Source organism: Ptychodera flava, chromosome 12 (assembly GCF_041260155.1).
Source record: "Ptychodera flava strain L36383 chromosome 12, AS_Pfla_20210202, whole genome shotgun sequence".
Taxonomy (NCBI): domain Eukaryota; kingdom Metazoa; phylum Hemichordata; class Enteropneusta; family Ptychoderidae; genus Ptychodera; species Ptychodera flava.
Genome location: NC_091939.1, coordinates 3,015,513 through 3,159,691, shown reverse-complemented (window position 1 = coordinate 3,159,691; position 144,179 = coordinate 3,015,513). Strand labels below are relative to the sequence as shown.

At 37.1% G+C, this 144,179-nt stretch overlaps 2 protein-coding genes and 1 long non-coding RNA gene across 7 annotated transcripts; 2 read left to right on the top strand and 1 right to left on the bottom strand.

The window, feature by feature from the left end:
- Window positions 1–1,151: 1,151 nt before the first annotated feature.
- Window positions 1,152–7,339, bottom strand: LOC139144719 (uncharacterized). 2 transcript variants are annotated; one of them, XR_011554843.1, is made up of 3 exons: window positions 7,315–7,339; window positions 4,182–4,246; window positions 1,152–3,879 (listed from the first exon to the last, which is right to left on the bottom strand). It is a non-coding gene; the product is annotated as an uncharacterized lncRNA (long non-coding RNA). The 2 variants fall into 2 exon arrangements; XR_011554842.1 differs by lacking the exon at window positions 7,315–7,339 and having other exon boundaries at window positions 4,182–4,361.
- Window positions 7,340–34,957: 27,618 nt separating this feature from the next.
- LOC139144717 (VWFA and cache domain-containing protein 1-like) lies at window positions 34,958–86,662 on the top strand. 3 transcript variants are annotated; one of them, XM_070715442.1, is made up of 26 exons: window positions 34,958–35,169; window positions 56,333–56,528; window positions 57,029–57,091; window positions 59,585–59,746; window positions 60,591–60,802; window positions 61,553–61,711; window positions 65,473–65,632; window positions 65,902–65,985; window positions 66,231–66,359; window positions 66,875–66,969; window positions 71,273–71,411; window positions 71,924–72,085; window positions 73,612–73,738; window positions 74,430–74,541; window positions 78,979–79,060; window positions 79,448–79,528; window positions 79,939–80,081; window positions 81,635–81,816; window positions 82,107–82,214; window positions 82,788–82,946; window positions 83,223–83,418; window positions 83,784–83,951; window positions 84,382–84,476; window positions 84,706–84,828; window positions 85,036–85,112; window positions 85,451–86,662. In XM_070715442.1, the coding sequence occupies exons 6-26, from the start codon at window positions 61,556–61,558 to the stop codon at window positions 85,720–85,722; spliced, it is 2,850 nt and encodes a 949-aa protein (XP_070571543.1). In that variant the 5' UTR covers window positions 34,958–35,169; window positions 56,333–56,528; window positions 57,029–57,091; window positions 59,585–59,746; window positions 60,591–60,802; window positions 61,553–61,555; the 3' UTR covers window positions 85,723–86,662. The 3 variants fall into 3 exon arrangements, with proteins under 3 accessions (XP_070571543.1, XP_070571542.1, XP_070571545.1); XM_070715441.1 differs by lacking the exon at window positions 34,958–35,169 and adding an exon at window positions 45,868–46,293; XM_070715444.1 differs by lacking the exon at window positions 34,958–35,169 and adding an exon at window positions 46,004–46,115.
- A 4,152-nt stretch (window positions 86,663–90,814) lies between these two features.
- Window positions 90,815–140,681, top strand: LOC139144714 (VWFA and cache domain-containing protein 1-like). 2 transcript variants are annotated; one of them, XM_070715439.1, is made up of 26 exons: window positions 90,815–90,885; window positions 114,380–114,575; window positions 115,357–115,419; window positions 115,755–115,919; window positions 116,554–116,768; window positions 117,482–117,644; window positions 118,575–118,734; window positions 119,112–119,198; window positions 120,834–120,965; window positions 121,372–121,466; window positions 121,804–121,942; window positions 122,293–122,454; window positions 122,889–123,015; window positions 123,456–123,567; window positions 123,996–124,077; window positions 127,747–127,827; window positions 128,352–128,494; window positions 128,961–129,136; window positions 129,526–129,633; window positions 130,550–130,672; window positions 131,859–132,054; window positions 133,231–133,395; window positions 133,615–133,715; window positions 134,281–134,403; window positions 135,831–135,907; window positions 136,160–140,681. In XM_070715439.1, exons 2-26 carry the CDS (start codon window positions 114,414–114,416, stop codon window positions 136,534–136,536), a joined length of 3,534 nt encoding a protein of 1,177 aa, XP_070571540.1. In that variant the 5' UTR covers window positions 90,815–90,885; window positions 114,380–114,413; the 3' UTR covers window positions 136,537–140,681. The 2 variants fall into 2 exon arrangements, with proteins under 2 accessions (XP_070571540.1, XP_070571539.1); XM_070715438.1 differs by lacking the exon at window positions 90,815–90,885 and adding an exon at window positions 104,152–104,283.
- The last annotated feature ends 3,498 nt before the right edge of the window (window positions 140,682–144,179 follow it).

The window sequence follows — 144,179 nt, the reverse complement described above, 5'->3', positions numbered from 1 at the left end:
GCAGTGTAATTGGTTTGATTATTATGAAGGCCATCTTAGGTCAATTTTAACGATGGCTTCAAAACGAAATGTGGCGTCGGCCACTGGCACCTTGCCGATGGAATATTTTTTCCCGAAGAAAGCCCGTTCGAAAGGTATACTTGATTCCAAAAATATATTTAGTTTATATATGAAAAACTTCAATTTCGCAGAATTTGTGAGAAAAAAGGCGCCGAAAAGATGTGATTTTGATCGACGATTCGAAGTTCATGAGACTGCAGCTAGTTTTCCGCCGCCGCGCTGGCTGCCAACGTCACGGTCACTACGAGTATGATCTTCTCAACAAATCAAGTTATTCTCAGAGCAATACCGATGCATTTTCTAGATTTTAAAAATGATGAGCAAGAACTGATTTTTTTAGAAGCAACTGTTTATTTGAATGGGTACTTTTTTCCATTGATTTTTTTACGTACTAGAATCCACGGTCACGGCCATGTGTGTTGCCGACCGGCGCATCATCGTCATGCACGGCTCACGGCTTCACCGTGGCGCTGATCCCCTGTTGCTTAAGACAACAGGACAATACGTCGTGGATTCCGGCATGGGTTCAATTTCACTGCGCCTCTCCATGTTCTCCATGTTGGGTTGCCCGATAGCGTATTTCGATCGACCCTCTGAATCATTTTTTTTCACAGACTCGTGGAGCAAATTTGAAACGAACCTGGAGTTGTTTATTTCTGACACCATATATGCTTTGATCAAATTTGGGGACAGCGATGATCGTGCGCGGTTTGCATTTAATTTGTTGCAACATTTTTGTCAATCACTCACTTTGTGTCATAAGTGTCAGAACTATCGCTCGCCTGAAAATTAGCAACGTAGTACAAGTTCATACTGTAGACCAGTACGCGCGCACTCGGAGTATGTCATGTGGTTGCAAGCCTGTCACACAAGTACCAGTAGGACGTTCGCCCTCTATGGTCACCTCTCTCGTCCGAACATGTTATGCAGAGTTGCATTGAACTTACAAGTATTACTGGTGAGACGGCGTGTGTTTTGCCTGAAAATTTCAATAATTTTTCTGTTTTGGTAGAGCAATTGGGTGTGAATTTATTAGAATCTTTTTTTTTTCTCTGATGGTGAAACAAGACAGGAACAACAGTGACACAGGATCATGTTTTACTTTCCAAGATTTTATTCATTTCAACAATTCAAGATTACAACAAGTAACAACACAATTTTACATAATCAAACTTTCTAAGGTAACAAAGGATGAAGAGTGAATAAAATTAACGTTTTCCTGTGGTAAAAATCTTACTTAGGGAGTTGTAATTATTTACGACCTTGGGGGGGAGGAGTCTGGGGAATTTCATAGTATTCTGAAATTTCGAGTAACCCCATGCCAACCAAATGCATTTGAGTAACCCAGTCTCTAACACAGAAATTTTGACTGATCCCTCCCCCCCCCCCCACTTAGACCAGTTAAATACCAAGACATGTATTTGTAACATTTACAAAACTACAGCAATAGTACAGACCTTTCATATCCTGCTGGAATATCATCGGTTACCTCATGACAGTTGAAAAAGATGTGACCGGCAAAAGAAAATTCAAAGTCACAATAAAATGTAGATACAAAAGCTCATGCTGTAACCACTATCCAACCATATAGTATTGTTTACCATACAGTATTGTTTATTTTGGATGGGTATCATGACAAGGTTTCCACTAAGATATCTGACAGGGCAGAATTTGAAAGTACAGGAGAACAGTCAGGAGGCTGGGGGTGGGGCAGTGTCAGAGGAGTTGTACCCTCTCGTGTTGAAAATTTGAGAGATTGATGTGTGCAATAATGCAGTCTGGTGCAATATGAGAGATGTTATCAATTTGTGTAAAACTGTTAGAACACCCAACAGGGGAAAAGTGTGAGAGGCGTGTCCCCTCTGCCACGTCGGAAATTTTGAGAAATTAATGAGTTCAATGATGCAGTCTGGTGCAATATTAGGTGTTTTCTATTTGTTTTTACTAAGTAAAACTGTCAGAACACCCCAGGGGGAGAGGAAGTGACAGGGGGTCGCATTAAGAATTTTGAGAAATTGATGAAATGGTGCAATCTGAGAGGTATTTCAATTCATTTTGTACCAAAAATTGAGCAACCCCCTTCTTTCTTTCCAATTTTGAACAACCTCCTTGTAGCTTTCAATTTTTTGAGTGACTACCCTCACATTCCTCTGACCCCCCCCCAGGCCCTTATGTTAAATTACTCTAAAAGACCCATAAAAATATTCTTGATGGCCTTTAATTTGTGAACAACATGTACAGTAAAAGTGGTCAACTTGATGCAGTCTTGCTGATGCATTTTATGAGGCTTGAACTCACAATATCTACATTACTAATTCGTACTAGCTTAGCAGTCATTAAAACCCCTACAAATAGCGTTTCAACTAGCAGCGGCCTGGTATCTCATGTAGCTGTACTGTGATAATGTTCAAGAGAATCCATAGGATAGCTAGGTGTGTGCCTCAATCAGGCAAACAACAGTTAGCAATAATAACAACAGTAATAAATATCAATTTCTGCAAGTCATTTAAAAATATACCACCAAGGGCACAGTATTGCTCCTATCTGACAAACAAAAAGAGGTATTCCTATTTCCACTTATTCACTCAAAATACTATTGTGTTTGCAAAGAGTTTGAACTTTCATTTTCATGGGCAGAATTCCGTTTTAACAGCCACTTTTCAATTTTGTAGATCAACAATAAAAATTTGATGGTCCTTGCTTGAAATGTTAAGATTTACTCAGAGTTAAGTTATACACAAGTTTGTTTGTGTAAGTAAGTTTGTGTGGTGAAGTTACCTGATATTATCATTCATCACTCATCTTATTCAATCTACACATGATTTCACTCGGCTGCCTTCATCTTTGTGAAGATTTACTTAATTAAGTGATACCATGACAGGTTTTTTTGTTTATGTAACATAATGATTGGAACTGATACAAATAACTGGAGTCTGTTTTATTGGTATGGTGCATCTTGCCATATGCCTTCTTGTGGATTGAAATCCCTCATCAGTGTATGGGGTTTCCTCCATGAAATATTTGCTAAAGTTGATCCACTACATAAAACATAAGCTCACAACTTTTTTCTAGATCATATTTCACTACAAATTGGCATCAAATAAAACTACATTATTTTCAGTGTCTTCAAAATTGATTTACAAGGTATTCCGGGTTGGAATAGGTCATTCAAGCTTGCGGACTAATATATTGGCTCCAAAAACAAAAAATCATTGGTTCCCCCAGTTTGAAAAATGATTTGGCTTAGGTAGTCTCCAGGGATTTTTATAAGAAAATGCAAAGCTATCAGATAAACACCAATGAGACAAAAGCACTTTTTGACCGAAATTGACAAAATTGCTCCAAAAATACAAAATTTTGCATTTTCTCACTGTATAAAAATATCTGACTTAAGTCATCCTAAGGACCTGTATACTGAATATCAAAAAGTCTGACAAGGAGTTTTGAAGAAAAAATAGATCTACAATGACAAAAATAATCTCAAAAATACAAAGTTGCATATCTTGGCACGATTTTACAAAATCTTATTGCTGCCATCCTAAGGGACATGTATAATCAATATTAATGTGTCTGACCAGAACTTTTGAATGATATTTTTGGTTAAATATGACAATAATTGCCTTAAAATTTAAGTTTTAAAATATTTCATAACAATATGAACAAATGTCAATAAGGTTATCCCTGCAGAACAGTATCTTTAGATTTCTGTGGCAATACTAGAGTTTATTTGCTTCTTCAAGCATAACCATTCTTTTCCTTGACATAAGGTAAACTTCAGCCTCCTCCAACAACACAATTGTGATGTAGTCTACAACAAACCTGAGTGAGAAAAATATAGATATACTATTAATACATTTTTGTATATTTCAAATGCTATGCTGACAAGCTAAATATTGATTTTTTAGCAATCTTTTTGTAGTAAAATAACAACTTACAGTGGACAAATATAAATAATGAAAATAATATCAAAAGTAAGCATTACAGGCCCTCTAAATTTTTGAGAGTTGTAATATAATAACTTACACAATTATCCCAAAACCATTCACAGGATACAGCTCATTGTAACTACAAAATGGTACACCAATGTGAGTAGCAACATATGAACATAATACCCTACTTACATTGACGTTTCTTTCACATTCCTCTTCCATCTGTTGTTAAGGCAGTGTCATATCATTCAAAGATACTGTCAAAACAAACAGAAATCCATTATTACATCAGAATGAATAAACACTGTTAACAGACGTTTCATATTAAAAAGTATTCTTTTTTTAATACTCTCTGTTTTCAACAGACATGCCATAAACCTTCAAAGACACAGTTTATGTTTTACTTTGCATATAAAAATGATATTAGTCTTGCAATGGTTATGTATAAGTGGAGCTGACAACAGTTGCCCCAAATGGGCAGTGACACATATGATTTGAATAAAATATCACTTTAACATGGTCGTCATTTCCTTCTTTGGCAGGTTACATCTGAACATATTTTACAGTACATGATCCTCATACAAATTAAAATGCCTCTTATTCAAAATGTAAGAACTTTATTGCCAATCAAAAAAAGTTTTGTTTAACAACATTTAAAGAAAATAATGTGAAAATTTAAGAAAGTTTGACCAAGTCAGTATGGAGTTAAATTGTTTGGAAATCTTGAAATTGGAAGAATAGTGAAGCCAGGAAATTGGGTGATTTGCAAACATTTGCAAAAATTAACACTTCTTTATCAAGCAACCTACGACTGCTTGACAGCCTTGAAGATGAACCCAATAATAATATTTTAATCTTGGTTAACATTTCATTAAATTAAATGAATGTCTACAAAAAAGTGATTTTGGTGCAAAATACCCTGTGTTGGGTGCAGCGCCCCTTAATTAGCAGTTTTATACCACTGCAAAGTCTCTGTGCAACCAGGTGACACATTCTGACTCAGCATGATCTAACAGCAGATTCCTGCATAAAATTTTGATTTGAAAACTTGAATCACTTTTTAATAGCATGAAAAGAGCAAAACATAGGAGAAACTTAGATGACAAAGCCTTATAAGGGAAAGAGAGATGTACCACATGACTCCGTGCAACCAGGTGACACATTGTGACTCAGCATACTCCTAAAGCAGACGACTGCATAAAATTTTGATTTTGAATCACTTTGTAATAGTATAAAAAGAGCAAAACCAATGAGAAAAATTAGCATTCACAGCCTTAGCACAGTAAGAGAGATGCACCAGAGTGTCCGTGCAACCAGGTGACACATGGTGACTCAGCATACTAAAAATGCAGTTCCTGCAAAAAATTTAGATTAGACAACTTAAATCAATTAGTGATAGCATAGAAAGATGAAAACCAATGAGAAAACTTAGAAGTCACAGCCTTAGCACAGTAAGAGAGATGCACCAGAGTGTCCGTGCAACCAGGTGACACATGGTGACTCAGCATACTAAAAATGCAGTTCCTGCAAAATATTTAGATTAGACAACTTAAATCAGTTGGCGATAGCATAGAAAGATGAAAACAAATGAGTAAACTTAGAAGTCACAGCCTTAGCACAGTAAGAGAGATGCACCAGAGTGTCCGTGCACCAGGTGACACATGGTGACTAGCATACTCCAAATGCAGATTCTGCAAAATATTTGATTAGACAACTTAAATTCAGTTGGCGATAGCATAGAAAGATGAACCAATGAGAAAACTTAGAAGTCACAGCCTTAGCACAGTAACAGAGATGCACCAGAGTGTCCGTGCAACCAGGTGACACATGGTGACTCAGCATACTAAAAATGCAGTTCCTGCAAAAAATTTAGATTAGACAACTTAAATCAATTAGTGATAGCATAGAAAGATGAAAACCAATGAGAAAACTTAGAAGTCACAGCCTTAGCACAGTAAGAGAGATGCACCAGAGTGTCCGTGCAACCAGGTGACACATGGTGACTCAGCATACTAAAAATGCAGTTCCTGCAAAATATTTAGATTAGACAACTTAAATCAGTTGGCGATAGCATAGAAAGATGAAAACCAATGAGTAAACTTAGAAGTCACAGCCTTAGCACAGTAAGAGAGATGCACCAGAGTGTCCGTGCAACCAGGTGACACATGGTGACTCAGCATACTAAAATGCAGTTCCTGCAAAATATTTAGATTAGACAACTTAAATCAGTTGGCGATAGCATAGAAAGATGAAAACCAATGAGAAAACTTAGAAGTCACAGCCTTAGCACAGTAGAGAGATGCACCAGAGTGTCCGTGCAACCAGGTGACACATGGTGACTAGCATACTCAAAATGCAGTTCCTGCAAAATATTTAGATTAGACAACTTAAATCAGTTGGCGATAGCATAGAAAGATGAAAACCAATGAGAAAACTTAGAAGTCACAGCCTTAGCACACTAAGAGAGATGCACCAGAGTGTCCGTGCAACCAGGTGACACATGGTGACTAGCATACTCCAAATGCAGATTCTGCAAAAAAATTTGATTAGACAACTTAAATCAGTTGGCGATAGCATAGAAAGATGAAAACCAATGAGAAAACTTAGCATCCACAGCCTTAGCACACTAAGAGAGATGCGCCAGAGTGTCCATGCAACCAGGTTACACATTGTGACTCAGCATACTCAAAATTGCAGTTCCTGCAAATAATTTAATTAGACAATTTAAATCAATTAGTGATAGCATAGAAAGATGAAACCAATGAGAAAACTTAGAAGTCACAGCCTTAGCACAGTAAGAGAGATGCACCAGAGTGTCCGTGCAACCAGGTGACACATGGTGACTAGCATACTCCAAATGCAGATTCTGCAAAAATATTTGATTAGACAACTTAAATTAGTTGGCGATAGCATAGAAAGATGATAAACCACTGGGAAAACTTAGAAGTCACAGCCATAGCACACTAAGAGAGATGCGCCGGAGTGTCCATGCAACCAGGTTTATAATGCTTTGAGCATTTTCGACCGTTGTTACTGAAGCAGTGCCATGAATGCAAAAGCAAGCACAATAGCTTTGTACGGCTTTGGACCATAACGATCAAACACTAAAGTGCTGAATCTGTCGGGTCGATCATGATGACTGATGTATGTAGACACAGTCAGAGGCGAACTGTCATGTAGACCTGGTTTCGTCTGACCTCTGAATTTTAAAGACCCCTGAATTTAAAACCGCCTGCATGCTAACACCAGAGATATATGAGAAATCGTATCCTTGTGTTACAAGCCTACGATCAAGAATAGAACAGACTACTATACTTGTACTCACTTGCTTCGAAATGGCACAAATGAAACGTGCTTTGACAACCAGAGCTAGCACAAGGTATCTAGAATGCAAGGAATTACCCATGCTTGGACTTTCAACTCTGATCTTTGACATCGAAACATATCCAAATATGGGTGTGTCATAGCCAACAACCACATGACATATTTACAACCAGATGAAGGACTCCCAAACGCGCGTACCTCCCTCTATCATTCATAGGCACAGCTGACATGGTACGTGCCTCTGACTCGACGATGCCGATTTTTCAGACTACACACAGAGAATCCCAAACTTTCCACTCAAATGAGTGATTGACAGAAATGTTGCAACACATTTAATGTTAGCGGGCACTCATCTCGTCGGTTGTCGCCTAAGCTCAGTCACGGAGAGTGCTTTCGCAAACATTTTACTATTAGCCAAACAGCTTGAGCGGAGATACCCCTATTTGCATATTTTATATTAGAATTTCGTTCAAATGGAAGTGATGAGGGCGCTGTTCTACTTGACCGTTAGTGTGATTTTTCCTGTTTTTGGGGGGCAATTTCAGCCCATTTTTTCCCAACAACGATGTCAGAGACGTTTCTATGGTCATATAAAGCAGTTAAGTTTGTGCCTATGAATTTTTATCAACTTCTACGGCTTACTTTTGGTGCTATGTGTGTATTGTCGATCTATGGCTCGCTAAACATAGGCCTACTTTTGGGCTGCCGCAACTACATGCACAGCTGACTCTTGTGAATATTTTTACATAGTTAGACAGTCTAATCATTATTGAAGACCCCTAACTTAGTTTTATTCTTGTTCACGCCCTGCAAATCACTGCTTTGGCCTCGTAGGTCGTACACCGTCCCGCCATCAGAAGACAAGATGGCCGCTTAGAGTGAGGAACGTGTTGCACTCCGCTGACGCCTTGCTCACGTTTACAAATTGTTTAGGCCCAAAGATTGCACAATATCACATATTTTACTGTTGTCACTACTCCATGATCCAACTTATGTCATATTTATATTTGATGCTTGGGTTACAATTTCGCGGTAGTCCTCGTAGGCATGGCTACCAATATTCCATTGGGTAACCGGAGAAGTCGGGCAGTTGCGAACTCGGCCAGCGCCGATGGTGCCGACCAACTCGGCCAGTGCAGTGGGACTCGGCCAGGAGAAGTCTGCCACTCTCAACAAAGCAATATGATTGCATACGCATTCTCTTCACAGTTGAATATGCCAAACAATTTTAACTTTTTACTACCATAGTTTTTGTTATTTTGTCGGTTTAATACTACCGGGTACTACGAACATTCAGAAAACAACTCAAAGTCGAAGAGTTCCCACGTCCACCCTGCAAAACATGTACGGTCTGCCTCCGTGTTTCTGCAGATCGCGCGCGTACCGTATTAAAGTTCAGGCAAACATTATGCCATTTCTTCAATAAAATTCATGGCTTGATGACTGTTAACTAAGTTGCTTCGCCATCTCCTATGACTTTTTAACGAACTTCAAGTGTAACTATGACGAAGACTGCAAAACTCGCTACCACGATCGCGATACACCGCCATCTTTAATTTTACCCAATGTGTGTATATCATACGTGCGTTGAACTGTGATCTGTGAAGTTTGCAAACATTACGCTCATCTTATGAATGACATTTAGATCGCTTTCGTATATAACTTAAGTGAGACTTCAGAAAAAGAAACACTAATATGGAGCATATATTGTAATAGGGTGCATACTGTACTGGCCGACTTCTCTTGTATTCGGTCATTGTCAACTGTCAGTGTCTGTCTGTTTGGAGTCGATGCAGGATGTGGTGGTCGGACATTCCCACGCCTGATTTTACTGACCCCTCAGCCTTTCAAGATAATAATATCTTGTAAGAGTGGATTTGAGTGACCGTGATTTGTCACAGTTTTCCTTTTCACTGGTAACGGGTAGTATATCACTGTTCAGTTACCATGTTTCAACTCGTCAATGTTGACTGAAGTCCGATAGCATAAAGGCGAGTTTCAGTGCCATAGCGTTGTACGCTGTGCACGCGTACACTGGGCTGTACGATCGGCCTTGTACGGTAACACTAACAGCGCATACATGGCATCATGAAATCATGCCGCAAATATAGGCGCACTGTCAGAAATTCACGAAACTTGTCACAAGCGTTGTTCAATAGCAAGTGGTTTGACACAACAAGTATTATTTTTGTTCAAGACCTGTATCAGTGTGTTTCGGGTCACAGTCTAAAAATAGCACACAGCTGAGAGGTATAAACCATCATTGCAACGTACGAATTCAGTTGTCAATTATCATTAGTATTTATTTCTATCATGCATAGATACGATGAAATACTCTCAAAAGTGTACATTACCTCATAGCATGTTCAATTTCGCATTAAATAATCATATTTGTGAGCTTTCGAGCCCATTTTCACGACCAAGTCGCTCGAACGACGTGTATTCCAACATATTGCTTGTTTACATTCAGAACGAGGCTCTGCAGCCTATTGAATTATGCAAATTTCTATACGTCCGCTCAAGCTGAAAGTAACTAAATTCTTTGTTTTGCGTCCCCACCCGCTTAGGTTTTTAAGGTTTTCATGAAAAACACACACTGTGGATTTGAATAGGAAATTTTAGGACATACCCGCTTAGCTTTTCTGAACTAAATTTTTTATACATTTTTTATTTGCTGCAATCAAATTACATTGTGTTAATTTTCTTGTGTGTGTTTTTCAGCCACTTAGATGCCTACCTTTTCCCATTTAGAGTGGACGCAAAACAAAGAATTTAATTACTTTGGTCTTATCGCTTGCGTATAGAGAATCGTTGAATCATATTATATCTACAGTTCCCTAACAATCAAAATTTCATTAGTGAAGTCCTTTGCTCTTCAATAGGCGGTGGGTTAAAAGCGAACTAGACTACGAAATGACCTGTGTCAAAAACGATGGTTGCCCCTTACGTCGCGCAAACGCTGTGCATTTACTCCGGGCGAAAATTTGAAGTTTTCATTGAAATAAATAGTATGGAATCCAGCCATGTGTGTCAATTTGCAGAACGTTTTTTATTTATTATTGACTGATCACGCAGTAGTACTAGCTAGTGGAGCGGGGGTGTGCCAAGTTGACGTATCCAGCATGACTTAAATTCAACCAGGAGAGGTTAGCCGTTCCAGTTGGGATAGAGAAAAAACACAAGATGGCGTCAGACACAGGAGAAGGTAAGGCACATTACCGGGCAACAGAACTGGTGTGCAACATAATGTTAATGATAATTTCCCTTAAATCACGTATCCTCGAAGAATAGCGGAGCAACTAACTTCTTCGCAATTATGAGATAGCAACACCGACGTTACGTTGGGCTTATAACGGTCGACAGCCGAATGTCAATAGCAGTTCAAGTCGAAACGCAAGATCAGTGCATGCAAGGGCTGTATCGATATAGCCTAATGAAGCATTGGCAGAATAAGAAATATGTTCTAGATGTTAATAAATGCGTTTATGCTAAAATTGTCTCTCTTGATTTATGCTTTATTGTCATTTTTCAATGTAAGGAAAATACGTTTGGACTAGTTTAGGAAAGTGGAGTGTGTATCATTCTATCTATCTATCTATCTATCTATCTTTACGCGTTGTCCTTATAGTTAAAGTAGTCGGGTAATTTAAGAAAGTAGACGGTTGGAGATTCTATCAATCTATTATATATATATATATATATATATATATATATATATATATATATATATAATATATATATATATATATATATAACGCAATAATACACATAAATTCACACTGATGAGTTGCCTGTAATCTATAATATAATACAACATCACTGCGGGGCCAATTAGTCCGTGGGCTGGAGGGTCCCACCGTGCACCCCCCATAACCTACTACATGGGTATTTTTTTGTTCTTTGGGATCTGCTGAACTAGAAAAAAGATGTTAACATTGGATATTTTGGGATGCACTACCTGTCTGCACTGGTTTTTGATTCGTATGTACCACAAAAATGGCGAAAAATGGGTAGGGGTAGGGGGTACTATATCCTCCCCTAAATTGAGTAAACTAGCATGAAATAGCACAAACCTTACATTTTTGGAAAGCTCAGATACTGCTCTTTCTGAGGAATACCAACTTTAGCAAAATTAATTTGTGTACATAGAATAGGACGACTTTAAATTGAATTTTTTTGACAATTTTGAATTTTTTACCCAAAATACTATGTAACAATTGTGATTTACTTTTTATTAAGCAAAATTTTCACAACTTTTTGTGTTTAAATTATTTATTCCGACATATTAAACAAGAAAAAAAGTGTTAACATCAGATATTTAACTATACACTACTTCTCTGGCGTCAATTTTGAATTGCGTGTATCTGTATGGGGTGTGCAAAAGCTAGGGGTAGGGGTACAACATTCTTTCCTTGATGAAGTAAACTGGCTTGAAATGCCATATACCTTATAGTTTTAGAAAGCTTAGATACTGGTCTTTCTAAAATGCATAAAGTTTTAGTAAAAAATATGACGTCATAGAATTGGATAACTTTAAATCGATTTTTTCTGGTAATTCAGCAATTTTAACCGGAAGAAAATACGATAACTATTGTTTCCTCCCAATGAAGCAATCAAACAGATTTATGGATGTTATTTACTAATTGCAATGTGCTGAAGAAGAAAATAAATGTCAAAATTGGGTATTTACAATGAATTATTGTCTCTACTCACTAAAATTGCAAGTTTTGCTACATTGGTATATCGTGAATGGGCATTTTATTGTTATGCAATGAACTAATGCACAGGCTTAAAAAGAAGACTTTAAAACGCACACACATAGTCATATTGCCATTTTCTCCTAAAGTAAATAGATTGTTGATGACTGTCTATTTTTATAATTTACTTTTTAAATATTTTTTTATAAAATAATTTTGATAAGACGTATTTGGAAAATTGTCTATGCCTCCTTGTCTTACTTATACAGCAAGCATTACTAACAATCTATTAGGCCGTGGGCTAAAGGGGGCGTCTACGTGCACCTCCCCCCCCCCCCAACCGCACAGGATAACAAACCTGTATTTTTTAGAAGCCTTGGGATCCCTAGAATAAGAAATAGGATTTTAACAGACAAAATATAGGGACTCAATAGCTGTTACGGTCATGTTTTGAAGGGTACCGCAAAATCACGATTTTGTGACCCACATGGATTTTTGTCAAACCTGTCTTCATGTACGTCATCTGCTGAGCTTACTGTTTAACATGACCTGGCTTAAGGGGTATCATTAGAAAGGTGATTTATTCTTCTTGAAAATGGTATATAGCAATATGCAATATCTTCTATAGTTTTCATGAAATAGGGCCATAATTTACCCCATACCCCAAAGTTTATGTCGCAAATTACTGTCAAAACTAATCTAAATTCCACCAATTATTTACCTAACATAATACAAAAGGCAATCTGTGTATTAACTTTGTGTTATTTGCTACAGGTACATGTTAGAAACTTGAAATAAACTTTTGACAGAAAAAATATTGGGATCCTGTAGCTGTAATAGTCATATTTTGAAGGGTTCCGCAAAATCACAGTATTACTGAATCACATTCGTTTTTGTTAAACCTGTCTTCTTGTAAGTCTTCTGCTGAGCTTATTGTGAACATAAAGAGGCATATGCAGTATCATTTAAAAGTTAATTTACTTTTCTTTAAAATGATATATTGCAATATGCAATATCTTCTACAGTTTTCATGAAATGAGACCAAAACTTACCCCATACCCAAAGTTTCATGTCGCAAGTTACAGTAAAAAAAATGTCAAATTCTACCAATTATTTTCCTAGACTTTTGTTAGACTTTTAACAGACAAAATATTGGGATTGAATGACTGTTACTTGCATGTTTTGAAGGGTACCGTGAAGTCAGAGTATTACTGACTCGCATATGTCTTTGTTAAATTTGTCGTCTTGTAAGTAAGACAAGGAGGCATAGACAATTTTCCAAATACGTCTTATCAAAATTATTTTATAAAAATATATTTAAAAAGTAAATTATAAAAATAGACAGTCATCAACAATCTATTTACTTTAGGAGAAAATGGCAATATGACTATGTGTGTGCGTTTTAAAGTCTTCTTTTTAAGGTTGTGCATTAGTTCATTGCATAACAATAAAATGCCCATTCACGATATACCATTGTAGCAAAACTTGCAATTTTAGTGAGTAGAGACAATAATGCATTGTAAATACCAAATTTTGACATTTATTTTCTTCTTCAGCACATTGCAATTAGTAAATAACATCCATAAATCTGTTTGATTGCTTCATTGGGAGGAAACAATAGTTATCGTATTTTCTTCCGGTTAAAATTGCTGAATTACCAGAAAAAATCGATTTAAAGTTATCCAATTTTATGACGTCATATTTTTTACTAAAACCTTATGCATTTTAGAAAGACCAGTATCTAAGCTTTCTAAAACTATAAGGTATATGGCATTTCAAGCCAGTTTACTTCATCAAGGAAAGAATGTTGTACCCCTACCCCTAGCTTTTGTACACCCCATACAGATACACGCAATTCAAAATTGACGCCAGAGAAGTAGTGTATAGTTAAATATCTGATGTTAACACTTTTTTTCTTGTTTAATATGTCGGAATAAATAATTTAAACACAAAAAGTTGTGAAAATTTTGCTTAATAAAAAGTAAATCACAATTGTTACATGGTATTTTGGGTAAAAATTTTCAAAATTGTCAAAAAAATTCAATTTAAAGTCGTCCTATTCTATGTACACAAATTAATTTTGCTAAAGTTGGTATTCCTCAGAAAGAGCAGTATCTGAGCTTTCCAAAAATGTAAGGTTTGTGCTATTTCATGCTAGTTTACTCAATTTAGGGGAGGATATAGTACCCCCTACCCCTACCCATTTTTCGCCATTTTTTGCGGTACATACAAATCAAAAACCAGTGCAGACAGGTAGTGCATCCCAAAATATCCAATGTTAACATCTTTTTTCTAGTTCAGCAGATCCCAAAGAACAAAAAAATACCTATGTAGTAGGTTTATGGGGGGGGGGGGGGTGCACGGTGGGCCCCTCCAGCCCACGGACTACAAAGGCCCCCCATTTTGTTTCATATTAGCGTGTCACTTTTTCGCCGCACATACGTCGTGTACGCGTACAGTGAGTCAAATCCGCCTTTGACGCTATGTATTAAATTTCGCCAAATTTCCACGCTGCACAGCTTAATATTGATGGAAGAGTTGCAGATTCAATTTCCTCATATGTTGACCTTTCCATTATGATATTTTGGCAATAATTTCATGAAGGAATTATGAAAATACATATGCGATAATTATTCATATGCAAAAATAGGTGAAAACACAGTCAACAGCCAAACGATCGTTAACTCGTCATTTCATAAAAATAAGAGGGAAACTCAAAAAAGTAAAACGATAGAGTTTAATTAACCTTCATGAGATGTGCTATTTCAAATATCGTAAGAAATTACAGCGAAATGAAAAAGTTAAACCAATGGTTTTTTCAGATGTATTTTTCATTTTACGACGCGGCGAATAAGCTTGATTTCCGTAGAAAACAATGGCGTGTAATACACCGAACAGATTGCACACTTCTCGTCGGTTCAAATTCCTCAATTTTGCACGAATAATGATGAAAATTGACAAGGTGATCCTTTGATTAATATACAAAATTCCTATCGTTTTAGATTTTTGAATTTCTTCACGAAAATTGTTTTTATTTAAATTTTATTTATTCCGATCACTGAAATATACTGTTGCCGTCATAATTTGGCGAGCTGACGGCGTACGCGTGTACATATGCAGAACACGGGCCTTAAATTGACGCATTTTAATCAGTATGCGTCTCGTAAGATGTACAGACCAAATGCATGTCATGTTGTTGTAATTTATACCAAATTTTGGCGAAAATCAACGATGAAAATTCCAGTAAATTTGAAAAATAACACAGAAGAACGGAGGCGAACGGAAGCAGACTCTCCACTGTAATCGTGCAGTGAACGTTATCGATCGATATCCTTTTATCGGAAATTGATACATTGTTGTCGTGCTCACTCGCAGGTCATATTCAGCTCACAATGGCGCCAAACTTGCAAAGAGCGCCAAAATGTGAACGCATCGCCAAAACTGTAAAAAAGTGTCGACGATTCAATCTAAGTACAAGAAACTAACGGATACGTTGATTTTATGTTATCTAAGTCAATATATACGGGTTATGTGGACATATTAATGATTTGACCTCGACACATGAGCCCGTACGCCACCAGATTTCGATCGATATTCTATTGAAAATAAATTGATACAATGTTCGCTGTCGTCACTAGCAACCGGCCGAAAGCGCTCTCAGGTAGAATATATGCTTCGCGGAATACGAAACAATCAGGCATACATTTGCCCGCAGTGAAAATCTGTAGCGCTCGAACACATGTTCTGTTTGTGTGTCAGTTCAGTTCGCGTTTCGCTTCCGCAGTCCAATGTTTATCCTGGCGATAAGGATTAACGATATTCGTCCTATAAAGGAAGTTGTACACTCACTTCTACAAAGAGTAAAATGAAGTCGGTGTGCTCTGGAAAACAAGGCTGCTTATGTGCCCCAAAAGGTCTAAGCCCCGTCTAAGCATGTTGACGTCATCTTAGATGACATCGGGTAGGCTAGATGACATCAACGCGATGTAACCAGTGCGATCAGTGGTTTCCGCCCAGCAATGCTGAAATAAACTAACCTGCTTGGCTAAGGTAACTTCGTCCTCTGTTAATATTATAGACATAGCCTCCGTCACGTAGCTTTACGATATTCATACATAACGAACAAGACACGTGATTGAGCGGTCAAGTCTGATCGGCTATTTTTTTAGAATCTAAGTTACTGTAGTTATGTGTTACTTGTGCAGTAATCTGAATCTGAATAGTTGTACTGGAACAGCAAGCGCTACAACAGAATACATTTTCTTAAATGTTCGGAGACTCGGTATATGAAGGCATTATTTTGAATTTCGTTCATCGAAGTGAGAGTACAAGGCTACAAATCGGATGTCTTGTTTTAGACTTTTTACTCACTCCAATTTTACCATTTAATTTATTTTATCATCCAAGGGGGTGGGGATAGCCAATTTAAAGGAAAAGACACCAATCACAACGCCCTAGAACCCTATCCTGATCCTTTGAGAGGCAGTCCGCTAATCTGGTGGCACCTGTGTTTTGAGACGTAACATTAAAGAATACTGTACTTTTTGACTTAAGCAGTTCAAACTACGATAATTCGACAAATGCTATTCCTCAAACAGTTAGGGAGCTTATTAAAACGGATGTACATGTATAACTATTTTCTGTATTGTATCAGGTACGTGATGATATATTTATCAAGAGAGCAAGGAACTTCGTAGTAAACAATTTTGCCGGTTTTGATACAGACATTGAAACATAGTAAAATTCACTCAGTATCCTCAAGCAGTGAGATGCAACAAAGCAAAACATATCACTGCCAAACAAAATAGGGACAGTGTGAAGCCAGATGTGGTGTGTAGTCATCGCGTCATTATATATTGATATGTGTGTTTGATAGCCAGGCAGATGTTGAACAGTTAGTGCATGGGGGGGTCTCTCTCTTTAAACAGAAATGTTTGAAAATTAGATTATGAAATAGTGCGATTTGGTCAAACTGAGAACAACTTTACACTTCCTTACATGTAGTTTTTAATAACCAATTTCATTTATAATTGTTTGCATGATCCACCTTCACGTTCATCATTTTTGACCGACCAACCTCCCATTCTCCTGATCAGGCAGTTAATAATGATTAGTCCCCAGACTCCCTTACCGGAGCTGCTCCATTGGCCAAGCAGAGGACGCAATACACCAACTGGGAATTTATTGCAACCAACCATTAGGGAAGCTATCGTCGACGTCAGTCATCTGACCTGTCTCCTGCGTTAGCCTGATTGAATATTCATGAATTCGGAAAGGGGTTTTTCAGGAACACAGTCGTGGGCTAAGCAGTTGCACTATAGGTAAATATTCATGTAGGTTTACACGGCAAATCAAAGATCTAGGGCGAGGTCATAAGGTTATCTTACGAGGCGTGTTAACTTTGAATGCATGTGTTGCCGGACTGTTGTCTGAGATTAATCATGCCGCGGCACGCCCATCACTGTAACGATGCAAAACAACACAATACTATTACATCGATCTGTATCGCTGATTCATAAACAATCACCAAAGAAGATTAAGTGATTGAAATATTTCTATCAGACCTTCACTATATATCTAGGTTTCATCAGTTGATATTTTTTATAACTTGAAAGTTGCATAATTCGAATAAATAGACACACTGAACTCTAAAGAGAAGCGTATGTGAAAAAAAAGAGATTGAAAGTACAAGCAATAGATGAACCTTCCACCACGTGAACGCCTTGCCCTCACATCAGTTGCGAAATCGAAGTTCTCTTCTCATGTAATAACATCAAATAGTGAATAGTGCAGGATCAAGCTTCTTCGAATCAATTTACAGAATCTTCTTATTAAAGGAAAAACAAGAGCAACTTATATTCAAGGAACGGTCAAAACATGTCGCGAAATGTCGGCACGAAGTTTACTTCATGAACTACAGCGGCGACCCCTGAGACAATGGAACCGACTGCCACATACGAACACCTTTCCTACCAAGGTGCCACCGAATACAGTGTGCCAGTAGCAAGGATTCCTCTGTTGTCTGATGATAGCACAGAGCATGCAACTCAGAGACACAATTCAGTTACTTTATCACTCCAGTCAATTACCAGTTGCAGGGGCTCTTCCATTTTAAATACCTTTCCTATAATCAGCCTTTTGTGAGAACAACCCTTATCTTATAGAGTCATCTGCAACAAGCTGCGCTTGATCACTCGACCTTTGACACCTAGAGAGCGCCCTCAACTGATTACGCTGATGGCAGTGATACTTGCTGGTCTAATCACAGGGGGCAGATGAAAGTTCTCTGGGTGGGGAGGAGGTTTTCTTTGTGCAACGGTTTACCTTTAATATTTGATTTTATTAATTTCGACTGTGATATTTCAAATAAAGCTTTCGACTCCAAACTGTCTGACTGTGTTTCCAATTCCTTATCTCCTCTTCAACCAGTACACATACCACTCTAATTGCTGCACAAACATTGCCAACTTGTTAATGACTGAGCGTATCAGCGGATTAGCTTATTAAGTCAACACCACAGCCGTCCCACACATATTTTAATGCGTGTGGGACGGCTGTGGTGTTGACTCAATCACTTAATCCGCTGATACCGACAGCGGATTAGCAAGTTAGCAATGTTTTCGGAGCAATTACAGTGGCGTATACACAAGTTGGAGAGGAGATAAGGACTTGTCGGTAATATAGGCTAAAGCAGTCAGACGGTGTGGAGTCGAAATCTGTATTTGAAATACCACAGTCAAAATTAATAAAATTACTTGTGGTAATAAGAAAGCAGTCAGACGGTTTGGACTTGAACTTTATTTGAAATATCACAGTCAAAATTAATAAAATAAAATAAGGTAAACCGTTGCACAAAAAACCTCCCTTCCACCCCAGGGGACTGATTTCTTTCCCCTATGGTCTAATATGATGACAGCCCAAATCTGTTTTGTTAGCCGTAACAAGCATATTGTCCTGAACTCACTGGCAAACCCTAGATGACACTTGACCACGGCCACCTGTGGGACTACGTGTAGAATAACTCTGTCTCTCTCTGTCTCTCTCTCTGTCTCTCTCTCTGTCTCTGTCTCTGTCTCTGTCTCTCTCTGATATGAAAGGCAACTGCAGAATCTCTTCTGTTTTCATAAATGGTGGGAAAAATCATCACCATTCAGCCGGCAGACAAGTATATATTATATGTAGTCTTGACATATGTGTGTAAACACCTGGAGATTTTCATAAAAACAAAACATGAAAGACGAAGAAGATTTGCTCATTGTGTGTCACTCTCAATTGAATGTAAACATGTTACATTGATAATAGGCAAATAAAAGCCCGACCTTTCATGAGGAATTCTAATTGGACAAAACTCTTACGTATAAATTCTTTCGTGTCTATAACTCAAAATTCGAGACAAATTTGTAAGGATGTTTACCTTTGTCCAATACAGTTAGGTATTTCAAAAACAGTTAAGGTAGTATGCATTTCGAAAGTGAAAGACAAACTTTTGCTTAAACTCTCATAAAAATCTTTCAGCCATTCTCTTATAAAGTCAAGAATAAAAATTCGGGGTCACGTTACCGGAGAAACAAATTACCCAAGATTTACCGATATTTGAAATTCAAGAAAACTATATACGAATATAGAATGTTCGATTTCAGAAAAACTAAGTGGAACCACTTTCATTGAAAATAAAGAATAAAAGTCAGGATCCCTCGTGCAAATTTTGGTACAAGAGAAACAAATTTAGAGGTTATAAACGGCAAAGCGAGGGTATTTGGTTGCGGATATAAGACCTCTGGGGTGAAAATTAGCATATTTGGCGGGAAATAATCACCGAGCGAAGCGTGACCGAGCAATGACCCCTGTCAGAACTAGGTCTTATATCCGCAACCAAATACCCTCGCTTGCCGTTTATAACCTCATTATAATATGCTAAAGTTAAAAACAAGTGGGCAGTTTCGTTATTTAGGGTCGAAGTTGGAACGAGAGTTCAGGAGCGCTCAGCCTCATACAAACTCTAAAAAAGAACGTTTCAGAACGCGCGCGCGTGCACAGTTGAATTCATAAAATACGGTTACGCAACGCATCGATATCGCGATCAGACATCGAACTTGAAGAATTTTACTGATAAAAAAAACGCTCAAAAAACTTTAAAAACTCATGTTGTTGTTACATAGCCTCCGCTCCTTACAGAAACTCTTCATTTGTTGGTTCGTCAAGCTGCACTAGACTAAAATTTAACAATCAAAATCAATCTGAAGCTATAGACTTGTTCAACATTATGGCGCGTTGAGCTCTCAAGTTGGCGTTCGAAATTTGCGCGAGCTCAAAAATGTTACGCGGCGCGCAGGTCTTCTTGTGGAGAATATAAACCCCGGCTCCAGCCAATCAGATTGCCGGATTCCAGCTAAGCATATTATAATTCCGAAGATTTACCGATACTTTAAATTACGAACGGCCACCATCCCCTGTTAACTCTACGGAGAAAGATAAAATTTTCAGTTTTTCGAAAAAATAGGACGGTGAAAAGTCGTCTTACACCAAGAACTTTAGAGTGAACCCCCACAAGTGATATATCAGAAAAGAGAGTAAAAGTTATACAGTCCTGATATCTGTCCCCAAGGCGTATTAGACTTTCAATAAATGTTGACTGGGGTGGAAAGCTAACGTGACCGAGCAATGACCCCTGTCAAAACGATGGTTGGCCGTATATCGTCGTGCAAACGCTGCGCATTCAAATCTGGTAAAAACTCGACGCTTTCCTTGAAAAAGTATAATACCAAACCATGTGTCAAGTTACAGAATGCTCCAAAAATTGATCTTTTTGATTTATGATTTTTTTCGACTGATCACGCAATACTAGTGGACCAGCAGGGGTGAGCCACGTGAAGACTTCGAGACCGAGATAATCGTGACGTAAGACCATACACGACGTGATTTCCACCAGGCGACAAAGGTTAACAGTTCCTGTCAGGATACAAAACAAAAACTCACCATGGCTTCAGGTCCAGGAGAAGTTAAGGTATTTTAACGGTCAGCAGAAATGGTGTGATACTCAATGTAACTAATCATTTTACCTGAAAATCACATATTTTCGCAATTATTAGATTACAATGTTTGGTTTATAATCGCAGGGAGCTGAATGCCAAAGGCATTCTGAAACACACGACCGCTGCGAGAGTCAGTTACAGGGTCTGTATCGATACGGCTAAGTGAAGCATTCACGCTACAATTTGTGTATTAGGTGTTGACTAGCTAGATGTTGACACGTGAGTTTATGCTCAAGATGTTGCTCTTAATTTATTATATTTTTAATGGACATTTAAGTACGTCTACGTTAGTCGATGATTGACATTGATTGATAGGAGTTCTCTCCTCCTTGCATTGTAATAGAAGAGAGATGAGTACCCTATATAGCTATCTACAGGATCTTTTACTATCAACAATCTTACATGGTAATTCCCATTCTAAATCTTTGATATTTGGACCTCTCTTAAAAAACCGTTGGCTCATATCGTCTGCAGAAGTGATAATGGGTGAATAAAGCTTTCGAGAGTTTAGACACTCTCGGTTTTGATCAGAAAGAAATTTCTAACATTGAGACTCGACTTACAGCCACAAAGAAATTCCAACACTGTAGCGCAGACACACATGTTCTTTTGAAAGTTCAGTTCGCGTTTCGCTTCCGCAGTTCTTTGTTTATCTTTCCGATAGGGATTACCGATATTCATCATATATAGGAAGCTGTACGTCCTTCTACTACATTGAATTCAATTATCGCACATAATGGGGTCAGAGTGCTCTGTAAAACTATCTGTTGATTCAGCCCGAAAGGTCTAACTCTTTTAACGTCGTATACGCAAAGCCGCATGTACTGTCAGCAATATTCCCCAACTATGCCGAAATGAACTGAACTGAGTAGAACGATCAGTAAAGACGTTCGTTCAGAGACGATTCAAAGAGTGTTCATCTGGCAGGGACTTCGGCTTTAAGGAATGTGTTGGAATATTAGCCGACGACGACCCTATAAAATGTGGCGCACTGTCGAATGATTTCAGATTTGTGAATTCCTTATGCTTTCAAAATCTACAAAAAATAAAACATACACATACACAAACACACACACACATACATCCACCCATCAGTTACAACTGTGCACAAAAGAACCGATGTCAACCCCATCTGGTCCTTCCTGCGTGATAAACTTTCAATTGCCGCGATTCGATCACTTTATGTACTCGTCGATCTCTGAACGGCCTTGCCCGCCCGATAAACTTGAATATGAGACGAGCCTCTCGTGCTTATATTTACTGTGGAAATGGCGTGTTTCAACATAAGCAATTTTATGGTTCCCGTTTTACGTGCAAATAGCTGTCAAGGCCAGGAAATTAATAACTAATCTTTAGCGAGAAAAATAATCGACAGGTTTAGTTTCACCCCTAAAAATCGTGTTATCTGTGCACGGTAACGAATATTTGAAGCGAAATGTCAAACTATACCTGAAACATTAGTCCTGTATAATTTTAGGAGGAAAACATCGCGGTCAACTTTCAAAAAGAATCGAGCTTTCCAGATATTTCTTCGAGCTTTTCATATAAGGCGCGAGACCCGCGATTCGCTGGTCAACTCTGATTGGTTATTTTTGAGAATGAAAGTAATAATATGTTAGTTGTTCAGTAAGCCGAATAGAAGGGTTATACTTGAAGAGCAAGTGCTGCAATAGCATCACAAGCGGATGGTTCCTTTTTCAAAATGTGCTTGTGAAAATGAATTCTTAAATTTTCGGAAACTATGTATGAAGGCATGATTTGAACTTGAATCTCGTTCATTAGTCTAAGAGTGGTAGAAGAAGGCAAAAAACGGTCCTTTTGTTCGGTAAGTACAATTTTTGACGGGTTTTTTACTTACTATATTTTTACCTTTTTGTTTACTCCATCATTCAAGAAGAAATGACAATTTTTAAAAAGAAATACCAATTATCATCAACTAGTATCTCCATCCTTTTGAAAGTTCGTCCGCTAATCTGGTTGCACCCTGGTTTTGAGCTCAAATCTTTTGATTGTGAGTCCGGTACTCTAAAGACTGGGCCTAACACTTCATATTAATTCCATTTTTGTATTAATATGCCTTTGTAAGCCTTTAGACTGATCTGATGCCTTTAATTTTTAGTTTTTTTCTATCTAATGGAAAATATTCATTTAGAGTGTGGGAAACCATGAACGTACTGTTGAGACTGACTTGCAGCTTAATTTACAAAGGAGCGCACGAAACTTAAACATTGTTCGTACTTTACGAAGCTCCCCTTTTTATCGCGCAGTACACAGCAAGAAAACTTCAGGCAGATTTTAGTACATGCTTGTAACAGGGTTGATCAGTACCTGTAACAGTCCCTGAGAAATAACACCTGTTACAGGACCTAAAAAATTGGTCAGATATGAGGGGTGTATGAACAGTTCTGTATCAGAGCTGGTATACAGGAATGTATACGGTGATGTAATTTCTGAGTGTATCCAATGCTGTGACCGCATGACTGAAATACTGGTGTACAAACAGTGGTGTGTCAGTGTTGAATTTACAGGGCCTGTTACAGGGTCTGAAATTTTTCAGGGGTGTATATTTCAGAAAATAGGCCGATTTTGACAGAAATGAACACAGGCATAATAATGTGCACATTGAAAAATAATTGACCCTGTTACAGGTCAGCATGCACATTGCTGTGTACAATCCTGTAAATACAGTGATGGGACAAACAGAAAATGTTAGGCCCTGTCACACCATAATTGTGTCTACAGCACTGTATTACTGGCCATGTCATCACAGCAATGCCCACAGACCTGAACTTCAGCCCTCGTCACAGCAAAGGGACGTCATTGCCGACACAGACCTGTATACCACATGGTTGTGTCAGGGGCCGAACAGGGTCTGTCACGGCGCGGCAAATGTGTTTTAACTGTGTATTAAAACAAGCATCAGAGAAAAACAAAAAAGTGTCAACATCTTTTTCCTCCAGATGTAGGACGACCACAATGATAGTCTGTAAGAGGTAGTCTACATCCAGCAGGCCAAAGCTGTATAGATCTTTGGAGTTGTATTGTACCCCTGGGATTGTACCGTTTACGATCGAACATGATGGGGCAGATTTTCAGTTTTTCAAAATGACCTTTTCGTTTAATATCGCAGACCTAAGATTTCGAAAACTGATATTTCTCTATTATCTTTTCCTCTGATCATAGTGCAAACATATCATGGAGCTAGTAATCACAAGTCGTTGAAATGAAAATGTATTCCGAATGAAATGCTGTTGATGAAAATGTAGGCCCTTGATGTCACACGTGTAGTTATTTAGCAAGCTAGACCGAATATAGGCATATTTGCTTTTCTTGCCGCGAGTCTACCCGTTAACATTTGGGTGATGGACTAGCCAAAGCTCTCGTTGACTAACTACTTATAACTACTTATAAATCTCAGGCTTTACACTGACAGGCATATTTGTAACGTTGGTTATTATATCAGTTATGCCAAGGGTTGGCCAGAGGAAAAATCAGAGGCATAATAGTCGCGCCAGCGGCTTACTGACTACGCATGCGCATATTCATAATATACTATGCGAGTAACCGGAAGTACCCTACTCTCATGGGCTCCGCCATGTTTGTTTGTTTTGAGTACTCGTAAATAAACAAATACGAAACAAATTACTATCATATAACATGCCATTTATAAAATATACCTCTTTTACTAGCCAGTAAATGTTATTATGCACCTTGTCGCTGATACAAAATAACGTTAATATAGATAAAAGGAGAAAACTGTCGTGCATATGAACTGGGGCATGCGCAAAGAATGCTGGGATTGGAATTTAGAAAAGCGCCCCCTGTGTCAATAATTCAAAAATTCATATTGCCAGTTTTTAGACGGAACGCTATAGTTTTCAGCTTGCAAGTGGAAGGTGGGCAGTGCGGTTACCATTGCAATGATAATGATTGCATAATACGTCCCTTGTTTAACGCAATAGGCTGTTATCATTGTAAAAATTGCATATTTTTGTCCAAAATTTTTACACGTTACAGAAAATCTATACCTGCACTGCTGCAGGGTTTGACGTCGTGTACGTACGTGAACTGCTTTCATCAGAGGGAAACTTGGCATAGTTGTCATATAAACGTTTATGAAGTAACAATTAATTACATTTTATCATGAATCAATATAAATAACATTGCCAATCTTAGCTCCTGGCGCGACACAAGGGCTGAGCCCTATATTATTAATTACAATAATGGGGTCTTATATAGCCCACATATCCACAAGTACATGTGCTCAAGGCTCTCAAGGCGCTTTATAATTTGTTTTACCCCTGGTCACTGGACCTAATATGATACCACTAAACTCCCTGGGGAGCAAACAACAGCTCACACGTGCAGCCAATAGGCGCAGCAGAGCTAAACGCAAACATTACAAACCACTGTCCTACCAGGTACCCATCATTTCTGGGTGGGAGAAGCAATGAGGAACAAAGTGCCTTGCTCAAGGACACAACACCATGGCTATGCCGGGGCTCGAACCCACACATCCTGTGATAATGCTCTAGCCAGTGGCCTAAGATGCCTCCTCCGTATGTCAACCATGTCACATGTGTGTAAGAAACAGTTAGTAGACATGAAATGTTATAAGAAATGTACTGTTCCTATCTCAATTTTTTCGGGAGTAAAACCATTTCAAGAGTAAATCGACAATTTCTGCACTAAGCAGTAAAGTGAAGTGGATTTGAGAACAAGAGCTGTTCAAACAATACATTATCCGACAGTCTCGCAACGCTTTGCTCTCACGTCAGGAGAAAAGTTGAAGTTCTCCTTTCGTATTAATCACATCAAACAAACGGTTAATAGTGTAGGATCAAACTAATGCAGGTCAGTTTACATAATTTCTAATTCAATGCAAACAAGAACTAATTTATTAAAGTTTAGAACTTGTCCCGAAATGTCGTAACGAAAATAATCACACGCGATCCCACCTACAAAATTGAATCGACTACAACATACCAACACCTCTAGCCACCGAGGTACCATCGAATATTTCATGTATGCGTGGAGCATGGGGTTCCTCAGTTGTCCGTATTCGCATACAGCGCGAACTCAGAGTCATAACTTGGTTACTTTGTCATTCCAGTTAATTGCCTATTGTGGAGGCTCTTCCATTTTTCTTAAAACACGCCTTTACTAATCTGTCTTCAGTGCCGATATTTACAAAAAAAATCACGTTTCTTTGATTTCGTTGAGTACAGAGTAGGGTACTTCATCGTCTATTGTAGTGGACATTTTGTATAAAATATGGGTAGGAGTCTTTTGAGTAGCAAAGTGTTAGACACATCCTGTGCGATAGTGTTGTTGGTTTGCTCTTTTGTGGTTCATGGATGTAAAGTAACCGTTTCACTGGCTACTGACCAACATTTTAACGTTATAGTAAAGCTTTGTAATGATTTAATACAAGCCCTTTCCGTCGTCTATCATGAAGGGTAAAGTTTGTATTTTAAGCTTAAGTGATTAATTGGTTTAATGAGCCAAGGAACAACCATCTCCCTACGATACCAGCAGCAAATGTTGATCGATGATTTTCTGACCTCTGACAGTAATATAATTTTTAGCGCTGGGCTAGGTAAATATAGGTTATACTTTTACTCAACTGAAAGAACAATCATATTGAATAGATTTACTCTATTTGAATATCATATAATACCAAATTCCAAAATCGTTTGTTAAGTTAACGTAATGATATTGTTTCAGTTATCATTCCACAGACATGTCTCAAAGATGCAGAAGCTATAAAACACATGTTCGATGTAATTTCTGATATTTGATTTATAATTTCACTAGTGGTACCTCCTCTTGGATTATACGAATAACTCAATATTATTGCCCTCATCAGACCTTTCTCTCTTCATTTACAGATAGAGCATGTGACAGGTATACAGTGAACTAACATGCACTGATATGGCGGAAGAAAGCAAGTTTACGTGGATTATCATATCCCCTTATGCCCGAATAACTTGTACAGGGGGGGAGAGAGAGAGAGAGAGAGAGAGAGAGAGAGAGAGAGAGAGAGAGAGAGAGAGAGAGAGAGAGAGAGAGAGAGAGAGAGAGAGAGAAGAGAGAGAGAGAGAGAGAGAGAAGACAGACAGAGAGACAGAGAGACAGAGACAGAGAGAGAGAGAGAGAGAGAGAGAGAGAGAGAGAGAGAGAGAGAGAGAGAGAGAGAGCTTAAAGAGCGATGAAAGAGGATTATCTTACAATTTTGGATATTTCAAATATGGCTTCAAATACAATGAGATCTTTGATTCTGAAATAGTCTTTTATTAGAAGGGGGCATTTGCAATAGCGGAACATCCGTCAGATTCAGATAGTTGACTTGTTTCGTCCAGTTCCACGACGGCCTTTAATTATAAGATTATTACACCTGCCATAGACCAAAGGAACTTAAAACAAAAACAGCTGAACACGACAACTACGTAAATTGCTTGAGAAAGGAAATTGAAAACAAGATAGTCAGAAAATATCGTTTAAGAGTGTATTATATAGACATACATCCTTTCAAATACATTCTTGGAGTAAGGACAACTTACTTGCGTAGTTAAAAAAAACCTTCGAAAATGAGGACAGCCGCAAGAAATCGTGAATTTGTATACTTTGTTTTTACCATTTTATAGCACATTGAGAAAGACAAGAGTGGAAAATGTGTTCTGTAATCGGAGGTAAAAAGATAATAAAAAAATGCTACTGCGATGAGTATGAAAGAGAAATAGCCGTCCACAGGCCTCTAGGAATTTTGAAAACGTTGACAAATTAGATGACTTTTCTGCAATCTGACACAGACAAGTACCAACAGATATTAAAGTGTAACTCCTTTTCCTGTCTGGTGACCATTTAGCCAAGTCGAATTCGAAATTTAACTTGAACATGTTGCTTATAAATTCCGCAATATTTGTTTACAATCAAGTACATTAATTTGTAAATTACAATGGGATAAATGACTACGAAGTATTTTAATAATGCATAGCGATCCTTTTAAATCTTCATGAAAGGATTTAATAAAACGTATATATCAAATGTTACTTCATCAAACCTTTTTGATGACAAAAGACTGTTTGGCGTTATATTTTCGTTTTATTACAACAAGGCCGATTTATCATGGCATACAAATACACGAGCAATCCTTTCATGTAGTCCACAGGAAGCCAATTTATTCTTTGACGTTGATTTCCCTGTCCATTAACCCTTTGAGCGCTGTGGTTTTTTCACGCAAAAGTTTTTTATTTCAACATTTTTACCAACGTTTATGAATTTTTCTGTAATTTTTGATAATTTTGGACCAAATGCACATCCAATTTCATTGGCTACAGTTTTGTTTAACAAAATTTTGACAAAAATCTGGAAAATAAAATTAACTTGAATATATTTTTAAAGAAAAGAAAAAATGACTTTCGCGCTCAAAGGGTTAGATATACTCCTGTCTTGTGGTCAAATGTGGCCCAATGTGTCACACATAACCCCCCCCCCCACACACACACACACACAATGTTCTTCCCTGCGTGGAACCTAACATGGGCAAGGTGTCACACATTCGGTTTGAATTTGCAAATATATGAAAAGATAATATGTCGCAGAGACACACGTCAATTCGTTCTGATATACCATCAGAAAGATTCTTTATTTGTAAAAGCCAACTCTCAGATACAGTCGAACTCATTTTCTATGAAAAGTAGTACAGGTACACCAATTTTGTCAAATTATCCCCTGATTTTAATTTTATACCAATAAGGAAAATTTGGACAATCCACAATTCACCAGAAAGTATTACATGTTCCTGTTTCTACATTTATCAGTTTCTTGACACAAATCCATGTGATCACAAGCTAGGGGCGCTTAGCTCTAAGATAAAATTATTTTTCTTTGCTTGCTGGAGGATTTATCGTAGCCTTTATAAATACTTAAATTATCGATGCGTCATCTTAAAAAATATCATCGATTGTTATAACTCTAGGCTGTGTCATCGACGTTATATTTGCTTAATTATATTTCACATACGATACCATTAATTTACGCCCCTTTAACATTCAGGACCTTTATTCCACTCATTTATTTAGGAACTCCCCTTCTTCAAGTTGTAACGGTCGAACCAAGTCTAGGTGGCCAAGGTGAAGCATCTGACATCCAGGAATCGGACAGAGCAAATACCACGATGGCGACTGGTCTGGTTTACAGATTCTGGTTAATCGTTTTGAGTTTTCTTGCCATCATCGGCACACTGCTAATGATTATTGATGTCATCATTGTATTCGGACATATTATCGGTCAGAGCATTGTTGATGTCGGTGACAACGTTCATAGAAATACTTCCAACACTTTGGACCACATGCGAAACACTGCTCTAACTGTTCAACCAGTTGTTTGCATCCTGATGGTTATCTGCCTAATGTTCCTGAATTATGTTCCATTACTGCACTACAACTGTTCGCCTCCAAGCCTGGAATGTTTGAAAGATTTGCGGCAAGCAGCGTTTAGGAATCTTAAAGAATATTGGTTTTGCTATTACGCTTGCATGTTACTACTTTGTTGTGTCTACCACATCGCCAGGTTTATTGTTGAAATACAGTCACGAGCCAAGTTAGCTTTCAGATTCTTTACCCTACCACTTGGGATGACGTCATGGTTCATATGGATTGTGACACTCAACACACATTATGAAAACAATGGGATGACAAAGACATTGACCAAATCCTTTGACAACAACCAGCTGAGCAAATTGAACAAATTATTTACTTTCTTTTTCGTCTTTGGTGCAATGACTAATTTCGTCGAATTCCTGAACTTAACAGTACAAATATCGGTAAACTTGACAACTTTGCCCGAGTCATTAGGCCGCAAGACTTACTTCGAGTTCATTGGCATATCATTGACCATTGCTTTCAGGTAAGGAATATTTGGAAAATATTATTTCCTCAATTAGTATCTACGCTTGGCAGAGGTTGGTTTGAAAGATTTCCTTCAGCCATGACCTTAAAGGGACAAAGTCACTATCTTTTGACTTTTTAAACTAGTAGTTTTGCAAATGACAAGCTACTGATGTTGTTAGACTTATTGAAATATGTTTTTAAACGGTCAACCGTGGAACCGTTTATGCACACAGTATAGAAAAACCTCTGGTCAGAGGTTACCGCAGGGCTGGTATTACAGGTATCAAGTCACTTGTAATCTAAATATGCCCATGTATGGTCAAAGGGGCGTTCCTTGTGTTCAAAATGCCCATCTGAGGGCGCTGTTTTTAAAAAGCGGCCACCCGCTTAAAATCTGTGATCGGTTAGATTTTCCCTTTCCATGATAACTGTGGCAAAATTTGAACAGGTGACAGTATACCTTTAACGCCCGCCTGATATAAAGGTTAAATCATGACACACCAGAATATGAACTGCTACAAAAAATCAGACGTCGTGCTGGCATTTGTAACAAAATTTGTATTGTGTGGCGCCTTTCACATAAACAATGACAGCAGCTTTCATACAATGTGGCCATATCTCAGTAAACCCACTGGAATGGAACTTAGTTCATGTCGTCTAGTGGTCAAAAACAACACGCACTGCCTGCGTAAAGCAGATGGAGGTATTTTTAATATTTTTCAAAAAAATCATCAACAGTATTTGGCAAACGGATGGCTTATAGCGACGTATTTAATGTATTCTAAAAATTACAAAAAAGTTCAAAAGAGAGCGACTTTGTCCCTTTAAGAATGTCAAAGAGAAAAGAAGGCATAAGGCTACTATCCATAGCAACCAGACGGTGTCTCCGTTCAGGGATGTGGTTACTTGTATAGTTGCTATGATGTCCATTTAAGGTGAGTTATGATGATTTAAGCGACTCCTTTCACTTTTTACTGTTCTGCTTGTTTTTGGAAGAAATAAAAGTTTTGCATTGTAAAGAGTACTTATGCTAGAGTATCAAAATTACTATCCTTTCAAAAGAAGAGTCAGAATTACAATACTGCAAACATTAAACACCGAAATGAAACTTACTTATGAAATCAAAATATCGCATTAGAATAAGATACAATATTATTTTATGTCATTCCTCTTCTTATCTTGTTCAATGCAGGTATACCGTCACAACTACCTTCATCAAAATGCTGTTTAAGAGAAATAAGAAGTGCAAGCTTCTGCGAGATGATTGGGCCAATGAAGAAGACATACTTCGATGTCCGACCTAAAGTCAATGGTTTATAGTCCACCGCCTTTCATAAATTATATCCACTACCTCTGTGTGAAAGACCGTTTAATGGCAGTTTCTGGACTTTTTTGATTTTTTTTGCATCAAACAATAATTATCAAGGCCCGATTACAATCGATAAAAGAGTTAAATTTCGCATTATCTGAGTACCGCACAGTAGGTTTACAGTTACTGTAGTTCGTGCTAGTAAGTTCAGTTTTGGCGCACTGTAATCCAGTTTGCGTCAAAGTTAGTTTGAGCCTGCAAAATGAGAGACTTGCATTTTCGCTCAACGTTTCTCCAAGCACACCTTCAATATGAGAACACATCACGTATGTTTGGTACCTATTACTCGAGTTTCACGCATACACGCGTACATTCAAGGGAGCTTGCCAGTCTAAATCTATATCAATAAAGCTACTGTTACAAGCGATGCCAATGAGGCGAAACATTACATAGGTCTAACTGACAACAAATCTAAAATACTATGCAAATCATGTTCAATCTTTCCGAAGTAAGGCATACGCCAACAGAACAGAATTATCAAAATATGTCTGTCCCTTGAAATCTCAGGACAAACCATTAAATATATAATGGTCAATCCTATAGAAAGCAAGTAGTTACTCAAATGTGTCAAAGAAATGCAACCTTTGTCTTACAGAGAAGCTATTCATAATCAATGCAGATAAGTCCAGCCTTTTAAACAAGCGTTCCGAATTGGTCTCCAAGTGCCGACACGAAAACAAAGTTTAATTGTCAAATTGCAACCCAACCAACCACACCAAGTGGTTTGACCCAACCTGATACTTATATGTAAGCACCTGAAGCAAATTTCATACAATAAAATCTACCTATCTGACGATCGCGTGTATGCATGAAACTCGAGTAATAGGTACCAAACATACTTGATGTGTTCTCATATTTATTGTATGAATGTATGTGTATGTATATATTATATATATATATATATATATATATATATATATATATATATATATATATATATATATATATATATATATATAGTGTGTGTGTGTGTGTGTGTGTGTGTGTGTGTGTATCGATATTTAATATACAAAATGGCTGCCATCCCTGTGTTATCTCAGGGCCGGGGTGGAATAATATCCCGATTTCCCTAAAGCCAAGCCGTTTAAAACTTTTCTTAATCCATAAGCTTCAAAATGAACTCCCAGTCGTGGTAAGCCTCAAGAATATCGTAAAAGTTTGAGAGTCCAAATATCTGTCCCGAGGTTCGTTCTACCTTAAGGTAGTAGAACGCAATGACCTCAGAAGATGATGGTACGCCAAACAAAATATTACCCTCACTTCTAATTTATTTATGTGAAAACAATCCGGATTTCTCTCTTTAGATGACGTTACGTTACGTTACCTTTTGAGCATTTTGTGGAGTTTGATTGTGCTTGTAAACACCTTTTATGACATTAAGTATAGTTCTCGCTTGTTTGTGTCAGCATAGAGATATCGAAATTTTAGGGAAATAGGACAAAGAGGAGTTGAGAAGTATCACTGTTGAAACTTTTGCGAGACACAATGAATGACTGATGGCGATCAAACATTTTAGGTCACGACATTAGGATGAAATTCCTTGAAAGAGACATCCAGTGGTTAAGCGGGTCACGTAGACAAGTACTATAGTTTCTACATTCTCGAATACCGTCGAGTTGATGACTCGTCGTTTATAAATCCAAAGGCATTCTCTCAATGTTGGCGTTGAGGTTGATCCGATGTATGCCAATCCATTTGAAATCACGTTACAATGGTGTCATGAAGATCTACGGAAGATCACGCTGTTCTACGTTTGACATCCCTCAGTATACATGAATTGCTCTAATATTTATACATAAGTTGTGTGGTCAATGATTTACATGTAAGTACTCTTAGATCTTCTTACAGCACATGTACATTTCAAACAAAGAATTATCACGCATACCATGCAGAACGGTAGTTTTTGTTACCCAGAATGCAATGGGGGCTCTCATCTGTCTAACCCAAACAACCTTTGAATGCGAGCAAAATGCGCCAATGCTGCCAAGAGGTGAAATGTATGCCTGGCTGAAAAGCTACACATCATCAAGGGTGATTAGTCAAGCATTTTCCATAACCTTCGGGGTAATCGCAAATGCAGACAGACTGATAATCATTGCCTGTCGAATTCGCGCACCGCCCACTTAAACTCGATCCACCAACCAAAATAAAGTACTGGAAGATCGAACACAAAGAACAGTCAGAAAGTCGTTATTTAAAGATCGGTGAAATCCGTGAAACTTTGAGTTATGACTACGTTTTGATTTATACACGATCTAAATATATCTATCTATCTATCAATAAATAAATAAATAAATAAATAAATAAATAAATAAATATATATGTGTATATATATATATATATATATATATATATATATATATATATATATATATATATATATATATATATATATATATATATATATATATACACACACTTATACTTGAGATGTACAGATAGCTCCCGGTGTTGTTCGTAGCGCGGTTTGGTAATAGCGGATGAATAAAATTGCACACGTCTAATGATCTGCTTGTATATTTTCTGTTTATTCTGTTGGTAATTTTGATACAACGTTTCGTCCTAAAAGTAGGACTTCATCAGGTTGAAGATGTCGTTGTATCAAAATTACCAACAGAATAAACAGAAATATAGAAGCAGATCATATATAGAAGCATATAGCATATATATATATATATATATTATATATATATATATATATATATATATATATATATATATATATATATATATATATATATATATATATATATATAAAGTAAGTAATTTAAACTGACTGCGACGTTCATACAGCGCCATGTATGGTTGAGGTCAAGAGGTCATTCGTGAGGTTGATCTTTTACCCCGAACAGTCCTCCAAGCAAGGTTGCAATTTTTACCGCTCTACATTATGAGCCTTGGCCAGGGCATGGCGATTGCAGATTATATATATACATCCCTTCGCACAGAAGAAACAATGTTCAGTGCAGAACCATCTCTCTCTCTCTCTCCTCTCTCTCTCTCTCTCTCTCTCTCTCTCTCTCTCTCTCTCTCTCTCTCTCCTCTCTCTCTCTCTCTCTCTCTCTCTCATGCGTTAACACAAAATTCCTCTTTCAAAATTTTCCAAAATATAGAAAGTCATTAATTACAAGTTAAATATAAATAAGCGTTCAGGGATTCCGAATGCAGAACAGCACCACGCCGTATCACAATGACGAACAACAATAAGTAATTAAAGTATACACGTAATTGCAAAGTAAATAACTCGGGAAAGCTGTTAACGTGGGCCATGCGTCATGGACAATAAGAATTGTGGATCGAAGACATTCGATTCTGATTTGTCTTAATTGAATCATGGTCTAGTGGCAAAACTCGTGTCATACTTCCCTTACATAACTACGATACCATATACACATCTTTGTAACCGTCTGTAAACAACTGACTCAGAGCTGTGTCCAAGACATCAGTATATCCGTGTTTTCTATTATAATGCCGCTTACAACTCATCTCAAAGGTTTTATTGTTATACTGTTGTCCCCATTGTGTCCCACTGGCATTTCCCCTGCTTTGTTTGTAAACTGCACTATTCGAATGCACGATCGGCATCCGGTAGTGTCACGTGATTGGTATATTACCAAGGACTTACTTCCACATACGATGACACATACGCTCGTGTCAACCAGCTTTTACTAATCGTGTCTGTCAGCTGGATTTCTACATTCCAATTGCAGTTTCTACGAATACGCTGATGTATTTTTTTATCAATCGATTCGGTGTATATGTATAAAGAACCTGAAATCTGAATCGAAGTCTACATGTTGGCCAATACAAATGCCATGATTTTGATCTGACAAAGAAGAGCGCATACTGTAGGAGTTTATTCAGGTGACGTTGTACAAAATACTGTTTGGTCGATCGAAGTGGATTTTCTGACTGCTGTTAGTCTTGAGGCTCATATATGCGATAAGACTATGGCCAAGTAATGTGGTAATGGTGCTAATTTCGGCCCCAGACCCTACACGAGTTTCTTTTTTAAAGAAAGATGTTTATCATCTCTTTTCTAACACAGTGTTTGCCTAATGATGGCTGTTACGCTGGGAATATTTAATAAAATAGCCCTTTGAGGAACATTTTACTGAAGTCAAGTAGTTCCGCTTGCAGCCATTATCAGGTGAGAGTGACGAATAGTCTCGCTTACCTAGACTGCTTTTGGGGGTTTTCGACCCCCACATAGCGCATGAAATTCCATTGAAAATCTCCGATCAAAGATGGGACGATATGTACAAGAGAGATGCATCTTTCTGAGCTAGCGGTTAGTAATGTAGTTATTATGGTTCGAGACAAAGTCAAGAAAAATATAGCTTCACCTTATGTAGAAGTGGACTTTTCGAAGTCATTCCTCACTTACATAGCGAAGTACAATGTGACTGACACATATGTCGTGTGTGCCAATATTTTAAACACTTCAGGCCGAAGGGACAAAATTCGACAATATTACAAGATGACATCTGGCTTCGATGCACGAATGTTTTCGATTGCAAGTTCTATACACGGGATGCCGTTCCTTGGTGCGAGCTTGTGTGAGCTTGTGTGTACCTAATATGACACGTCACCGTTCATGCACATGAAAATTAAACCTCACGTTCCAACTTTATGTCCGTCTGTCTGTTTGTCTGTCTGTCTGTCTGTCTGTCTGTCTGTCTGTCTGTGTGTTTCTCTCTCACAGTTATTAAACAAAGCTTACGTTTGCTGTCTACGCGACTGCTTAAAGGATGTAGAATGGCTGAATAGGCAGTCACGTAAAATGCTGTAAGGGACGATAACCTGTATAACAGTGCATTGTAATAACTGTTTTAGTTTTTTTAGGTTGGAAACTGGTTCAAGTAGACTATAATTATGTCCTTTTGTGTCTCTGTATTTCTTAGTGAACGCGGATGATCACTCTATTTTACTGGTTTCGTTCCGCTTGACATATGTCGATGATTCGGCTGGTTCTGCCTTTAGGCCAACTTGTGAGAATTTTATTGGTCAACTTTGGCCTCTCCGTGTATTTAATGGGGTTTTTCTTTTATGTATTCACACAAGCTTTTAGTAGAAAGTAAACCTTATACTTCCAAACGCCTACGATCGAATTAGACTGGCAAATTGACAACATTTTAAATAAAACTACGGCTCCTTTTCAACATTTGATCAACTGTTTGGAGAAGTTTCAAATTACCTACTTTCGTCCGAGTTCTGTAAAAGATCGTAATTCATGAGGTCTAAGCGAACTGAATTTCAATTTTTTTTTTAGTCGGTGGTTGAATAATGATTTAGCTAATTAAAAAATACATTGCACTGGGAGTAAAGTTACATACACAACTAAAGTTCACCAGGTCTGCACCAGACCTGGTGCATGGCCGGTGCATGTCTGGCCAACAGGGCATGTGCACCGATATGGACAGAGAACTGCAGCAGTCTGCTGGATCAGACCTGCTACAGGTCTGATCCAGCAGACTGCTGCAGGTCTGACCTGTCAGACCTGCACCAGACCTGACCTGTCAGACCTGCTACAGGTCTGACCTGTCAGACCTGTAGCAGGTCAGACCTGCTACAGGTCTGACCTGTCAGACTTGTTGCAGGTCTGACAGGTCAGACCTGACCTGTCAGACTAGACTCTCCACAGTCGCTGTGCCTTGTTTTGTGCGCGCCCACGATGGGCCTGCATTCGAAGGCTACGCTGTGCAGCTGTGAGCACGCGCTGCCAGACACAGCGACTGTCGGTTTTTGCAAGTATATGAATATTCATAAGGGTAGTGACGTCTAAAGAAACACTTATCTAACGGGGTGGAGAGATTATATTCTAGGAACTGTTAGACCTATATACGCAGTATGTTTTTATTTTTCATTTTTCATTTTATTTGGCTATGGTACTTGTCATTTTTTTTTATTAACGGATGTGTGGAGTTCTATAAAGTACCCGGATCAGGCAGAAATCCGACCGGTCGCTTGCAAGAACGTCCAGACCCTGGGATTCGCGTCGCGTCTCTGAAGGGCGCGCGCGTGTTCCAACAGGGAAGAACGCGAATCGCAGGGTCTCTGCCAGACTACTGTCAGACCTGCAACAGGAATGACCCGTCAGACCTGCAACAGGACTGATCTGTCGTACCTGTGGCATGCCTGCTGTGTCAGACCTGTAACAAAACTGACCTCTTAGACCTACTGCATTTCTGATCTGTCAAACTGGGAACAGGTTTGATGTTAAGCAGTGCACAAAGTCTAACAGATCAGATTTGATATTTTTCTTGCATTTCTACTTGCATTTTTTTTCATTAGATACTATTATCATGGATATAATTGCGTGGGTTTCGATTTCTGTGCAGACAGTATGCAATAGGGGACTGATTTCATCATATTTTTAATAAACTTAAATCCATGTGTTGCATAATCTGCGAGTGAATTAGTGACGTTGGATCTGTGTATGTTTGTTGTGTACATGTACATATTGTGTATACATCATTACTTATCAACAGCATTTCATATTTACCTACAAAATTTTATTGTGTAGCACAGCACAAAACATCTATCATTAATGAATGGACTATTTTCAGTGGAATTATATCCCTCTGTAGAATGTCATTTGGCCGGTTCCAGTCATAACTATTGGAAATGACTGTCTATGAAATAACTCATTTGGCTTTGGCTGTGAATGCAAATAACAATGTTAGTTCTGCTCCTTAAAAAATATATGTAAACAACATATCAACAAATAAAAAGTCACACAAACTGCAGACATTGTGCAAATAGCTTCTTTTTTCTGAGGAGTCATAAATTCTATAGATTATACCCATGGTCAGTATAAGATGTAGTGATTTACATAAAATAGAAAACTTTCGTACAAATCATCTTTATAAATAGTGGCATCTTACATTTACAAATCTTCTGAAAGGAAAAATCTGTTTACTCGATAGTATCTATACAAAGGCTTATGCTGGTATTTTCCTCTCAGCATTCTGCAAGTTGTGTATTCACAACAATGTTGGATACACACTTTTCTCAATTGGTATAAATATAATATTGTCTGTCATTTTTATGGCGCTGCAGTTAAAATGGTCATATCTCATTGGTGTGCACAGAAGCATCTGAAAAACTTGACAGACATCCTCGTGACCAGCTGCACCTTTTAGTCCACACCTTGAATCATTTTTCAATAGGAGGTCTGAAAAGACAAAAAAAAAACTTTGTTGGCACATATTCAGTATTATTGGTTACATAATGAAAACGAGAGATAGGTATTCAAATTATTATACATCTACCATCGAGAACAATAGAATTTTGTGTGTTAAAAGGCTGTACGCAACACCTGTTCAATATGACTTTTACCATTTCAAGGCGCGCCCGCACCCTGGAGCTGTATCTGTGCATTCACTACTGCCGGTTTCAGGGAAACCATGGAAGATGTCTCACACTCTGTTGTACACAGGCTATCGAAGCGCATCAAATATAGCATGCCACACTTGTGCTATAAATCAGAAAAAATATTGATGACACTGCAGGAAAAGGTTCAATACTCGGACAAGTTGATGTGCCAGTTACAAATGAAAGATGTATAATAATAAGGTTGTCTCGAAAATACAGCAAGGAATTCACATGCAGATTTGCGCTGTGTATCGCATTCTGCTTTGCGTCAGGCGATACGCTGCGCCAATGTCCTCATGCATCCTTTGCGGAATTTCCATGACAACCTTATTGAGTAAAGAGATCATTAGTCATTTGGAAAATAATGGAATCCACAAGTTTACAGAGATACAATTAACACATCACATTTCAGGGTATTTGGATATGCCGTTTCCGTGGAAAAAGAAGTTTTCTTGATCTAAAAGGTGCCAAAAGACTAGATGGGTTGTTCTAATATTGTTGTTATTTAATCAAAGCTCTAGTAGGTACCTGAAAAACCTAATCTGAAGCAAACAGGGACAGCTTTTTCTGATAAGATCTTTATTAAAGACACAAATTTGCTTAATGTAATATATTGAAATGTTGTATTTGGGGTATCTAGGTGTCCCAATTTGCCACGAAACGTTACATCATTAATGTTTGCAGGATGTCAACTAATTTGTCGCAATATTGTAATAGTAAATCAAGAGTATTTATCAGATAATGTGATTAAATAATGTATTCAAGTCTTTCCTGAGGGCGCTATTTCATCGCTTCATACAAAAAATTCCGTGAACTTGCCCACAAGAAAACGTAATCAGTAGTCAAGCTGACATTGACCTAACACCTGTTAAGAGGATTCGTGACGCTGAATGTTTTAAAATGGAAAAATATGAGCTCAATGCTACTGTGGTGGCCTATGGGAAATTAATTAGCGGTATTGTGCCATATGATCGATGAATGAAATCATAGAACTCGGTCTAGCAAAGGCAATCTATCAACATTTTCTACGGCTGATCACGATGCATTTTATAAAATTGTAGCAGTGTCTGTACATAACTATTCTGAATTTGGTAGAGTGTCACTTCATTCAAATCATTGACAAGTGAGCACAGCTTTTGTGTCTGTCGAATATTATATTCTGAATATAACTTACAGCTCAATTTAGATAAAGCCTGTGTCAGGGTTGGAAAGTATGCTGACAACACATATAGACATCTGTCGCAGTCAGTCGTTGATGTCATGAAATCCTGGCCATTGTAAAGGTTCCTGCTACTCCAGAACCCAAGAGTTTAGTGATTGTAATTGATAAAAGTGGATCAATGAATGCACGTTATGGAAGCCAGACGTTAATGCAGGTTGCAATTGATGCAGCGATAACTGTCTTGGATACGACGAACCCAAGTGACAAGGTAACAAACGCGAATCCCAAAATGACGACACAAACCAATGGTACTTCACTTATTTCATCAACAATTCTACAAAAAAAATTACGGCATTTTTTTGTCTATTGATGCATTGCGTCCGATGTGACCAATTTCTTGCCGGCTAAACAAGCATAAAATTACATAAGGATTTGTTCACTCTTTGGGAAATCTAGTCTGTTATTAAATTGTTGATATTTCCTGGCCATAAGCTTATGAAACTTCCAGGTGTCTGAGATCAAATAGGGATAAACAGAAGACAAGCTGTAAGTCGATTTGTCTGTACTTTGACGAGTTGCGTAGCACCGAATCCAAATGCGGAACATCGCGTAAATACGACGCGATATCGACCAAACTGCTCATCTGTAATGACCCCTTTATCGTACATGCATACTTTGGTAATGACCCTTTTCCTAAAGCCGTTCCAAATTTGCAATGCAATCGACAGAAACCGACTTTACTTGCTTCTTGCTGTACTCATATAGAAGTTGCGTAGCTAAGGAGTTATGGCAACCTCATCAAATGTTGAGATTAGTCCGCTGTTAGGCCAATCCACTTCATCATACTATCAGAGCGAAGAATTTAAATATTAAGATTTCGACACAGGTTTCACAATTTGAGGGACGCTGATGTTTAAATTTAATACGACGTTAGATGTATTTGGGGTAAAAATCTTCAATTTTGGTATTAATGATAACAATTAATTTAAGTCTAAAACTTTACATTACTTTACGAAGAACTTCAATCGAGACCGTTTAAGCTAGACTTTTAGTCCATGACTAAAATAATGACATATTAACTGGAAAAAAGCCTTACAGTTCCACTGTTACATTTTTGGATTAATACAAGTCAATGGTTTCGGCTTCAGAATTGTGTAGAAGCTTTTCTCTGCTGTGCTGGAGAGTAATTCCTTTGCAACTCTTTAGAACATTTGGTCTGCATTTTTAAGCGCAGAGTGCGAGAAGGCACATGCAGACAGATACGCTCTAGAATTTCGGAGCTGCTATAAAAAGCGAACATACATTTGTAAAAGAAGGTGGCATCCAGAAAACTCCTACGCTCTTGTAGAGATGGGATTTTGAAAAAGGTACAGAGTTGGTTGTAGTAACCAGATGAGTAGGTTATGCCAGTTTTACCGCACAAGTATTTGAGAAATTTACACTGAACTCTTTCAATGCGGTGAATGAGATACAGCTAGTGAGGAGACCATATTTGACTGGCATACTCAAGCTGGCTCCGGACAAGAGTTATATACAGGGTTTTGAGAGTGTTGACATTGCTAAAATTACGTGAGTTACGTTTTATAAAACCTAGCAGCTTGAAAGCTTTAACAGTAATTGCATTAATGTGCGCAGAGTAGTTTAGATTTTGGATGAGAAGAACACCCAGGTCTTTAACTGATGTTACTCTGCATAAATTGTCACCATTAATACTATAATCATACAGAATGTGAGTTTTCTTGTTCGTAAAGGAAATAACCATACATTTTTTAAAATTCAGTTTTAGTTTCCATGTCGTGCACCATCTCTCAATGTGGTTACGGTCTTGTTGAAGAGAACTGCAATCCGAGATGTTAGAAATTTGCCTATACAGTTTTGAGTCATCTGCATACAATGACATGAAACTTGAAACTGAAGAACTAATATCATTAACATAGAGAACAAATAAAAGCGGGCCTAACTGAGACCCTTGAGATATACCAGAAGTAGCGTTACCCCATGAAGAGAAGTGCCCATCAAGGACCACACGCTGCACTCTATTACTAAGATATAAGTAGAACCAATTCAAAATGTTACTATGAAAGCCAAAGTGAGAGAGTTATGCAGTAGAAGTCTATTTTGAATGAGTCAAAGGCTTTACTGAAATCGAGGTACATAGAATCAACTTGGCCATGATTATTGATAACTCTGGATAAATGGTCCGTGTAAGAAACAAGGTTGGTGACAGTGGAGCGCCCCCTTACAAATCCATGCTGATTGTCGGCCAGTGCATTCTGCACGTGATTATAAACGTTTTTTCAAAAACTTTACTAAAAATAGGGAGGAGTGAGATTGGCCGGTAATTACAGGCCTCATTACGAAGGCCACATTTATAAACCGGAACAATATTACCTCTTTTGAACAGACACGGAAAGAACACCAGTCTGAAGTGACTTGTTAAAAATCAACGTTAGCGGTAGAGCAAGCGGTTGTGAACAAGTACGAATGACTCTGGCGGGTATCCCATCAGGACCTAGAGCCTTATCATTAATTAGGGTTTAGGGTTTAAGTTGTTCAAAATGTTAGTCACTTCATCAACAGTAATAATGACATTGTTTAAACAATCGTTAACAAAAGGTTCGCATTCAGGGACAACATCAAAATTATCAGTACTAAACACAGACTTGAAATACCTGTTAAAAAGTTCAGCCATATCGCGTGGTGTAACAGCGCTGATCTCGTCATGTGTAAGAGACGTTGGGAAAGAACGAGAATTGCGTCTATTATTTATGAAAGACCAAAAGCGTTTACTATTTGTTACTTTTGATCTTGTACGTCATCGAGGTAATCATGTATGCGAGCTTTTGGCTTGTTTAAATTCCTTTCGTAGTTCTTTGAATGCTGTGTACGCTTCTTCTGTTTTTGATGCTTTGTATCGTTTGTGTGCTGCATTTTTTTTCTCTTAACAGACATATAATATCAGATGTAAACCAGGGCGGATATTTTCTTGGGCGGATTGGGATTTTCGGAACACATTCTTCGATGCACGCAGTCAGCATGTCGTAGAATAATTCTGTTGTTTCGTCGATGTTGTTTGTTCCTTTGAGTAATGTCCATGGACATATGCTGATGTGATCCCGAAGATGGTCAAAATTGGCTTTACGATAATTATGTATCGATCTCACCAAACATTTAACACCTTTTGCAGTGTCAGGTATGTTGATGGAGCATGATAATGCAAGATGGTCTGATGAAACAGCTGGATCAGCTGTAGAGACTGAACACAATCAGAGTCGTTACACAATACCAAATCAGTTGATGGTTATTGCAAGTGTTAAATGTACCGACTTGGAATAAATTATATTCATTGAGCATTTCAATGAAAAGGTTGGAGTTCCGACTGCTCCAAGAATAAGGTTGAATATTATGGCCGCCATAAGTCTTGTCCCAAGTAATGTCGTATAAATTAAAACCACTGCAAATAAGGACTAGGTCATCGGGTTTGCAAAGTGAAAGTACATTTTCAAGTGATTTCTCTAGCTCTTCCTGCACTGCTTAGGTGTATTTGGTGGAATGTACACAGCTGCAATATAGATGTTTATCTTACGTAGATCGACTTGCACCCAGGCAATCTTCATATTAGTTTTGATATCCGTTTGACGGATCAAAATGATATCATGTCGGATGGCTAAGAGTACACCACCACCCAATGTCTTGTTGCTGTTATATGCTGATCTATTCTTCTCTGGATCAGGTAAAATTGGTCCATTATTTCTGAGTCAAAGATATCATTCCTTAGCCACGTCTCCGTCAGTACAACTATATCGAAGTTGTGTTCACTGAAATGGACATTCACATCGTCAAGTTTTTGCACAATGCTACGACAGTTCTGGTCGTAGAGCTGCAATTTTAGGCGATTACTGTAACTTACTGAACCAGGGTTTTGTTGAATATCACCACTAAGTAGGAGACGGAAACTTCCACAGTGATATGCATAGTATGGCAGTGGCCCATCATACTTACGTGTACTTCGATAGCGCTGTTCGATTCCCGTACTAAAGCAGAATCAATGATCAACAGAAATTGTGCTCATAAAATCGAAGCCTTAAAAGTTGTTTCTTTGATATTAATCATATCATTTACAAACACATGAACAGTGTTTGAATTCATAACTACATTTGACACGTCATATATAGATAATATATGTAAACTTCACAGGTAAGATAACCCTCATACACTGAGCATTATTGCTGTTCTTTCTTTTGAATAATATTACCACAGTCTTTCTATCCACGTGATATTACCAACGATAGATACCTAGGATAATGACTTTGAATGCACAATCCCAGTTTTCGGCGATCTAATTATTTGCCAATACTTCAGGCCGCGATGTATCGATCCAAACATTTGTTGCCTACGGTATATAGCTTATGTGGATCTAACTACAACTTAAACCTCGGGGAGTCGCTTTGTATTGCGATGCATGATGAAAGCCGATATGCGTACTTTATAGCGGCCATCTCCATGTAAACCTCAAACGACTGTACCTCGGGGCCTTTGCGCAAAGCTAATGTTGAAACAATAATACATTGTTAAGAATAGAACCTTTGTTAACTATCATTTGGTTTGAAATATGATGAAAACACAGGCCTGTTCAATTTAAAGTCTATAGAGTTAGTACAGTTTTGTCACATGCAGGCATATACCGAAATACCCTAAGAGAACTACGTTAAATTCTGACTTAAAACTTTCGCCTTAAATTTTAGTCTTCATAGTTGTTCGTTGATAGCAGTTTTGTAAACAAAAAGCGTTTCTTACGTGGTAAAATAGCGTAAAATGGCTTACCTTCGTTGGCGACGGAAGTGGATGAAGAGCGCCACAAGCGGTCAATGAAGGCAAATGAACGTCACACTTGCAAGTTTCGGAGACTACACTAGAGATTTTTGCTTCACTTTGAGTTCTCGGGGGCTACACTTTATAGATGGGATGTCATATTTGCAAGTTTTGCTACCTTTACTGTATATTTCTAAGGCTTTACACATAATTTCTATGGTAGACCTGTTTCTTTGACACAGCTGTTTCATATATATTATGAACACAGCCCCTCCACCACGAGGCTTTTGGAGAAAAAAAACAAACTGCTGCTTCCCAAAATCTAAATGGCTTGATAGTGAAAAGTTCTAACTACTGCTACAATCATAAGTTTACCGATTGACATGTGGCAATATCATCAACCTAATTCAGTCACAGCAAAAGTAATCCCCGGTAAGCTAACCCAATCACATTGTTTTTAATTTCTGCAGTAAGAAGGTCACTTGCTAAAAGAATGTGAAGGCCATTCTAAAGCGATTGAAAGAGATTTTGCCCCCCATACATGATTATTATTATTATTATTATTCGACTTCATTTAAAGAGGGTAATCTGAGTTACAAAACAAATTGTAATTTACATCAGAGCCCTCTGTGAGCTCGAAAAAAAAGTACATGCGTATAAATAGCAAATACAATGTACATGTAAATACAGCAAGTGTTCAAAAAGGATGAGTAACATCTTCATTGCAACAAAAAGAAATACATGAGTGATACTTAATCCCATGCAACAGGTGTAATCGAAGGTACTCGATCCTACTGATTTTATTGTTTTGAATCGTGTTCCAATGGGCAAAACTCGTGTCATACTTTCCTTCCATATACACTCACAACGTTGTAAGCGTCTGTGAAGAACTGACTCACAGCTCTGTCCACTGTGAAACATCAGTCCAGTGAGGTTGTCTATTATGATACCGCCTCCAACTATTCTCAAAGGTTTCAACATGTATTTGTGCTGTGCTGACTGAACCGTAAAACTTGTGACCCCTTCACAAACAGTCTTTCTATTGTGTTGCTAAACGCAGTGCGTGAAAAGTTACACATATTGTGCCTGAGTTATGATGCCTGAATGTTAAAACTTTGCTTCAAAAGCAGCCGCCAACGAGAATTAGTTTACAATACGGTTTTTAATCCCGTCTGCCAACCAGCAACAGCGTATTTTTACTGATCATTGGCAAACCATTCATTGACTGTGAGAACAGTTGAAGAACGCGTAGATTCAAGGGATTTCCACCTTGTCCATTTTTAGATTGTTTTTTCCCCATTGTTTCCCATTTCGCCTGCATTGTTTGTAAACTGCACCATTAGAAAGCACGATGGGAATCTGGTAGTGTCACGTGATTGGTATATTACCAAGTACTTACTTCCACATACGAGGACACATACGCTCATGTCAACCAGCTTTTACTTGTCGTGTCAGTCAGGTGGATTTTTACATTCCAATTGCAGTTTCTACGAACACTCTGATGCTTTTTTTTTCAATCGATTCGGTGTATATGTATAAAGCACCTGAAATCTGAATCGAAGTCTACATGTTGTCTAATACAAATGCCAAGATTTTGATCTGACAAAGAAGAGCGTATACTGTAGAAGTTTATTCAGGTGAGTTTGTACAACATATTGTTTGGTCGATCGAAGTGGACTTTCTGGCAGCTGTTGGTCTTGAGGCTCATATGATCGATTAGACTATGGCCAAAAAATGTGGTTCCGGTCACCCGACCACGGCTAATTTCGGCCACAGACCCTAACGAATTTCTTTTCATACACGGGTGTTTGCCATCTCGTTTCCCACACAGTTTTGCCTAATGACGGCTGTTACACTCGCAACAATTGATAAAATAACCATTTGAGGAACATTGTACTGGCGTCAAGTAGTTCCGCTTGCACCGATTATCAGGGGAGAGTGACGAATAGTCTCAGTTACCCAGACTGCAATTGGAGGCTTTCGGCCTCACACAGTCCGTGATCTGCCATTGAAAATCTCCGAACAAAGATGGAACGATACGGACAAGTGCGATGCATCTTCCTGCACTGAGCTGGTGGCTAACAGTGTAATTATCATTGTTTGAGTCAAATTACGGAAAATATAGCTTCACCTTTATGTGGAAGTGGCTTTTTTCGAAGTCATTCTTTTGTAATGAGTGTGAATTTGACTTCTATGACGTGGACCAGTGACAAAGCCAAGTACATGTAACTGACCCAAGACATGTGCCGTGTGTGACAACATTTGAACAGCTTAGCCAGAATGAACAAATTCCAGCGATATTACAAAAGGAATTCTGACTTCCATGCAAGAATATGTTATTTTTTTTTCGATCACAAGTCCTGTATACGGGACGCCGTCCCTGTAACCTCCACAAATGTAATAATCTCCACAAATGTAATATCAACCACAATTGTAATAAAATCAACCACAAATGTAATAAAATAGTCAACCATTAATGTAACAACCCGCAACCACAAATGTAATAAACAAATTAACCATAAATGTAATAAAACTCAACCATAAATGTAATAAACTTGAACTTGCATATGTGATCATTTGTTTATCAATAAACTGAGTAAATAATAACTTTAATAAGACTAGTGTAATGTTATTGCATACTTTCCTGAAACTAGATTTCCTTTCCGAAACACAGAATAGAATACTTTGAGAACACTATCAGAAAACGGCGAGGTACTGATCAAACCGTTAGATAATGGAAGTGGAATAGCAGTTCTAGACACCGATAATTACATAATAAGGAAGCGTCAAAATAACTCGTCAACCAGTGATACCACACAAAGTTTATGACAGATGACTCAGAACAATAACAGAGGAATATAAAACCTTATAACAGAAACTTACGACACAAAACATGTTGACGAGAACATATATTTCAATCTAGTAAAAAACAATACGAACACTACCTTGAACACAGTAGAACAAAATTAGACATCCTGGCATCCCTAGTGAAGGAACAAACTTCAAGTGGGACAACATAGGAATACAGACAATCTATGATTATTCCACACAATTTATCCACTGAAGACGAATTTGAGGCGATTGATTAAGAAAGTATGGCAATTTTCGAAAAAAACGGCGTTAAAGGATCGTAGTGTTATACAGTCTTCCCCACTCTGGAGTAGAGACTGCACTGACGTTCAGATTACAGCTGTGTCTAGCCATGGCCAATCAGTTCTGTACACAAAACAGGGAAACGTAAAATACACTTTCAAATATGCAAAACACACTAAACGCAAACAATTAAGAAATGAATAATGTGTGGAGTTGCTTTCCTTATTACATAGATCAATATTAAAGGGCTAATTCCTAAATTGCAACGACAAAATAGATTTATTACATTTATGGTTGATAAGTATTACATTTAGGGCCTATGGGTGTTTTTTATTACATTTATGGTTACCATTTATTACATTAATGGTTGGTGTTTTTGTTATATTTATGGTTGATTTTTGTTACATTTATGGCGATATTACATTTATGGGTGCACTTTATTACAATTGTGGTTGATATTACATTTGTGGAGATTATTACATTTGTAGAGGTTACAGTCCCTGTGGTGCGAGCTTGTTTGAGCTTGTGTGTACCTAGTATGACACGTCACCGTTCATACACATAAAAATTAAACCTCATCGTCCCCATTTTCTGTCTGTCTGTCTGTCTGTCTGTCTGTCTGTCTGTCTCTCTCTCTCTCTCTCTCTCTCTCTCTCTCTCTCTCTCTCTCTCTCTCTCTCTCTCTCTGTCTGTCTCTCTCTCTCTCTCTCTCTCTCTCTCTCTCTCTCTCTCTCTCCCCTCCAATTACTAACCAAAGCTTACATCTGCATTTTACGCGATTGGTGAAAGACCAGGGGTTGTAGAATGCCTGTACAGACAGTCACGTAAAATTATGTAATCGGACGATGACCTGTATAATAGTGAATTATAATAACTGTCTTGGGCATTTTAGGTCGCAAACTGGTAAGGCATTTTAGGTCGCAAACTGGTAAGGCATTTTAGGTCGCAAACTGGTAAGGCATTTTAGGTCGCAAACTGGTAAAGCATTTTAGGTCGCAAACTGGTAAGGCATGTTAGGTCGCAAACTGGTAAGGCATTTTAGGTCGCAAACTGGAAAGGCATTTTAGGTCGCAAACTGGTAAGGCATTTTAGGTCGTCGCAAACTGTAAGGCATTTTAGGTCTCAAACTGGTAAGGCATTTTAGGTCTCAAACTGGTAAGGCATTTTACGTCGCAAACTGGTAAGGCGTTTTAGGTCGCAAACTGGTAAAAATAGATTATTGTGTGTGTTGTGTCTCTGTACTTCTTAATTAATCTGGATGCTGGCTCTATTTTACATGTTTCGTTCCGCTTGACAATATGTCGATGATTGGGCTAGTTTTGCCTTTAGGCCAACTTGGGAGAATTGTATAGGTCAACTTTGGCCTCTCAGTGTATTCAACGGGATGTTTCTTTATGTATATACAAAGCTTTTAGTAGAAAATAAACCTTATACTTCCAAAACGCCTACTATCGAATTAGACTGACGAAGTGAGAAAATAAAACTACGTCTCCATTTCAACATTTGATCAACTGTTTGGAGAAGTTTCAAATTGCCTACTTTCGCCTGAGCTCTGTAAAAGATCGTAATTTATAAGGTCTAAGCGAACTGATTTCCAAATTTTCATTAGTGTTGGTTGTTGAATGATCATTAAGCTAATGAAGACATACATTACACCGTGAGTAAAATTACATGTTGTATGCCATTGGCCGTCCTAGGAAGAGGACAGAGGTTTGCATATTGTTTCCATATCTAACCAGCATTGCTTGAAAAATATGCTATTAAAGACACAAGGACGTGAAGGTTGCACGGCAACTTCCTTCAGTCGCATCTACCAGGGTTAGACATTCGTCTTGCTGTTACCATGACTACGCTAACCCATTTTAGCAATAGGCTCGGCATAAGAAGAAGCTGGAGTCTAACAGGTGATTCATAAGCCGGCGCATACGAACGCTGGACTTTTGATCTCTGACGAGGGAGAGCGTATTTTGAGGAAGTTTGTTCCGTTGATTCTTTATCACAGTTCATAGCCTTGAGGCTTGAATACCTGACTAGACTATGGCCAAGTAATAATTTGGTGATGGTCACTTAATCATATCTAATTTTGGCAACAGGACCCTGCACGGTTTTCCTTTAATACACGGTTTAGTACATATCCTACGATATTAACCTGCTAAAGTTTGTTACACTCGCAAATTATGATAAAACAGACATACTAAAAGAAGTTTCTGAAGGGCACGTCACTCTAGCGAACTCATACAAATGAAGCTTGCCAAGTGAGAGTGATAGATTTATTGCTTGAAAACGTGTGCTTTAATTGACTTTTAATCAATTACCATCATAACATTCAAGTAATTGAAAAGTAACGGAAAAGACGTCCCTTTAAACAGTCGCTATATCTTTTATTGCGTTGACCTTTAGCCGAGTCCTGTGCACGTGTTAAACAAACTGTGTTCAATTTGCAATAATGGATTACCCGCATATTACTACTTGGTTGTAATCTGAAAACCTTGTTTTCAACGTCTGCTGTAAAACATACAAGGAGGGGGAGATTAAAATATACCTTTCTGAATGTTATACCTGGTCCATCTCATTTAACAGTGTATTTCCACCATATACGAACATATTGCTAAGAGAACCTGTAGCAAGGCAACTACAGTACACACAAAAAACATATAAAGTAGTCGCACATGTCGAACCACACACTTAATTGTCTATTTTGTAGTCTAAAAGTAAAACTGCCGATAACATAACGTCACACCTACATAAGTGTGTACTTAATTTTGACCCAAGTGGAGATAGTATTGTCAATAAGATGAAATGGTTTTCTCATTCATGTAAAATTGTGCCGTTTGGACAAGCTGAAATTTTCTTTATATATCAGATCAGATTGATGAAACAATATTAGGAGAAACCGGTTTGAGTTGAGATTGGTAATTCGAAAATACTGCTGTAATGGCACACGAATAAAAATGTTGTGATATTGCATAATTACGATATTATAGTATCCGTTCAACTAGTTTCGATAGGTTGGAACACAAACATCGATTTATCAAAATTTAGAGCAAATAGATTGACCATCATAGAATCATTATTATTCTGTACACGTTTGCACAAGTTACTTAATATCTGGTTTCACGAAGAATATGTGACTTCGTTTTACCACATTTCCATGCACAAATGTTGTCACGTCCACAACACTCAGAGAATGACCGAACACACCCTTAAACACTTATATAATTCAGACGTACATGTATACCTAATGTTACGATGCTACAAAATGCTCACCTTAAATTTCTAGTCAAATATTGTTTTACGTGTGTGGCTGATAACCTTTGACCCTACGTAAAACATTTCAAATGAATTACTTGCACCGGAGACAAGGTATTGGGAAATCTGTGAGCATGAACGCTTGCTTTGACTGATAAGTGATTGAATATCCACTGAAGCGGGTTTTGATTGGGTGTAGTTGTGAGCACGGTACGGCGTATTGGATGCAAAACACATAATCAAACAAAGTGTAAACTCAGTGTGTATCGATGATAGGGCAATTGCCATCTGTTTCCAGGCCGTGTGGATAGGAGAATGTCAAAATAAGGAAATTGAAATCAAGTTAAAAAACAGTAATACATTACGCATCTATAGTATAGTATGTGTCTATTCTATTTTACTTGGACAAAGCATAGTTGAGAAAATAAAACCTTGAATGATTTAAAGTCTATGCTTACCTGCCTTCCCCAGTTTTAGTTTGATTTTAACTTGAACCACACTATGTTTATTTATTGAGTATGTTTTCAGTGCATGAGCCTATCGGAATAAAAGCATATACATTAGAATTGTAGAACAGAAAAAGCCAAAGAATGCAGGACAAATGAGCAGTCTGGGGCTTTTAACTTTAATTTTGCCGAGCCACATTTCGATTTGACATTTATAAACAGATTTCAATCAAAACCTATTGAGCACACAGGCAAAACACAAAACTAGTTTCTTGCCTTGTCGTAGGGTACCTTACTGAACTAAAAAATAGTCTCTTTAACGAGTTGCTATATTTTGCTGCACCTCTATATTTCACTTTATGTATGTCTTCCTTTGTCGAGTAAGAATGTTAGGTGACTATTGCCGGATCTTTAGATCTTTTAATGTAATCCACTGCATATGTTCACCAGAAATGTGCCCCAAGAGGTGAAGGAATGTGGGATGACTTTGGCTGTGTCTCTGTTTATCTCTTGTCAGTAATGACTAATCAACTGTGCGGAGACAAAATGGGTCACTTTCTAATATTTTAACCAGCTTGATTTCATCTTTGAACCACTGGAGGACTGATCGCGTCATTTTCCGGAAGTGGTGACTGCCAGAGCCAGCACCTTTGTATCTATTGTTTGTCACTAGTAGTGTGGTAGCTGTAAGTAATTTACAGATACATCCTATTTCATGCAGTAAAATACGGAAGTGACAACTTAATTAACGATTTCAACGACGAGTCATAAACATTGGTTGTGACTTCCGTACAATATTCTATACATCATTATATTACATGTAAACAGGCTTACTTCACAGTACCTGTTGCGCCATGCTTTAGAAACGCAAAACATTTCTTTAAATCGACGCAAATCAAGATCTGAAATGAGATACGTGATATTCTAATCATGGTTCTACAAAACAATTTGACTAAAGCCAAACTCCGATTTCTCTGTAACTGTTTTATAATTTATTCATTTTCGAATGTCGACTCTATGAATTCACTGATGACGTTCTGTAACTCCTAATGGGAGTGTATCCTAATATGATATTCCACAAAATTAAATATAGTCTCACTAATAACCATAGGAAGAAGATGGTTCAAGTAAAAATAAAGGATTTACAAAGATAAAGACAACTATTGAAAGCGGAATCTTGACAGAGCTTGCCCTAAACTTTACTATACATTTTGTTTTACCTCTAGTAGGGGCTCATATTTTAGCTTATAGAGTTAATGTGGGGTCTTGTAACCTCAATAATGTAATAATCTCAATGATTGTATCATAGCCCATAATTTAATAAAATTTATACATAAATGTAATATCGCCTGTAAATAATGAATTCAATGTAAATTCATCCATAATTGCAATAAATGGTATCAACAAATATTGTAACAAACAATAAATGTAATACTTAACAATCGTAACATCTATATTGTCGTCGTAATTGCAGAATTAGCCCTTTAATACTCATCTATGTAATAAAGGGAAGGTATTGTATAAAACCTTATAGAGAACAGAAACAGTAGTACGAAACAAAGCATGTTGACGAAAACATATATCTACATTGTACCTCGAACACAGTTGAGCAAAATTAGACATTCTAGCTTCCAAATGAAAAAACGAGTGGGATAATATACTATTACATTTGATCTTTCAATTATTCAACAAAACTGAAGATGAATTTGTGGCGACCGATGAAAAAGTATGGTGAACTCTCGAAAGAGAGCGTTATAGAGTCGTAATGTTCCTTCGGAGAAGAGACTGCACTGACACGCTGATTACGGCAGTGTCGGGGCCGCGACTAATCAGTTCTCTATATAAAACTGCGACACGAAAAACACACTTACAAAATACACAAAATACACTAAACGTAAATTAATGTTTTGTTGCCGAGGAGAAGTTTGAAGTATTTTCTAGCAGCAATTACTTGATGTTGAAATTAAGGTTAGCAGAGCGACTGCCATATAAAGGTGAACTTCCTCAATCAGATTTTTAGATGTTAAAATTATATCAATGCGACTGGTTAGCATAATATGTATGTAACACTATATCTTGATCATCTTCAACTAGGAAAACGTTGACGATTTTTATGCCGAGTTGAATCGTTTATTGTTTGTACAAGCATGACAAGGACGTTAAAGTTTCGGATATAGTACAGATTTTGAGTTTCTGCAAAATAATGACAAATGTATAAAAAATTACATTCAAGGTCATGGACCTCCTATATATGTAAAGAACGTAGATATTACACTTGTTATATCACTGACCACTCTGACTATTGAGTTGTAACGTGGGCGTTTTCTACCAAATCAAATCAACTCAAATCCAGAAACCTTAAGGGTGAAGCCCACCCGTAAACACTGATACATGCGCGCTTGTACAAGATTTGGTATTATGTGACGTCATGACAGCTAGGGAAACGCTTCCCCTCAGAATGTTAAAGGCTTGCAAAAAGAATAAAAATGCGTTGTGGTCGGTTTACCAAATTGGGAAGTGAAACCCCGGGGATGCTAAAGTGGCCGATAAAGTTACAGAGCGAATTTTTCTTTGTACTATCGTTCATTTTTATTTCCTTGAGATCAAAGTTCAATCTTTCTTTATTGAGAGCTACTGTTATTCCTGAAGATTTCAAGGTGTTTACTTGAATTCAATACTCAATAGGAAAATGAAGGGCCTTCCGATTTGTCCACCATGAAATGAAACATCTATATTGCAAAATAGGGAAGAGAACACATCTTCTCTATTTTTAAAGGGTTGGTCTAGGCAAAGCAGTGATCAGTAAACGCTATTACGGGACACCATTCATGAATTATATTCATAGGGCATTAACGTAATTGACGACAATTTTTGTACCGTAGAGCACCAAACCTGATAGCCTTTCCATGTGAGGCCATGACAACGACAATATAAATTATTTCCTATGGGAGTAAAGAATGTGGGACACTATTGGATTGAAAAAATGTATTCGGTTCAAAACCGTGATTGCTTCAAAAACCGGTACATGTAATGACACTTTTTCACGAAAAATGGTGTAAAGGTCAAACCAGTACACAAACTTTTAATCAATATGCGTTACTTGAAAATGTGGTATGAACTTGTCAAAAGGTACACGTTCATGCATGGATGCGAAAACGTTTTTCGTTTCATGAAATGTTGGTCAGCTTCATCCCAATCACAGTTATTTGCATATAAGGAATCTTCCAGTGTGATAAAAACTCTGTGACCGCAATCATATGTAAATGTGTACTGAACCATTCTTTCACATTTATTTTTCAAATTAAGTACGCATTTTTCTCTAGGGAAATATTTTCAGTATCACCAACCGTCAAATCGTATCAGAATGGAAAAATATTACCTGGGAGTAATTTGGTCTATTTCTGTCGTATTGTATGTTATTAAATTGTCAGAACATGTTCACGTCACAATGGTGAGGTTTAAAACCGTAAAACCTTTGGCATTAACTAATTATACACTATTTTTAATCAATAGCAAATGAGACGGCAAAATTCTTACATCTAGTTATCAGTTCAGCTATATAAAAACTTGACAGAGTTGTTATCTAGATCAATCCCTGATTTATCCATGTTCACATTACTTGTGAACATGCAGCAGAGATACAACATAAGAATGATACGAATGATACCCCTTATGGTATCTTGACAGGTATCACAGGGGATGTGGTCATAAGCGTTCGCGAGAAAACAAGGGACCCTAACAATGATTTCTCACTTGACCTTTAAACTTTCAGAGAATACTATTTAACCTTTACAAATAATTACTTATATGCAAGATTTCAAATAACTGGAGTAAGAAGAGATCACATTTAACAATAAATAATTCGATCAACTCCTCAAAGTACGATAAGCTATTCAAAATTAAATTGAAATTATCGAAAACCTATAATGCCAATCGATTTGTTACAGTGCCAAATAAAACGATTTAGGACGCAATAGATATCAAATCAGGTCCAATAATCGTTATCATTCAAGGTAAACTATGAAATTTACCAGTTCCAAGGAACATATAGATGATGACAAAGGCAATGGGGCCTTCTTGAACCACGAAATAGTGGTGGTACCAGGTGTCCGCAATGGGTAAGCGTACCCTGCCAGCTACCCGCACCCGTCAAGTTTGACCCAAAGCGACAAATTAATCGTTATTTGGTGAATTCACCAAATTACTTTTGTGAGTCAAAATTTGGTATGCTGTCACTCATCATTTGAGAAACAGACAGGTCATATTTTGATACAACATTTCCGTATCTACCGTAGAACTTCTTAAATTATTTCACTTATCTACTTTCTGAGAATCCTTGCCTCACTAACTTTGAGCTAATAGGCTGTGTCTAACTCGAAAGTCTTCATATGAATGGCATGCTCTACTGTATCTGAGGAGTTGTGAAATATACACACCATAGGCTGGAGATGATGGTATATTGCTCGACAAAAGGGAAAGTTTATGATTTCAAATTGAAATCGTCTCTTTTGTCATAAAGCTTAGTGTATAGTGTATTATGTCTAATTTCAAACAATACATCTAGGTATGATGCCGAGTCCACACTTTCAGTTGTTTCTTTTATTTCTAAATCATCTGGGTAGATGTGGTGCAGATAATTGCATACCAGGATTGTTTAGGACGCAAATTGACCCCTTTGAGTGACAGTGCACTTTAACGTAGAATTACGAAGTCTCTTTTTCTATTTTCGATAGATTATTTAAAATCTACAGTCAATCGACTGACACTATACATCTGAATAAATACTTGCATGATGTTTGTCTTCAGCTTTTCCCTAAATCTATAACATATTATGGTTTAGTTTCGACATATCTTCATGAACCAATTAGGTGCAATTTTCTATCTTTAGATACTGTGGACGTCTTCAATTAAAATTGTTCACAACTGAAGGAAATGCCACTATGAGAAGTATTAAGTCATTCGTGAAATTATGCCTTTTGGTAACCATGGTGACATGTGGAACTTCCATAACTCTCGATACAAATATGCTTTTTGAAGAATTGTCAAACTTGGCCAATAGAGGGCTCGGTGTACAAGCAATGCAGGTAAGAAAAATAATACCAGCTCTTCAGATTGATCCGTAATGAATATGAACTGGTTTGAGACAGTCTACACTGACCAGATGGCTGTTATGTTGTTTGCCATAGAATACACATTTCGGAATTATTTGGGACTTTGTGCAATATCTCGCCGGAGATTGCCTCTATAATGGACGAAATATCACGATGAAAATATCATGCAAAACACACATTTGATGACGAACAATATTAAAGATAGGAGCACTTTTAGAACGCTTACTTCAAGTGAAAGTCCATTCAGCAACACATTGAAATCTTACCTTGACATCTTGGCTGGAGGAATTGCAGAAATTACGTCTACAGTGGAGAACAGGTCTAGATTATTGATGAAAGTACATTTATTCCAACATACCTATATTGAAGAAATATTAAATATAATCTTGATTTAGTCCTGAATCAGATTAGCTAGATTAGTATTTACTAAAAATGTTTGTTCTGTTTCAATATTATGTTACCAACTGTTGCAGGAATATTTTGAAACCTTGGTGTTTGAGAAGACCCGTATAGACGGTAGGGAAGTCGTAAACACGGTAAGGGAGCGTTCAGTTTTTACGGCCGGGGATGGACCGGCAAAATCCAGGGGGTCACCTTAAATTTGAAAACTGCAAAGGGGGTCATGCATTTTTCAAACAGCTCAGAGGGGGGGGGGTCATTTAATTTTCATAAGTATCCGTCCAGTCAAAAAAGCAGTTTCAGTGTTCAGAAATATCTGCATGATTTCATTCTCCGAAGTCAGTTAACTAAATCTGAACTTAGTATAATTATCTGTCACATGAACATCTTGACTTGGCAATTCTGAGGCTTGTCTGGTTGTAAATCAAGCTCACTGTGGGCAATGAACAATTCCTATTACTTACGTATTAGAGATATAGCAAGTTTTGTCAGGAAAAATATTAAACAGTTACCTGTAGACTAATAGCACCATGAAAAGTGAAATAATACTTGTAGGTGAAATTCCAATATCATACTTGTTGTCAACATCAATATCTGAACTTTCAAATACCCTATTTGAATCAAGAACATTTGTATCAATTATCAAACACCTGTAAAAGCACAAATTAATTGAGTTTAGCATAGTAAAAAATTATTCATAGTTTTTCTCATAGACTCCGATGAATAGTGAATCAACATTTCGGTGAAAAATTCAAAAAATCCTATTTCTTGCACACATATCAACCTTTAACCATCCTAGTCTAATTAAGTACTTTAAAATGAATTATCAAACGTCTATAAATACACAGATTTAGATAGTTTTATATTGGAAAACAGTTATTCATAGTCTCCTCATAGACTACCATGTATAGTGAATCAACATTTCGGTGAAATTCTAAAATCCAATTTCTTGCACACATATCCATTTGTAACCACTATAGTCTAATCAAGTACATTAATATTAATAATCAAGAGTACATAAATACACAGATTTACCTATTTTTGTTTTTGGAAAAAATTATTTATAGTTTCCTGATAGACTTCCATGTACAGTGAATCTATATTTCGGTGAAATTCCAAATCCAATTTCTGGTGAATAAATCCATTTGTTACCACCTTAGTCTAATCAAGTACATAAATATTAATAATCAAGAGCACATAAATACACAGGTTTACCTATTTTTGTATTGGAAAAAAATTGCTCATAGTTTCCTCATAGACTCCTTTATATCGTGGATGAAAATTTTCAGTGAAATTCCAAAATCAGATTTCTTCTACATATAGTATGCACCAACATATTGTAATCAAGTAAAATTATGCCAATTATTGAACATCTGTATATGCACAAGTATAGCAAGCTTTTCATCATGGAAAAAAAGTATTCACGATTTTATCATAGACTCCCATGTATAGAGGTTGAACATTGTTGGTGAAATTCTAAAGTAAAATTGTTGTCCACATACCGTTTGTAACAACCTTATTTCAATTAAGTACAATTAGGTCAATTATCAAATATTTATAAATGGTGGATAGATACAGTTTTTTATTACATTTAGTTTGTATGACATAGTTTTCTCATAGACTACCATGTAGTGAATCAACATTGTCAACACGTGATTATCAATTAAATCCAAATATCAAAATTTGTACACATATGCTTGCACAAAAATATAATGCGGGCCAGCTTTAATTTCTGTCCAATCCCTTTGAGGGGTGATTTCAAAATTATTGCAAGTCAGAAGGGGAAATTTGAACATTAACAACTTGTGAGCTTGTAAGGACGGTCAAAATCTGAGAATCTTCTTTTTTGATTTTATCATCGCCCCGAGTTGTTTGTGTCTGCAGCTTTACTGAAGCAATGGGGAGGGGGGGCGTGACATTTTTGTCATCTTAAAAGGGGTGGTCATCAATTTTTTGTTGCAATGGGTAGGGGGTTCACTTATTTTGACCGATTTGCAGCAAGAATTTGCCGGCCCACCACCGGCCATAATAACTGAATGCTCCCTAAGGTTTATCTTCTCGGGTAGGCAATGACCAATTACAAGTATTTCTACAGGTTACATGAAATTAAAACTTACCCGATAACTTCTTCAAATTAAAATTTATCAAATAATTTCCATTATTTAATGTGACAAAATAAATAGGAAGATGAAACAAGAAATATGAAATACGTATCATTAGACCACGATGGTCCAGGTGATCAGAAACTATACCCTGTTGGCATGTTGCATATACTATAATTACCCAGGACTCATCAATTTGATAAAATTCAGCAACTCCTTGAAATCATTGCCACAATTACAAGCCAGGAATGCAGCCTCTCATCATTCTAATGATGGCCTTGTCATGCCTCAAGATCAAATAAAATCATTGATCGAATCTGAGAGAGCCCCTTAATACGATAAGTCCAGAGCCATCATTACCCACTTTACCTTGTTTTATATCTATGCTAATTATTTACATTCAGTTAGCAAACACGTTTCTTCATCATAGTGGAGTGAACATTTACGGATATATCCTGGTCTGCTGACAGACCATAACTGTATTTCGATGGACGATGATTTCCGGTTATATTTTATCATTATTTGCAGCTGCAAACTGCGTTGGATTACAAGTTCAAATCACTTGAGGATGCTTTGAAGGAGCTAAAAGAAGCCGTTGAAAGTTCCCAAGATCAAACGGAAGCGACGTTTGACCCCTGCTGTGATTTTTCCGATGACGATGTCGAGTATAACAGCAGATTTAGAACAGAGGTGAGCGAATACGCCGCTCCGATCTCTATCGAAAACAATGATGGATATGATCGATGGATGGAATCATAGAATCGGTCTGGCAAAGTCAATTTATCAACATTTCTACGACACATTTTATAAAAAAGTAGCAGTGTCTGTACATAACTATTCTGAATTTGTTAGAGTGTCATTTCATTCAAATCATTGCCAATTCTGCACAGTCTTTGTGTCTGTCGAATATATTTCGAATATTCCAAATATATTCGAATATATTTCGAATATTCCAAATATAACCAGTTTAGTGATAATGAAGACATTGGGCGTCAAAAGAGAGCATATATGTATCTGCAAATATGCTCTTGAGAAATTTTCATTATGTTCTTTGAATGTAAAGTGTAATCTTTTCAAAGCATATTGCTACCAATTATATGGTGGAAATCTGTGGGTTAATTATACTGCTGGTGTCTTGAAAAAAGTGAAAGTTGGTTACAATAATGCAGCTCGCATTTTTTCTTGGCTATGAGAGACGCAGTAGTGCAAGCTCTATGTTTGTTTCTAATAGGATTGATAGTTTTGATGTCTTTACGAAAGCAAATGTATAGTCTGATGAAAAGAATATCTTACAGTGAAAATACAATTGTAAGAATGGTTAATGATGTACTGTTTTACAGTTCTGAGTTGCGTAACCTGTGGAGAAAGTCGATCTTTCATGGTTAGTGAACGAATTTATATATGAATAGTATATCCAACACCATTTTTTTGTATCATAGTATCTGTATTTCCTTTTTGTAATTTATATGGACGAATGTTGTCCGAAATAAATAATAATAATCCAAATATAACTTACACTTTTCATACTGTGCAGCTCAATTTAGATAAAGCCTGTGTCAGGGTTGGAAAGTATGCCAACAGCACACATACTAGACATCTGTCGCAGTCAGTCGTTGATGTCATGAAACGGATTTACAAAACTTCACCAGCCTTTAAATGGCAATACTTTGGCAACGAGCAAGGAATCTTCACATTGTATCCATCGACGTCAGTGTCAACGTGTACGGATTATGATCACAGATACAGGTGCGTTATCATGTATATTACACCACGCATATCATTTCAATGTCGTTGAATTGTTTCCGCCTCTTTGAAACAGTGTAAATCGTTTGCAATGCGAATATGATGGCTAGCTGACTATGCAACATAATCTTCAATAACTGAGGAAACGTTATGTAATTGCAACTGGCGTAGAAGAGCGAACACGCAACCTTTTGTAACACCATCGACGTCAGACGCTGAAAGAAATTTAGCTTAATGAAATTATCTTTCTGTTTACGTACATCTCAAAGAATATCGTCACATTTTCAGTTAAATGAAGTTATCCTTCCGTCCGAGTAAAATCAAATATATATAATATGCCGGAGACTGCATATCAAGTTAATAAAGCGTTTCAGTATTCAGTACGTTTTCTAGGTGATTGGTAACCATGGCATCGATGTTCTTTTTTCTAATATGTCGAGAGTATATCTTTTCCAAAATACTTTAACAAAGTCAGATATTGTTAATGTCTTTGACCTTGCAATCCAGGTCATTGTAAACACACGGAGCGTTCTGTATTTTGCTTGGTATTTAAGGTATACAGTCACCTGTAATCTAAATATGCCATTATATGGTCAAAGGGGCGTACTTTGATAGAAAATGCCCTGTGGGGCGTTGTATTTAAAAAGCGGCCACCCGGTTAAAATCTGTGATTGGTTAGATTTTCTCTTTCCATGATAACTGTGGCAAAATTGGAACAGGTGTATACCTTAATCTTCCACTTGCTTTTAATAGGCCATGGTATGTGGAGGCTGCTACCCCAGAACCAAAGGTTTAGTGATTGTAATTGATAAAAGTGGATCAATGAATGAACGTTATGGGGGCAAGACGTTAATGCAGGTTGCAATTGATGCAGCGATAACTGTCCTGGATACGACGAACCCTGTTGACAAGGTAACAAACACGAACCCCAAAAATGACGACATAAAGCAATGATACTTCACGTACTTCATAAACAATTACACAGCAGTTTTACGGCATAAATTTGTCAGTTGATGCCATTGCGATATATCTATCCTTTTTCTTCCAATGTAATCAATTTCTTGCCTGACTAAAAAGCATTACAGGAATTACATAATTTTTCCCCCTTTTTGAGAAATCTTGTCTTGAATTCAATTGTTGATATTTACTAGCCATATGAAATTTCAAGGTGTTTGAGATCTGACAGAAGTTTGATGAGTAGACGAATCAAAATGAGGTAACACCACGAGAATACGACGTGATATCGACCAAACTGCTTGTAACAATTTCTTTATCATACATTCATACTTTGGTTATGACTTTTCTGAAGTCGTTCAAAACCGACCTTGCTTGTTCCTCGCTGAACACATAGAAAGTTGGGTAGCTAAGGAGTGATGGCAACCGCATCACTTGTTGAGATTATTCTGCTGTTAGGCCATTACACTTCATCAGACTTTCAGAGGGAAGAATTTGAATATTAAGATGTCGACACAGGTTTCACGATTTGAAGGACGCTATTGTTTAAGTTTCATACGACGTTAGATTTAAAAAATAGGCTGGAGTGTGTGGGTAATATTTCTTTTTGTGAAAATTTCCTCAACCCTTCACGAAAATTACGAGGCCTAACAGAAACCAACTCGTCATCATTTGTTAAGTACGTGTGCAGTAACAGAATTCTTAATAATTATATAAATGCATGATATATATGTACACGAGTTGGCCCTTCAGCCTCAACAGATGTTAATGTAATGTGATAAGAATCACACCAAGTTTCTCATTAATGCAATTAACTATTCTATCTCTATAAAATGATCATCTCTTTATTATAGATATAATTGTAAGACAGTGTCACGAGTTAAAAGGTTACACGTATGCGATGATATCTATCTGTATATCTGTATATGGACTCTATAATCTCACACTCATACCTTTGGATGAGACAAATTTCTACTCGTACCCAAACACGCTTTCGTGGTCAGCACATTCACGGTGAAAAGTCTGGCTTCAGTCCACAAAGTCACTAATTCTGATATTTCATTCTAAAACTGAGCAAAAAGTCTTCTCTGCCTCAGGATGGCAAAGATATCTCAACCCTATTCGCTGTTCAGTTCCAAAATTCAACTCAATTGTGCAAAAATCAGCAGCGACAGAATCCTGGTGTTCACTGTATGCCGTCTACAGTGTGACTCCCTGAGAAATGCGTAGGGCTACTGCCTACAAAGTAAGTGAAGCGATGAATTTCCGACCAATAAGAATTATGGTGCATCTTACCTCGTACAGTAATGTGAAGTACTTTGAGAGTAGTGATACATATGATAAAAGATAACAATAGCAAAACTAATAGTAAATATTGATATAGTATCTCGAAACTATTTTCTTGCCCAAAGCCATTAGCGTAAAAAGTGAATATTTCTTATTTCACAGAGTATCTAGCGCCATCTGTGGCCACGACACAAATTTCTGATATTAAGCCCCACCTATGACCACAATAAAAGTTTCTGCAAATATATGCAGTGTATGGTTACACTAACAAATCTAGAATTCTCATTAAATTAACATTTTACGATGGAGTTATCATCCTATCCAAGTCTTAAACTGGAGAAGAAATTGTTCCTTAGTCATTATAATTTAACAGGAAGTTGTTGAAACTGCACAAAAAAATAAATGCTCTATCACCCTACGCATTAAAGTGTATGTGGCAATCTTTGCCATGTTATAATCGAACGAAAGAAGGAATGAATTCGATCAACTTTCCTTATTTTAGTCAATGGTAGGGGGCGTATGCTATCAAGGCGTCAATCGAGCCAAGAGATCGCGTGTGAGAAAAAGGCAGCCCATTGAGGATACCTTAACGTGCCCCTCCCAAAAGATTTCAATTTCTTAGTCGATATAGACGAAAAAGCTGATATACCCTAAGGCTTAGGTAAAAAAGTAAATTGCGCTGTTCGGATAACATAGTTTTCAAAAATAGGGTAAGTAGGTCGGCAGGTATTTTTTCCCCAAATATTGCACTTTTCAGGGTTCAGAGCCATCAAACACTGGCCACAACATTTCCAGAAAAACCTATTATACATATACAAGGAATAAAAACATAGAAGACGTCCTCATTTAAACAAAAAAATGCCAGGTAACGAACACGTGATTTTACGGTTTTTTCTTTTTTTATAATACTTCCGTGTTTACGTAGCTCGTTTAGGGTCGGTAGGCAGGCAAAATATAAGGTCGGGTTATCGGAATAGCACAGTCGTTTTCTTTTGCCTTAGATTAGTTCACCGGTCGCTTTTGGCAATAATTTAAAACTTGCCTAAGTATGCCCCATTTATCTTCTTCGTTTTGTGCACGTGTAAGGAACTGCTTGCCTAGCGGTTGGTTTCCCTAGCTAGCAAAAAAAGCCCTCTATTGTTGAATTCAGTCTAGTATACGCAGCGCGGAATGACCTTAATCTAGACGACGTCCCTGGCCCATCTTCATGTGAATATTATGACCTGTGCTGATAAGAAGACCCCGAACTATCCACAATACAATTACTTAGTTCATGTACACATCGCAGCAAAATGTGATCGCGGCCTATCCACAAATACATATACACACTATGAAAGATGACCTAGTCCTATTCTCATCTTCATAGTTTGTACGTGTATTTGTAATGAGAATGCGTCTGGTCATCTCCATAGCGCCTGTTGCTATAATGAAATACATTTAGCAATTCAACAAACTTTGGGCAAGTGTACATGTAACCTATGGTTGGACTTGGTAGAGTATCAACGCAGGGCCGAATCTTTCAGTTTTGTAGCATTTCAATTTAGCCTGAGTGGCACAGACAACAAAAAGATTATTCCAAATCAAAAAGATGCGTTGAAATTATTTTTCAAAGAAGGTTAAAAAAATACTGAAATGTCAGCATATATTCATCGCGGCGATTTTGGTAATGTCTGCACCTTGTTTTGCATAATGCAAATGCATTTCCTATTTCGTTCAAAGGTATGATGAAAAACCAAGGATAAGCCTACGTCAAGTACACACAATCTGATTAAAATCCAATGTAGTGATGGGTTATGCTAGCGTATTACAGTCTTTTTTCTGCCGTTCTCTCCTCACGGTTCAAGTCAGGGGAGGACCTAACCTCAAAAAAGCCGCATTTGGAAAATCTAAAAAGTCCAATCACTACATTGGATCTTAATCAGAGTGACGTAAATATTGCAATGTGAACTCTAGGCAATGCTATTGCTTTAGTGAATGAATTGATAGCTTGACTCACATACTCGGATGGATATTAGGCCACAAAAAAATTAATTTGTTTCTGGTCATCGCGCACATCATTTCAAAAGTGTGCGCGTCAACTCTTTTTTCCTGTTTTTCATTTGCCCCTATGGAAAAAAGGGGAAAATCTGTTTTGGCCTATACATATGCATACTCTATGTCGACATGTTGAAGATTGTACATTTCGAAGTGATTTTATTGTGCACAAGGGTAAGTTTTAAGCAAGTGCATTAAACGGAACAAAAACATATAATTAGGCTTATAGAACTGTCGTCTCTGAAAAGGAATACTATGAACAAGTACCGCCAAATTATAATTTAAAATGTTCTACAAAATAAAGTTATATAGTAGGAACAGAAGATTTGTTTATGACACATGTTTATGTATCCCCTTGCACACGAATTCGGTACGATTGACATTAATATTTCCTCCAGATTGGCGTTGTGGCATTCTCTGACGAAGCTCAGACGCTCAGTGGCAGTCCAAGGGACGATGAAGATGATTACCTAAATTGCTTTAGCGATCAGCTGGCACAAGCCACGCCAATAAATATCGACCATCTTAGAGATTTCATAAGCTCATTGCAGTATGGGGGTAAGTCAACTATTTGTCATCTCAAGGTTGTCATAAAGGAGAGGTACATGTAGTTTCCCTTTTTTGCGTTGTGAAGCCCTGAAAACCAATCCTACTCCGTCTTATAGTAGCGGATACGGTTTTACTGTTATTGTTATCTATAGATATTAAATTCACAGCATCGATATCCCTTTCTATATTCAGCAAGAGTATTTCACGAAAAGAAAATTTTTACTTCATTACATGTTCAAATGATTATAACATTTCTAACATACTGATTTGTCTTCTAGGCGGTACGGAGTACATACAAGCTTTAGAAGCGGCTTTTGATTTGCTTCTTGCTTCTGTGGACAACGAGGATGGCATAGAGAGAGGTAACATCATTTTACGTTGATTCAACTCTGAGTAATTGTAAGTAGACCCACACTTGACTTGCTTCAAAGTTATTCTATTTTCATAAAACATTAATGTCGATACCGTAAACAATACCATGAAATATACAATTATGTTTACTGACGTCTAAATAGACACAAGTACAAAAGAGTTAAAATTCAAAAAAATACTCTGGTAAACCCATTTATCGAAAGATATTTTTGTTTGTTGGTTTCTGTTATTTTAGACCAAGTGATTTTATTTCTCACTGATGGCGAACCAGAAGAAGATTTAAAGACAATCATGGAATTTGTGAAAACGAGGAACGAAGAAATGCAAAACAGAGTTGTTATTCTTACAATTGGTTTAGGAAACGGTGAGCGTTCTTTGTAACGTTAAAACACGATCGATGTAACTAGTAATGGTGTTTGATAAATCTGGCGAAGCAGTCACTAATGTAAAGGCATTGCGTTCCTTTTATTGATGCATTCTCAGCGCATAATCACGCTGACGACTGTGGAAGTTTTCATTGAAACCGAAAACGAAACTCAAATTTGTACATGTGGGTCGTCATAAATGCTTTTACCGAAATGAGTGTTTGACAACAGTTCGGTCCATTGCAACCCCTAGCGAAATCAGTAACACTGCAGACGACAACTGTGAACATTTACTAGGTATATGTGACTATATTCACATTTTATGTCCCACAGTATCACTGACCCAATAATAACTCGACCTGTTCATTACTAATTCGATAATAACTCGACCTGTTCATTACTAATTCGATAATTACTCGACGTGTTCATACTCGTGCACATGGCCGTTCTAGCCGCTAATCGTTATCCTGGAGCGTGCGAACCTTTGTCGTCACTCTCTTGCTTTTCATTTCAGCTGATGGACTAGACTTCCTAGATGATTTAGCGAAGCAGAACTTCGCAAAGTATGGTCTTGAAGATGCCAATTCCACGATTGGAGAAAACATAGAAGTATGTTCAATTATAATTAAATAACTAACATATACCTCATTCTAGTAATGTGTCAATATTATTATTATTATTATTATTATTATTATTATTATTATTATTATTATTATTAAATTAAACTCGTTAACTACATAGGTGAAACACCTCTTTCCATGGAGGTCGAATAAATAAAGAAAACTATTCTACGGCAAAAATATGAAAACACAAAAAAACACAGAAGTACAAATAGCAGAAAAAACTACCGAAGAAGCATTAGACAAGTAAATAGAATTCAGAAAGTTATTACAAGTTTTCTTAAAACTGTTCAGTGACTCCGAGTCCCTGATGGCTTTTGCGAAATTGTTATATTCATCCACACCCGCAACAGACAAGGTGTTTTGATAAAGAATTGTACGAGCTTTGGGAACTTTAAGAAGGTTCTGATTGGAAGAACGCAGTGATCTGAAAGGTATATAATTATTGAACATACTAGTTATACAGTCAGGGGTTAGATTGTGAGTTGCTCTGTAAATTTGGGCCCTACGGTTAAACGGAGTTTCAAGTTATTCGGCAGCTAAAGAAGCTGAGTCTACATAAGATAAGTGGAAAGAGGCCTCGTCATAAAAACATCATTAATAGTGCTAGTATGTGTAATAGTGCTAAAATGTTAAAGAAGGTTATGGTGCTGATTATGGTGATAGCTACAATATTTGTGGATGGCGGCATCGAAAGTAAGGACAAAACAACATGCACGACAAGATCAACATAAAGAACAGAAGGAACAAAAACGTCAACGTCGACACCGACGCCGAAAACAACAGCAACAATAGCAGCAACAACATTAATACTTCTTAATATTGATAGAATATAATAATAATTAATATAAGTATTATATAGAAATAATAACGCGAATAATAATAGGTTCAATTTCCGTGAAAATTTCACAAGTAGGGTATTTTGGGTCGAAAAGACCAAATATGATATCGATATCACTGCCCCATGTTTCCATGGTAACCATTTAGGGGTTGAAAATATCATTTTTTCTAATATCCCATGAAAAGTTACTTTGATTGATATGAAAATTATCTAGTGAGGGAGTTCGGGTCAGAGAACACAAAAACCAGACTTATTTTAATGTTTCAAGTTGCCATGGTAACTATTTTGGCATTGAAATGTTCCTTTTTCCCTTATTTCTATTAAAAATGTACTCGGACATAAATCCCGGTATTTGGGAATAACCTCATTTTTATACACCTTTTTAAATCCAATTTTACCTCAAAAAATCAAAATTAAAGCTTTTTGGGGGATGACCGTCCGGCACTGCACTGAGCGATCGCGAGCAAACTGAGAACGCGTTAAGCGCGTCCGCTAAGCGCACAGAACGAAATTTCAAACCCGCGCAGTGCAGTGTACGTGTGAGAAATTGTAGGCCGGCAGCATAATTTCACCCGAATTCACAGGCTTTTGATTCACCACTACTAACGTTGTGAAGTACCCAATGTTTAGAAGTATTTCCACGCATTGACGTAATGGTGTTTTGAGGTCAAAGGTCAAATAGCGTCCAATAACACCAAAAGTTATTGTACTCCGCGGCAAAGTTATACCGAAATTTACTGTACGAAGAAAACTCCAAAGATTGCAGACGCAGGTGTATAATAATAAAGATAATGTATATTGGGGCCATTCTGGTCAAAATTATGCTTTCCGTTAATTTTAGTGTGTAGAGTTAATTTATATAGACCAGAAATAATTTTTCAAGCATTTTTAATTTTGTTTCATGCAGTCATCTCAAATAAGTGTTATGTAGTATAATACTAATTTCGCATTCATCAAATTAAGTTTATGCCTCCAGGCTTCAAATTAATTTATGTGATAAAATTAATTCTACTAGTATCTCAAATTAATTTTGTGAACCCAATTCCCCTTAGCACCCAAGATTCACTGGTACTTATTTATTTTATGGATTGACAATTAATGATTTGTTTGTCTCATTCCAGGAAGAATAATGAAGACAAATTATGACCATGTAGTGGTGCATTATTTTAGTGTGACCTGGCGTGACCCCATAAACTCTATGACTAGCTAGATCCCTTTCCATGGTAGCAACGGCTTAATTTGAACATGGTGCCTGTATACCTTTAAACACTTTTTAAAAACCCAGCAGGCCAAGACAAGGGGGAAATATTACAAGATATCACGTTTAATACTGCCCTACTTGACATAGTATAGGGCTCTCACTTGTGCGAACGTCGTAGGAAACACTTATTGCAACGATTTACCCTAAATATAAAGAATCGGCTGTCAATTAAACTGCGGTTGCTAACCAACCGGAGGTAAACAGTGAGACTAAACGTGCCCAGAAATACGAGCGCAAGAATCGTTTTGGCGCGTGCCAACTCAAAATTATAGAAAACCGCAAAGACTAGTCGTTTTGGCGTGTGCCGGCTAATCGGCTAACAAAAAACAGGAAACCGCAAAACCGCAAAAAGTGATAAAGAAATGTAAATAGCTATGGAATAGTTTCTATAAAAATCTCTACATATGTATATCAACCTGAGGAATAATATTTTGACCTGTGTGTAGTACGATGCTTAATGGAATAGCCAGTATTATTGTGAAGGGCGTTAGTCATATCAAACTACTGACGTGCTACAAAACAAATTAATCTTTCCACCTTTCAGCTTGGTGAAAAACGCATTTATTGATTCGCCAAAGGCCTGTGGATTCGCTTATTTTTGCACAAGTTCTACATGGACATAGGAAAAAGTTCGACTCACCCTCTGGATTGTTGAGCATACAACTGACTGTTTCAGTGAGTCCGACATGATGAGAGTTCTCGAATCAAAAACTGTACTGTAGCCGTGCTCGAATACAAATATCGTCCCATTAAATTACGTCGTTGTTATACAAGAGTTAGCATTCCAAAGTCTGTCACCCTGTTTTTTTCAAAGTTTGGAGTAGAGGGCGGCATTTCCATCTGAATAATTGAACGACGTGAAACGCAAACATTTCCATCACATATGTTCCGGCAATATGTACAGCAGAAATACTGTTTACGCTGCAGTTACGTAAGCTTATAAGCTTATACTCCACAAAATGGCCACAGTCGGCATGAAGTTTCTGAAAGGATTTCCTAAACGTCCTACTTGGTACCTTAGACACTCACATGTGATATCCTGAAAAGTATTCTCTGCAGTAATTCCAGTTTCTGTTGACATTCCATCATTTTTAAAGCTAACGACACGATAGCACGATAGCACGAGACGTTCTACTGTCACGCCACGCACTCTCAATTGCGCATGCTCTGGAATCGCGTCGCGCCTCTGAAGGGCGCGCGCGTGTTCCAACAGAGAAGAACGCGAATCGCAGGGTCTCTGCCAGACTACACTGGTTAGATTTATATAATGAACTTTTAATATTACCCCTAATGTATGGAAAATATTCGTTCGATGGTCGCAGCATAGCAATTTCACTGCAGAGAGAGAGAGAGAGAGAGAGAGAGAGAGAGAGAGAGAGAGAGAGAGAGAGAGAGAGAGAGAGGAGAGAGAGAGAGAGAGAGAGAGAGAGAGACAGACAGACAGACAGACAGACAGACAGACAGACAGACAGACAGACAGACAGTTAATTTATATTGGAAATCTGTTTCATAGGAGAGAGAGAGTTAACTTATATTGGAAATCTTTTTCATAGTCGTGACTTTTGATGGAAGAAAATTGCGCTGCACGTGCATCAATGGGAAGTCACCCCATTGACAAAATTAAAATATACAACATCTCTTTATCAGAATTCCCACACAGCCTCAATGAACTATTATTAGATTTCTATATAATACTTATAGCCCCTAAACTTGTAATAATAATAATAATAATAATAATAATAATAATATAATAATAATAAAGCAATGATATAATTGCTATATTAAACATAATAAATAAACAGTGTTATATCTTTTGCTCGGTTTTTGACTTATGTCAATGTATTTCTCACAGTCCGGTGATCACTTTTATTCTATTGCAGCACACGAGTTTCTTCAAAATTTGTCAGACGTTCTTCTTCTTGACCTCTCTAATTCAAATAAAATACTTCTGTAACTAAGACTACGCTCTTGAAATCGAGTATAAATACTACTACTATTACCACTGCTACAACCACTAATAATCACTGTGAAATTATTATTAGTATCATTTTTATTGTTGTTGTTGTCGTTGTCATACAGAAATGCTGTACTAAAATGTTTTCAATGACTATTGTTGCAAAAATGAGCGTTTTTTCAGGTGCGTTTCCGTCTAGGTCACCGTGTACTTCTCCATTTATTTATCGTTGACAGAAAGGACACTACACCCAGGTCACAGATTATGGGTTTTTACGTAACATAATGGCGAGGTACTATAATTTCTTCTCCCGTACAACAGCAGCCAGTGATGAACCAATCTTCTCAGTACCGTACATTGATGGTTTGGGTTTGGGTATGTTGATAAACTATACACCATCGATGCATCCTGCAGGCGCCACTAAAAGTGTATGAAATAATACGAAGAAAATGTATTACGTATTTCTAAATATCTTTTGAACCACTCTTTCTGTATGAAATTCAGAGAATTCAATTTATAATTTTCGATGTCACTTAAAGCGAGGCGAAAGAATTATTGTCTACCACTCCAAATACGCCGGTCGGAATTGAGTTGCCAATATTTCACTTTGTTAGAACCGTCTGGTCGTCAATGCCAGTATTTGTGACCTAATTACTTATACGAAGAAAATCAGTTTATTTTTCTATGTTAAAATGAATTACTATGATCACTTGAAGAACTTTGCCCTGCACCCTTCAGCACGTGCATAGTATTAACTTAAACATATGTACACACATATATGAGGACTTTGAAAAAACTTTGAAAAATCGATTGGAAACATTTTAAATCTCTTTCATGTCAGCAAGGAGAAAGATAGAGTTCATCATGTTATTTTCTACTTTACGCAGGTTTAATGACAACGGCTATGTTGCCGATAAAACAAGGTGGGGAGTTAAAAGGTGTCGTCAGCATTGATATAACTTTGGACGATCTCCTGGGCGATATATCTTATTTCAAAGAAGGCGAACGGACATACTCATTTCTTTATGAAGTCGACAGCAAAGCTGCAGGTATTAGTCATGTGATGTGGTGTGCTAATGTTTATTTCAAATGATAAACGTAAAACCGGATAACGACATACATCAAGACTGTTTGGTAACTTACTTTTATGCCACTGAAATTCTTTTTTTCAGAAGTATAGGTAGGGAAATGCTAACTCCTTGAGTCGATTTTCATAGGTTTTTATAAGGAAAGAGCAAAGATAAAATCTCTGATGAGATATATATTTTTATATTGATTTAAGTATGATAAGGCTGAAATGTGTTTTAAGTAAAACCACTCTATACAAATACAAAGCTGCTAAATCCACAGTTTGCTTTATTAAAAAAAAAAAAAAATCAAGTCACGGACTCTATCTCAGTACCTTAGTGCAATAAAACGGTTTCTCCTAATACTTTTAATATCAAACACGATTGCTCTTCTTACTGAGTGTCAGAGCTCTTTGAAACTTCTTGATAAAAATACTTGCCTCGAGAGGACAATAAATTGTGTTGTCAACAATGGCAGTGCTTAATTTCATCTCAGTTTCTTTAACGTCTCGAAAGTTAAAGACTTATTATAACTTTTGCTCAAACTTTCCTAGAGGAACATGTTAGCCATTCTCTTTCAAACTCACGAATGAAATTCTCGGGTTACCATGTAAAAATTAATTTACCCAAGATATACCGATATTTTGAATTCAAAATGGCCGCTACCCCTGCATTAACTCTATGGGGAAAAAGTAAACCTTTCGTTTTTTTAAAATTTAATACGTTGAAAAGTTTTTTTATGCCCAGAGCTTTAAAATGAACCCTACAAGTGGTAGATCACAAAAGAATTGAAAAAGTTTCAGAGTCTGAATACCAGCGCCCGAGGCGCTTGCACATTAAACAAATTATTAACTGTTCGCGGATATTTTAATAAAATGAATGTTAACTGACCATGACCTGGGTTGTTTGGCCACGGTATATGTTCATAAAGGTGCATACCGAAAAACCACTAATGAAAAGCAAAACGATTTTTTGTTCAAAGTTTTATTTCGTAATTTCGTAAATGCACCAAGGTATATTTGCACATACTAACATTTACCTGCTTTCCAACCCTACTTCTGAAAGTGATCTCCTGGCAGATAGTTATTTTTACCCTATGAATTATAACTTGACACTACAGTTTAAGCTTTGACCCGAACCATGCCCATCACACAATCAAGATCCCCCCATGTAGTTTAATGCAACTAACGGGATTATGATATCATAATTTAGCAGAATATTAAATTATCAGACAGGCATTACTCCAGAAATCTTTCGATTTCCCGTGCATTGTGTGAATTATTGGTTGACATAGTCAAGTTTGCATTGCTTTGTATGGCTTGTTCACATGTCTAGACATAGATTACAAAGTAGCATTGTGTAATTTGTTGTCAGTCCAGTGTCGTACTTAATTAGAGAGAGAACTAAAGTTTAAGAGTACAGTTGCTAGAGACGTGTTTCTATTCCATTTTTTGGTCACAATACAATTGATAAATGATTGTGAATATTTGAACTCTGTGTATTTCAAGGTCGGACGTTATTACATCCATTGTTGCCAGCGCCAGTGAACATTGAAGATGATCCAGTGTATGTCCATGTGACAACATTAGAACGCGATGATGATTTTGTTAACCTCGTATTGCATAATTCATCAAGGTCAGTTATTCGACAGCTTGTAAAATTATTACGATTTGACTGTGTTATGTTAACCAGATTGCGTATGCAGTTTCCTTGGACATTTTCTTATCGTACCAGCTGGCAGACATGTTAGCAAATGCGGACAGGAGATATTTACTGTCAGTTGCTCCACGAAACCATACTTACATTACGAACGCTCGTAAGACAAGCAACGTGTAAGAGTTCGGGATTATTGGCCAGGAGATTTCATGTTGAGAGAGAAGGCCAATAGAAGGCGTTTGAAGGTTTTGAAATCAGAACGTTAGTGCTATAACGAAATTATATACTTCTTCTGCAAATTGACAAAACGAAGTGTAGCCGTGTTGACAAGATACAATATAGCCAATTCAACGGTTTGGGAGCATGCTACGATCAACTAAATGGTACCGGAGCATATACTTTCAAAGACGTGTAGTCTCCTTCATCAGATGTAGGAGACTATACGTCTTTGAAAGCTTATGCCCCGGTAACATTTAGTTGATCATAGCGTGCTACAAAACCTAGGGGCGTTTTGCAAATTGTAACTATCTTCAAAATGTAAGGGTATCATACATGATAAGACTGTACAATTTACCTCAGGATTCCTGGAACCACTTTATTGTTTATAGCTGACACACTGCGGTGGTGGAGGTTTCAAAACTTCATCGTTTCGTATGCCATTTTCTTGTAGACAAGATTCGGGAGAAGCAACGTTCATGTCGAAACGAACACTACCACGTGGAAATTCGATCACAGAAGGTGTCCTAACCAGATCGGTTAATTCTACTTATCATTGGCGAAAAGTAAGTTTTTAGTACGTTAATCCGTAGATTTAACTGATTGTGAAGCTAGGAGTTTAAAGCAAATGTTATAATCTCCACAAATGTAATCTCACCCAAAATTGTAATAAAATCAACCACAAATGCAATAAAACAGTCAGCAATTAATATAATAACCCGCAACCACAAGTTTAATAAACAAATTAACCATATATGTAATAAAACTCAACTATAGATGTATATCTATTATTTTGATTGAGTAACGTCTAGTGTCTTTTTGTCTGTGCTCGATTACGTTTTCTTACTACAGTCATGATCGGAGGCCTTAACATTGCAAGTTTTAATTGTAAAAATGTGAAAACGTCTGTTAACGAAATCAAATTATTCATGTAATTCTAATGATATTGTTTTACTTCAAGAGACTTGGTTAGCTGCCGATGAACTCATTTTCTTAGGAATATTAATGACGTTTTTATGCTGATGGTATTTCAGCCATGCCTGTTGATAAATAAATTCTTATTGGACGCCCCCATGGCGGCCTTGGTATCTTGTGGAGAAAGGATTTTGGAAATGCTATTAAAATTTTGAAATTTGATAATGAAACTGATAGGATTATGGGTGTGCTGTTTGAATGCAATGATCAAAAATTAATTATTCTTAATGTATACATGCCATGTGATGATAGAAGTAATAATGAAAACTATGAATGCTTTTTAAGTCATCTTGGACTTGTGCATTCTATAGTTACTGAATGTAATACCCCATGTGCATATATTGTGGGAGACTGGAATGCTTGTGTTAACAAAAACAGCTCTTTTGGTAATGAACTCAAGTCTTTTTGTACTGATCATAATTATGTACTTTCAGATGTTAAGCTTTTAGATGTTGGAGACCATTTCACTTATTTCAGTGATTCGCATGCCACCACATCCTGGCTTGATCACTGTTTATCAACTTTTCAGGGTCACAATGCCATTTCTAATATTTCCATTCTTCATGATTTTCATACTTCGGACCATTTTCCTCTGTGTATTTCTATCAATACTGGTAGCCTCCCGCATTTTGATCTTGATTCTGACAATCATGTAAGTTGCTGTAAATGGCATCTTGCCAAGGAACACCATATTGAAGCATATCGCTTAAATTGTGATGATTTGCTTAACGAACTTGTCATACCTTCCCATCTTTTACATTGTACTGATGTTAATTGTAACAATACCAACCATCATAATGATATTGATTTGCTGTATAGCAATGTTGTACAGAGTCTCTCTCAGGCAGCTGAGATGAATATTCCTCATTCGAAAACAAAGATAAATTTTAATATTCCTGGATGGAATGAATTTGTTAAGACTGCCCATGATGAAGCTAGATTTGCTTTTAAACTCTGGATGAGCTTTTCAAAGCCTAAGCAAGGTCATATATTTCGCAGGATGCAGACTACCAGAGCCCATTTTAAATATGCTCTGCGTTGGTGTAAAAACAATGAGCGTACAACTAGAGCAGATGCTCTTGCTTCAGATTTAATCAATAAGAACGACATTCAATTCTGGAAACATGTAGAACAACAAGCGTCTAGTCGGGTGCCTCTTGCCAATACAGTCGGGGGAGCTACGGGACATAAAGACATAGCTAACATGTGGTATAGCCATTTTAAAGATTTGTACTCTTCTGTTAAGACAGAGAGAAATAAGTCATTTGTTGAAGAACAATTGTCGAATATTCAGCTCAATGACTCCCATAAAATGTTTTCTGTTAATTATATTAGGAATGCTGTCAGTAAGTTGGAAAAGAGTAAAGCTTGCGGTCCTGATGGTATTTCATCTGAACATATACTGTATTCTAGTCATAGACTTGCTGTACTTCTGACTATTATTTTCAATGCTTGTCTGTTACATGGTTATTTACCTTCTATTATGATTCTACTGTTTTGGTGCCTATTATCAAAGATAAGGCCGGTGATATAGCTGACAAGGGCAATTATCGACCCATTGCGTTGTCATCTGTATTTTCTAAGATTTTTGAAAATGTCTTGTTAACTTATATCGAGTCATATTTATATACATCAGATAACCAGTTTGGTTTTAAGGCTAAACACTCTACAGATCAATGTATTTATCTCTTAAAGGAAGTTATTCAGTTTTATAAGACACATAAAACTCCCATGTTTTTATGTTTTATGGATGCCTCTAAGGCGTTCGACCGTGTCAATCATTGGACACTTTTTCAGAAGCTTTTATCGAGAGGAGTTCCTGAAATATTCGTACGACTGATTGTTTTTTGGTATAGATTTCAACAAGTGTGCGTTAGGTGGGGATCTACATTATCTACTGCATTTAATGTTTTAAACGGTGTTCGTCAAGGGGGCATTCTCTCGCCACTTTTCTTCAATGTTTACATTGATGAACTTAGCTATAGTTTATCCAGTTGTAATGCTGGCTGTCTTTTTGTGGTAGAAGACTTAATCATATTTGTTACGCTGATGATTTAGTTATCTTTTGCCCGACAAGCAAGGGCCTGCAAAAACTTATTCGTATTTGTGAGGTTTACGGTGCTGAACATGATATCATTTATAATCAAAAGAAAACTGTATGTATGATTGTAATGCCCAATAGTTTTAAACTTATCAATATGCCTGAAATCTGTCTTAGTGGTATGAAGCTTTCTTTTGTCCACTCGTACAAGTATTTGGGTGTTTTTATAATTAGCTCTTTCAACGATGACGATGACATTAAAAGACAAATGCGGCTATTGTATATTCGTGGTAACTTTCTTTTCAGGAAGTTTGCTTACTGTTCTATACAGGTGAAAACCAGATTATTTAAATCATTTTGCTCAAATTTATACTGCTGCCAGCTTTGTCCACCTTTACAAAGCGCTCTCTGACGAAAATTCGAGTGGCGTATAATGATTGTTTCAGACGACTTTTTAATCTGTCAAGACGTTGTAGTATTAGTACCATGTTTGTTGTCTATGATGTTTTGTCTTTTGGCGAGTTACTGCGTAAAAACATTTTTAACTTTATGAACAGAATTAAGAGATCTCAGAATTCTTATATTAAGACTATTTATGCTTGTACATATATTGACTCACTACAGTGCAGGCACTGGAGAACTATTTTATACTGAAGTTGTTTTTTCTTCTGTATAGATGATTGTTTGTGTGTATCTGTTATTTTTCTTTATTTTATGGTATTTTTCTATGGGCCTAGAGCCTGATTCAAATAAATAAATAAATAAATAAATAAATAAATAAATAATAAATAAATAAATAAATAAATAAATAAATATATGTGATCATTTGTTTATCAACGCCCTGAGTAAATAATAACTTTAATAAGCTTTAATTACTTTAATAAGCTTTCCTGAAGCTAGGTTTCCTTTCCGAAACACAGAATAGAAAACTTTGAGAACACTCTCAGAGAACGGCAAGGTACCGATCAAACCGTTAGATAATGGAAGTGAAACAGTAGTTTTAGAAACTGATAATTACACAATAAGGAAGCGTAAAAATAACCGTCAACCAGACTGAGTGTTACTACGCAAAGTTTATGACAGATGACTTAGAACAAATAACAGAGACATATACAACCTTATAATAGAAACTTACGACACAAAACATGTTGACGAGAACATATATCCATATTTAAATCTAGTAAAAACAATACGAACACTACCTTGAACGCAGTCTAACAAAATAAGACATCCTAACATCCCCGGTGAAGGAACAAACATCAAGTTGAACAACATAGGAATACAGAAAATCTATCGGTTATTTCATACAATTTATCCACTGAAGATGAATTCGAGGTGACTGATTAGGAAAGTACGGCAAATTTCGGGAAAAAACGGCGTTAAAGGATCGTAGTGTTATACAGTCTCCTCCACTCTAGAGTATAGACTGCACTGACACTCAGATTACAGCTATGTCTCGCCATGGCCAATCAGTTTTGTGCACAAAATAGGGAAACGTAAAATACACTTTCAAATATACAAACGCACTAATCACAAACAATTAAGATATGAATAATGTGTAGAGTTGCTTATTACAAAGATAAATATTTAAGGGCTAATTCCTCAATTGCGTTGACAAAATAGATGTATTACATTTATGGTTGACAAGTATTACCTTTATGGGTGATTTTTTATTACATTTATGGTTACCATTTATGACAATTGTGGTCGTTGTTTTTATTACACTTATTGTTAATTTTTGTTACAATTATGGGTAGTATTACATTTATGAGTGCCCTCTATGGTTGATGTTACATTTGTGGAGATTATTACATTTATGAATGTTATATTTTCAAACAATCTTCCTGAGAGCAAATTTGTTTGTTGATGAATCATATATCGGCGTGTCTCAGCACTGTCACCTATTTCGGTGGTTGTGTATGATGCATCTGTGCATTAGAACGACGGTATGACGAAAACTTTACTTCCCCGTTCCCCTTTATTTAAGGTCAGTGGATCTCCATACGTTGTATGCTTCGTCATTGCTGTAGATGACTACCAGCTTTCTCTTGAACGACTGCCAACATCAGGTAAAGAAAAGCAATTTATTATCATGGCTCTTTCGGAATCGTGTCAATTATGACATCTTGTAGTTATGCACATCATCATGATAGGACCATGTGATCTCTTATAAAAATGGGTTTCCTCAACCTTATAGGAATGAATTTGAATTCTTAGAGGGTTACAAGAAAGCATCGTAAGAAAGACTGAGAAGGGGAAGCGAGGGTATTAAATGTGTTGTCAAATATGAGACATAAATAGTATTATTACATTTAAATTTGTCCATATCATGAAGTTTATGAAGATATAAATTAATAGATAAGGGAGAAATATTTAATTTCCCAAATTTGATCTGCAAATGAATGCAACAATCCCGGTTTCAAGTATTTACTGGATAATTCTCTGTGAAATTTCAGGCGAAGACTTCTTATACCACAGGATTGACCTCGTACAACCTTCATCTTCGTGTAGGCACTTCAACAGACATGCAACAACAGGTATGTTACATTATTTTACATTATAGAGAATGCAGCAGTGTACGCGGTAGAAAACGTGCTTTATTAATTAACGGCGGTTACAATGTTACCATGGAGACATAATCTTAGTTATAATATCAGAGCATTCGATACAGTATTTTTACACTCGTCGCGGCCTTTTTCAATTACTGTAACATCTCCTGGTTGCTGTAAAGGTATAAATTAAATTAAATATAACTTTCATTATTAACTTAGGAAGTGTATATGTAATTCATAGATAACAGAGGTAACGCAAAACTGTATATATCATTCGCTGTGATGTAACTACGATGTAGAAAACGTATATTGATTAGAATTTTTAGCTGTCACTGGGTTTTTTAGTTCCTTGATAGCAGATGTTATCAAGGCTTACTCTAATATTTCTCTTAAAGCCAAGTCTGTCGTAAAATTTGCTCCAAATGTGTTTTCGGATCCGTTGAACTACCTTGAATCCGAAGAAGACGCCGACACAGTTCAATCATATGCGGACTTCATCAATGATGCAAGTGGCAATGTTCCGAACCAACATTTTAAGGTCAGATACGATTTGTTTAGATGGAGATTTTGATCATTTTAAAAACTCGATTGTGTGCAGTATTTACTTATATACTAACGAATTTTAACGGAAAAAACATAATTACATATTAAATAAATGACATGATAGGTTTTACTCAATAATTTTTCATGTGTCAAAAGGCTTTAATCAATGATTTATGAATTGAATTCTTTGCTACTCGAGTATGTTAAGGCACGGCTCCCGCAAGGGCGCCCTCTATCGACGAGTGCGTTTCGGTTTTACTGGCTAAATCGGCACATCCTTCCGTATTAGTCAAACTTTGTATATGTATTTTATAAAAAAACGACTCCGCAAAATAGTATTATGTTGATAAAATCCCGGAAATAATAATTTATTTCACTAAATAACGGTATTTTTGGTTCGAAAATGGTATGGTCTGTTCGAGCACAGAATCCAGCCGGTAGACTCCCCCATATCCTGTAAATAACCACACTGTCCGCGTTGACCTCACTTTCCATCACTAGTGCGACCTATACTGTAAGAAATTTCGCCCCCGTATTAATGACTCGCCACAAAATATCAGCTGACCCTTGACGGACGACCTCCAGTACGAGCGTAATTGGGGTCAAACTGTGCCTGCACTTGCTTTCTGGGATAAAGAATTGCCAGCATGATAATGACAAACATGTCAATATATATTCAAATCAGCGATGTAAAAAAATAACAAGTTTAGCAGCTGGATTTTGGCAATTTTCTTGTCGTAATTTTGGACTCTAGCCGGCCCGGGGAATCCCTATGCAGGCCCCTGGGGAAGCCCATCCAGGGACCACATACAATGCTTTATGGGTAGAGACAGCTGACTGTATCCTAGTAACGAGGCGGTCGCGTCCATTTCAGCACCGTACGCATTCAGCGATCGCGACGCGTCGGTGCGAGAGCAGTTCTGGAGATCGATAAAATACTCAACCTCGCTTTTGTTTCTGACATTTTTTTGGTACATATCGTGAGTAGTGACAACCAGTAGTTGCAAAACACTCCTGTCTGTCCTTGATGAATGATGGCGAAAACAAGTGGTGGGCCACATCAGGGATCAACATGTGCTGATGGCGGCAACCCCGGGCGGCAACCATGATGGCGTAGCCACAATATCCTTCGTCAAACTGCGTTCATTTCGATATGCTCTTGATATGCCAAAGACCGAAACGGTGAAGTTGGCTGACATAAATAGCCGTTCCAAATCTCCCGTTTGGGTCTTTTGCCCACATGAGCTGAAGCCTCGAAGGCTACACTCGCGAGTACTCGCACACCATACACGTCCGCGACCCGGTTGAATCAAGCTGAGCGCGCGCGCTCAGGGAAACATGAATATTTATTAGTGCAAATTTGCATATTCATAAGAAATTTCTCGAGCCTCGCCTTAACGTACTCGAGTATACGAAAATTTGACACCATATAAACTGTGCTACCTTTAAGTAACTCTTATAGCGATTAAATGTTTTGACGTAATGAATGCAATTAGTTGTTTGCCTAAGGGCACGGTGACGTAAACAGTAAAATGACTTGTTCAACAGGATCCATATGACATCAAAGCAATGGTGAGAGCAACTGCAAAGGTCGACGAACTCTGGCAAAAGGATGACACTGGGTACGAAGACTACACAGTGTTCCGTTATATTGGCACGGAAAACGGCGTGTTCCGTGAATTTCCTGGCGTTCGTTTGAATAACTTGTACGATCCCACCGTGCGACCTTGGTGAGCAGATAAATTATTCAGTTTATATTGATACTTTTAACATGCTAGATAAAGAATTATGCTTACTTTAAAACAAATTTATTCGGATTATGCACGCTCTTATTTATTTACAGGCTTATCAGTGGCGAGCCTTCAAACTTTGAGTGTCGGACGTTCAATTCTTGAAAATATACATTTTGCAGATGGTGATTAATAAAACTGGTGGCATGATATATTTGATGGAAAACATGTACACAGAATCTTTCTGATACCTTTATGTATGTCACTGAGACTTTCAATTGTCATTGCAGGTACGCCAGATCAAAAGTCAACCCGGGTATGTTGACCCTTTCGGCGCCCTACGCAGCTGCAAGTGGAGTCGGCTACGTCATTACTCTCAGCAAGGCACTAGTTCATAGGTTAGTATATCTATGATACTCTTGCATTACCAAACGAACGAAAGACAGAATTTTTCGTAAATACTTGCGAACAATAAGCAAATATTTGCATCAGAGAAGATAATTCAATGAAACTAACTTTGAATTCAAGCTTACTGTAAATACCTGTGTTTCAAATCTTTTAAGGAAACATCAGGTTCCTTTTTATTGAGAAAAATCAATGAGCATCCCATATTTGGTTTTCTAAAACGTAAGCTTTCATATACATTATTCAGACAGAAACATTTTATATTCTTTGAGTTCGTTCTGCCAATGGTAGGGCTTACTACGGAATAGCTGTGGAGACCGTCTTTGACCTTTATGTTTGTACAGTGTTTTTGATCTAACATTCGGAAAGTCATTTAAATTAAATATATTCCATTGCTCTGTAGTTCGTTCAAAATCTTGAACTTTTATTGGGATCGAAGTATACGGAAATTACAGTGCTCGATGTTACAAGCAGAGCGTTATGAATAATGGCACAAATTACTACAAAAGACAGTCACTTTTGAAATGGCATTCACCTCTCATCATGCTGTTTTTCAACACCTGAAGGACCACCAACACAGAAGAATCTACCACATCTGATGACGTCACACAAGTTTCTTCCACAGTCGATGACGTCATAGCTGTCATGGGTATGGATTTCACACTGGCATATTTTTACAATTTGCTCGGACGGAAATATCAGGCGTGCAATGAAGCTAGATACACGTAAGTTTGTCAATATTTCATTAACTTTTTCCTGCGTTCTAAGTAGTAAGCAAACTAGGTCCCGATCTTTTATCAGTCAGGTAGGCCATTGCAAAGTGTCAAAAGTTCCTCGTGCCCGAGTAGTCTTGACATGTTTGATAGACTGCGGGAATCCATGTTCGTTATCTGTGGATGTGGTCTTATTATCTCATGACTTATTTTCACAGACGCATAAGTGCGTAAACTTTACGCCCAAGCTATAAACATTTTTATAGCTACGATCGTTTGTCATATCAGGTGCTTCGTAATGGACATTAGTGGTTATCTTGTGGTCCACAAAGACTTCTTGAATTCTGATGGGGATTTTGATATTGAAGCACTCCACATCACCAAGAAAGAACCAAGTGTCGCTAAAGATCTCATGATGGAAGGATTGTTGACAAAAGAAATGTGTGTCAACTTTCAGAAAATGAAAGATCAAAAGTATTACACGGTATGTTATAGTTAGGCACTTAACAGGATTTTCTCATTTTAATCGGACTTGAGTGAACATTTAACAATTAACAAGTGCAGCTGTTGATCCGTTGATCGATGGCGCAATCTTGTGTTTGTCGATCATTTTGTTACAGTTCGAATCGTTTGATGTTTGTCACTGTCTCTTTTGTCGACATGGTTATCATTTTTAAGCTTTTAAGCAATTGATATGTTGTTATACCACTTAAAAATCATCAATGCAACTTTATTGAAAACAATGTTGACTTACCTATATCATCAGTGCAACTTTTGTTAAAAAATGCTGACTTACCTACGATAGGTACTCGCGTTCATTATAAATATGTTTGTTTCCTTTGTTTCCAGGCACAGTCGTCTGCATGGTCAAATAGCGTGAACAAAATGACCAATGAAGATGTGTGTAAACGTTATCAGCTGACGCATATCCCAGAAACCAATGCGTTCCTCGGAATTATTGATATCTCTGGTAGCTCGTCACGTTGCCGAGACGATGTGATATGCCCATGTTACTATGTATGTCTGTAATCACGAAGTGCACGAGTAACATTAATTGTTCTCTTGTACGCCTAAAGCATTAAAACATGGCTGGCGCGAGACCAGCTGAACACTGATAAAATACTCTTCGACATAAACAAAAATTACTTATGAATTATTTGTCTGATGGTATAGCAATCAATCTTATATATTGACGATCGAGATTGTAGTCTCATAATATTTTATCATTAGATTATAAAGCTTTGCCGAAGAGAACAATTCTTAATCAGAAGCCTGCATTTAGCCTGTCAGTTTGTTTGTCGAAGCAAAACATACCCGACAACTTGTTCTTACCAAATATCCAAGCGTCGAAAACTGCATGAGATTTAAATAAGATTTGAAGAGTAACCAAGGACATGCAGGTGTACAACTGACGGTCAATAATACTTTTGTTATCCTGTCTCCACAGAGAAACTGTCACACCACTGACATCGATGCCTGTGAGTGTCCCTGTCTATCACAAGCTGACTACCATTACTGTAACGATAAGTTTACTTTTACAAGGTTGGCATTTCTTTATACTTATTACTGCACACATAAGTAAAACTTGATAATACCGCTGAGGTATTCATTCACTTTCAATTAACTGAACAGTTGTAGCATGTGTCATGCTATTAGTATTGTATATTATCGTAAATTTCTGAGGTTTGAACTCCACTTCGAAATACTCAGAACAGGAAAACCAGCACGATGACTGGCAACATTTACGTATTTCCTTTTTATTTTGTTGTAGTGATGATGACCCACCATGCACTCCAGAGAGCCCTTCACTCTCACCAATCATAGAAGAACCTGATGCGTATGACGGATTGAAAAAATGTCACGTGACAGATTGCAGTGGAAAGACATCTCCGAAGTAAGCAAAGTTATATAATGACGTGATCGCAATGCTGTTATTTAGATGTTAGTCTAACACATCCATTGGCTGCATGCTTTTGTCTTTCACTCACGTTTTTCCCCAGTGCAATAATTCCCCTCTGTCTTCTGCTTAGTCAGACACCCGTTATGTCGTGGCCATTGAACATCGTTTAAGTAACAAAATATTTCACATTTTTACATTAAGTGAATGTCAAGCTTTCATCAGTTGCATATGGCAGGCCGATGGAAAATGTGTTGATGCCTTTGCGCCACCTTCGGCCGGTAAGTGTCGCATTTTGCTAATATTATTCGATGCATTAAAAGTGTACTTACCATCTCAAGATCTTTACGGGGGAGGGCAGTTTGCTCTCCAAAGCACAAAGATAACGAATTTAAATATGAAAGCACACGGATCACTGCAAATCACGTCTGATAATGTTAACAACGAAAATTTCTGCGTCGACTTAAAACTTGCTAATTAGGTATCTGTAAATGCTGCTATACAAGCAATGTTACCGAACATGATGAATTTTAAATATACCAATATGGTTAAAATATTTATATGCATTTTCGCCTTGTCACATAACCAGAAAACCTATTAATATAATTTTTGTCGACAGAATCTTTTTCATACAAGAACGTCGCCATAATTACTTCAGCCGTGGTTGGGACTGTTTTGCTGCTGATAGTGGCTTTCGTGATCATCAGAAGGGCTAGGACGGGTGCTTTTTGGAATCGACGGAAACCTGCCGAAACCTCAGGGCAATTTAACAGGAAGAACTCTGGCACAGTCAATTTATCGTACGATACTTACGATGCACAGGGTATGCCAAGTGCTCCTGTGAAATCCGACCCACTTTACGTAGATGTCGAGGAAGAAAGATACGCCTAATAAGTGTAGGCAACTTCAAACACACTGAATTGTAACCAGACTACATATATTTGACATAATAGGGCTGAATTGCAAAATATTTGTGTACAGCAGAGTTGCTTTCCTTAAACTATCACGATGCGTCAGTGACAAAAATTAACCTCGATATATCGTCACAGGTACACATTATCCCATTAGTATTATGTTATTAAATTATAATCAAAAGAAAACGAATGCCTTTGTTTATATGGTATCGCCAAGTAGGCCACGATTTTAAAATAATGTTTGTAATATAATGATATATGAAGATAATTTTGTTTAGAATATTGATTCTGCGCAAAACGTAAGCTTTATTAATGTTGATATATTTACCATCTCTGTTCACGATTAGGAATTTACGACACTTTTTATAACCATGCATTGTCTTCGAAACAATTATAGGTCAACAGTAACCAGGCAAACATTGTTAATAACTCATCCATAATTTTGAAAGATCATGCTTGGATGGATTCAGTGAGTTTTAAGCATCATTTACGTAAATATTGACAAGGAAACAAGTGAGTAAGAAGTAGTTTATTTTCATCTGGCCATTGAAAACATTTAGAGTGTTCATAGTTTATCTTGACCCTGTAAATAAAATGCATTAACTTTAACATAGTAATACTCACACACATCGATTTTTAAAGTAGTGGAACTTTATATACGAATTTCAATCAAGCACTTGTTGAAAATCAACGAAGAACGTCTATCGAGACCTTTTTAGCTAGACGTTTAGTCAGTACCTAATAGAAAGATGTGATAATATGTTTCGTAAAACTGTGATAGGTCAAGAGCCTAATAGTTCCCCGTTACATTTTCCGATTAATACAAGTCAGTTGTTCCGTCTGTAAAGTGCACAGAAACATTTATGTAGTGTTCTGTTTCTTTGTAAATAAACAAGTTGCGTCTGCCTTTTAAACAATGATTCAATTGCACATCTATTCGATAAACTGTGTGAAGTGCACGGTGGCAAATACCTAATGTTGTACAGAAAAGTTAGATTTGTTTGATTAGTAACGCTGTACCTGCTTTTGTTCAATCCATTTCTTTAGTCATCCGAAATTTGGGATCATCAAATTTAAAGTACAAATGTCCTTCTGGATTCGTCTATGAACTTTGCTGGGTTTATTGCCCTCAAACCATCTTCAAATACTTAAAAATAGTATCCCGATATGTAGATTTGTTTGGTTTTCCTAGTCGTTTCTTCTTTTAACCCTCCTCATTCCCTCAATCGACATTTATAATTTGTTTTTATTGTATCATTTATCAGTGTACTACACTTTGACTTGAAGTCGTCCGAACATTATCAACAACCAGTAATGTCTCTGTATTTAAAGCACACAAGTCATTCGTACACAACTTTGGCCTCTAGTCGTACTTTTTAACATTTTCTCCATATAATATCTATATCGTACTTGAAAGGCTAATCTAAACGGCGTCTTGAAGTATTTTACCCAACACGGGGCTTTCTATATCAGGCAGAGCACTAGTACTTGCATTGTGCAATTAGAAAGAGTACTGTATAATTGTTTTCCACATATTGAGATTTCGCCGCAACTTAAGGCATATGTATGGTATTAAAACAGTTTGGAAAGTGCTGATATTATAATAATAATTCATGAACGATTAATTATCAACTATATGCATTTTCGTTGTATGTGATGAACTGTTGTATCATAACACCATATTGTGTTAACCGATTTATAATACGGAATTTATTTTATTGTTTTACATTTCTTTTCAAGATATAAATTATAGGAGACTACTAGAAAGTGAAAGTTTAAGCTAGTGTTAGCACAAAGAGCAAACTGCAACAGAAGTATGTTGTGATTATGGGAGCGGAAACCATTCTTATTAGTTAGACAAACGCTTACAGGGAAGCGATCGCCGGAACTGCGCTTGTGAGACTTTCTTGTTTACAAACAATGTATTTCATGTATAATATCTAGATGCATCACTTCAACATTAAAATTTTACGATATTCATTGTTAGCAAACATGTTCAAACTTTCATCAATCGCTAATGTACGCTAGATACAGTATTTACATCGGTCGTAGCGGTCCCTGGCAACCTGTAAACAGAGTTCCGACTACCGCCTCCCTTTAAAGACATTTGAAGTAGCTGAACTATTGTGTAGTAAGTTACTCGGGAGACCGTTTACGTGAGACGTACGCTTTACAGGCACAATAATAAATTATACAATGTATTACCTTCCGAAATAACGACGTCCTTGACTCACATTCAGTCATTTCTATAATTATCGTCATTGAGATGCTGTGTTAAGGTTCCAAGATAAGAAATTGACCATTTTAAACTAACAATTCTCTAGTGTTTAATAAGCTCAGAACCCCCCTAAATTGTATATTTTCGGAAAGCCTACATATAGGGGAACATTTTGGTTACCAAAGTGTCACCATTGTTTACATAACTATCATGTGACACGTAATTTGCATAACCTTTCAAAAATCCGGTTTTCCCTAGGTTTTGTTTCAATGCTTAGAGATATGTGGCTAAAAATTCATGTGAGTGCAAGCTATCCTACAGGTCTTCAAAAGTGTCTCGGAATTTTTTTAAACCTTCTTAAACATTTTTTATGCCAGAAAACTTCCAGAGCAGTGAATTTTACCATAGTTGATTTCTTTAAAATTGTGCTCCAAAAGCAACCAAGCAAGATATAAAAAATCTGAGACACGCTTTGAAAGAGCATTGTGAAAGCTTGCATTTCAGCAAGTTTGAGTCAGATATTTTGAAGTATAGAGACAAAACATAGGGAAAACCGACTTTTGAAAGGTTATTCAAATTATCATGTCACGTGATAGTTATGTAAACAATGGTGACACTGTGGTGACCAAAATGTTCCCATATATGTAGGCTTTCAGAAAATGTATACTTTACGGGGGTTCTGAGTTTATTAACCGTTAGAGAATTGTCAGATTAAAAAGGTCACATTTCTTGTCTTGGAACCTTAATATTTCCAGCGATTGATGGAAAGTAGGGACAAATTAATATATATATATATTCATACTTTTAGGCAAATGCATAAACGTTTTGATCTTTTAAATTCTTCTTTACCAAAACTAAGTGTCATGATATGTACCGCAGAGAAATTTCCATTTTCTTCACACTCTGTTTTGGAAACAGAGTATCCCAACCTTCAGATAATAAAATACCCTGCTATGCTAACACTCCTTTCCGATCATGGCATAAAGTATCTTCGATTAAAAGTAGTGATATTTTTTCGTAAAGAAAAGATTTGCAAGTAAACCCATTAACGACAACAAAAATATCTTATCAGTATTAGTCTGTAAGATACTGCTCATCGTTCTTCCTAGACACGTTTATAAATGACGTAACTTCACAATGAAATTGTCGGAGAGGCACTGCAGCTATAACGTTTCCGACGTCAGAGTATTTGATGCAGTCGGGATTCAAATTTAAATTTTACTGATTGTTTTACTCAATGGACGATGAAGAAGATTTCAAAAATTAAAGTGATTAAAATTTAGTACGCTCAAAACAGTAGGCAGGACTTTTTAGAGTCATCCAGGCAGGCACTGGGTCTGGTAATTGTTGCTATTGTCAATCAGAATGTCAATAGATTGTTAATACGACTGGTGAAAACCCTAAGGAGAATGGTAATATTGCAACTGTTGGATCACAGTGAGGTACGATGGGATTGTCTTACGACGGGCGAGGCAGATTTATCTCGAGCTCCTTCAATACCCCTGTTATGTAAGTAATGAAATAATCATGGGAAGCTTCTTATACCATTAAAATTATCAGAAATGCCATCTTTTGTAATGTCTCATTTTACTACATCGTAAAATACGTTTATTTTATAAATTCTTCCCAATAAATGCTTAATGTGTCATAGGTCACATACTTTGTGTTCTAGTAGTGTCAGTTCGAGTAAAGTTGTATTTGTGTTGGTATATTTGTTAGTGAGATTAAGAAATCTCCGAAAGTATCGTGCCTTATGTACCGAACGATTTACAATCCGTCGTGTCTTTCTTGTTTTCTTATCGAAGACGTATGTTGCCTCAAAATAATTTCTTTACCCCAAATTCGCACTTTTACCCGAACTGTTTTAATTATATGCACGGTAAGTAAAACACAGGGTTGGCGACTATTTTAAATTGTAATTCCAAAAATGTACTGTTCTTAAAGTTTAGATTGTACGGTGGCCCCTGGTTTTATCTGTGATTTTTTTCAAGAGAATATATGAGTTTCCTGAAGGAAAGTTTAAGCAAAATTGTCTTTACTTTCAAGGTGAATGATAGGTTATCATAACCGCCTTCTGTCTTGGTGGTTCATGATAGTTGATTGAACATGGGAATTACTTAGGTTCACATAATGCGTTATGCTCTGTGATGTTTGTTTCCGGTTCATAGTGAATCTCGCCTTTCCAAAGTGTACGGGAATCAATAAAGTTGTTTGTCAGATATGACGACCCAAACTTCTGACGAATATTTTTTGAAATTTTATAGTTGAGGCAGATCTTTAGCACCTCATGCTTTCTTTAATGTCTCATTTCCGTTTTATTCGCAACATTGGCCTTATTTACACCAACCAGGACCGAAAACAAGCACTTAAACAATTACAAGCCCCGAGGCGATAAATAACGATAACGATTTTATCTTCGTTCAAGAACCACGAGGGACAGGAAATAATGTTACCAGCATACGGGAGAGAGCTCGTGCGCCAAAAACAAAGTAGTAATCCATTGTCCGGTCAACTTCATGGTGCTTCGGAAATTTTTTTGCTGTCGGTATTCAAAGAACCTTTGGTTTGTTGAGTGTTCATGCCTTGCGTAGGCTCCTCGGTTGCTGTGTACATGTACCGCATTTCACGATGACAGCGTTAAAATTCAATAATTTATCAAAAATGTTTTTGTTAGTTTCCTTCTTCGTAAGTGGTCGAGTGTGAGTTTCGTAAGCGGTTAGTTCCAGATTTATCAAATACATCTGTTGCCAAAATGAGAGACTAGTCATGTGACTAGTTCGCTGTAAAGCTCTCAGTTGTCACTTGATTGTTTCATAACACACACGAACAAATCGTCATTCCATCAGTGATTATTTCGTTTCATTTCCGCACGTAATCGACAACGCTAATGTACTCATGCCATTTGTGAAGACAAAAATTTGGGTAAGTTATTTGTAATTTATCACTCATTTGATGCACCGATTGATCCCTCTTAAGTTGAACATCGCAAAATATGTAGAGTTCGAGCAAAGTCAATGCAAGACTGCTTGCCACAAGAGGCTACCGACTTGATTGCAGCGCAACCCAACCAGTCACTAAGTGAGAATATGCACAACGGAGAATTCATAGCGGACATGGCGTCGTAGCCGCCACAGAAGGCCGTTTCAAGGTATTGCATACTTGTCAATTTTTTCTGAAATTACCTGACCAATGTACTTGAAATCTTAGCACTTATTGTTTCAAATTCAGAACCTTTGAATTTTAGGACATAAACGTATCTTCTATTGAAGCGTGATCTGAGCACTTCCGAATATCTTTGATAAAACACAGTCTGAGTGTCTTGGGATTCGAACTAAAATTTCATATTAAGCTAAGGAGGATATCAAACGATCAGTACTAATCAGGTAAATCCCAAACTGTAAAAAGTGTTTTTCAATTCAATGACCGACCTGAGTTATAATATCTTTTCTGATCTCGACCTCTGAACCCGTGCCTAAGTTCATGTATCGAAGTACTCGAACATACATGCTCACTTTCGTAAATCTCACAACAATGCTATTATGTTAATCAATACATTGCTCCAGTAAGTGTTTTATTTGTTTTATTTGAGTGTTTTAACCTCAAAACACAAGGCATATTAATGGTTGAAAACGTACGGTTTGAACTCTAGCTTCTCGCCGACGATAAACTAGAGGAAACAAAACATTGATAACACAGCGTGAGGATTTATCAGTTCTTCCTGCCTCGTTGTAATCAACTGGGTGTGAAACTCAAATGCCTGGTTTCTAGTCGTCAGCGAGACCCGGATGTCAATATATAGATTCGTACAATAGTAATGGAATACAACAATCTGACTTATATTTCTAATGTTCTATGGGACTGTGAATGACATAATATGCAACCCCATATAATGACTCTTTTGGTCGAACATCCTCACGTATTGGCCACTTTTAAAGCGAAATGCGAATGAGTGGCTTTCAACCTCTTTACTATGAACATTTTCCAACACAAATGGTAAATATCAGAAAAGTTTAGACTAGACTTTGAAAATTTGAAACAAGCATTTGCCTTTTTTTCTCTTGACCCATTCACATACAAGTCACATAAGAAGTAAAATTCTAGATAAAGTAAATGATGCGTATACTCTGATGAGTAGGGTCAAAAGTAAGTGACCTCTTCCGTCGAGGTATAAAAATTGGTGAACCCTGAACTTCGTGAATCAGACGCAATGTAAAGAATATGAAGCCAAAGTTTTCCACATATGGAGGAAGTAAAGCTTTCTATATTATTTAGCCATACATCTCAAAGAAAATTATAGAAGTGTAATCTCCTGTATCATTCATCCGGTGTATTTGAAAGGAAATCGTCCGTTTCGCTAACGATTACTTTTTCTAGAAACCTTAGACGTCTGAATAAAAACTATCGAATAAAACAGAGCATCAGAATTTCTTGCTTTTAGTCAATCATTTCCTCCTTTTGATCTGAATACCTGTTTGTCTCTGAAAAATTTGGATATTTTTGTCTCATGACAATGACATGGCTGATCATTTAATCTTAGCAATGATGGGTTTGCGAGCTACCAAACCACACTTGTTCACCAAGCATCACAACAGTTCACAAGACCCTTGCAGCGGCCTGCCAGTCGTTATTATAATACTGTGTGAACAACTGCTTGTTCCAAGAGAGGAAAGCAAAATAAAAGGGAAGACATCGCGCGATACAATTTAAAAGTTTAGACTACAAGAAACATTACACATTGCGGGCTCTTTGTCAGTTTACCTGGATGTGAAATGAAATCCCTTTTACACATCTTACAAGCAGACCATTGTAAGATCTGAGTTCTACGTAGCAGAAACCACGAGAATATATTAAGTATCACTGGTGGCAAAGAAAATTTTGATTCTACTTGCTGTGCCTTGAACATATTTGCAACCGGAGACCCATGTAGCGCCTTCGTCCTTCCATCACATCTTAACAATTACAGACATGTGACCTGAACATGGCTCTATGGTAATAAACAATGCACAACGTCTTTCCTTTAAAATCCCACGTCTTTCTTTTAGTGTGATTTTCCCGCTTCTTGCCTTCAACATGCCGTTTCTATAAATGTTCATAAACAAAGTTATCTATCTCTTTAAATGAAAAATCGGATTTTGCTCCAGCAATTGTTGAACATTTTTCATGAAATGAAACTGGTAAGCATCTGTAACGTGATCGGACATTGAGATTGAGGTAGAAATAGTTTTTAGATCTACATCAACTGCTTATTCGGGCTAATATAAGGAGAGTCTGGAATAAAAATCATTGTCGTTTCTAATTGGATAATAATATTAAAAAGTGTATTGTTCATGTACGTTTCCAGTTCGTTTTCCATATAGGTTAAAATCGTTTAAAGACACGCTCTATTGTACTCGGCATCCTCAAATCAGAATCAACTACAAGACTATCTACTGTCGTGGCGGTGATGGTTTTAAGGGTTAACGTTTTTGCTATGATTCATAACAATTTTATACACCCAGGAGTCTCGCAGTGTCATTTCGCCTGTCAACGTCACGTTGACTTTAAGAGTTTTCAAACATACTTGTATTTGTGTCAAGGTGGCAGGGGATTTTAATAACCAACATTCGGACGTGGTTAAAAATATGTGAATCGAACGATTACGTTACCGTGCCATGCATTTGTTTTCTTTTCTTGGTCCATTTTATGCCTTCATAGAATCAATGACGGTGTGATAGCAACACCCACTGTGTACAAGTAAACCTCAGTTACGAGACAACAATATGCAAATGATCTCTGTAGATGCACATGATGTTAAAAATCAATTCATGTATTTAAACAAGTTTTGTTATAATTTCTGGCCGACAGAGCACTCATATTGTCTTCTCCGTTTTGATGATAGTAGTTATGAAAGTAGTAATCCATTGTCCGGTCAACTTCATGGTGTTTCGGACATTTTCTGCTGTCGGTATTCAAAGAACCTTTGGTTTGTTGAGTGTTGATGCCTTGCGTAGGCTAATGAGTTGCTGTGTACATGTACCGCATTTTACGATGACAGCGTTGAAATTCAATATTTTATCAAAAATGTTTTTTGTTGGTTTCCTTCTTCGTAATTGGTCGAGTATGTGTATCTTAAGCGGTTAGTCCCAGAAATCTCAAATACATCTGTTGCCACAATGAGAGACTAGTCATGTGACTAGTTTGCTGTATAGCTCTCAGTTGTCAATTGATTGTTTCATAAGACACACGAAGAAATCGTCACTCCATCAGTGATTATTTCGTTTCATTTCCGCACGTAATCGACACGCGCGCTAATGTACTCATGCCATTTGTGAGGACGAAAATTGGGGTAAGTTATTTGTAATTTATCACTCATTTGATGCATCGATTGATCCCTCTTACGTTGAACATTGCAAAATATGTAGAGTTCGAGCAAATTCAATGCAAGACTGCTTGCCACAAGCGGCTACCGACTTGATTGCAGCGCAACCCGACCAGTCACTAAGTGAGAATATGCACAACGGAGAATTCATAGCGGACATGGCGTCGTAGCCGCCACAGAAAGCCGTTTCAAGGTATTGCATACTTGTCAATTTTTCTGAAGTTACCTGACCAATGTACTTGAAATCTTAGCACTTATTGTTTCAAATTCAGAATCTTTGAATTTTAGGAAATAAACGTATCTTCTATTGAAGCGTGATCTTAGCACTTCCGGATATCTTTGATACAACACATTCTGAGTGTCTTGGGATTCGAACTAAAATTTCATATTAAGCTAAGGAGGATATCAAACGATCAGAACTAATCAGGTAAATCCCAAACTGTAAAAAGTGTTTTTCAATTCAATGACCGACCTGAGTTATAATATCTTTTCTGATCTCGACCTCTGAACCCCGTGCCTAAGTTCATGTATCGAAGTACTCGAACATACATGCTCACTTTCGTAAATCTCACAACAATGCTATTATGTTAATCAATACATTGCTCCAGTAAGTGTTTTATTTGCTTTATTTGAACGTTTTAACCTCAAAACACAAGGCATATTAATGGTTGAAAAAGTACGGTTTGAACTCTAGCTTCTCGCCGATGATAAACTAGAGGAAACAAAACATTGATAACACAGCGTGAGGATTTATCAGTTCTTCCTGCCTCGTTGTAATCAACTGGGTGTGAAACTTAAATGCCTGGTTTCAAGTCGTCAGCGAGACCCGGATGTCAATATATAGATTCGTACAATAGAAAAGAATACAACAATCTGACTTATATTTCTAATGTTCTATAGGACTGTGAATGACATAATATGCAACCCCATATAATGACTCTTTTGGTCGAACATCCTCACGTATTGGCCCCTTTAAAGCGAAATGCGAATGAGTGGCTTTAACCTCCTTTACTATGAACATTTTCCAACACAAATGATAATATCAGAAAAGTTTAGACTAGACTTTGAAAATTTGAAACAAGCATTTGCCTTTGTTTTCTCTTGACCCATTCACATACAAGTCACATAAGAAGTAAAATTCTGGATAAAGTAAATGATGCGTATACTCTGATGAGTGGGGTCAAAAGTAAGTGACCTCTTCCGTCGAGGTATAAAAATTGGTGAACCCTGAACTTCGTGAATCAGACGCAATGTAAAGAATATGAAGCCAAAGTTTTCCACATATGGAGGAAGTAAAGCTTTCTATATTATTTAGCCATACATCTCAAAGAAAATTATAGAAGTGTAATCTCCTGTATCATTCATCCGGTGTATTTGAAAGGAAATCGTCCGTTTCGCTAACGATTACTTTTTCTAGAAACCTTAGACGTCTGAATAAAAACTATCGAATAAAACAGAGCATCAGAATTTCTTGCTTTTAGTCAATCATTTCCTCCTTTTGATCTGAATACCTGTTTGTCTCTGAAAAATTTGGATATTTTTGTCTCATGACAATGACATGGCTGATCATTTAATCTTAGCAATGATGGGTTTGCGAGCTACCAAACCACACTTGTTCACCAAGCATCACAACAGTTCACAAGACCCTTGCAGCGGCCTGCCAGTCGTTATTATAATACTGTGTGAACAACTGCTTGTTCCAAGAGAGGAAAGCAAAATAAAAGGGAAGACATCGCGCGATACAATTTAAAATAGGGAGTTCAGAATCCAATATGGCGGCCATACGAATTTTCCACCACTGTAATATTTTGGCAATTTTTAAAGTCGCCGTTTTACTTATTATGAGCATCGTACTTCAAGAATTTAACGTTGAAAACGGAAAGAAAGTTGTTTTCCATTGATAGAATGTGTAAAAAGATCGGTACGGTAAATAAATATTACATACTCCCACTAGAAATTTTCCCCGCTGCCCAAGTCTGCACAGCCACTAATGCGCATGGCACTAAAAATTTGAGGGGTGGCTGATAGAAAAGGTAAAAGCAAACAGTGAGCCAATGCCAGGGAGGCTTTCAAATGTAGTTTAAAAGATAGCCAATAAAATGAGCTGTAAGATGATGTCAGTTTAATAATTAATCACGCCATTCAATATTCTGTAGAGCAGGTCAAAGGTTTCTCAAAGATTTTTCTTACGGAAGTACGGTACGTAAATTTGTAAAACGTAAATTTATGGGTAATTCATTATTTCTACTGAGTTTTAAAATCATGGAAACACTTTTTTACTGACGAGCTCACCGTTTATTATTGCCGTAAAAATTTGGATGCCGGCGAGGCTGAGTGAGGTCAGGGAATTCCCCGCGAAACTGGGTCAAAATGGCCGATGCACAACAACAACGTTCATATTTCCGGGGTCTTTGGCTTGCAGTCGGCCTTTTCCTGTCTACAAATTAACTGATTTCAATGAAACAAAAGTAGTTTTGACAGAAACTCGAGGATTACTGAGCATAACCTTCAAAATTTGGCAGCATGATTGTGATTTTGAGTGAAATTTACGGCGATGACCGATGACCATGTTATGTCTCAATCAGACTATCGATGTTTTCCAGACCACGGCCCAGACAGAACATAAACGTAAATAAACACGGTTAGGTTTTATTTTACTGAAGTCAGTGTAGCATGTAATGAGAAAAAAACGTTTCAATACATTTGAAAGTGATAAATGAATGTTTTCCTTCAAAAGCCTGACAGTTTATTCGTAACTTTGTATTCAGAGAGGCCAGAGAGCTTGTGTTGGCATGGTTACCCTTTTCCAAATTGCTAATTTAGCATTTATGGTCGGTCTGGATTGTCAGTTTTTTCTTCCTTATTTACAGTTCGTGGGTTGGTTTTCGTGTTCTTTAGAGGGGTCTATTTTTTTTTCATCTCAAAACAGGAGTAACATTATTTTTTGGGTGGTTTTTTTTTCAAGAATAGTTCTTATCAGTGTCAATGAATGTAATTGTTGGAAATACAATGTATGGTAATCTTTCTTTTTCTAGTTAGAAAACATGGAAACTACTACACTTCAGATCAGGGACAACTTAGAAAGTTTAGTATCAGGCGAGAAGACACTAGCTGATATCAATTGTAACGTTCCATTAACCTATGAGCTGTATCTAAGTTTACATGATAGTCTCCAGGCAACAGGAATTAACATTCAACAGTCTTTTCCTCACATCATTAAGCTGTTTGACCCAAACATCACTTTACCATCAAAAATCAGTAACTTAACAAGACGAGTTAGGAAGAGTGTAGAAAAAGCAAATAGAGAAGGAAAGGAAGATAAAGCGTTAAACACCATCATAGCTAGCAAGATAGAGAGAAAGTTGCCAGATGTATTCTTGGAGAAAAACATTACGAAGCAGGTGTTGCTGTCTTGTAACTTTCCAGATAGCCAGGATAACACTATCAACCTTGAAATCAGACACATAATGGAATTGCGTAATTTTCTCAGTACAAACCACCTTCCATGGGATCATGCTGTGAAATGGTTGAGAGAGTTGATGCAGTTGGCTGAAGAAACAAAACTTAGTGTAGCTGCTATAACTAGACAGTGGACAAGAATACATGACAGATATTTGAAACTAATCATAAACAATGATGAAGGTGAACTGGAAAGTTTTATGAACCAAGTATATAAGCTCCCACAGTGTAAAGTACATGTTGATACACCACACACACACATGAGTGTTATGAATGAAAGTGAAACTGAATATGAGGCTGACAGAAATGATATCGATGTGGAAAAAATGGTGGGAAATTTAACAAACAGATTGATAGACAGTTATCAAGAAATAAGTATGCTAGGAGAGGCCATGGCAGAATTATCACAGGAGAAGCTGACAGTAATAGAGAAAGTGAAAGAACTGGATAGGCTGAAAGTCAAGTATAATCAGAAAATCAGTGATATCAGTAAACTTAAAGAAAAACTTGCATCATTAACACCAAGAAATGTAAATAAGAAACTGAAAAGGAGGGACGAGAGAATATCAAAGATGGAATGCAAAATTACACAACAGAACAAAGTGATTGATGACCAATTACTACATATTAATCAACTGACAAAGGAAACTGAGAAACTGCAAGAGAAGTTAGATCAAATAATAAAAGAAAAGACAAACTTACAAAAAAATAAAAGCTACTGGAAAAAGAAAGCCCATGCTACTGATAAAGAAGAGTCCATAAAATTGAAAGATGCAAGGGATCAAATCAATCAGCTTGAAAACGAGAATCAGGAATTGCAGGAAAAGATAACAGAGATGATGAGTGACAACCAGATAAAAACATTTGAAAATGGAAAATACACAGACACAATAAGACAGATTTATTATGATCTGCTATCACATAATGTATCCATTGACAGCTGCACGGCAATTGTGAAGTCTGTGATAAAAAATCTCTTGGACATTGATGTTAAGCGACTGCCGAGCAAATCGCTTACATCAATGTTGCAGGTAGAGGCACTTGTTATTGCACAGGCCCAAGCAGCCACTGAAATACTAGAGCAAGAAAAGTGTAACACCCTTCATAGTGACGGCACAAGAAAGAAATTTATAGACTATGCTGGCCTACAAGTGACACTGCCAGACAAATCTTCTTTGTCTCTGGGATTCCAGGAACTATTACGAGGCAGTGCTGATGACTATTTGAATGCTACAATTCAAACATTTCAGGAGCTCAGTGAAGCTATTTCTGATGATGATGATGATAAATTATCTATATATGCACAGCTTTTTCTTCGCAGCAAAAACATCATGACTGACCATCACATTGTCAATAAAAAATATAAAAGCAAAATGGAAGAACTAAGAGAAACTTTATTTCCAATAATTGAAAAAAACTGGGATAAATTAAATGACACTGAGAAATCAAAACTGGCAACTGTAAACCATCTTTTATGTGGTATGCATGTCCTTAGTAACATGGCTACAGCAGTTAGCAAAGCATGTGTAAATTTTGAAAGTGAACATAAGTCACAGATGAAAACCGAAAAGACAACATTCAGTGGTCAGTCACAATGTTTTTCTCTATTGTATCAAGCTAGCAAAGGCTTCACTGACTCAGGATGTCAAAAATCAGGAGTTTATACAGATTTTGCACCATACATGGATGAATTGAAAGAAAAGCAGCATTTAATAACATTTGAACACAACAGATTTAATGTTGCTTTTCATCAAGGTGCTGCTGTTTATCACCACAAGCACCATATTTCAGATTTTTTGGAGTCTGGGCGCTGTGGGTCAACAAATAATTTGATCTGCCATATCAAAGCAATATTAGGTGAATCCGTTGTTATGGCAGAATGCAGGGCTCTCGGAATTGTATATAAACTTATCACAGGTCCTCTTATGCGCTTGCTGGAAAGAAAAGACATAAATTATTACAGTATGAATATCCACTGGTTAGAACTGAAAACTTGCCTAGCTGAAAACTCTTCAGATGCAACACCTCTGTTGAGTGAAATGGTTTATTTGTCTGATACAACTGTTGTAAAAGATGAGTTGTATTCAAGTCTGTTTCCAACGGAAAGAGACACAAATTTTGACTTGCTGACACTAACAGCATTGCAAACTTTTTGTAAGGCTATGCTTCCTGTTGTTGAAAGGCAGCTTGGTAACCAACTACCTGGTGGATCAGAAAATCAGCCATCCGTGATATTGTGTGAGGAGGTTGAGAGTGCACCTCTGACGAATATCAGGTCAGAAAGTGATTTCTCTGACCTGGACAGACAGATTAGGCAAGCACCACAAAAAAGTAGAGTAGCAAAGGCTGGTGTAATTTGTTACAGCAGGAATAAAACTTCTGCTTATCTTCACAAGCTGCCACAACACATCAAAATGAAATATCTACGAATAGCTAGAAAGCAAGCACCAAAAAGAAAGAAAAGAGAATACATGCACAGTAAAGATCTTGTTAAGAAAAGACTTGAATTACAGAAATCAAGAATGGAAAAAAAAAAAAAAACAACATCAAAGAAAACAACAAAAAAGGCAACAGTTAGAGCATAAAATTAAAAATAAGTGGGGTGTATGGGAAGATGAGTCTGATATCGATAGAAAGCTGAAGGAAATTAAACGAAGTCAACATATCAAGGCACTTAAGGACCAGATATCATATAGGGTAACTGTCCTAAAAGTTTGTGTACCAAATAAAAAGTTGACAAAGTGGCAAGAGAGTGGAAAGAAACTCACTGTTAAGCAACTGACAGAGAATTTGAAAACTATAATACGTGAAATAATTGTGAATTACCAACTTTTGTGAAAGAAATCAATGAGAATTTGAGGAGAAAAGCAGACACTGAACAGACACATAAAGTGAAAAAGACAAAAAGAGAGTTGTAAAAAGAAAAGAATATAACTTTGGTGTAGAAAGAAGATTACAGGCTGGAATGTACATTGCTGTTGCGTATGAAAATTCTGGTTTGCTGGTGAAATCACTAATGTTAATTTGCATCCTGATGGCAGTCAAATAGTCACAACAAATTTTCTTTCACGGAAGGGTGCAAATTCATTTAAATGGCCAACACACGAAGATATAGCAAATGTTGAGCCAAAATTTATTTTACAGGAAATTTTCATTGAACCGAAAGACTCTTTGCTTCGTGCATGGTCAGTTAAAAAATAAATGAAATTGAGCAAATGTATGAACAATTTAACATCATCAGTATTTTTGAACCACTGATGACGATGGTAATTTGTCTAATTGCCACTGAGGTCACAAGGTTATCATGATATGGTCAATTTCAATTATCTGTTGCATGTAATGTGCTGTGATGTGGGTTTTAGGAGATATAAGTCAAACTTCCTCATGCACAAGATATTTCTGCCATATCTATTTGTGCGCCTGAAAATATTGTGAGTGAATTGGGCATCTGAGATGTCAGTATGCAGTAAGTCAATGTACAGTACTGATGATCTTGAATTGACACATGCATTGACTGTCATGGAGGTTTGAAGAATATAAATCACTCACTCTACCACAATATTGGTACTGATACTTTCATCAAGATTCATCAGAAAAATTGTGAACAGAATTACTTTGAATTGGACAAAACACTGATATTTTTTCGGGCACTTGTACCCATCTGGGGGGTCACCCGGTACCCCTAGTAAAGCTTACAGTACATAATCTGATGAAGTATAGTATTTTCTGATGTTGAAGGTTGACAAAATATAATGACACAATTGTTACTTGAATCTTGAGTTAGGATTCACAGACTTTGTATAAATGTTGTTTTAAACAGAAAATTTTATCAGAATTGAGTGTATAGTTTTGAAGTCATCGGCATTTGAATATAATCAATTCGCTAATTTTCCCATGGTGCAATGCGCATAAAATTGGAGTTTTTCTGATTTTCAAGATTACAAAATATAATAATGCAAATGTTTCTTGAGTACTGAGTTAGGATACACAGAGTATGTATGAATATTAGCTTTAACAGAAAATTTTATCAGTATTGTGTGTATAGTTTTGAAGTTACAGGCTATTGAAAATGATAACTTTTCTAATTTTCCTATGGTGGCGTACATTTCACAAAAATAGAGTTTTTTCTGATTTTGAAGGTTCATAGAATATAATAATACAAATGTTACTTGACCCTTGAGTTAGGATTTATAGATTATGTATAAATTATGTTTTAAACAGAAAATTTTATCAGCATTGTGCATACAGTTTTGAAGTTATGGGCATTTGAATATGATCAATTTTCATATTTTCCCATAGTGCCGTGTGCATAAGAAAATAGAGTTTTTCTGATTTTCAAGATTGGCAAAACATAATTAAAGAAATGTTTCTTGACTCTTGAATTAGTATACACAGATTATATACAAATGTTGTTTGTAACAGAAAATTTCAGCAAGATTGTATGTATACTTTTTGAGTTAGAGGCTTTTGAATATGATAGATTTCCTAATTTTCCCATGGTGCCTTGCGCAAAAAAACTAAGTCCAATAAAATATTTTTCAACTTTAACCTTCAATTTTTCAATTTTGTGGTAATAATTTCATACTTCAACTAAATACATTTGATAAAACTAACTTTTTATTACATAAAATAAGAGATGTGGGAATTTTTCAAGAATAAAATTCGAATTTGGCATCCCTAAAAATGCAAATTTTATGATTTTCGCACTTTTTTGGCAAATGTTCATGAAAATACTGCTTTTTTGCGATATTGAAATTGCTGTATTTCAAAAACTACTCCACGGATTTTGAATTTTTTTTTTGTTTTGCTTCTCTTAGTTAGTTTGACAAAAACAATATTAACACTAAAATAATTACTATTTTTTGCACTGAACTCCCTATTTAAAAGTTTAGACTACAAGAAACATTACACATTGCGGGCTCTTTGTCAGTTTACCTGGATGTGAAATGAAATCCCTTTTACACATCTTACAACCAGACCGTTGTAAGATCTAAGTTCTACGTAGCAGAAACCACGAGAATATATTAAGTATCACTGGTGGCAAAGAAAATTTTGATTCTACTTGATGTGCCTTGAACATATTTGCAACCGGAGACCCATGTAGCGCCTTCGTCCTTCCATCACATCTAAACAATTACAGACATGTGACCTGAACATCGCTCTATGGTAATAAACAATGCACAACGTCTTTCCTTTAAAATCCCACGTCTTTCTTTTAGTGTGATTTTCCCGCTTCTTGCCTTCAACATGCCGTTTCTATAAATGTTCATAAACAAAGTTATCTATCTCTTTAAATGAAAAATCGGATTTTGCTCCAGCAATTGTTGAACATTTTTCATGAAATGAAACTGGTAAGCATCTGTAACGTGATCGGACATTGAGATTGAGGTAGAAATAGTTTTTAGATCTACATCAACTGCTTATTCGGGCTAATATAAGGAGAGTCTGGAATAAAAATCATTGTCGTTTCTAATTGGATAACAATATGAAAAAAGTGTATTGTTCATGTACATTTCCAGTTCGTTTTCCATATAGGTTAAAATCGTTTAAAGACACGCTCTATTGTACTCGGCATCCTCAAATCAGAATCAACTACAAGACTATCTACTGTCGGGCGGTGATGTGTTTTAAGGGTTAACGTTTTTGCAATGATTCATAACAATTTTATACACCCAGGAGTCTCGCAGTGTCATTTCGCCTGTCAACGTCTCGTTGACTTTAAGAGTTTTCAAACATACTTGTATTGGAGTCAAGGTGGCAGGGGATTTTAATAACCAACATTTGGACGTGGTTAAAAATATGTGAATCGAACGATTACGTTACTGTGTCATGCATTTGTTTTCTTTTCTTGGTCCATTGTATGCCTTCATAGAATCAATTACGATGTGATAGCAACACCCACTGTGTACAAGTAAACCTCAGTTACGAGACAACAATATACAAATGATCTCTGTAGATGCACATGATGTTAAAAATGAATCCATGTATTTAAACAAGGGTTGTTATAATCTCTGGCCGACAGAGCACTCATATTGTCTTCTCCGTTTTGATGATAGTAGTTATGAAAGTAGTAATCCATTGTCCGGTCAACTTCATGGTGTTTCGGACATTTTCTGCTGTCGGTATTCAAAGAACCTTTGGTTTGTTGAGTGTTGATGCCTTGCGTAGGCTAATGAGTTGCTGTGTACATGTACCGCATTTTACGATGACAGCGTTGAAATTCAATATTTTATCAAAAATGTTTTTTGTTGGTTTCCTTCTTCGTAATTGGTCGAGTGTGTGTATCTTAAGCGGTTAGTCCCAGAAATCTCAAATACATCTGTTGCCACAATGAGAGACTAGTCATGTGACTAGTTTGCTGTATAGCTCTCAGTTGTCAATTGATTGTTTCATAAGACACACGAAGAAATCGTCACTCCATCAGTGATTATTTCGTTTCATTTCCGCACGTAATCGACACGCGCGCTAATGTACTCATGCCATTTGTGAGGACGAAAATTGGGGTAAGTTATTTGTAATTTATCACTCATTTGATGCATCGATTGATCCCTCTTACGTTGACCATTGCAAAATATGTAGAGTTCGAGCAAAGTCAATGCAAGACTGCTTGCCACAAGCGGCTACCGACTTGATTGCAGCGCAACCCGACCAGTCACTAAGTGAGAATATGCACAACGGAGAATTCATAGCGGACATGGCGTCGTAGCCGCCACAGAAAGCCGTTTCAAGGTATTGCATACTTGTCAATTTTTCTGAAGTTACCTGACCAATGTACTTGAAATCTTAGCACTTATTGTTTCAAATTCAGAATCTTTGAATTTTAGGAAATAAACGTATCTTCTATTGAAGCGTGATCTTAGCACTTCCGGATATCTTTGATACAACACATTCTGAGTGTCTTGGGATTCGAACTAAAATTTCATATTAAGCTAAGGAGGATATCAAACGATCAGAACTAATCAGGTAAATCCCAAACTGTAAAAAGTGTTTTTCAATTCAATGACCGACCTAAGTTATAATATCTTTTCTGATCTCGACCTCTGAACCACATTGATAACACAGCGTGAGGATTTATCAGTTCTTCCTGCCTCGTTGTAATCAACTGGGTGTGAAACTTAAATGCCTGGTTTCAAGTCGTCAGCGAGACCCGGATGTCAATATATAGATTCGTACAATAGTAATGGAATACAACAATCTGACTTATATTTCTAATGTTCTATAGGACTGTGAATGACATAATATGCAACCCCATATAATGACTCTTTTGGTCGAACATCCTCACTTGTTGGCCCCTTTTAGAGCAAAATGCGAATGTGAGGGTTTTAACATCTTTACTATGAACATTTTCCAACACAAATGGTAAATATCAGAAAAGTTTAGACTAGACTTTGAAAATTTGAAACAAGCATTTGCCTTTTTTCTCTTGACCCATTCACATACAAGTCACATAAGAAGTAAAATTCTGGATAAAGTAAATGATGCGTATACTCTGATGAGTGGGGTCAAAAGTAAGTGACCTCTTCCGTCGAGGTATAAATATTGGTGAACCCTGAACTTCGTGAATCAGACGCAATGTACAGAATATGAAGCCAAAGTTTTTCCACGTATGGAGGAAGTAAAGCTTTCTATATTATGTAGCCATACATCTCTAAGAAAATAATAGAAGTGAAAGCTCCTGTATCATTCATCCTATGAATTTGAAAGGAAATCGTCCGTTTCGCCAACGATAAGCTTTGTTCAAGAAACCTTAAATGTCTGAATAAAAACTCTCGAATAAAATAGAGCATCCGATTTCCTTGTTTTTAGTGATCATTTCCTCTTTTTGACCTGAATACCTTTTTGTCTCTGAAAAATGTGGGCAATTTTGTCTCATGACAATGACATGGTTGATCATTTAATCTTAGCAATGATGGGTTTGCGAGCCACCAAACCACACTTGTTCACCAAGCATCACAACAGTTCACGAGACCCTTGCAGCGGCCTGCCAGTCGTTATTATAATACTGTGTGAACAAATGCTTGTTCCAAGAGAGGAAAGCAAAATAAAAGGGAAGAGATCGAGCGATACAATTTAAAAGTTTAGACTACAAGAAACATTACACATTGCGGGCTCTTTGTCAGTTTTCCTGGATGTGAAATGATATCCCTTTTACACATCTTACAAGCAGACCATTGTAAGATCTGAGTTCTACGTAGCAGAAACAACGAGAATATATTAAGTATCACTTGTGGCAAAGAAAATTTTGATTCTACTTGCTGTGCCTTGAACATATTTGCAACCAGAGACCCATGTAGCGCCATCGTCATTCCATCACCTCTTAACAATTACAGACATGTGACCGGAACGTGGCTCTATGGTAATAAACAATGCACAATTCGTCTTTCCCCCACGTCTTTCTTTTAGTGTGTTTCTCCCGCTTCTTACCTTCAATATGTTCATAAACAACGTTATCTATCTATTTTAATGAAAAATCGGATTTCGCTCCAGCGTTTGTTGAACATTTTTCATAAAAATGGAACCGGTAAGCATCTGTAACATGATCGGACAGTGAGATTGAGGTAGAAATAATTTTTAGTTCTACATCAACAGCTTATCGGGGCTCATATAAGGAGAGTCTGAAATAAAAATCATTGCCGCTCCTAATTTGACCACAATATGAAAAAAGTGTATTGTTAATGTACTTTTCCAGTTCGTTTTCCATATAGGTTAAAATCGTTGAAAGACACGCTTTATTGTACTCGGCGTCCTCAAATCAGAATCAACTACAAGACTATCTACTGTCAGGGTGGTGATGTGTTTTAAGGGCTAAAGTTTTTGCAATGATTCATAACAATTTTATACACCCAGGAGTGTCGCAGTGTCATTTCGCCTGTCAACGTCACGTTGACTTTAAGAGTTATCAAACATACTTGTATTTGAGTCAATGTGGCAGGGGATTTTAATAACCAACATTCGGACGTGGTTAAAAATATGTGAATCGAACGATTACGTTACTGTGCCATGCATTTGTTTTCTTTTCTTGGTCCATTGTATGCCTTCGTAGAATCAATGACGATGTGATAGCAACACCCACTGTGTACAAGTAAAACTAAGTTACGAGACAATATACAAATTATCTCTGTAGATGCACATAACATTAAAAATCAATACATATATTTAAACAATTGTTGTTATAATCTCTGGCCGACAGAGCACTCATATTGTCTTCGCCGTTTTGATGATTGTGCATTTATGAAGCACTCTTGTCTCAGATTCGCGGTTTCTTTTTTCTCTGTATTTGGCAAATTCCGGGCCTATGTGCAGTGTTTATGAAGTTTTTAGCCGACTGGCTGATTTAAATCATCGTCATATTTAATTGTATTTTAAACAGCCAATTACGTACAGAATAGCCCTAGTTTTATACTTTAAATCAAGTTAAAGTAAAGGACAACAACTTACAAATTAGATGTAACTAGGCAGTTGCATACTGCCATCAAAACATTGAGATAACCAGTATTTTCAGTGTCATCCGCCCGTAGAAAATTGCGAATGTAGGTGTCAATATTTGACGAGTATCATCAATCTTTTATTTGATGCACGCACTCTGGTGACGTCAACACAACTTCGAGCGTATGTATACGTTGATACAAGTCTGACATATTGTAAAGATTATATCAAGAAAGTTAACGTTACTGGGACCCTAAAAATGTATAACAGCTGCAAGTAGTTCAAAAATATGTACGTTGGGGCCTGATATATGATGCCAGATAGGATAGGGCATTCATAACATGTAATATAATGTAATCTTTCCGTGTATAGCAAAATGGGACGTGCGTGCCTGGAAATTTGTTGTGTTGAATTAGTCACGAAAACAATGAGTGTATATAGGAGATAAAGGCATAGTTTTCACACACCGGAAGTAACTTCACCATCAGATGAACATTGTGTGGTTGAGAAAACCACACTGCGCATCATAGAAACAGCTTTCAATATTTCCCGGTTTATAACGCAAAACGGGGCGTCAGCAAAAATCTGTTAAAGGTCTAAAGAGATAAAAAAAAATATTTTTCACACACACTTGCGTCATAGCAAAGACAGACTGCGCAGACAGCGAAACTTTGATTCAGGACAATATTAAAAATTCTGAAAGGTCTAAAGAGATATAAAATATCTTTCACACACTTGCGTCATAGCAAAGACAGACTGCGCAGACAGCGAAACTGATTCAGGACAATATTAAAAATTCTAGACTCGAGATACGTTACTCATATAAGATAAAGAAAGTTGGACATGAACTTGTCAAAAATCTCAGCATAGACTTATAAGATATCTGTTCTTTGACTTTGACCTCATCATTGACCAGATACTTGTAACAAATTGTTCGAGTATAAAGTAATCTGGCTGATTGCCTAGAAGCAACTTATTACAATATAGTTTATGTTTTTGTGTTTGTTTTTGTAGCCTCAAAGATAAGGACTGATGTATTCAATTTCTTCCTCATTGGAGTTTCCTCCGCAAAATGCTAATCTACCATTAAAGAAACGTTAATCGTGACGACATACTTAAATGTAACGACTATTTCTTCTCCATCGTTTTCAAAAACTAAATAGGCCAACAGCAAATGATTTCTATAAGGCACATACGTTTCCATAACTGTTTCCTCAAAAGATAAAATGATTAAATTTTCCAAAGCGCAAATAATTTTCCATTTCGGTATTTATTTTTAAGGCATCTATTCTAAAAAACATCTCAAACAGGGGTGATTATTACTTCTCCTTTCAGAGTGTACTGCTATTGGTCTGATAACTTACTGTGACTTTTTCTCTGTATAAAAACGATACGGCATGTCTGCAACGAGCCAGGGTGCCCGCAAGGCGCTCACTTATACGCATGCGTTACTGTTGTTTAGCAAGTTTAAATAGAGCCATCTTGATCTTGACTGATACCAATATTGTGAAGGGTAGCATACTGTTGATCAACTGTTTTGCTGTAGCATGAGCTTTCGAAGACAACAGTCTCCTTCATCAGATGTACTTGCAGAATGGACAGAGAAGTTTAGCAAGTTTAGTGTAGTTTAGCAGGGGTACATTTTGACCGCAGAGTGGCCGCCGTTGCAATGTATCAAAACTGGTGCTGTGTCATCGAATGTTATGGCCACACGTTCAATATTTTTTATTTTAGTCAAGATTTTGTCATACATTTACTGTTAAATTACAAGTAAAAATAAAACGCATCGATATAGTTGCGTTTTGGATGACGTATATGGCAACCTTTATGACGTATATCAAGGGTCACCTGCTGAACCAAGGACACCAGGCTAAGCGAGTTGCCGGATCAGCACCCACAGGAGCCTGGAACAAGCGGTTAACCTATTCCTTGCCCAGTTCATGCAATTGGGCGACTCGATCTCGCAACATAGCCTGTACCTATATACCGTACGCTCATAGTAGTCAATGAAGCCATTATCACCTTTGAGGAAGAAGAGTATACCCCAAAAAAGTTTTATCACTCTTCAAAGTGACAAACAGAACAACTTCTATGAATAAAAAACCGTCACTTTCAAACAAAATTATATTTCCTAAGTTACTCCTCGAGAACTTATGGGCTCAGCTCTATTGTAGTCTCATTAGAGAAGGTATTTTTGCAAATGCCGGTTGAGTCTGATACATATCTACAGAATGTGGGAATCCAAGCCTGGCAACGCTATTAATTGCTTGAGCAGTAGGCTAGGTGTAAAGGAGCGTGAAACTGAAAATAAACTTGGCTACCCGGCAGTAAAATGAATCTGGATATGTCTGTCTGTCAAAGGAAAATCGTGGATATGAAGAGCGTAGTTTTAACCGCTATTGATAGTTTCAATTACTGTTTCTTCTTCTTCTTCATCAAATTGAAGATTTTCCTAGTTGTGCGCAACTGAATTTACAATGTAGATAATCACTCATAGAAATGTGCTACTTTGGCTTTGAAAGTTTCGAGTGTTTCTGCTGTCACAATGTCTTTGGGTAAATTGCTCCAGTCAATAATAGTTCAGGGGACAAAGGATTCTTTCCTGTAGTCTGTCTTAAATTTTGGAACCTGGTACGTTCTAAAGTGCATGTGTCTTGTGAGCCTATTTGGGTGTTTCAGAAATTTATCGTTATCAATGGCTACTGATTGCGTACCAATTTTAAATAACATTGCAAGTCTGGTTTCTTTTCTACGTTGTTCTAGGGATTTCCATTGTAGTTTTTGTAGCATAGCATTAACACTTGATTGGGAACGGTATTTGTTGAAAACGAAACGAGCAGCACGTTTTGTCTGTATGGGTCCCAAACTGTAGGTGCATATTCAAGCATAGGTCTATCAAGAGCTTTGTAAGCTTTTTCTTTTATTGAGTAGGAGATAATGTTGAGATTTCTCCGTAGAAAACCAAGCGTTTTATTGGCTTTGTTACAAATTGAATTTATGTATTCCTGCCAATTTAGCTCACATGCCATTATACTACCAAGATATTTTTCTGACGTTTTGTGCGTAAGTATTTTTCCGTATAGTTTGAAATCGTAAATAAGTGGTCAGCGTTTTCTAGTAACTATGAGTACAGAACACTTATCAGGATGAAAAGACATCTGCCATTTATCTGCCCAAATTCCTAATTTATCAAGATCAGACTGTAGTTCTTGACAATCAGCTGGTGAGGTAATAGTGAGATAAGCAATTGTATCATCTGCAAACAAACGAACGATGGATTGCAAGTCTGCATGGATATCATTTATATAGAACAAGAACAATGACGGACCCCGTACTGACCCAAGGGGGACACCAGACTCAACTTTTACAGTGCCAGAGCACTCGCCATCCACCACTACATTTTGACTGCGATGTGAAAGAAAGGATTGTATCCAGTTCAGAATTTGCCTCTAATGCCGTAATGGTGTAATTTGTGAATCAGTAGGCTATGACTGACCCTATCAAAAGCCTTAGAAAAGTCCATTACAGGTAGTCTGGTTCCCTGACCCATTTTCCCCGGTAGAGGGCGTGGGAAAAATAGGGTCAGGTACCGGCAAATGTAAACATGGACGCTATTGGGTTAAAATAAAAAAGCTATGATTGGATGAAAGTAACACTTGTAACTTTTTTCATGTTTCTTGGGTTTCGCACTTTCAGGCTCACTTGACACCAACTTCTTGTTTGCACCACAAAGCCATGGAGGTAGAAAGAAAGACTTTCTACCTCCGTGATTTAGCGACTGTGATTTAGCACAGCTCTTGATACTTTTAGAACGTCGACATGATACCTGGCATTTTTCACGAAATTCGGACACCATTCTATCCATCGAAATCAATCGTCGTTCACAGTTCCAACAAAGTTTGCTTTCAATTAGCTGTGATATCACAGCGGTACTTGTGGCATGTATCGAATGTGCTAGGGTCATTGGGATCACGCCACAGTCGGCGATGACCTCAATGTCCCTAGCGCGCTCGATACACGCCACAAGTACTGCTGCGATATTACAGCCAGCCTTCAATCACCTCTATTTCCCCGTACTTCTGGATTAATCCTTTCAGTTTATGTTTCCCATCTCGTGTGCCAATATTTTTGGTTCGGATACCAGCGTTCGAACATAATTCTGATCCAGTCGAATTTTGACCGGCGTTTTCATGGTAGCAGCCATATTTGTTGTAGCATGTTCTGTCAGGTGACTAACCTCCGCCATCTTGAACAAAATTATGTTCAAGATGGCTACCCGGTACCTAACCCTATTTTTCCCCACGCCCTCTACCGGGGAAAATGGGTCAGGGAACCAGACTACATTACAGGAACATCTGTTTGTTTACCACATTCCATATTGACTGTTAAGTCATCAATGAGTTCAAGTAACTGAGTTTCACATGAGCGACGCTGTCTGAATCCATTTTGTAACAGGTACAGGATGTTGTTTGTTTCAGCATGGGCCAATATGTGTTTTGTTACAATGTGTTCCATCAATTTACAGCATACACATGTAAGAGAGATAGGTCTAGAGTTTTCTGCATTATACTTCTGGCCTTTTTTGTAAACTGGAGTTACAGTGGCTTTACACAAGTCATCAGAAATTTCACCACTGACATACGACTTTCGAAATATGATGAAGAGAATTGGTGCGATTTCATTTGCAAGCTGTTTTAAAACGAAAGGCCTGATGTTGTCTGGACCTGCTGCTTTGTGCGGATTTAAATTTGCGAGTAATTTTCTAAAACCAAACATTGTTATATAAAAATAATCGCAATCATACCAATCCATAATCCAATGACAGTAGGTCGAAATTCGGAAGACAATAGTTGTAAACATAGACACAAAACAGCACAGAACAGACAGTAAATAGAAGGTACACAAACAAAGTCATATTTATGAAAGAAAGATATATGGACCTCTGGCCAGAAGACCAAGAAGTTATGTTAATATCTCCAAGAGATGGTACATTTGTGCCATCTGGCATATGGCAGCGATCATCGAATTCATTGCCCTCGGAAAAAGTTGTCTGGAACTGTTTATTCAGTATATTTGCTTTATACGACGCATCAGTATGAAGCCGTCCATTCTCTTTGAGCGGGGCCACACCACACTTACCGGGCTTTTTATGCTTAATGTATGTCCAAAAGCGTTTAATGGTTGAATGTTTATTATCATCTTGTTTGGGGGTGAACATGTCTTCTATATAATTCCAATATGTCTGACGGAGTCTCTTTTGAGCAATATGCTTCACTTCTTTAAACTGGGCGACATGATTTGGATGGGCTGATTTTTTCATTTTCTTGGATAGTCTATCAGGTGCAGCCAACGGAGCTATTCATCGAAAAAGCTATTCCGGAGCATTTTTGAGGGCAGGGGAAATTTTAATTTTGCTAGGGCAGGGACATATTTTTAGGTAGCAGGGGAGCAAATTTTAGTTTTTTTTTGTCGGGCAGGGCAGATATTGGTTGATTTTCTTGGGGACAGGGCTTGGCGAAAACGAGGAGAGGGGAAGCTACTTGTAAAACGGGACAGCGGAATTTCAGCCATGGTGTTTCCGGGAAAGGAGACACAGTGCAAGTACTTATACCTTTTAAAGGTAACTTAGCCTATGGATTGACCCCACATCTCACTCTATGTACTGCGAGATGGAAACCAAATACAAGGCCACTGCAGTATGTGTTTGCATGGGAATGTTAAATTTTCAGGAATTTTTTTCTCAGGGCAGGGGAAAATCGACATTTTTTTCATCACAGGGTAGGTAGCTTCATGTCTGCAGGGGAAATGGAATGACAAAATTTTGAGGGGAATTGTTTCCACAGCAGGGGAAATCAGGAAGTTGTTTTTTCACCACGGGGCAGGGGAGCTTCAAACATTCACAGTTGGGAGGGGAAACAGGCAAAAATATGTGGGGAGCGGGTAAAAATGAAGTTTGAGTGCGGCAGGGTAAGTCGAAAAATTTTCAGTGGGAGAGCAAATTATGAACAGCTAATTAATTACCCTCATGACTTAAAATTAGTCAATTCACATTACTTGTCATGCACAATATATCTTATCATAGTAAGGACCCCTTTTTAAGTTCATTGTTCGTTGGCTGCACCTGGTCTATTTCGTTTTCTTATCAAGTGCCTAATTTCCTGTGTAATCCAAGACAAACCATCTTTTGCCTTGGCTAATTTATGAGGTATGTGCTTTGCAATTGATTCTTCTAATGACAGTTTAAAGGCATTCCTCAGATCATTGACATTACAGTTGTCTTTCACCATGTCCTCTATTTTCAAGAGCAATGACGTCATCTCCTGTTTAAGAATTTCCCATCTAGCTTTTTTGTATAGTGGTATACTGCGGGGTTTCTGCTTATTGAGAATAGGGTTCATGTTGATTTCCATGTAAACAATGTCATGGTCAGAGATACCAGGCATTGTTTCAACACGTGCACTTTGTTAGGTAGATTTGTTATGAACAGGTCTAGGGTATTTGTATTTCTTGTTGGATATTCAACCACCTGTACAAGGCCATTATCATCTAAGATATCTGCAAACTTGTAATTAAGATTTGCATGTTGGGTATTTGTTTTGATGGTTTTTGTTTTCAAGTTGCAGCCAGGAAAATTGAAGTCACCGCCAATTAATAAACATTAGTTTTGTATTCTACTGGCTCTGTTGATTGATGCTTCAAATTGGGACAAACTATATTCATTTGCTGTTCTTGGATTGCAATCCAAGAACAGCAAATGAATCCGGTTTGGCACTTTCGAGTACATGTTCAATGTGGTAGCGTTTCTTTTTTATTGACTGGCAATTAAATTCAGAACACAGATCGGCTTTGACGATTTTCCAGGCAGGCGGGCTTGTTTCCGTTCTGGTGTAGACGTGTGAACTGGTTTCATCACAGTGTCAGGTGGGGGACTGTACATCGAACTATCTGCCAAGACACTGTACAAATTTGAAGTATCGGCACTAGATAAACCAAAACATGACAAACTGTAGTTTGGTAAGAATTACGGGCTAACTCATTAATTGTACAGTTACCGATTTATATGAATATTCATCATTGATACTGAGACACTGTTATTATATTTTTCATCTCAAACGATGTACTTCAAGACTTAAATATATAAATTGAGCAGAGATTAACGATTTCGCTTTTCAGGGTACATTATCCAGTTCATAGCAGAGATAATAAGATGGACACCAGGCTTAGTTCGATGTCAATTTTTACCGTTACCATTGTTGTTATGGTGACCATACTATCAAGACATGTCACAGCCATTCATCTCGATGTCACCAGGTTGTCCAAAGAAATCAATACGTTAGCGGACAGTGGGCTAGGTGTGCGAGTAATGCAGGTAACGATAGGAACAGTTATGTAAACCACAACCAATTTAATGAACTACCAAACGTTATCACGGCGGAGTCCCTCCCACAAGTTGTAAAATGCATAAAGTCCCTTTACAGGCGGTCGAGTATCTTCTAGTGTATGCTTTACATAGGCGTCGAAAGAATATTAAAACGCTATAGAGAACGTTTGCGACATTGGAAACTTATTGAAACTTTCTCTTTCAAGTCCATAGTTTCAATAATTCTCATTTTTGTTATATATTTAAATAACGAGTGTAAGCACGTGACAAGAAAAGTTGAAAATTAATGAGGACGAATGACCATATTTTACATGACCTTTGTGGAATTACGAGATGGATATACGTGATTATATCGATAATTGCAAAAAGTACAAGTAATGTTTTTCTTAATTGTTACGTTATGTCTATCACATCTGTCTCTCTGTCTCTCTGTCTCTCTGTCTCTCTCTGTCTCTCTCTCTCTCTCTCAAAATGCCTCTTTCTTTTTGTGTACTTGTCCTTTCTCCAATTAGTACCTACAAAATTAGTATCATACTATAGTTTGTGGATCACGTGCTCTTTGTGTGCCTTCACGTTGGAATTTCACGTGACAAAGACCAGAAATCTCCATAGCTTTCTTACATTTTTCACTAATACGTCAGAAGTGTAAAAAAATTAGATTAAGAATATTTCTTACGCAGAATCGCCCGCCAAAATACTGATATAATTATGTATGTGTTCGTTTAATATAATCTTGTATTCCCCACATTTTCTCTTAAATTACGCCAAGGATTACTTCAATACGCTGGCTTTTGATGAGACAACGATTGAGGGGAAGAAAGTCATCGAGAGCGTAAGTTTTTTATATTTTATTTATTACTGATCATGTCAAAACGACAACTGTTACTATCTCTCTTTGTGCTAAGCACTTGAGAAAGTGAAAGGTCGATGAAAGCGAGCACGAAATTCTCACTGTAGAATCAAGCTTTAACTCAGTAAAACATAAATAACAAAAATGTGTCCCGGTTGAATGTATGTCCATCTATTTTGACGTTGTGCTTCAACTGTGACTGTTTTAACATTCTGAGACAACAGCTGTAAATCTTCGCACATGGAACATGGGCATTAAGTTCATTTACGTTTAGTTCAGCAGAGATATAACAGCTTCCTTGAAATTTCATTTAACAGCTTCAAGGCAGTCTTGAGGTGAAGTTAAGATTGCGGGTGTCGGCCCTAAAACGTCTACAAGAATCCGTCGAAGAGTCTTTTAACCAAGAAGAGAAACAAGCGGAATTTGAGTACTGTTGTGACGTCACATCAGGCCTGGAATATGATAGCAAATTTGGAAAAGAGGTAAATAAATTCGAAATGCTGATAAACTTGTCAAAGCAATGCTGACGCAAGGTTGAAATTTAATGATTTTGGCACAGCAAAACATTACTAACTCCAAACTGATGAATTATAGCTCCACAAGCTGTATCTTTTGGCTAGTATTTTTTCAGAACTTTTGTTTTGTGGTTTCCCTTCACTTTCTGCATTATATCCCTAAACTGTCATTTAATGCCAAGTATTTAGCATATCAACACATCCTATATGAGTATAATGTCCATTGTTATTGTTGAAAATTGTATTTAGGTCCGGACTAGGATTCATTCGTAAACAATACACAATGATCACTACACACATACAAGCTGAGTTGACAAAAAGAATACTCAAAATATCAGCATGACAAATGGATTAGGGTCACGGTAGTTGATATACAGAAGCAGAATACTGAAAAACATGCCACAAGTTACACTCATGTCCCTTTATGGAAATTACTGGAATCGGTATCCTAGTGCAAGTGAAATTTGATGGCATAGCACCCTAGCGAAAGATACGACTCCAATTTCCGAGATTGAGTATTCACAGTAGAAATTTTCTTGGGGACATTGAAATTTTTATATAATAAATAGTGCCACTTGATTGATATCGTATTTACTATAAGATTGACAAGAGCAGAGCCTGTGTTAGAGTCGCTAAAGACAATCATGAAGACAACCCTCGAAGTATCTTATCAGAAAACGTCATCAATACTATGAAAGATAACTACAAGAGAATCCCAAGTTTAAAATGGCAGTCCTTTGGCGATGAAAGGGGAATTTTTACAATATATCCAGCAATGCAACGACCAAGTTGCTCGGATTTCGACAACAGAATAAGGTTTGTCGGTGTTTGTTACTTTACTGTGTACATTGAAATACAATAAAGTCACTGTGGCAGCTCATTGTGTCGGCATTCATTCTTGAATTAAAGCTTAAGCTTTGACTGACGAATTCTTTCAATTCTTTCTTTCTTTGGTGAATGAAAATCGTCGTTTGCATGAATCTCCCATGCAACTTCATTATTTTTAAAATATAGCGAACGTTCATCCTATATCTTTAGTTATCCTGTATCATCATGGATACGTTGGAAATGCATTACCCTTAATAATTTCAGTTTGTCTTGGCATTTGGATATCATTCGTTTATGACTTTACTAAAATGTAATCATTCAAAGTTTGTCAATTATACCAGTCTTCTATAAATCTAGCTTCCGGTGAACACTGATTAGTCTAATATGTCTGGATGTGTTTGTGTACCAGTCACGAATATCAGCTAACATTCAAAAAGGTAAGGTTTTGCGGCAGGAAATATTGCCTTAACATCATATATTATCAGCCTTATTAACATCGAGAAACTTAAAGCCATGTTACAGCATTTTAGTATAGTCGGTATCAGTCGAACCTGCAGTCGCGTTTACTTTACGGTGCCGATCTTATAAAAGTAATTTTATCAATTATCTTACGTTACATATTTTCATATTTACATTGTAAAAATTATGAATCCTTTGACATTGTCATTATCTTATTCGCACAATTATCTTGCAATGGATAGACCTTGGTATGTGGAGACAGCGACTCCGGAACCCAAGAACTTGGTAATTGTACTTCAGAAGAGCGCGTCAATGAGCAAACGTATCGATGGCGACAAGACACTGATGAAAGTCGCGATTGAAGCCACTATAACTGTACTGGATACCATGAACCCAAGTGACAGGGTTATGATGAACTTTTTATTTATTTATTTATTTATTTATTTAGTTAAGTAGTTGGTTAGTTAGTTAGTTAGTTAGTTAGTTAGTTAGTTAGTTAGTTAGTTAGTTAGTTAGTTAGTTAGTTAGTTAGTTAGTTAGTTAGTTAGTTAGTTAGTTAGTTAGTTAGTTAGTTAGTTAGTTAGTTAGTTAGTTAGTTAGTTAGTTAGTTAGTTAGTTAGTTAGTTAGTTAGTTAGTTAGTGTCAAGTTATTATTTATTGGCGTATTCACTTGGAAGAATAATTTTCATCGATGCTAATGCAAATGGAGGAGGAAATCAAAAATCAGATGAAAAATAGGAAATGGGATTCTGTCACACTTGCAAACAAGAGAACATTTTACTGAGAAATTTTTATAGCGATATCAGAACATGTAGATATACAGGAAGACATAACATCTATAAGTCTATTAATGCTTTGGTTATATTTTATAGCATCGAACTTGTTTTATCACATTTTCATTAAATCACTGACTGATTACAAATAACTGCGTAGCGTTTTGACCGCCTAGAAGGATGTCAACATAATCGGATATGTTACTTTCATTTCACTACGTTACTCTGTTGTTTGATGTGACAAATTGATTTGATCCCTCGACGCGGTCATCAAGTGAGCTATTTCTTCGGAAGGTGTACTTTGGGTTTTTGCAAATGACAACATTGTGTTGTAAAGTAACAAAAAAGTCGCAATAAATGTTAAAATTAGACAGGTGACCGTCGGTTGCAAGCACAAGTTTTATTGGGCAGATCATGGCTTGAAATCAAAACGATTCACATAGTATCCCCAAAAACACATATGCTGTCCCGTATGGTTATCACGTGATTAGTTATCAAAGTCTTGGGTCGATGACTCTCTGAATTAGGAATTCTGATTTTTCTCTGCATTGGTAAAAAGTAGATCGGCGTGATTGCATTTTCTGACGAAGCCGAGACTCTAAGAGGTAGTGTCGGAGACAAAGAAGAAGATTACCTGAACTGTTTTAGTCAACAGTTGGCGAAAGCGACACCCGCTAACATACGTGATTTGAAGCAGTTTATTCATTCGCTAACGGGAAGAGGTAAGATAACTTTGCAGAAAACATACACCTCTATATATTTACTTGATTTATCACCCTTCGGTTGAAAATATGGCAGTAACTTTGTGCTTGTTGTATACAGGAAATTATATTATGCTCCCCGATTTAGTGCCAATGACGTGGCGACTCCAGTTTGGATGAGAGGTAAACTGTGTGTCACTTATGCGAAGGAAGAACACGTTTATGCTATGCAAAGCTTTTAAACATTTCAGGGTTTGGTGAAGTTTACTACATATCATAATATTGCGCCATTTAATATGTAATAATTATTTGCACACATGAAGTGTCCGTAAAATATTTGCATTATCGATGACAATCTAGAAAACTCTGTTGGAACACGCTGCTATTTTCTCTTTCAGGTGGTACAAGCTATGTTAAAGCCCTGAAAAAGGCGTTTAATTTGCTCGGTGCATGTTCAAATCTTGATGACGATATGACGGAAAGAGGTAACGTCAATTACTGTAATAATTCATTGGTTGTCGACCATTAAGAGCTAGTTTTATTGCTTTTAACACATTAAATATTTAATCCTCCGCATTTTGTACATGTACTCTTTTTACGTAAATCTGAATATGCTGGCCTTTGTGAATATAACAGCCATGCATTTGACCATGTAAACTTGCATTAAGTATAGAAATACTTTTTCAGCACTGTGAACTTATCCACTCAGCTACATCTGTACACAGACAAATAGAAAGGCAGACTAGCAACGGGTATTTTTGAATCGGTTACGTAACACATCCATGTTCACCTTGCCATAGGTTGTTCTCGCATCTCTTTTCCGAAGAGTGCCGACCGTGCACCCTTCAGTAACATTAGGGAAGGCTGCATTAACTTGCATGGTACCTGAAACCCGAGTTCTTGCCTGACCAACTCGGGTGACTAACTGAAGACTTTTAATCCCCAAGGTGTAAATGTTCCATTGTATGTTTGTCTAATCCAGCTGGTGCCATTGTAGTGCCATTGTAGGAAAGGCAGGTCTGTGAAATTGATCCTCTAGGGAAGTAGGGTATCCTAAGTTAATGGAGGTTTCCCGTAATGATTTCCGGATTTTTGCCACTTTTTAAACGAAAGTTTGTTCGGCAAATTTTGTGCTGTTGTTATCGTCGTGCGGCGCTGAGAGGAATTGGCGTGCTGGCGAAAACAAGAAAGTTTTGAGCTTCATTAAAGTGAGTTTTACCATTTTAAAAATTCCTCTCATATTTTTATGAATGTATAATGAGTGTGTTTGAACCAAATTTGAAGGTCTTTGATTGATACTGTCTGTTTTACTAAATGGTTTATGGTCAGTCATATCGTCTTTTAAAAATTATGGAAGGACATGTTTATGAAACTGCTGGCGTGTTATGTTTTGATTGGCCTGAAGCAGTATTTCTGCCCTAAGAGTTACAAAGTAAGTATGATTGCTACGCGACTGGCAGCACGATGCCGTCTCGGCTAACTTTTCGCATAATCTCGTGCAATTATCAACCACGAACAAAGTCTCCGAAAAATCTGACACCTTTGAAGCTCATTTCAGTATGAAAAGGCCATAGTCTACCGACACGACCATGAAACAAAAGGCATGTTGATAGTCTGTCTTTCTATTTATCTGTGATCTGTACAGTGCAAGAGTCATCGATCACAGTTCTCATTAGGGGAAGGCTGCATTTACTTGCATGGTACCTGAAACCCGAGTTCTTGCCTGACCAACTCGGGTGACTAACTGAAGACTTTTAATCCCCAAGATGTAAATGTTCCATTGTTATGTTTATCTAATCCAGCTGGTGCCATTGTAGTGCCATTGTAGGAAAGGCAGGTCTGTGAAATTGATCCTCTAGGGAAGTAGGGTATTTCTAAGTTAATGGAGGTTTCCCGTAATGTTACTGTCGGGATAAGGTCTGCCTTAATTAAGTAGCATTCGGCATTACACTTTCTCGGATCACCGAAACAGTTTGGGACATACTGTAGATATTCTGTGGATGAAAGTGTTGGTAAACAAATTATTCCTAAGTGTTGAATTTGAGTAAGAAAACTATTTAAATGGGCAAGCTCAACCGATATTCCATTCCTTTTTAAATGTGCTTGTTTGCTTTTTCCAGAACAGGTCATTTTATTTTTGGCGGATGGGAAGGTAAAACAAGAAGATAAGATGAAAATAATGGAGACTGTTCGGATGAATAACGAAGACATGGAAAACAAAGTTGTTATTTTAACTGTTGGGGTGGGGGAAGGTAATGCTTCGATTTTGCTGTATTGTCAAAACAGCACTGTTCGAGAAGGCTCTTGACCGTATTGACATTTTACATCCAGAATTATTATAAACCTACCAATCTTGTGAAGCTCGAGAAACTGTGAATGCGTTCGTTTTAGCATTGTTCAAGACTTGACCTGTTAATGCAGTCAAATATGGCACGTCACAGTCTTGTTATAAGCTCTAAGAGAACCTTCCTATGATAAAGAGACAGACCCACAGGCAGACACAGTCAGACAGACAAACAGACATATAGAGATACATACATTAGAAAGAGAATGATTGAAGGAAATGAAGGACGCAAAGGGATGTTCATAATCAACGTTGAAAGATATATATCTGTTTATCCCTGAAACTCAAAGAACCGTGCTTTGCTACTGTTACAGAAGATGAAGAGTCAAGTTTCCTGGAAGACCTGGCAAAGCAAAACTTTGAAAGATACGGAGTGGAAGAGGCGAATACAACAATCGGACATATTAAGGTACATGGAAAGGCCTATTAAGAAACAGATGACTTTATTCTCGAATAACCTTCGGCTTCTCCTCATTAGAATATGTTTGTGATGTATGACCTTATCTCCCGGCTTCATAGTCACTCATTCTTAACGTTCTCGTACTACAGACAACTCTCCAGAGCTGTTAAAAATTATAAAACATCGTGTGTAATTTCAATGACGTCATACGAACAACACTGGCTTTCTCATTGCTGTATCTGATGTTATAAGCAATGAAGCAAATACATTGATGCATCATGACAGGCAAAATATTAAAAGTTCAAAGTACCAGCTTGTCATCACAATAAAATAAATTTTATTGCAGCCAGGTGATTATACTCGAGTTGCAGATTCCGAACACTTACGTTATACCATGGCCAGATATTACAATTTCTTCTCACACACAGAAAAATTAGGAAAAGAGACAGTCTTTTCAGTTCCGTATCAGCCAGCTACTGGAATAGGTATGTTGAAAAGATTTCATATTTCCCCGTCACAATGATAACTTCTCTTAATACCAAAATCAACATAAAATTTCGCAAATGAGCTTGAGGCGCAATTGAAAGGTTTTTAGTTGCAATCTTTTGGGTGTATAAAATGCATTTACAAGGCACATTTTCAAAAAACGTTCTGACATTGTCCAAAGTCATTTTCACAATGTGATATAGGAAAGGACTTAACAAACAACACAAAATATGCATTTGTCTTTGCCAGTTTCATGTAGACGGAACGCCCTGATTGAACATTTGTCAGCTTAGCAAAGATTGGAAAACACCGCAAAGCACTTCGTTTTACGTGTATGTGTATTTTGTAGGTTTGATGACAACTGTTGCTCTACCAGTGAAATATAATGGTGAATTGAAAGGTGTTGTTGGTATTGATATCACGCTGCACGATCTTCTTGCTGATATCACCTACTTCAAAGAAAGCGACACCTCTTATGCATTCATTTATGAAGTCAATACCAAGGCTGAAGGTAAATATGTTAAGCTAGTAGACCTTTGAAGTTAATTGTAAGTGTTAATTGACGACATATATTACATTAGAAAATCGACAGGTTCTAGTAATTTTGTAATTCCACAAATTGAGACATGATTTGTTGTATTGGTCGCTCAGTTCTTCGTGATTCACTACTACGAAGGTACGTTAAGGACTGTCAGGGTCATAGACATGCTATAGCGTCGGTAAATCGCGCTCTTATCAACACAGTCAATATTACATTAGAAGTTACCAGTTTATTTATAATGTTCTTCTATCTACATTGCTTTGTATGTCATTCAGTATGTCAGACAGTAAGTTAAAGACCAGCAAATGATGGCGAACGCAAACAAAACGGTTACTTTCGTGTGAAGTTCTTTTAGATTTTAGCATTGAATTTTACTAATCTGTGCCATTAAATGTAATTGATAGGGCGGACGTTGTTGCATCCCTTGCTGCCAGCTCCGGTCAACGTTAAAGACGACCCGGTTTTCGTTCACGTGACGGCATTGGAAAGAGAGAGTGAATTTAGAGAAATTGTGTTCCTGAACTCTTCCAGGTGGGTGAAATGCTTCCAGTATGCAGATCTATTAACTTTTAAATGAATGTGTCTTTGGGCCTACGGTGAATTATTTTTGCAATGATAGCTTAACAACACTAGGGTACATGGTATAGACACGGGACAGGTTCTAAGGAGCGGGGTCGTCTTGGGCTGCTATTCAAGGAGAAACGTTTAATGCTTTCGATCAGTACTGTGTTAACAAGACACAGAGTTAGACAGCCAGCAGAAAGATATAGGCTGACAGAGACACCTAGCGATAGTGACAGGCAGAGAGAGAGAGATAGATAGATAGATAGATAGATAAACTTTGATAGATAGATAGATAGATAGATAGATAGATAGATAGATAGATAGATAGATAGATAGTGACAGGCAGAGAGAGAGAGATAGATAGATAGATAGATAGATAAACTTTGTCATTTCTCATATTACTACAGACAAAAATCTGGAAACGCTACATTTGCATCAAAGCGATCAATGCCTCGAGGTAATTCTATCAAAGAAGGGGTCTTTGTGACTTCCGTCGAATCCAGTTACTACTGGGAAAAGGTAATACTAAGATTTCTATTGTTTGGTGTATTTATTCTGGTATTGCTTGCATGCTTAACGACGTAAAACTACAGTTAAAATAAAAAGCTAAATTGATGTAACAATTGAAGCATCACATATTAATGTTGGGTATGCTTATTCTAAAATATCGACAAACACGGTGAAAATGCAAAGGCTGTTTACTTCAAATGACTTTTGGTTTTGAAGAATTATTAAGATAAAGAATCTCACCGATGAGTTAAAATTTATGTCAACTTCAATTTCACACATCTTTCTCATAATTCACTTCGATGAATAGCGGTTTATCATTCACTTTGTTGAAAGCGGGAATAGTCGATATGAAAATGCTGTCTGGGTATCTTATAGAGTCAAGAACACAGACTGAACGGCAAAGTAAGAAATCTTACCTTCCCCCCTTCCTTCCTTAGGTTGAAGGATCGCCTTACGTAGTGTGCTTTGTTCAAGCAAAGAATGGTAAACAACTTTCCCTGAAACAGAATACAGTACTAGGTATTTTTTTTAGCTTTTCAAATAATTTCTCGTCAGATCCAGACTCTCTGTTATCTTATTGAAACTTCACTTATTGATTCCTAATGAGTCACCGGACATATGAGAATCGTGAATCATTTTTAGGGTAGAATGGAGTAGGGTCTATATGTAGTAATTCTTATCTATAGGGTTGTTTTATGTCCGTTCAGAAAACGTTCCCCGATACATGTGACTTTCTTCCCTCCTAATATTTATATGCATGTAGTTCTGACACAACTATGGATCAACGTTGCGTATGACTCATATATCATATTCTTACATGTTTTAATCAAATTATCGCAGTGCTTTATACAAGAAGTCAACCATGGTCAACACTTGTCTCACGCTTAAAGGTATGGCAATCGATCCCAGGGCCAAGGAGTGGTACATGTAAAACAGTATGTATCTTTGCGTCAGAGGCGGAATAAACTATTAGTGTATCTATTTATCCAGGAAATCTTATCCCGACTGCTATGTTTGTACGCACATATACAGCCAGTCGACGTTAGGGACACAAAGAACAACGAGGAGCGAACAGGCAGTGGTTTTGAACAAATCAATGTACCGGTACTTCACCGATGTCTGTAACTCCATACATGAAAATATTTGTAGCTTGACGCACTTTGAACATAGCTCGTAACAAGGGACAGTGGAAAGCCCATGGAACTACGTGTACAACTATAACAGCCACTCATGTAGTTGGTGCACTGTGCAGGTTTCTCCGATCAACAACTTTGACGGATGGTGGACTGACCTTTCCTACCGCAATTGTTATCTCCCTCGATTCAGCACAAAATTTTCGTATGGACTGTTGATGCGGTGTTTACAGTTGTTACGTGATGGTAAATCCTAGTCGTATTTACGACTGCTGCGTAAACAGTCACTGAATAAACTTTGCAGGCATTACGAGCACTGGATATTTTTACCGTTTTAAATCAAAAACCGTCCGTATACGCGTATGACGGTGACAAAAACAACACAAAGAATCTGGCGTATATTGTTACTGAATTACTTTGACCAAAAAAAATTCACCCAAATGCCGAACGGTGATCATACAGAACTCTGCAGGTTTCTGGACTAAACGACCCCAAACCGACTTTACCCTACAAACTGGGAATATACTAAATTTACCTTGAAAAAAATTCAAACTGTGTATCGTATTGAAAAAATTTTACCGGGGCCACGGAACAAATTAAAAAACCAACAAATCCCAACAGAAACAGTGGAATGATCATTAGTGTGCAAGGTCGCTGTATTATATGTCAGGGTAAAAAAAATCTAGCTTTGAAATTTCTGGACGGTACAAAAGGCGGGGCAGAATTAGACAAGATTACGACCAATGTGTTACCGCCGATGGTACATAACGTACTGTTGATAGCAGGTAGTTCGGTGTCCAGTGAGAACACGATTCCGAATATATCACGGCTGTTGATTTGAGCTGCCTCCGATAGAAAATTTTCAACACAAAGACATGATATCAATATTGCGAGATTATAAGTACCCGCTGTCTTCTCGCCAAATCGCTGCGATCAAGATCATTATGATAGAAGCAATTGACCGCCGAACACCTCCTTGCTGATCTATACACAACGTATAAAAATTGATTATTCCTGCTGAGAAATACGACAGCAAATATTGCAATGTGAATTTCTTACTATCTTCCTCGCAATGGTTTTGCATCTGTGTTTATTTTATCACGGTCACTGGACCATTTCTGACGATTTTTACGAGCAAAGAATCAGTTCACACTCATCGTGGGAACACATGGCAAAGCCGTTCAAAAAAAAATTTCATCACATGAAAGATTACCGTAATCCCCGTTTCAAAGATGTAGGAAATGTATAATGTGTTGTTATTCATCTTGAAAAATCCCGAACTGCAGCCTCTAAATACAAAATGCTTTTTCTTCTGAACAACTTCCTGACAACTTTACAATCACACTCCGGTCATCACATGACGGTTGTAACCGTACGTGTGCTGCCGCCAATGGAGGATCAAAAGACTTTAATTAATCAAAAGTCACAAAGTATAGAAAACATATCAATATCCAAGCATTGTAAAACAGAGTAATTTTGATAAGGTCAATTTATTGTATATTATAAACAGTCTCCAGGCCACTCGGGACAGCGTAAGATTTTGATCTTACTCGTTCGAATACTACACTCACACGCCGTAGGTAAAAATGGGAACTCAGATCGTTATTTACTGCTTCCGCCAAGCTAGTCCGCTTAGCTAACGAAGGTGAAATGACCATAATTATTATTGCTAGTCTCTGTAAATTTTGCCGACTATTCGTTAGTAGTTGTCGAATTTCTTCAGTTTGTCCGAAAACTATGTCAGTGAATGACGTTAAAGTTTCGAGACACCTGAGTGCGAACTCAATGTCGATATCGGGATAGCAAAATCAGTTACAGACAATCGAGAAGAACATAAGAGTCTATAAATCTGCGAATTAAATGAATCCTAAGTTACTATGAAAGTAGAAAAGGTAATGTTGTGCCCTGGTTGGGAAAGAAAAGTTGATTAAGATTTCAAAAAAAACCAGTCAGATAGTAAAACAAGCCCAGAAAAACGTATAGAGAAGAACGACATCACGGCGATCTTCAGACCTTTCATCATGTTTCAGTCTGAACGGTCAACATTTGGTGCTATAATCTATTTCAAGTGTCTATTTTTGGTCAAATCTGACAGAGATGAATCGCGATTTAGTTTCATCGCCCCTACCCGACAGGAAATAATGCAGCTCATGGGCACCTGTATAATCGTGGCGTGAACGTATCCAATGGCCGTCCACTGCATGGGCCATTGACCGTGCATCGCCAGCAAACAACGGTTTTGGACGTCACGAGAGCATTTTTTCGCAGTCTGTGAGCGGTTGAGTGATTTGGGTAGGCTTCATAGATCGGAATCGAGTTGATTTCGGCCGAAAACAGTTAGTATTTTTCGTGCTCCGTCCAAATTGGATCCGCATGTTGCCGGTTTTATTCATGGCAATCAACAGAGCTGTGGTGGGAGGCCGTATAACGCCGGGACACCACGGCATCGTACGCAGGGCTAAGCCACAACATATTTCCAAAGAGATCTGATTTACACAACAAATGTTTGATCGTTTTGCACCTTTGCGCGTCCCCTCGTGATTGACAGCTGTTTGAATGCTTTCATCTATTGTTCCTTGGACGCTTCGAACACAGGATCGAAGCAGTTTTGGCATCAAAAATCAACTTAAAATGGAAAAAATGAGAGAATTTAGCCAACAAGGTGATGCCACAAGTATTCACAAAACGTAATATGTTGGACAGTGCTTTAATTTACACCATGGTTCTTGAAAGCTCCAGATTTTCGGGAGCATTCGTTGACGCTGTTACCGTGTGCCACTCATGTTGGATTATGAATGCCCAGGGAGATAGGGGTATTTATAGGCTCCCCCTGCCTTTAAGTACACTGTTAATTTCATGACCATGTTGTGGTCAATGACCTCGAAACGGAATGGACCTCTTACTTTTCCTGAGTAAACGAATCGGAAGAAAATGTAGTTAGCAAATAGCCGCATAGCCGATAAAATACAGACTCAAATCAGATATTACAGCATGCTTTCAAATAATACGCTTGTATTAAATGTGGTATGTCATGTTTTCTTTTATACCTAAAAAGAAAAAGGTTTCCAATATCACAGGACAGATCTGGTGAAACCGCCAACATCGTGCAATCACTTTAACAGATATGCAAGTACAGGTATGTGATGACGTGACAGGGTCATGACGCTTGAACGTAGTTCACGAATATATTAAGCTGTACAGAGCTGTGACAAATACTTTACAGTGTCAACAAAATCAAATTCTCACATTGTATTATTTCCGAGATGAATGTCATAAGTCGAAAAGATAGATCTTTTCTAATTTGCTTTGTTATTATGATTTCAAGATTCTTCAGAATATACTAAGTAGCTGTCGATATGAACTCTTAAATTGTTTTGATTATTGGGTTCCGATCGTGAACTTTGCAAAGCAAGTTATAATATCATTCATGTATTGTTTGCTTGTCGAGAACACCATTACAGCATTAAACGAGCACGATTCTCTACGTTAATTTCTTGTATTTCAGTGACCTTCATTTTTTTCCTAAATAATTATAAAAGTAATGTAGTGAGATACATAAGCAGAAACTATTTCATTCTAATGTGAGTTGTCAATCGTAAAATTTAGCATAGCCACTCTTACTTTTGTCATTTAATTTGATTTCACTCTTTCTACTTCCAGCCCAATCTGCTGTCAAATTTGCCCCGAACGCATTTAAAGATCCTGCCAATTATCTTGAATCGGAAGAAGATGCTGACATCGTTCTAGAGTATGCAGATTACATGAACGAAGAAACTGGAAATGGAGCTAATAAACATTTTAAGGTCAGAGGTGCAATGGGACATTTAGAGGCATAGTAATTGCTTCGCAGATGTGTACCAATACTTTTTAGGAAAGGAAATAAAAATACGGATTTAAATGTATTAAATCGGTACCCGGTTTCCATAGATAGTGTTGATGATGATGATGATGATGATGGTGGTGGTGGTGGTGGTGATGACGATGATGATTGTGTTTCGCTATTGTAGCTGTTTGTAGTTGTTTATATAGTAATTTATTGACGCATCTCTTGACACCCACAATTCCTAATCATACCAAATTTAAAATATTGTCAAATGAAAGGCTTTTCAACTAAATATAGATGTACGGATATATATTTTCGAATTGAGGGCAGATTTGGAAAAAAACAGTCCTGTCACGTTTTTCATGAAGAATTCCTCAAACACAGTAAATATTTTGGCAAGACGTGTAACGATCTGAATATATTGTCTTCACAACTTCACTTATTAGGAAGGGATCAAGGCAACTGTGACAGCGACAGCGAAGGTCGATGAGCTCTGGCTGAATGACGACACAGGATACGAAGACTTCACACTGTTCCGTTACATTGGCACAGCAAATGGCGTGTTCCGTGAATTTCCATGTGTTCGAATGAATAAACTTTATGATCCAACTTCTCGACCATGGTATGTGTTAATGCCATTTGTCTATCAGTCTCTAGAAATATTGTTATTCTTATTGTCATATGTCCAGGATTCTTTGACAGGATGTGTATTGTGCAATCGACTTTCACCTTATGATTGGGGTCGTTACATAATTTTTTTTTAATTTGAATGTTTTCGTGCAAGGCCTAGTACATAAAGACGCTTTGCTCCTGTCTTGAATATGTCTCTACGTGCATTTCCTGCATGTTATCATTGGTAAATCCCCTGAGAAATTTGTCTTGAAACAAAATAGCTTAAAGCTCGTAAGTGGATTTACGACATGTGTAAAGAGGAAAGCACAACCGCTGTTGAATGGCAAAGTAGTTTATCCAGTCTTGTTGATATTTAATGAAAGTTGTGTTCTCTTCTAGGTATGCAAGATCTAAAATCAACATGGATGTACTGACTCTATCAGCACCATACAGAGCAGCAAGTGTCCAAACTGAAGTCATAACCATCAGCAAAGCAATCACTCACAGGTTAGATTATTAGAAGTAATGTTAAGTTATCATAGCCTCAGTAAGGGTCTGTTTACGCACGGCAAATGTTTTCCTGTCACTATAGGGAAAAAGTGCGTGACTAGAGCGAGAAACTGACGCTTTCTCGCAATCGGTGAGAATCTCTTCTTATTCTCACCGCTGTCGGTGAGAAAATTTTAATCTCCACTGGAAATTGGTGAGAAATGCACTCCTTGGCGAGAATCAAGTGTGACATCAAATTCTCACCGGTGAGAATGGAAATTCTCACTAAGTACAGCGAGAATTGAAATTCACTGGCGAGAATCATCAAGACTCGCCGGTCGGAGTCTTTATGATTCTTGCCAATGAACTGCGAGTCTTGATGATTCTCGCCAGTGAATTTCAATTCTCGCTGTACTTAGTGAGAATTTCCATTCTCACCGGTGAGAATTTATTCTCTCACTTGATTCTCGCCAAGGTGTGCATTTCTCACCAATCTCCAGTGGAGATTAAAATTTTCTCACCGACAGCGGTGAGAATAAGAAGAGATTCTCACCGATTGCGAGAAAGTGTCAGTTTCTCGCTCTAGTCACGCACTTTTTCCCTATAGTGTGTCTCGAGGTGTTCGTAGTCCCATGTCGGGGCTTTAATGTTTGTATTACATGTCTGCCTTACATCAGCTTCATGATATGATTTAGGACAGCCTAGCCTACCAACACATCCACTTGCTACTCGCTTTATTCGGAGGTCCGCAGTAGAAATAACATAGCGATAGAAAAGTGACGTGGTGACTCGAACTTTTCAAGTTCTGCTGTCAAAGACTATTTTTGTCAGTTCCAGAGAGAAATAAAAGTGTGACTGGAATGTACATTTTATGACGTGGGGTGCTGCTGAAAGCAATTTAAACTAATACATATATTTTTTTTTCATTTGAAAGCGTTCATATGAACCTCAAAACAACGGATGAGGTCATAGCTGTTATGGGAATGGATTTCACATTAAAATATTTCTATAATTTGCTGACCAGAGTCTACGAAGAGTGTGGTGAAGACAGTTATGTGTAAGTTCATTGTTATTGATTCCAATTCATCGCTCAACGGCTATCATTCCAGCAGACCTCCCTTAAAAACCGAAATGCCATTGTAAAACTATTTCTTGATTTCTATTCGCATTTGCTTTTTTAGTCTTACTTTGAAGATGACAAATGTGTAATTTATGAATATTGCAAAAGCTTACCCATCGTGTTTTGTTTTGTTTTGAGAACCGAAACTTACAAGAGAGTGCTCACTTGTCTAGTGATATTAATTTCTGCCGGATAGTGCGACACAAAAATAGGTTTTAAAAAATTTGAGCCTTCAAACTCACACAGAAAAACAAGTCCAGGTTGAGTACGTGAGAAGTTGAGCCTCAAAAGTAGTCCTAAACTTTTGCACAAGCTTTCCTCACTGAAACTGTAAACAATTTCCTTTCGTATTAAAAATTAAATGAAGGAATCACCGTGCAAAATGTTTGAGTGTAGATATACTTATTTATGAAAAGGCGATTCTTTAAGCAATGAAGAGTCAGAAACTACAATCCAGTCAGTTTCAGTTCATTATTTCTCCATTGTATACTATTATTATTATTTGCTTTTCTCTTCCTAAGCTTAGTTTGTCTTGGAGGAATACACTTTACGAGATTGTTAGCGATTAGCACATGTCCCACAGTAATGTCCACATTGACCTGGAAAATGTACACAATCCAGAGTGATAATCCCAGAGATGACAACAACATATAATAGTTTCACATCAAGCTTTCACACGAGAGTAAACTTGCTGAGCAAACAGCCTCGAATGAAATTTTGCGTAGCTAATTTTTCTCGTGAGCGGCAGGCTTAGTCCGTAAAACAGTAACAAAGATTACCTATACTTACAAACATGTGATATACGATGGATATATGCGTGGTTCAACATCATAGCTTTGTGAAATTGACAGTAGGCGGAAAGAAAGCCAACATGTACATTTTATGAAAATATGACGAATTTTCCTTACGAGTCTGCATTCTCTAGAAATGTACAATAATATTAACTTTACTATAATGATTTTCTGTCACTGCAACTACAATCATGTCCTTTAATTTTTAAACAACAATTTGAGGTTAGCGGTTTCTTTCACAATCAATGATACAGGCATGCCATATTCACACTATGTCAATAGTCAAATTCACTGCCATGCTTTCTGATTTCTGACAAATGTTTCTTCCTCAGTTGCTTTGTAATGGATATCAGCGGATACTTGGTGGTGCACAAAGATTTCTATGATTCCAAGGGAAACTCCAATGTAGAAGAATTGCACATCACTGAAAGAGAACCCAGTATCGCCAAAGATCTTATTTCAGAGAGGATATTAAGGAAGAGGACGTGTCTCAACTTCCAAAAGATCAAAGATCAAAATTACTACGTGGTATGTCAAATGAAATGAAGAGTTCATATTAGTCTCGCAGAGAAAATCGGCAAACCAATAAATGATGTTGTCGGATACGCAATGTAGTTTGTCTTGAGGCCAGAGAAAAACAATCTTGTTCATCGGATGTTTTGAGCCAAGGTTCAGGAGCAGCGAGCGAATTTTTTTATTTTTAATTTTTTTACTAGTAAGCCAAAGGTAACCGCGGTCCTTCGGACTTTTTTGCGGGATGCAGACAAGCTTTTCCCCTTTTAGGCTAACCAAAAATATCTCCAATAAGATACACTGATACTGGTTATTGAATTCAATACTATATTTCAGACGTCAAACAACGTGTTGACAGAGCTCAGTGCAGACACGTCGGAAGTCTCATTCAGAATCCCGCATACCGTGCCGCGAAAACCCGGCGAAGTGTAGGGCGCCGCCAGCGGCGGTACTAAAGTATTTGCTATGCAGAAGTATGAATTTGCCGAAATAAAAATTCCAAATCGGACAACGTAAAAGCGGCGATGCGGATGAACAATTTATTTTTTCTTCCTGGCCTGAGGAGCAAAATGTCAACTTCAGCTCATAAGCTTTACGCTGCTATGCAAACATCGTACATCACTGTAAATGAGTGAGAATTAGTATGTAGCTTACTGAACCGATTGGATTGGACGTCAGTTGTGTGAAGGATTCCTGTTGAAGATAATCTACTGTTAAATCAAGATCTCACTTTGATAATAAGTATTATGATATAGAAAAAAATAAGCAATAAATTAATAGTCTAGAAAGATATTGTTGAATTATTTTAGGACAAACATGAAGACAATCGATCGATTGATCAATTAACCTACAATTCAAGGCACATGGTATTTCAAAAATGCAAGCCCTCTTTATGTAAATGGTGTCAAGGCTGTTAAGTGTTGAATACTGTCATTTTGCCAAAAGAGTACTCCGGAAACAACATGATCATAGCGTGTACAGTCAATATAAGTTGAAAGACATACAGTGGTTAAAGAAGTGATGTCCCATCATGTAAGGCTGTACCTTGGTTGCGACTTATAAATGTTAAATGAGTACAGTCATTATCTGACATAAAATTATGACGAAACGAACTACTTATGGTGCATGAACTACATGAACTTCCACTGAGGTAAATTTTTATTAATGTATTTGTTTTTTTATTTACCATAGACTGACACGCAAAATTGGAAAAATGTGAATAAGTTGAACAACGATGAGCCATGTAAACGTTATCAACTTACACATGTGCCGGATACCAATGTTTTTCTCGGTGTCATTGATATTTCTCAGCGTTCAACGATATGCAAAGCAGAGTTCATATGCCCCTGCTTCCCTGTGAGTATTCCAACACTTGTTGAGTGTCTAAATGTGCCATTTCATACATACCATACCATACTGTAACGCCACGGTGTTAATTTCCTCAAATGTATATACAAGTCCCAGTTCTTTAAATTGTTATCTATTAGCATTCAATTTCCAGACATCGAGGAAATTACATAATGCACAGTTTCGATGAACTCTTGTTAAATCTATATATTTACTTTATTTGTTCAGGAAAAGTGCTTGACAACGGAGGGTGGTGGCAATGAATGTCAGTGTCCGTGTTGGTCTCAGACAGACTATGACCACTGCAATGATACATTCAGTTTGGAGAGGTGGGTAAAATCAGAAATGTTTAAAGGGACAAATAAAGTCGGCCATTTTTCGTGAATTTTGTTTGATAAGAGATGCTACTTATATTGTTTGCCATGTTGATAAATACTGAATAAATGGATGACCATGCATATATTCAACCCCGGTTTTAGACACGATCCATGAAATCATAGCGAAAATAAATTAATGGTCATGACCATTAATTCATTTTCGCGATGGTTTCATTTAATTTGTCTAAAACCGGGGTCGAATATATGCATGATCACCTATTCATTCAGTATCTTTCAAACAATATAAGAAGTATCTTGCAAAAAGCAAAATTCATGAACAAATGGCCGGCTTTGTCCCTTTAATTTAACTATATAAGCTTGCTCAAATTAAAAACAAGTCTACACGAAAAGTTAGCGGAATATGAATTCTGATACAAGCTTGGCAAGTCGTTATAGTCGTTTGAATATTTCGTTACCACTGAGCACGTTTTCAATGTCACACATGTACAGGTATACGGATTATCCTGTACACATATCTTTTTAACGTTACTTTGTCTTTCGATCATATCCATTTTAGCGATGATGCCCCATCATGCACTCCCCCGAGTCCATCGCTGTCACCTGTCACAGATGAACCTGACTCATATGAGAGTTTACACGTATGTTTCCAAGCAAACTGCGGTAGCCAGCTTTCAGAAAGGTAAGTAAGTATACACGCGTGTCTGTCTGTGATTGTATACATATTACAGTGTAATTGGCCATGAGATAACAACGTTTCTTCCCCGTGGGCTTAAGAGTCGCTACTCTCAGGCTCGAGAGAAACCAAACAATGCAATTTAGGCGAATATGGCCCGCCAATATGTGTCCTGTAACAGACCTCATCCAATTTTCTCACCCAAGAATTGAGAAATTCTCAGCTATCATCACTCGTCTCGGTCGCAGATGACACTGTCATCCTGTTTACGTATTTTAGAATGAGAGCATGCCTAGATGGCACTTTCAAACTTAGTTACTCTGTCAACAGTTTTTCCCAAGTGTCAATTTATTAACAGTTTTGGAATATAACAGCCGGCAACTTACTCTTTGCATGTATCAGAGCAAGTAAAAATGATGTCTATGATGTGACAGTAAATTGACGAATCACAACAGAGAGCTTCGACCAGGTGTTTTAAAATATCTGACAAGATATTATTACGCGGAAGAAAATGGTGAAAAGGGTAGCTCAGCAGTTTTCATATAAAACAAAAGTTATTACGAAAATAAAACTAATCGCTAAGTCAAGGGATAGAATACAAACTGTCAAAGTGTACAGGCTACTTATCTCAGCTGGGACGGCAAAGCTCCAGTCTCAGAGTTGTAACAGTCAGTCGGATGATGAACAGTCCTTTGGCTTGCAGGCTTGAAGTTGCTCAAAGTCCAAAGTATGAATTCAGCTAGGCAGTGAAGGTCTTGAAAAGTCTTGACAATAATACTGCTGGAGTTTCCAAAGACTTGAAGTAACACGCAAAAAACACGATCCCAAATGTCTGACTGCAAGCTGTGCCGGTCCCTATTTATACTCAAGTGGTTACATCAGAGAGTATTATCTCCCTTACACGAGAACATTCCAAACATGACGAATTTAATGCAAGGTTGTGAGGTCGTGAAGAACAGTGACCTTGAGAATGTTCTAGACTAGTTAAACTCAGGTCATGAGCGAGGGTGAAAATGACCAACATAACAATAGCTCTAATAATATCCATTGTTCATATATATATATATATATATATATATATATATATATATATATATATATATATATATATATATATATATATATATATATATAATATATATGTGTCTGTATGTATGTATGTATGTATGTATGTATGTATGTATGTATGTATGTATGTGTGTGTGTGTGTGTGTGTGTGTGTATGTATGTATGTATGTATGTGTGTGTGTGTGTGTGTGTATGTATGTATGTATGTATGTATGTATGTATGTATGTATGTATGTATGTATGTATGTATGTATGTATGTATGTATGTATGTATGTATGTATGTATGTATGTATGTATGTATGTAAAAGTTTTTTTTTCTCTGCATGTCTTTTTTCATATACGAGTTATTTTCCTTACATTCTAGTGACTGTTATGCACTGATAAGTTGCACTTGGACTGATGCCGGAAAGTGCGTCGCCACAGTAATTGTAGACTCTTCAGGTAAGAATCAACAATTTACTTCGCTCTCCATGTTGTAGCCATACGTATCATGAAATGTCAGTAAAGAATAACGGCAGGTCTCAGATAAGTTCATTAAATTCCTTCGACAGAAGAATACATAATATTCAGTGTAAGACATTTTCAACAAGGTTCTTGTGAAGTAAGATTGCTTTACCCTGACAATTAAACTTATTCTCCACTTATCACGTCATTCTTCCATTCAAAAATAATATACCATTTGTTCACTCTCAGGACAAAATATGACGACCGTGGTCATAATAGTTATAGTGATCGTCGTAATACTGGTAGTCATGACCCTGATAGTGGTTGTGATTGTCATCGCACTGAAGAGGACACGGTCAAATTCAGCAATACAGTTTTATGTATCCAGGCACACACCGGATGTCGTACGACCGCAGTACCAGACGAAACCCGCTCATGAGATGACCGACATCTGTGGAACCCCAAGTGCCCCTCCGAAACCAGAGTCTATTTATACAGAAGCAGTCGATCTCACTCCGCAGTTGCCCCGCCAAAACACATACCAGAGACAAATTGAGACTACCCAAATACCCGAACAACAACAACAACAACAACAACAACAACAACAAGAAACAACAATTAACTAGAACTACACTACATTACGATCATATGACCGTAAAGAACAGCAAAAATACACAAGTCGTGCTTACAGATTTTCCTTGCCTCATTTCCCGTCACTAAAAGTTTTTCTGTATATACCGACATGATGGTATATCTGTAACTTCAACTATTTGCTAACATTTTTGTATTATGATATATGTTCTCTAACTAATTATGATTTCGTACCGTGCGTTTTACACTATATGTAGAATAATAGTTAATAAAGTTATTACAATAATTAAAACGTAATAAGGAAACTAGACTTTCTCATAAAACATCTTCATCAAAGTATACGAGACGGCTTTTTAACTTCTCAATGTATATAGCGCGACGCAGACAGAATTTTGAAATTCTTGTAATGAGCTTCCTTCGAAAAAAAAAACACGATGGCGATGACACGCTTGCATACAAATACCAATGTCTTCCAATGAGAATGGTTGATAAAGTGTTTGCGGAAGAGTTAGATGCTGTTTGTTGACACCACGGACCAGTAAAGTCATTGCTATTGATACAATATAGACTGATTCTTTCCTGCTGTGTCACAAATGTATTAAATGTTACATGGCGAGTATTACGATCATTAGACAGGGTGTGTATCATGATAGAAGCCCATTACTGGAAAAAATTTAAAAATAACATATTTCTGGGCAGCAACCTATACAGTAAACAAACATCTAATAACCAATAGTTTTACTTATAAAGATGTTCTAGTTTGTCAGTTTGACAATTTATGCACCGCTCCAAGACCTACAACTAATGACGTCTACTCTTAGATATGTGTAATTCGTGACATTTATGGATTGTGTAAAAGCACTGTATCTAATCCGTAAGTTTGTCTGAAAGTTAAAATTCGCTATTCACCGATTAATTGGTAAATTGAAATACCCATATTTTGCTGCTCGAATGTGTTATATCAGTTCCCAGGAAGATATAGTTAATATAATACGTAGAGATGTGCACGAGTTACTCCATCATTTTCGCTTGGACTGTTAGAGATACATGTACCTTCTGTAGAATCCCAATTGACCATAAACAGTGTGTATGAATACCTCAGATTGACGACAGATTGGAAATTGAAATCGCAATGAGCTAGACTGCAATACCAAGCGTTACAATAACTTCAGTTTATCACGCATTCAACAAGGTCTGTACGAAATTTGAATAATGAGTAATTGCGGCTCTTCAATTGCATCCTTACTGTGGTATTTTACGTCACCGAGTAAACATCATCTCATTTAGGTAGCAATAAGACCAGAAAGAAATTAATTCAGTGAAAACGAAATATTTTGTTTTATTTGTAGGACATAACATGTTGACTTTGTATGAGTGACCATCTTCTGTTGTCGCGTTTCATTCTGGACAAACGAACTTGACTTTATTTAAAAAATAAAGCTAATTTTTATTCTACTTAATAGAATTCTTTTATGTTAAAATCCTGGATGATTGGCACCTTTAAATGCAGCAAACAATTACAAGTAAACAGGTACCGAAGAAGCATATTTTGTTTAAGGAATTTTAATGAAGGTCATGCAATTTCCAAGAATAAAGAAAAACCAATTCTATGATTCTAATGAGTCTTAATGAGGGCACTCATATATAATTATCTGTCCAGAATGCCATTGAAGTTACCTCTTATCTGCGAAGGGAAGAGGCAAAATCCAAACAGTTCATAGACGCAAAAGACTTACAGTGATGTTCCCCTTCATAATATGTTATTGTGGTGTAGCCCCGCCACGGAATATTATAGATAAGTGATACGGTCACTATCACATGTGTTGCAATCAAAATCGAATGAATACACCGAGAAGCTGGCAAGCCTGTTCTATTTCTATATATTTCAACGTTAGCATGATAACATCCAAGCGAAAACAGTCGCCACCAAATATGTTTGCATTGTAACGAGGTTATTACATGGAGTTTGGTCGATATCGCGCCGTATTCACTTATCAATAAAATATAGGGATGCGATAGCTGTTACAGTCATGTTTGAAGGGTACCACAAAATCACGATTTTGCAACCCACATGCATTTTCGTCAAATCTGTTCTCTTGTAAGTCATCTGCTGAGCTTATTATTTAACATAACCTCACTTGTTTGGTATCATTAGAAAGGCAATTTATTCTTCTTTAAGATGGCATATTCTACTATACAATATCTTATACAGTTTTTGTAAAATGTGACCAACATTTACCCCATACCCAAAAGTTTAACATCGCAAATTACGGTAAATCTCAAATTCTACCAATTTTAGCTAGACAATATACAAAATCAAAAGTTTTGTATAAAATCTGTTTTATTTGGTACAGGGACATGTCAGACATATGAAATTGACTTTTAAATGAAAAATATTGAGACTCTACAGCTGTAACAGTCATATTTTGAAGGGTACAACAAATCTCAGTGTTGCAGATTTGCATGCATTTTTGTTAAACCTGTCTTCCTATAAGTCATCTACTGAGCTTTTTTTGAATATAACCTAACTTTTTAGGTACCATTAGAAAGTTAATTAACTAGTCTTTAAAATGACATATTGTAACATGCAATATCTTGTATAGTTGTCATGAAATATGACATCTGACCAAAACTTATCCCATACCACAAAGTTTATATAGAAAGTACTGTCATAGCTAACATGATCAAAGTCCGAGAATTTTTAGGCACTGTTGTGGTATTTAATCTGTTGTATTTGGTACTGGGTCATTTGAGAAATGTGAAATAGACTTTTTACAGAAAAAAATATTCGGATTGTATAGTTGTGACAGCCATATTTTGAAGGATAACGCCAAATCGCAATACCGCTGACTGACACCTTTTTTGTTAAATTATTCTTCTTGTAAGTCATCTGCTGAGCTTATTTTGTAACATAACCTGGCTTGTGGGGTATCATTAGTAGGGCGATTTATTCTTCTTTAAGATGACATATTGTAATATGCAATGTCCTTCATAGTTTTCCTGAAATATGGTCAAACTTTACCCCATACCCCAAAAGTTCAAATCGCAAATTACGGCTTATCTTAAATTCTATCATTTTTTGCTACACATAATACAAAAGGCAATTCTTGTATGAAATCTGATTTGTTTGTTACAAAAGTATGTCACAAGTATGAAATAAACTTTTAATGGGAAGATGATACTATTTAGTAGCCATTTGGATCATTTTTGGAGGGGAACCCATATATGGCAAATGTATGTGTTTCGGCAAATTTGCCATGATACCTGGGTACCCTTCCAAATATGATCCAAAAGGCTACAGCATCATATTAAATTCCCTATAAAAGTTAATTTCACATTTGTTACATACTTTTTAAACAAATATACAGATTTCATTGGCTGCATACAAGCATTGCCTTTGTATACAAAGTTAATAAATTGTAAAAATGGTAGAGTTTCAGATTCGCTGTAATTTGCTGTGTAAACCTTGGGGTATGGGGTAAGCTTTGGTCATATTTCATGAAACCTAAACAAGATATTCCATATTACAATATGTCATTTTAAACACTAGTAAATTACCTTTCTATTGATATCTAATAAGCCAGGTTATGTTTTACTATGATAGGACAACACACGCAAACATCATTTACTCTCTCAAGAATACAAATACAAAAATATTGTCGCCTTTCCACGGAAAGAATCACAACTTGAATCCTACCCACGTCTAGTTGTCCGTGTCGTTTAGCGATAGAAATAAATCTGTCCCTTTGCATCTGTGCTCTAGATCTCCCTTTGGATTTGTGTACCTTCACCTGCATTGCTGGTTTCTTCTTTCTATTCTGATGATTCTTCTCAGGATTTCGTCTGTGATCGAATTCCACGAAGGAACCACGCCATAACAGAATTCTTGAAATTCTTTGCTACTGTAACTGTACACGCGCGGTTTGTAGGAACATACTTGTTCCTTGAAATACAGGTGTGGTTACATAGAAATTACGTGTCCACCCGTAATGTTGCTCTGTGTCATACCATTTGCTGGATTTTAAGATTTTATACCAACCGTTCATATATGTAGTACTGGTTTTTAAGCCTTTGAATGAAGTAATTACACATTGCATCCATAGAGATGATATTACAGTGACCTGTTGTCGTATAAGTTTTCCTTGCGCTTTTCCAATGATTAAAGAGACTTTAAAACTCGAATCACTCGTAAGTGCCGGTGTTGATCAGCTGAAACTTGAAGGTGTGACAACATTTAAATAGGTTCTTTACAAAATTCAATAACGTGGTGATAACATGCTAATGTGCGTCTATACACGTTCTGCAAGTTCCTCTGAACAGTTAATCACATATCTTCTCCAACTCCGCTTGCTCGAAAAATATACACATAAATGTTTGTCCATAAGTAGTCTCTGTTTCGTTCCTCTTGTTTAAAGCCCAGAGGTTTCCTCCGAAATCATCAGGGGCCTTTGGGAATCTTAGAAGAGAATTGACCATCCAGAATCCTTTTTGAAGCTTTTTGTCGAACAGCAATGCACCTTTGTCGAAAATAGATTTTCATACTATCGATGTCATTACTTACAATTACAGACCTTTAAATATCAAGAAGATTGTCGGAACGAAATATGTAATCGAGCTTCTGGTTACAGGCATTCATACTTTCTTACTCTCTGAAGACCTGAAGAAGGAAGGCAAACGGGATTTTCACAAAGTCATCGCAAACACAAACCATATACACGCCCTCTGAGAGAATGTTCGCGAGATCACGCGCATGGTCGTATTAATAGCCAGCAAAAGTCATAGTGCCCTCTAGTGTCGTTAATATAGGTACAATTCTCGCATGGAATTTGATATTTGACTTATTCCATTGAAATATCACATTAAAATCAGTTGTATGCTGTAGCGTGCTTTATTACACTTTGGCTGCTATTACTTGCGACGATAGTTGATATGGACTGTTAGATGTATTGCATTTACATCTTTCGATTAACATGTATTGACAACTAAAATTTTTCCGGTCTCTGTCGTCTTTGGCGGGAATAATAGAGATGGATAACCAAACAAGAAAACAGGTTCGCTTTTCTGGAAACAAAGCTTCTAACTGCGGTTTCTATCAAGAACTGGAGTGGAAGTAACGAATGTGAAGACTAATTTTAAAAATATGGAACAAACGAAATTTTCGCCTTCTCTTGTTTGTAAAATCGACACTTGGTTGACAGTTTTATTACATTTGTGGTTGATTTTATTACAATTGTGGTTGATATTACATTTGTGGAGATTATTACATTTGTGGAGGTTACAGATGTTACATTTATGGAGATTATTACATTTATAGAGGTTACAGAAGCAAGGGTATTAAATGTGTTGTCAAATATGAGACATATAATTACATTAAAATTTGTCCATATCATGAAGTTTATGAAGATATATTAATAAACAAGGCGGAAATCACTTTATTTACCAAATTTGTATCTGCAAATGAATGCAACCATCCCGGAGTCTAGTATTTATAAGACAATTCTCTGTGTATGTTCAGGCGAAGATTTCTTATACCACAGGATTGACCTCGTACAACCTCCATCTTCGTGTAGGCTCTTCAACAGAAATGCAACAACAGGTATGTTACATTATTTTACATTGGAAAATGCAGCATTGCACACGGTAGAAAACGTGCTTTAGTAATTAACGGCGGTAGCAAAAAACAATGTTACCATATAGACATAATCTTAGTTATAACATCATAGCATTCGATACAGTATTTATACACGGCCTTTTTCAATTACTATAACATCTCCTGGTTGCTGTAAAGGTATAAATTAAATTAAATATAACTTTTCTTGAATCACTTTGGAAGTGTATATGTACATTCATAGAGCACAGAAGTAACGCAAAACTGTATATATCATTCGCTGTGATATAACTACGATTTAGAAAACGTGTATTGATTAGAATTTTGAGCTGTCACTGTTTTTTTTAAAGTTCTTTGACAACAGATGTTATCAAGGCTTACTCTAATATTTCTCTTAAAGCCAAGTCTTCCATAAAATTTGCTCCAAATGTGTTTTCGGATCCGTTGAACTACCTTGAATCCGAAGAAAACGCCGACATCATTCAATCATATGCGGACTTCATCAATGATGCAAGCGGCAATGTTCCAAATCAACAGTTCAAGGTCAGAACTACGATTTTGTTTAGTTAGAGATTTTGATCATTTTAAAAACTCGATTGTGTGGAGTATTTACTTATTTTCCTGCGAATTTTAACGGGAAATACATAATTACATGTTAAATACATGGCATGATAGGTTTTAGCACAGAGTATCATAGACAGAGTGGCAACACTTGCATGCCTTTTGTTCCATGGTCGTCTCGGTAGACTATTGGCTTTCATATTAAAATGAGCTTCAAAGGTGTTAAACTTTATGGAGGCTTTGTTTGTGGTTGATAATTACACGAGATTATGCGAAACATACGACGAGATGGCATCGTACTGCCAGTCGCGTAGCAACCATAGTTACTTTGTGAGCTCTCAGGCCAGAAACACTGCTTCACGCCAATCAAAACATAACACGCCAGCAGTTTCATAAACATGTCCTTTCTTGACGCACGTGTAAAAGACGGTATGACTGACCGTAAACCATTGAGTAAAACCAGACAGTATCGATAAAAGACTTTCAAATTTGGTTCAAACACACTCATTATATATTCATAAAAATATGAGAGGAATTTTTAAAACGGTAAAACCCACTTTCCTGAAGCTCAAAACACTCCCGTTTTTGCCAGCACATCAATTCCGATCAGCACCACACGACAACAACAACACAAACTTTGTCGAACATACTTTCGCTTAACTATTGGTGAAAATCCGAAAATTACCGAAGGGTGCATGGTCGGCACTCTTCGGAAAAGAGAGCCAAGAGCTTCGTGAGGCGAGGCAAACACGGATTGCTTATGTAACCGCTTCACGCCTTAAACAATAGGTGTTGCCACTCTGTCTATGATACTATAGGTTTTACTCAATAATTTTTCATGTGTCAAAAGGCTTTAATCAATGATTTATGAATTGAATTCTTTGCTACACGAAAATTTGACACCATATAAACTGTGCTACCTTTAAGTAACTCTTATAGCGATTAAATGTTTTGACGTAATGAATGCAATTAGTTGTTTGCCTAAGGGCACGGTGACGTAAACAGTAAAATGACTTGTTCAACAGGATCCATATGACATCAAAGCAATGGTGAGAGCAACTGCAAAGGTCGACGAACTCTGGCAAAAGGATGACACTGGGTACGAAGACTACACAGTGTTCCGTTATATTGGCACGGAAAACGGCGTGTTCCGTGAATTTCCTGGCGTTCGTTTGAATAACTTGTACGACACCACCGTGCGACCTTGGTGAGCAGATAAATTATTCGGTTTATATTGATACTTTTAACATGCTAGATAAAGTATCATGCTTATTTTAAAACAAATTTATTCGGATTACGCACGCTCTTATATATTTACAGGCTTATCAATGGCGATCCTTCGAACTTTGAGTGTCGGACGTTCAATTCTTGAAGATATACATTTTGCTGATGGCGATAAATAAAACTGGTGGCACGACATATTTGATGGAAAACATGTACACAGAATCTTTCTAATACCTTTATGTATGACATTGGGACTTTGAATTGTCATTGCAGGAACGCCTGATC

Excerpts from the sequence above, each read along its gene's own strand:
- LOC139144714 (XM_070715439.1), top strand. The coding sequence starts at position 114,414 with ATGGACACCAGGCTTAGTTCGATGTCAATTTTTACCGTTACCATTGTT. Across the intron at positions 115,420-115,754 it reads GGAAGAAAGTCATCGAGAGC|CTTCAAGGCAGTCTTGAGGT; the intron begins GTAAGTTTTTTA and ends TTCATTTAACAG. Across the intron at positions 129,137-129,525 it reads GATCCAACTTCTCGACCATG|GTATGCAAGATCTAAAATCA; the intron begins GTATGTGTTAAT and ends GTTCTCTTCTAG.
- LOC139144717 (XM_070715442.1), top strand. The coding sequence starts at position 61,556 with ATGGTATGTGGAGGCTGCTACCCCAGAACCAAAGGTTTAGTGATTGTA. Across the intron at positions 66,970-71,272 it reads CGATTGGAGAAAACATAGAA|AAAGGACACTACACCCAGGT; the intron begins GTATGTTCAATT and ends TATCGTTGACAG. Across the intron at positions 82,947-83,222 it reads TGCAATGAAGCTAGATACAC|GTGCTTCGTAATGGACATTA; the intron begins GTAAGTTTGTCA and ends TTGTCATATCAG.